The sequence below is a fragment of the Durio zibethinus genome, chromosome 4, assembly GCF_047325235.1.
Source record: "Durio zibethinus cultivar Kanyao isolate XHJ-2024 chromosome 4, ASM4732523v1, whole genome shotgun sequence".
Classification (NCBI taxonomy): Eukaryota; Viridiplantae; Streptophyta; class Magnoliopsida; order Malvales; family Malvaceae; genus Durio; species Durio zibethinus.
The window spans coordinates 11,432,941-11,542,425 of NC_143165.1; the positions used below are offsets into that span (position 1 = coordinate 11,432,941).

Below are 109,485 nucleotides of genomic sequence, written 5' to 3' on the forward strand. Positions count from 1 at the left end.
AAATGTGTCAAATTGTAATAGGTTGAAATCTATCTTCTCTTTTATGCTGGCTAGAAATTTGCCACACATGAACTATTTGGATATAGAGTGTTGTGAAGAGTCAAATGAAATCATTGAAATAAACCAAACTTCAATAGCATCATTATTATTAAGTCATATCCAACCTATATCCTTCCCTTGTCTTAAACATATATGGATTTATGGGTGTAACAATTTCAAGGCTTGTTTCCAATTATTGTTGCCTATTCTCTTTCAAAACTAAAAAATATCGAAATTATTTTGGCTTCCAAATCAAAGCAAGTTTTTGGGTATCAAAGTAAATTAAACTTGAGATAATGGAAAAGGAATAGTATTCCTTAAATTAAAAGGATTGAAACTTTTAGAGCTTCTAAGCTTAAATACCTTCATTCAAATGGGTTATCATTTTGGATTCCTTTCTTTGTGTTATTTTGGAGTAAAAAGGATGTCCCAATTTGAGTATAAGTTTTAGTAAAGACTCAAAACACATTTTCATGCCATAACAATGGTACCTAACCAACTTTTTCTTTACTTATGCTTAATTTCTTGTTCTTGATGGTTTTAATTATCAAAATGAAGTGTTCTTATTCTTAATGAAAACAAAAGTCATATCTATTTTTTTGTTCTTAATGGAATACTTGAATATATACACACATGAAATGTTCAGTCCATCACCTAGTTATATAGAATCAATTAATTAACTAATATACTTTTTTTTAATTGAAGCTGTCAAATATTAAATCTGATTAATTAAATTAAAAATCTAACTATTAGGGGTATTTTTAGGTCCAAAGGTTATTTTGGTCATCTTTTCTCATTAGAGACTACCAACAGATAGCCAGGGATATTTTAGACTTTTAGACTGACCTTACATGTTTGATTGACTTAAGGTCATAGTACTACGTCAGCTCAACCACCTTACTAATCTGTCCAACGAGCTCCCCTCAATGTTGACTTGTCGTCCTCTTGGTGGACAATCAATATCTAAGTTAACTTGATACTTTAGGTCATCTTTAACCATGTGATTAACCTTTGGTAGCCTAAGTTGCCCTAAACCCCTTACTTTCAAACTATAACTAAAGTCATGCAAGTACTATCTAGACATGACATGTCTTTCTATCTTTTCTATTCTCTTTTCTATTTTCCTCTTTGGCTAATCTTTGACTTGAGCATCAAAGCACAAACTTTAAGGACACTCCTAGTATTTAATCGTAATCGCTTTCTTTCTTTCCTTTGTGATTTTAGAGTCTTACCTCTCCAACTTAGCTTGACACAAGATTTGATGCACCAGGTAGGGGAATTTCTTCTTCTTGTTGAGCTAAAACACCATGCCACCAAGAAAGAAAGTTGCCGAGGAAGTAAAACCCACTGCCATAGCTAGAATGAAACCTAAGCCAGCCAACCTACAAACTGGACTACATTAGCAGGCCCTATAATGGATTTGTTTATTACGGACGGAATAACATTACAGACTTAGTTAATACTGATGGAATTTTTTTGTCTATAAATCAGTCAATAATGTTATCATTGACAAAAATTTGGCTTTTACCAATGAAAATTTTCACCAACAAAACCCATTTTTCTAGTAATGTGCTATATATTTAAAACTTCAGTTTTAACCCATTCTCAGTAATTTTTTTTATGAGATTGTAACTTGGAGATAAGGGAAGGAAGTGCAAAGGTTGAGATTTCAACCCTAAATTTACTAGATGCTACCTATTACAAGTGACTACATGAACTAAGTGAAGCTTTGAATCCTACTCCTAGATTTTTAATAAAGTTAAAAAAAACTTATTTTGCATTTCTATCACTAAAATTGAAGATACCCCAAGGTTCACTTTCACAATAAATACAAATCTTGTGTCTTTAACCTTAATTACCAGTTGAGAGAATTTAATCCAACAATTAATGAAAACAAAAGAACATTTTTCTTTTTTTTTTATTACACTAAAGTTCAAACTCAAACCTTCAATTTAAAAGCAATTTTAGTACTATTGAAATAATATTTTTCTTTGGCAAATTAATTAACATATTAATTATCAAGTCAACACACGAAGACTATGTTAATCCTTGATTTCTCATAAAATCACTTTTTATTAGTACCATGTATACATATAATAGTAATAAGGAAATTTTTATAGTAAATTTTTTAATATTTTCACCATTCTTAAGATATATTAAAAACTTAACTTATATTCCCTCTACTTCAAATTGTTTGGGTGTTATTAACTTTCATGGAGTTTAAAAAAAAGAAAAAAAACTTTGATTTTATGTATTTAATATTAAATTTTAAATTTTTTATAAAATTAAAATTTTATGATTTTTAATGTTAAAATGTAAAAAATATATAAAAAAATAATTTCAAAATATAAAATGTAAGAGTTTTAAAAATATAAAAAATATATAATTTTAAGATATAAATAAATATGAACATTGAAATTAAGATGGAAGAAATAAAAGTTTATCATAATAAATTATGAGATGTCGGTCTTAAAAGTTTTAAATTTCCAAATCCAAATAAAAGCCAAACGAAGCCTAAACATTAGATTTTTGAGCCCAAACGAAGCCTAAATCTAGATTTTCGAACCCAAACAAAGCTCAAAGTGTCATTTTTCGAAACGGCGCCGTAGCGACTTTTCCTTCCTTTCCCGGTTAAAAGGAAGAAAAGAATCCTCACTTGTATCTATCAATAAAACGACGCCAGGTAAGAGAGCTCAAATCAGCTTGCCATTGCGGATATAACAGACCCGCAAAACCCGCATCTTCGCGGTTTCTCTCTCTCATTTTCTCTCAAACCAAACAAAAGAAAGAAAAGCCAAATCTCTCTTAAAAACCGTCTTTTTAAAATTATACTCTATTCGACGACTCTCAATTTTGTCTGCAGCAATCAAGTCAAACTGCTCTGTCTTCGATATTACTTTGCTTCACGTCTCATTCATATACTGCTTATACACTGAAATCTGGTAAGTTGCGTTATAATTTATTGATTTTTATTTGATTTTTTGCGTTTAAAATTATTGGTTTTTTATTTTTTGCTTCTGATTTTGAAAAAAGAGTAGGGATTGAATATCGGTGATGTTGGGCGCTTTAAGGAGAAAAGTCGCGAGCGGAGGCTCATCATCTTTGGTTAGAACTTTTATTGTTTAAATTGTAATATATTTAGCTAAAGCATAGGATTTTGTTAATGTTTTTTTTCATTTTTTTGTGATTTTTCAGGTATTAGGGAAGTCATTGCTGGCGATTCGATCGGGTGTTTCAGTATCTAGAGTTTCTTGTAATGCTGGAAAAGAGGTAAATAATTCAGTTGAAAATGAATTAGATTTGGTAATCATGAACTTAGTTCAGTTTCTTTGAATTTCAATTGATCTTGATGCTATTAAATCTATAACTGATGTCGAAGATGGTTGATTTATTTAGGCCTTGCAATATTAAAATGTTGATATAAAGTAAAAGAAGCGCAAGATCATATGGTAAAATATTCTCTCTTTTTTTTTTTTCAAAAATAATTCAAACTTAGTCCTTTGATTTAAAGTAAAAAATCGCACGTTTTATTGTCCATAAAATTTGAAATTTTCATCTTTAGTTAATTTAGAAATAATGTTACTTTTTTTTCATTTTAATCATTTGGAGTTTGAATTTTTGTCATCCATTGGTAAATATTCTCATGAGATTGAAATTTCAAGTGCTTGAACAGATACTATTACTTCAACCGAGAGGAATTGCCCATGTCCGAAACTTCTCTCATCTTGTTCTGCCAGGTATATCTTTTGGGTGGTTTTTCTTCTTTTGTTGGTATAATTTTGTTGATTTTCTTTATTATTAATGAAATATTAAATTATTATTATAGGCTGTTCAGCTGGTTTAACAGAGACAAGGTTAGTTGGTTCTGAACTTTGTAATGCACATCAATGTTAGGAATTAAACTCTCACAGGGTATGAGTTGACTACTGGATTATTCTGACAATTGTATATCTAACTTTAATAGCAGGCCCATTTCAATGCATAGTCCATCTCTTATTTGTTTATCAGGAACTAGATTACTTAGGGTAACTAGTAAAGGAAATTCTCTTTCCATGATATATATATATATATATATATATATAATTCTTTAAATCAGTTTGCTGCTCCTTAGCACTTCTTTACTTCTTTCCCCTGAAAGCTTTGCTTGTGGGCAGGATGTCATTTCTAGCATTCAGTCAGAGGCTATCATGCAAAAGTCGTGCAGGGCTTTCTCTTCTGGAGATGGTATGTTATTGAATAATTCCTTAATGATATTTATTTGGCCTAAGGTTTATTAGCATTTTTTCTCTTTTTGGTCTTTTTTGAATGGTATTAACATAGGGATGTGTGTTTTTGGTTTTTGCTAGAATTTAGATCCTGTGCATTATAATTGTTCATTTGAATCACCACTTATCTTGGGTAGACCACTAACATCTAACAATTGTCAAACCCTATTTTCAGTTAGCAGTTGGGCCGCCCAAGAGGTACTACGTCAGGCAATATGTCAAAAGAAGAAAATAGTTTTAGTTCAAAATTTCTTTTAAAATCTTTCTCTGGAAAAGTGTGAATGCAATAGTTTCAAAACTTTGGCTGCAATTTAGTTGTATAATGATTTGGTGTAAACTTTGGTGGTACTAGACTTGCACCTCCGCCATTTTGGCATTTTTAGTGCATTTTTCACTTTCAAAAAGTACATACTGATTAGGAACAGGTCTGCTTGAAAATAAAGATGAATTCCCTTTTATGTTGTAATTATGTTAAATTTAAAGATTTTGACTTTCCTATTTTACTTAACTTGTGATGAAGGGAATCTGGTTGATGCTGTGGTCCCTTTTATGGGAGAATCAATTACTGATGGCACTTTGGCAACATTCTTGAAAAGTATGTTTTCCGCTATTGTAATTTCCATTCATTCACTAGAAATATTCGTTTTCAGGGTTTGTAAGTGTTTGATTGTGTATGTATCTGAAATTTGAGAGCAGAACCTGGTGATAGAGTAGCAGCTGACGAACCAATCACTCAGATAGAAACAGATAAGGTACTATTCTTCTCCTTTTCCTCTATCAGGAAGATATTATACCCTTCATACCTGTGGTGTTTATTTCCATCAGGTAACAATTGATGTTGTCAGCCCCCAAGATGGTGTGATACAAGAGGTAATATATCAATAAATCTGGATCTTTGGGTCAAACATGCATGCACGCATGTATCTAGCTTGTTGGTCATTCCTAGACTCCTGCCTTCTCATTTCTGGGAGGAAGGGAAGTGGATTGGATCCTGAAATATTAATGTCATAATTCTTGCCAGTATATAGCCAAGGAAGGAGATACTGTGGAACCAGGTACCAAGATTGCTGTCATTTCAAAGTCCACTGATGGTGTTGCACCTGCTGCCCCCTCTGAAAAGAAATCAGAAAAAGCTGCTTCCAAGCCATCTCCTCCAGCTGAAACTGTAAAGGAGGATAAGCCAAAAGCTAAAGTCGAAGTCTGTCCTGCTGTGGAGAAGCCTAAAGCCCCTTCTCCACCACCTCCAAAACGAACTGCTATTGAACCTATACTACCACCCAAGGAAAGGGAAAGAAGAGTAAGTCTTTTCATTTGCTGTTTGCATCCAAATGTTATCCAAAGGGTATGCTTAGAATTTTCTGATGCCTATTGTGAAAAATGATGTTAGCATCTTAGAAAATATCCTGAGTGTATGGCTTCATGATTACAGGTTCCTATGACAAGGCTTAGGAAATGGGTTGCTACACGATTGAAAGATTCTCAGAATACTTTTGCGATGTTGACAACATTCAATGAAGTTGACATGTGAGTTCAGTTATCTTCATATTTTAGTTCTTTGCATCAGGTGTTTGGCATCCTGCCGTCTGTGCTACTTCACTTTCTAAACATTTATATTTTGGTTTTTTTTAGGTTCAGATGATTCTTTGACTGTACCTAACTATTTGCTTCCCTTTTCTGATACAAGTTTTCTCTGAAATTAACCAGATCATTTTACTTTATGAAGGCTATGCTGATTTGTTTCCTTTTCTTTTTGATTTGCTTCTCATTGCAGGACTAATTTGATGAAGCTCCGCTCTGATTTCAAGGATGCTTTTGTTGAGAGACATGGTGTCAAGTTGGGATTTATGTCAGGATTTGTTGAAGTTTGCAAAATTTGTTCTTGAAATGGTCACATATGCACTCATGGCCTGTCTTCACTAACTTTGCTTTCTCTTTTTTCCCTTATCATTTCTTCTATTTTATTTGTTTCAGGCTGCTGTTAGTGCACTTCAGCATCAGCCTATAGTAAATGCTGTAATTGACGGGGATGATATTATTTATAGAGATTATATTGATATCAGCATTGCTGTTGGTACTCCGAAGGTAATCTTTTTTGTGATTGATTTGCCAATTGATGGGGATGATATTATTTATAGAGATTATATTGATATCAGCATTGCTGTTGGTACTCCGAAGGTAATCTTTTTTGTGATTGATTTGCCAAATTGCAATTTATCCATTTAATGGCTTGCTGACACTTGGATTGTTAGTGTTTCTCTCAGCATTCTTTCTTGGCTTGTTTTGAAAGAAATTTAAACATCATGTAAAAATGTATTGAATTTAAGAATTACCTATGAACTTAGAGCAGTTTCTAAAGTTGAAATGAGTAATCAATAGGTTCAAAACTGTGTCCTTTGACAATTAAACATTATAGATTTTTTGAAGGGTTTTTTTTTTTTACTTGTTTTCTTTATTTGCTGAGCTGAAGTTGCTTTATTTTATTTCATGACAAATGAGAAAATGAGGTATCTAGAAGATTATATCAAGTCTTTTCTCATTTTGGTTTGCTGCTAATCTTCAAAGTTTCCCCACCAATCAAATAGGCCTCTATTGATAAATATATGCATAGATCACCTCACCCTTCATGGGCACTGAAAGTTAAGAAAAAGAAAAAGAAGAATGTGATTCATGTTTCTATGTTAAGCTTTTTGTTTCTTTATCTTTCCTGTCAGGGGCTTGTTGTTCCAGTTATTCGAGATGCTGATAAGATGAATTTTGATGAGATAGAGAAGACAATCAACAGCCTCGCAAAGAAGGCAAATGATGGGACCATATCAATTGATGAAATGGCTGGAGGCTAGTTTACAATATCCAATGGTGGTGTTTATGGAAGTTTGTTGAGTACCCCAATTATTAACCCTCCTCAGGTTAGTGGTCACAAACTGAATAATTGTGCATGCTTGTTTATGTATGAGGGTTCCATACACTTGTGACATCCATATTAATAGAGATGTTTGCGCTCGCTCTACTGTGTTTCTAATCTTCAGCTTTTGTTTGAGACCAGAAAGAGAATCTCACGTGATTAAACAATTTTTTGGCAGTCGGCTATCTTGGGTATGCACTCAATAGTGTCCTGACCAATGGTTGTCGGAGGTAACATAGTCCCAAGACCAATGATGTACATTGCCCTTACTTATATGACCATAGGCTGATTGATGGAAGAGAGGCTGTCTTCTTCTTGCGTCGAATCAAAGATGTTGTGGAAGACCCTCGCAGGCTGCTACTTGATGTATGAAGGCCTAGTAGCAACTGCTGAGATATTTTCATGGTTTGCTGGTACGCCTAGCATTGGATATATACTTCCTATTTAAATGAGCAAGAATAAGTTCCTGAAGTTTTGTAGGGTTTCATTTGTTGATTCACCCTTTAACGAGTTCTGAAATTACAGCTGGCCATTGTTGAACAAGAATAAATACATATTTCCAGTTTCTGTTGTGCAAATACGGTTTTTACTTTTATTTTACACTAAGTTCTTTAAATTCTGGTTTAAAGGGTACACATTTTTATGACACTTTGAATGTGAAAATCAGACATGGACAGGTTGGTTTCTTCTTAGATTCATTCAGTCTCTAACATGAAAATTCTGTTTCCTGGTTGTGGGCGCTTATTCTCTCCTAAATTCTTCATTTGGGGATTGAATAACATTGCTTGAATTTGATCAAGCTTCATTTTTCATGCTTGAATTTGATTCATAATTTAATTGAATCATTTGAATTCAATTTAGTATGCTCTATTTAATTCGGTAAAATTGTAAATATTGACATTAAATTATTCAAACCCGATTTCATTTGTTATTTGAGTTTTTCTTAATCGAGTTAGAATAATTCATAAGTAGCTTGACTGGTTAAGACTTTACTTGTAATAGTATTTGTATTGATGTTTTACAATTTTTTTTTCCACAATTTGTCAAGAGAAGGCTGGTTACGTTGTGATGCAGTTGATCGGTACCGTATTCTTATGCTGCTCGGATCTGAGTTCTAGCTTCACAGTTCACACATGGCGTGGATGCCATTGGGGTAATTCAAAGTTTCTTAGTTAATTAAAACATATGTAGAGGTTTTATAGTGACTCGTGAGAGTGAAAAAAACTCGTTTCTAATCATCACCGCCTTGGTCTGGCCGACGCGATGACCGCCGTCTAGGCATAGACAGTAATGAGTTAAATTTGCAATAATATCGAATGAAAGAGCTTGGGGCTTAGGGGAGAGCAAACGTTCGGTTAGATGAATTCGATTGTAAAATTTATTTGTAAAAAATGAATAACTGACTTAATCAATTTAATTTATATAAAAATCGAATCAATTTAATTAATTTAGTCAAATTAAGGTAAATTGATATTTTATTAAATTTTTAATTATAAAAATTAGTTTTTTTTTTATTGATTCGATTTATAAAATTTAAAATAAAAAATGAACCGAGTAAATCATTTAAATTGAAAAAACAAAATAATCCAATAAAAAAATATCACGATTTAATTGGATTATCAATTTTAAATTGGTTTAATTGATTTAAACAGAATAATGCTCGCCTAGATTCAAAGATTGTTGCACTGACAAAGACAACGCATGTTGCTCGAGGAATGAAGACTGAAGAATATTATTGGTATGGTTGGTCATATTTCATCGTCGTTACGTAGTGAATGCGCGTCGACTTTCCTCCTTTCAGTCTTAATCTGAGTAATTCTGGTCTCCTTGAAGCGTAGAACTCTGGGCTTCAAAGGGTGAAAATGGTTAGGAATTGGGGTTCACATTTACCTGTTTTGTTTCGTGACCATCCGAAAATTGAAAAAGAACGGGGTATTTGCTTGCTCTATGGAAAAAGAAATCAAGATTTACCCGTGGATGCTCATAAATCAAACTTTATTGTTTTCGTCAGTAATTTAAATCATGATATAATAATATGATATAAAAATGATAAAAAATATATATAAATGATATGATTTAAAATTTTAATAAAAATTATATATAAATTTAATAAAATCAAAAAAATATATTTCGTATTTTTTTATTATCATAAATTATAATATGTAATTTTTTATATAAATTATTAAATTTTATATGATATAAATATATGAATTATTAATTAAAAAAATGAAAGAAGTAACAGTCTGAATAGAATAAAAAGTTGAACATCATAAATCTAATACTTTTAACTTTTTTCAATAACTCTTAGAATAAAAGAATGGTCGTAGACGATGAAATTTTTACAATTAAATTTAATTTTTCGAGGATATGTATAAACTTGGGATTGATTATTCTAATACTTAATTCTTAACGTGATGATCTCTTCAAGTTCCTACTTCCTCTGTACTTTTTATAATGTTAAAGTATTGGGATCGCATTGATTCACACGTTTCTTTGGCAATGAAAATGTAAAAGTAAAATGTAGAGTGAAAATACCCATCAAGAAGCAAATAATGTCCAGTGAACCAATCAAGTGAAGTCTTTAACCCGCTCTACACTTCCATAACCGTGAAGGAAAGTCAAATTCAATTACGTTGAAAATGAAACCATGGACAAGTTCTGTAGAAAATCCTCCCATTATTCTGGCATAAATACATCAGATTCTCACTCGTATTACTGCAAAAAGCCTTTGAATCCCAAGCAAAGTGATCATGGCTATTCTTCAAGCTTTTTCACCAATTTTCTCTTGTAGTTCTTCCTCAAGTTCCTTTGGAAAAACCAAAGCCAATCTTTATAACCCAAATATTTCAGTTTCCAAGTTCCTGAATGATGAGTTTAACAGAAGAAAAGGGTTGAAAACCTTGATACAACCAATCCCCTGATAGAAATTAAGCCTGAACTTGGAAATGACAGCGTAAACAAGGCAGAAATCTCTAATTCAATGGTGTTGCAAGAGATGTATGCTATTATGGATATTGTAGCAGAAATAGTTGAAATGCGCAAGAACATTGGACTATTGGAGCGCAGCGTGAAACTGGAACTGGCTTCTGTTGAATTCTGTCAATGAAATGACAGTCACAGTGGCGACAATGGCTGGAATTGCAGCTGTCGTTGGAGGTGGAGCATCATTTTTGGTTCTGAAACTATCTTCCAGTTTGCTTTACATTGCATCAACCGGGGTTTTGCTGGTTATGAATAAGATACAGCCGTGTCAGTTGGCTGAAGAACAAAGAAATGCTTCAAGATTGTTTAAGCAGCTTCATGAGGAGATAAATACAATCATTGCTCTTGGCAACCCAGATTCAGATGATGTGAAAGACCCAATGGAGAAAGTCTTGGCATTAGACGAAGCTTATCCACTTCCCTTGTTTGGAACCATGCTTGGTAAGTTTCCTTCACTGGTAAAACCAGCTATGTGGTGGCCAGAAGCCAAGACTCAACACGAAAAGCTCAACAGGAAAGAGTTATAAAAAATAAATAAGAGAAAAGAAATAATAAAAAAAATTTTTAACTTTGAGGCATGTAAAACATTTTTTTAAAAGTAATTATGTTTTTAAGATACAATAAAACTTCAAAACCTCAAACACCACAAGTAGAAGTAGTGAAAATAGTTATACCGAAATATTTATTTATAATGAATGAATAAATATAAATTTTTATTTAAATAATTATGATCTTCTGTATAATGAAAACCTGTATGAATAATACTCTATTTATATTTAAATAGTTATAATCATTTTTCATATATTAATTATTTTTATTCAAACATAATTATTTAAAATATAAATAAAATTAATATAAAAATTAATTTTATTCATTAATAATTAAATTTTTTTATCTATATCACATTCGAAATTACCAACAGTAAGTAGAAACAAATGGGTGGAATGAAAATCTTGAAGAAGAAATGAAAGAAATTGTTATGGTTTTGAAGAGAAAAGACACTGAAGAATATATCAGACTAAGCAAAGTAGTGTTGAAAATCAATAACATTCTCGCTATTTGTGGCCCCTTGTTCACCGGCATGGCTGCAGTTTGTTCTGCCTTGATGGGATCATCTTTCTGTGGCTTATTTGCTGTGATTTTTAGTGTGGTTTTTGGAACTATGGCAATTGTTGTTAAGAGTTTTGAGCATGGTGGGCAGATTGGTACGGGGTTTGAAATGTATAGGAGCTCTGCTGGATTCTTCAGGCTTAAGGGGGAGACTAATAGAATTAACCTTGGAGGAAGGAGAAGCTGATGACAGGGAAAATGGAGAATTGTTTGAAGTGAAAGCAGCTCTTCAGCTTGGAAGAAGTTTGTCAGAGCTCAGAGACCTTGCAGATGATGCATCCCATCCTCATTCTTCAACACAAGAAGAGGATGAAGAAGAGTTTGCAAGCAAACTCTTTTGATTCTTATTTGAATCAATTTTATCTTCAATGGATTTTGTATTGTTAGAAATTGGATAACATGAATCTCTGGTCAACCAGTTCATTTCATGTAATGATATTAACAACAGTATTATCCGATTTGATCTGAAATTCTCATGATTTATTAATTTCCTTAAGATAATAAATAAAAACAAAGAAAAAAAATCACAAAATAACCTATCTAGTTCAATATTTATTTTTCCATTGACCTCAAGTAACCATTGTCTGCCTCTCTTTACCACCTTTTCTGGATTGTTTGGACTAATGAGCTTTGTGGATTTGTTACCAGCCCAACTTTTCCTATCTAGAAGGGAAAGGATTGGGAGTGATATGGGCCATGCCCAAATGTAACCATAGTTGGTTAAGTTTCACCCCAAATAGATCATTCATGAGGCTTCTAATACTTTCTCTTTTTTGTAAAGAACTTATGCTTCAGCCCAAAATGGAGTCCAAACATTTTCAAACCAATTAGCTTTATGGATTTCCTAATTCCTAAGTTTTCTTTTGAGTAAACATGATAATAATTCATAGCATTATGTAAAATACATATAATTTATATATTCATATTATATATTATATAAAAATTATTTATCATAAGTAATATCAGCATAAAAAAATAATATTTTATATAAAAATTATGTATCATAAGTAATATTAACATAAAAAAAACATAAAATATATTTTTTAATTTTTGTTAAACTTATATATGAATTTTATTAAAATTTTAGGTCATGTTATTTTAGTGTTTTTTTTTGTGTTATTTTCATATTATATGATTGTATTGTGTTTTAAATTACTATGCCTATTTTCGAACTTAGGACAAGGAAAAGATAAGGAGAGATGGATTGTGATGCCCAAGCTCAGTTTTAGCCCAAGTTATCTCACAACGAACTCATTTGCTATCCATCAACATGATAAATCGTTGACTTAAATTCACTATATTTTGACATGGGAATGTAGGAAAAAAAAAATACAGAAAGCACTTTTGCTGCTTCAAAACTGAGCCTGCAAGTTATTCTGTTTCTCCTTGTTAATACATGCTGTGTCCATTCCTGTTAGTGAAGATATATTCTATTCCTCCTATAGAAATGTAAAGTGTAATTCCTTAATTGAACCAAAACTGAAGTTTTGAAGCAGATACCAAAATTTTAAACATGTTAACATTTTCTATTGTAGACTTGGGTTTTGACTCCATTTTAACCCCATAAATTGTATTATAATTTTCTCAGAAACCATTGCAGTAGTTTTTTGAATACTTGATTGAGATGATTCATCTCTTGATTACTCTTGTTTCTGCTGAAATGGCTCTTGTTCTGGTGCTTCTGTTCAGGTCTCCTCTAAGAAACCTGGTGACGAAGGTATTGGACAAGATGAAGGAAGGAAGAGGCCCTGTGATTGCAAAGACTGTTGCAGGAACTTTGTTTGTTGTTTTTATCTCTATCTCATACAATATTATTGAGATCCAGAAACGTTCATTGGAAGGTGGTGTTCTCAATCCAACCGATGAGGTTCTAATGGCAAATCAAATTTTGGAAGCATCTCTAATGGGTAACTTACCATCATTAACTTCATTTGAAGTTCCTAAGGTGTATGAGTTTTAAGGTTTAACTATATATACTAGCAATTCCTATATCTGTGTTTATTTATTTCATGTTAAATATATATAAAATATAAAAATTACTGTATTATAATTCATATAGCATTAAACATAAAATCTGATTTAAAATTACACAATTTGACACAATTTTAAGATGTTAAATAGCAATTAATACTAAATTTCAATTAAGACTAAAATCCTGGATTAGTTTGACAGAGACCAAAAATGTATTCCATATTTTATGTCAACACGAATTATTACACGTAATTTTTATATAAAACACAATATAAATACAAAAATTATCAGGTTTAATATCAAATTATCAGCTCAATGATGTACGTTTTGAAATAGTTCCAATTACCTTTTAAAAGAAGTCTTCTAACATTCATATTAAAGGGTTATATTTCAGGGTTTGCTCAATTCCTTGCACTGGTTACGTATAGATTACACTACTATATCAAAGAGCTTCCAAAAACAAAGAGATTGGAGGCAGCTGAAGAAACGAAATTAAAGCCTGATGTAAAGCATCATGATCTGAAAGAACATCCAAAGAGGGCAACAGCTTCAAGATGAAAAATTGATGTTAGAACTTAGAAGTAAACAGAATCATAAACATACCTCAGACAGGGTCATATGCTGTAATAAGATCAAAAATGAGAAGAATGAACTTCTGCAAATCTGCAATTTGATACATGGCGTTGGCTTAAGTTTTCAATATCTGTCCTTCACTGCCTTAACATCATCTAATTGCCCAAATTAAATGGCTATACACAGTTTTTATGTTGTCGAATTATCCTGCTAACTTTTGCCAACCAAACATTTCTTGAATCAAAAAAAAAATTTTTTTTTCTTTTGATTCATGAGAGAATAAACCAGACCAGACCTTTCTCAGAATTTGAATGAATTTTAACCTGAAACTGGAAAAATGGGACGAACTGGACCCAAACCAGAAGGCTACTATTGGATATATACAATTAATCAATTCATGAATAGTACTGGAAGAATGATTAACCTGCAGTTGATGGTTTTCAAAAGATGAGAATCTTCAATTTTCATAGCCTCGATTATAAATTACCAGGCTTTTTTATGGTACATAAAAGTTCAAGGTAAGAGGAGGCTTCCCATTTCAAGGTCAGGATAAACCGCAGAGAGAACTTGAATTAGATTTAAAGATTTTCCATAAAGAAAAATTACTGGCAACGGGATTTGAATCCAGGCTCTATAAACAAAATATTCCAACTTTACCAACTCAACCAACCCCGTTTGACAATTGCCAAACTTTTTCATAGTTTCATTGCTCATATAATTATCTAACAAAATTTTTCTTTTTCTGAATGTTAAAGGCCAATACTTGGTCTTAACAAGTAATTCGCCTACCAAAGATAGAAATGATGACATTGTAAAACGCTAATGCTGCTGAGTCTTCATTTCTCCATCAGTTGACTCAAACAAAAGTTGGCAAACTGAAACCATGTTGGTTTCTCCAACTTGTTGCACGTCAGAGAAGACTTGACTTTGTTAAAAGTCATTGCCTGATAGATTGAAAAATGGAGTCAACCCTCTCTTCCAGTCTCTCTCAAGCACCAATCCTTCATTATAATCAGCCAAGTTGATCACCGGCCGGTCATGTCTGCCTGCAAAGGAAATTTTGGAGAAATCAAATACGGAAGATGGGATTGGAATAGAACAAGAAATTTCATTGAATACTGTCTCAAAATTGAGATTGTCTGATACAAAAAAAATCATCTTTTACACTATCAGATGCCAAAATACTGCTAAAATCAATAATATTTTCTATAGAATTTTCTAACAAAAAATCCCCATCTAAGATTGAGCTTTCAATTTCAAGTTCTTCTTCAAAAGGTTCCAGGAATGATGGAGTTGCAAATGCAAAATCATCTTCTACCATGTCATTGCCACTGCTTCTAACTGTTATCCAATCTTCACTCCACGTCCAACAAGAAGGATTGGAAGATGGTGACAGAGTGCCTTGAAGCAATTTCTTGATGGTGTCAGTCGGAGACTTCAAGGAAATCTCTTGAGGAATCGAGTTCTCAGGACTTTCCACCACATCCAGTGAATCTCAGAAACCATGATCTAGCACAGAACTTGGAGAATTGATGGTAGATTCCTTTACTTCCTTTAAAAGTGCATCCAATTCTTCTAGAAATGGATGTTGAAGCAATTCTTTAGCTGTCCATCTCTCTTTTGAATCCCTTTTCAAACACTTTCTCAGAAAATCCTTGGCTTTCTCAGATAACCTCTTTGGAATCTCAGGTATTTCACCCGAAAATCCAATCGTATAAAGAGCTGAAACCAGATCATTCAGCTCTGGCCATGGGGAATTCCCAGTGCTCATCTCTATAATTGTGCATCCAAGAGCCCATATATCAGCTTCAAAACCCTGATCCTCACGTGCCACCTCAAGTGCCATGAAAGACGGTGTACCGGAAAATGCTGCCCTGTCAAAATCTCCATTAGAACCAACTTTTCCCATCAATTTAGCACAACCAAGATCACCAATCTTTGCACCTTCTTTACCTATCAAAATATTTTGGCTCTTGATGTCACAATGTACCACCCCATTATCATGAAGATAATTCAAACCTTGTAAAATCTGCTGACTGTACAATCTAACTTTCTCTTCATCCAATCTCCCTCCTACCCTTTGAATTTCCTCGAAAAGCAGGCCACTGGGGACATACTCCATGCAAAGATTGTACATAGGCTTGTTATTTGTTCCATTTGTAAGATTATAGCCTATGTATTTAACAATACGAGGACAACTTAATTTGGACAAGAGATAATTCTCTCTTTGTAAGAACATTGAGTGACATAACTCAGTGGACTTAACGGCGAAAAGCTCACCAGAAGGGGTGGCGGTGGCTAGCGATACGGTAGCTGTGGCGCCACGGCCTATGGCAGGTCCTCTAATCCACCTCATTAGAAGAACACAAGAAACAAGAAAAACAAAAAAAAAAATTTGTTGGGTTTAATATTGATGCCATGGCATATAAGAAAACGTATATTATATATAAACTTTGGGGGTACCTTTGATTTTGGTGACTTAATCCAAAGCATATGCAACAACTTAGGAAGATTCTTACAGACAAAAATCTCTTTCTTACTTTGTTAGACATGGTTTTTGAGTTCATACAGCAAGAATGTGCCACGTGGTAAGATGTCATTGCCTTGTTTGACAGCTCTGTCCTCCAATGGTCGGCGGTTGCTTTGGCTTGTAATAAAGCCATTCACATGACGATACATTAGCACGTGCCGAGATTGCTGTGTTAATGACATATTATTGGTTAATTAATCCTTAATTAAGGTTGTGATTTTCGCGGCGCAAAGGTGATTAATCAACACTTGACAGTGTGAACCGAGCTGGTTTTGTATTTTTGTTTTATCTTAGTTTTCAAGTTGTCAATACAAGGAAGAAATATTTAAGTTTAATTCAATTGATTTATTCAATCATTTCAAAAATGATAATTCGATTTAATCTAAAATTAATGTAATTTGAAAATGTATGCAATTTTATCGATATTTTGTAAGAAAAAAAGAACATCATTTTGGTAATTTAAACATATTGGAGTAATCTTAATGTTGTGCCAAACTGTGAACTCTTTTTTTACGTCCATTAAAACGTGTAATCCTTTAGGTATAGGTAAGGAGAAATTGAATCTATACCCATTCTTTGCAATGTGAAATCAACAAAAGCTTTTGCCGTAAAGAACATGTTTGCTCCAATGGCCATGAAACTGCAGAGTTGGCCTATTGATTGGAGGAATCAAAGAAAAGTAAACAAGCAAAGAAAAGTAAACAAGCCAACAAAAGGGGTTGCAACCTACATGAAAAAAATTAGAAGTTAAAAAAAGTCATCATTTTTTTTTACACAAAAAAAGTCATAGTTTAGGAATAAGAATAGAGATTATAAATATTAGTATTTGAATTCTTAAATTACTGGATGTCATCGGGTAATTACATGAAGCAATTGAGTTTCGAACTCAGAGTGACAACTATTTTTCCTAGTCTGGACTGGAAAGTGAGCTTGAGTGAGAGGTTGATGACCGATTTTTAGGATTTGGATGAAACATTTGAGTGAAGATCAAGCAATTCCATACTGTGAAAGGCAATTTTTTCTTGAAATCCCATTTCTAATTTCAACCCAAATTCCCTTCTAAGTTCCAACCTTTGCCTTTTTTTGATTGAGAATAGTGGGAGAGTCTCTTATTGTTTAGACTCTCTCAACTTGTCAGTGCCAACATTCTTTACTGACAGTTGCTAGAACTTTAAACCTCACCCTTCACAGCTAGGTTCACCAGGTGAAATATGATTTCAAGACCCATTTACTTTGATCCGAATTTGGAAAAGGCCAAAAATCCCACCTCCAATCTTTCATTTTCAGCCACTTCCTTATTTCTTAACCTTAATTTTAATTTCTTTTATCTAAGATATTTGAATGTCTTTAGTGTAAAATTAAAACAAAAGATATTTTTCAATTATAACAATCTATTATTTTTTGTTGGGCATTTAACTGCTTAGTTTTTAAATATTATAATTGATTATTTTTAATCTGACAATCGATTATCATATTTAATTTAATCATCAACATTATATTTACAATAAAAAACATATTTTCATCATTAATTTTAATTTTATTAATATTCATTCTAACTACTATAATAACTAATTTTATGATCACTATTATTTTTAATTTCACTAGAATAAATTTCATTTATTATTTGAATGGATCTTAATGATTAGAAAAATTGCTTTTCCATCGAATATGGTTCATTACAATTTTCATCTACCTGTGCCAGCCTAAACTGAAGCAAAACTTCAAGACAACTGACCCTTCCATTAATAATCAAAACAGCTCTCACTAATCAATATGTTATCCACAACTTTCAGATAAATTATTTGTGTTTAATTGTCACCTACTTTTCCAGTTATTCTTCTGCTTTCAACTCGCTGGCTGTATTAATTCCATTCCATCCTCAGGACTGACAAATCAAGATAACAGCTTGACGTCCAAAACCTTATCTAACATTTTGCTAATGATTGTTCCAATCAATGTAATCATTGTTTTTTTATTGAACATTATATATTCTTTTCTACCCAATTATTTGAATAACTTTCATTGTTTATTTGATTTAATTCATTGATTTTTTAACCCTCCTAAGCCACCATCCAATCTCGGTCGACAATGAAATAGGTTTTGCTCATCCTCAAACCCACCTGTAATCTAAAATAAATTTTATATTATTAAATCTATTTACTAAATACACATATATAAAAATATATATAATATGAATATGGGATACAGGATAAATATTATATTATTCTTTTTCATTTTTATACCCGATAAAATATCAAAACTATACTTATATTGTCATTCCAAAATTTATTACCTATTTCCATCTTCATTAGAGTAAAAAATCAAATCTTCTATCGAATTTGTATAAAATTGACCTCTCCAAAAGAAAAAAAAAAAAAGAAACATTTTAGCGCAAAAAGTTGGCCATGTGCTTTTGCATCGAGCCTGAATTGGGGCAAGATTTTTTAGTTTTTTTTTTTTATTTTGTATTTTGAGCACATAAATTTTTATAAATATATAATAATATATTTTTAAATAGAAATATATTAATTTTAATGAATTTAAAATAAATTTATATTATTAAATAAAAACTTATTTACTAAATATATATATATATAAAGTATGAGAAAATGTACAGAACAAATGCTATATTATTCGTCTCTTTTTTTGTATCTAATAAAAATTTAAAATCATATCTATCTCATCCTCATCTAAAAATTTAATATCCATATTCATCTCATTCAAGTAAAAAAATCAAATTTCTAATTAGATTTGGATAAAATTGACATCTTTAAAAAAAATCAATATTTTATGTGGAAAAAGTTGGGCATATGCCTTTGAATTGGGGCAAGATTTTGAACTTTGAGATATTGAATCCAAGTTATGTATAAGCTGACCTAAACCCGGCAAGTCTTTCTTTTCATTCTGTTTAGGCCACGTGAAATTTTTTAACAAAATATAATGTTCCCATGAGGTGCCTCCATTTTCATTCTTCAGTTCTTCTTCATTTACATTCTCAGCTCAAACACAAGCAGAAACTGAAAGGTAAAGAACAGCTTTGGCTCTTCAGCAGTGAAGCTTCAAGGCTGGTTTTACAAACACAAAATGTTAGTAATTCAGTTGTGCCTTTGAGGACAAATGTTTTGGATTTTGAGCTAAGAAAATTCAAACTCGGCTTTTTGAACAATTATATATATATATATGTGACTTCTATTAATATTACATTATTGTCTACGAAAAAGATTTAGATAAAATTATTCAAGTGAAGTTTTGGTTAAATGAATTTATTTATGAAAACTTATCACATCCATTAATAGTAAAGTTTTTAAACTTTAAGGTAAAAATTAACTTTTAAGATAAATCAAATAATTTGTGTCATCGTGTCATGTTTCGTATCAAACATAAGTTCAGATATAACATAAATAATTTTGACACGAACACAACATAAATATTTAAATGACATAAATAACTTAAACATAAATAAAATATATTTATTATATATGTTACACGCGACACGACATGATTAATATGTTTAAAGATAATTTATTTAATACAACTCAGGTAACATAACACAACATGACATAATTAATACGATTAAACACGAATAACACGATTAGACATGATTAGTCTATTAATTTAAATAAAAAAATCATTTAAAATAGTATTTAAATAAAAAATTATTTAGAATTAAATATTTATAATCTATTTAAACATCAAAACAATACAATAAATATGATTATTAATTTATTTAAGAAATAAATTAAAATAATTTTTTATAATTTTTATGTTATATATGCTTGCATAAATAGTACGTGTTTTAAGTGTCTCATCACTATTTGACATGAATACAACATGAATAATATCATGTCTTAATCTGTTAATACGATTAAGACACAAAACATGATTACACTAAATTCATACATGATTTATTCTATATCATTTTTATATTGTGTAATTGCATTCTATTTAAAATTATCAAGTTTATTTTAAAATATAATAAAAAATAAAAAATGAAAAATGTGTTAACTTCTTTTGTGGAATTTAAATATTTCAGTGTCAATGTATAAAAATGAATTCTTTAATTATCTTTCTATATTATTTTTTCTCAACTTTTTAGAAACTTTATTTTGTTGTTGATCTTATAAGTGTTTTGTTAATTGACTTTAAGGGGTTTAGAATTATAATTTAGAATAAGCCATTTTTTAAATTTATAAATAGGTTACATTCTAACAAAAGTAATTAGTATGTATATCTTTTATATTGATTGAAATAATAAGATAAATTATCTCTTTCCTATGAGTCTTTAAAGAGGGGGGGGGGGGGGGAAGCTTATTTTGACAAATTTCCATTTCATCGTACCATAAATATTCTAATATTATTAACACTCATACCAAAAAAAAAAAACCACATTACCAGAAAAAGGGCACATGCAGGACCATGAAATTTATATTTTTTTCAACGATAAGAGGGATAGGCTATTATTGGACTCTATTATACAAGATTCACAACCATTTTAAAAGAGGGGAAAATAGAAAAGGAAACCCCACCAATGAATTTTTCTGTTTTGATAGAGAGTAGATATAAGTAAGTTTTATATTTTTCTTTTATCTTTCTATCTAAATTAAATATATTTAAAATATATAACATAAGGATTAAAAAATCGTACGTAGCACTTATAATAATGTAAGTGAATCCCTCTCCATAGATATAAACTAATTATACAATCGTATTTAGTTTTTGAAATAAAAATCCATTAGGAGATATAGTTCGCAAGGTTTTTTTTTTCATTTATTGATATCAATCCAATAAATAATTAACTAGAAAATATTAAATACACATCATTTTTTTGCAATATAAAAATTATAAGACTATATAATTTGAGTTGATAAAACAAGCCATATTCAACAAATTTCGATCTGTTACAATTTGATAAGAGTGGATTTTTTTAATTGGAGTTGGAAACGGAGACAGATTTAGAATGCTCTGCCTCTACTCGCCTAAAGCTAGTATAAAATATATAATTTACTATTTATTTAATTATATACTAATAAAATTATTATTTAATATGTTATTCAACATGAAACGAAGCATTGCTATGATCAACTTCAGTATTGCTTATCTCCTAATATGACTTTTGTGTTGATTTTGGCTAACTTACCTCCACTAAGATCATTTCTTTAATCTGAAAATCAGTTTGTTTCTCATTCATCAATGAATGGATCCATATGTAACTATTTTTATTGGTGGTAAAGGCTGTTTAAAGCTCACAAAATAGACAAAGACTCGAAGGATGCTCCAAAAATTTGCTTCATCTTTTCAGATTACTTACTGTTTCTGCAAAGGGTAGACGTTGATTTCTGTATATCATTGTTCGAGAAAACCATTTTCCCTATATTTTCCATTTTAAAATTCAAAAGTTTTTGTAAAAAGGGCATCAATTGTGAGTTCTGGTCAAAGGATAATAACATGTAGGAACTAGGGAAGAAATGATTTTGCTGAGAGCTTTCTAAAAAACTATGGTTCTATGTTAATTGAGCTTTCTGTAAAAACTATGATTTTGTCTAACTACATGCTTCTGTCTTAATTCTTTTGCAGATACAGAAATAGTGGTTAAATATGAAGGCTCTGTTTTCTTTCCCCCTCTAGATATCAAGTTGATTTATCGGTGACTTGTTCACCTGTTGTGGGCCGTTTCAGATAGGAACTGCTAAGAGTTCATGTGCTCAGAGAAGTTTCAGAGGTTCTCCTTCAATTATTGATTTGTCAATGATATTCCATGTACTAACTCAGCATGTCTTCTAAATTTCATATTCTCAGGCATGGCTAATACTGGTCTATCTGTGACATTTGTGGTGAATCCAAATTTTTTTTTTCGAGAGTGTCCACTTATAATATATATATATATATATATATATATATATATATATATTATGGATTTATCAATTTTGCTGATTGAAAAGTTGGCCACAGAAAAATTTGAAGGTGTGCAAGAAATGTTTTTCTGTCAAGCAATCTTGTTTTCCAATCCATGGACACCCTATTTCAAAGCATGGATCCGCCTCTGCTTCTGGTGGCACCAGCAGTTCCTCATCTTAGTTATGTTTTTTGTTTTGCCAGTAATGTTAAAGACCTCAGGAAAGAGACAGTGGCACAAGGGCGTTTGCAACATGATGTCAATGAAGCCATCAGGCAAACTGATGAAATTGAAGAGGATGTTGTCCAAAAATCAACGAATTGATGGTATAGTGACAAAATTTAGTATTAAATCAAAATGTAGTGACAAATTTGATCTTAGTCCCAAAGTTTTTGATTAATTTACTGTTAGCAAGCCTCAAATGATATTCGGAGTATTTGATACATATATACTAATTATAATTTTGTTTAGGAAAAAAATTTTCTACCATTAGTTGGAACCTTTGTAATCAAGCTGTAAAGTATATAGGCAATACGTCTGACTTGGTCTTGTTTCTTTTCTTTGTCTAAAGAAAATGACAGAAAAAATTAAAGGATAGGTGTGGCATGTGAGGGTTGGGAGTGTTGGGATTGTAATTGCAGGTGGCAACTTAGTGTTGCTTACAGATCTAATGAAATGGAATATTGTTTTTAAAGAAGTAAAGTCTTCAAAGAGAACTAGAATTGCAATCAATTTAAAACACAAGGGAAACAATTCCTAAATTTTCCAGCCGTCCAATTTTAAGAGATTGAAAAAGTTTTCTCACTCACCCTTGCTTGAAATCTGCCAAAACTGAAGTATACGAGTGTTTGGGAATGTGAGGATTTGGAGCAAATCGTTGCCAATGATGATAGTAACGGAAGAGATAAAATGTCATCATCGTGGTCGCCGTCATCATCATCATCAATAGGTCATTTTCAACCAATATGCTTCTGTTCACTACATGAAATCAAAATCCGAAGGTTCAATTGGCTGAAAAGTGTCTTTCCAGTTAGTGTTGCTCCACCATATTTGGAAAAATATGGTAGATGGTGCTTCTGAACTAGAGCAAGTAATGATCAAGAAGGTTGTGCCATGGAAGAGAAGGTAATGGTTCTCCCTACATTATGGATGTTAGATCTCCTTCATCATTCATTGGTTTTACTCTTAATGGTTTCATGAAAATTCCATTCCCTAACAGTGAGTCCGTGTATTTTAAGAAGGGAAAAGAGTAAATGGTTAGAGAGTTGAGATGGGGAATTCTGCATTTGTGTGAAAAATCTATGTATAACTATTAATTATCAAATAATTGTTACCTTATGAAAGATATAAAATCTTATTATAAGATTTTAATTCTAATAAATCACTTAAACAGTGGAGTTTCATAACAAATACAAAAGAAAATTTGATAAAAAAAGAGGAAAAAAAATAAAGGGATCAATCAACAGTATGATTTATTGATAGAATGATAAATTTTTTATTTTAATAATTAAGATTTAAAATTTGATAATCTTAAAGCTTCCAGGACTAGGAAGTATGTTTGGCAAGCCCTTTCTAGCTGTATTCCACTAAGGATTTGAATAAGAAAGATGGTAATAGTCATAATAAAAGAGACTCCAAAGAAATTAAAGAAAATAAATAAGTCTTTGATGCAACTTTTCTCTGTAGTTTCAAGTAGATTTTTCAATATTTGTGGATAGTTGAAGCTTTTTTTCATTAGAAGCTAAGTTGATTTTTACTTCTTTGAACTCAAAAAAAATTTATCACTAGCATTAATGAAATATTTTGTAAATATTTTAATTCTATTATTTTTAGTATAAAAATTAACAAACTAAAATTGTAATGATAAAATTTAATATTCTTCCATCTCCAAATAATCGTCTCTAATTGATTTTTTGGTTAAATTAACTCATTTTTTATTATTATTTTTTATAAAATTGTAAAATTAAAAAATTTTAAAAAATAAGATTTGTAAATTTTGAATTTCAAAATTGCCAAAATATATTTTTTAAAATTTTAATTCAATATAATATTTTAAAAAATGAAGATCAAAATTGAATAAATTAAAACGGAAATCAATAACATACAATTATTTTTGGGCGGAAGTGTTAAACCATAATATTCAGACAAATTTGACTTTAATCTCAACGTTTTTAATAAATTTACTATTAGCAAACCTCAAATGGTATTTAGATACAGAAAAAAATTTATTTATGAAATGTTTGACACATATATACTAATTGTGTTTAGAAAAACTTTTCTACCAATAGATATGACCTTGCGCATTCATTTGACTTGATATATTAATAAGAGTTGAGATTGTAATTGCAGGTGACAATTTAGTGGTGCTTACAGATATAATAAAATGATATTTAGTCTTATACAAAAAGGAAATGTCGAATTATAAAATTTGTCCTTGTACTATAATTAAAATGAATATTTAATTACTATATAACATTACTAAAAAATAAAGTGATGTAACGGATGTTTATTTATGATAAAAATTTTTATGATGAGATCGAATTAGGATTGAGCTTAAACATATTAATAATAAGTGTTAGAATTATTAAGCTCAGATCAAAAATTGGTTTTTGATTTTAATTTTTTTAAATAAAAATAAATTTTATAATAAATATTAATTATAACAAAATAAAATTTTAAAAACAATTTTATTAATTTAATTTAATATTTGATTGAAATCGATACATGTAGGTATAAAAAATTAATATGCATGTATATTATTTATTTATTTATTTTTATATAATTTAATTATAAATAATATATATAAGTAACTATCAAATCGGACTAATATATAAAAACTACAAAGTTAAGCTTAAACCATTAATGTTTTTCCCAAAGCTTTGTGTCATGTGATTTTAAGCAGAATTTCCCTTTATTTGTGTCATGTGAAGCAAAGTTGATTTTTACTTCAGTTTTCTTTTAATTCCAAAATTTTTTTTATGGAAATAAAAACTCCATCTTGGATCTTGAAAGTTCATTTTTTTTAGGTATATTTATTATAAGGTATAAGTAGGTAAATTTAATTATTAAATATAAAATCATAGAATTGTCATTAATTTTTTTATTTAAGAGTGATTGATAACTTAATCAAATTTATTTCTTTTTAAAAAATTTTTAAACTCAACTTAAGTTTTTTAAAAGAATAAACTATATTCTGTGAAACTAGATTAGATTCAAGAGTATAATTATGTGAAAAAAAAAATATAGTACTCTTACAACGTCCATTCAAAAAATAATATCAATTGATTTTGTTCTATTCATTAAGTCTTAAAAACATCTAAAAAATATCTCAAAACAATTTTTGTTTTGAAAATTGTTTTTAAGTTTCTCTAAATTTCAAAATTAAAAAAAAAATTGATATCTCAAATTTTTTCTAATCATTCAAAATTTTATTTTAAAAAAATTGACATTTTAACTTTTTTTTCCTAACATTTTCAAAACAATTTAATTTCAAGGAAAATTTTTCTTAAATTTATTTTCAAATCAATAAAATTTTTAATACATTAGTAGGATTTATTTTTACAAAATCAACATGTGAATCAACTTTCGAGATATGATCAATGTAGTTGATGTTAGGAATATGTGGGATCCAGCCCTAATTGATTAGCCAATTAAAAGGCATAAAGTTTTTGTGGCCTTTGACCATGAAATAAAATCCTACATATAAAAGTGAGGTAGTTTTTGGTTCGAAAAGAATGTGTGGTGGCATCGAAACTAAGTAAAAAAGAAAAGCCAAAAAAAATAGAAAGAAAAGAGAGAAGGGAGAGTTGGTTGAATAGAAATTGATTCGTGGTTTGATTGAATTAAAATTTTGTTAACAAGTTTATGATTTAGAGTTTTATGTTCTGAACGGTGAAGGTTGGATTTGAAATTTTTTAGGATTAAATCTATGGTGTATTTATTGAGTCACCTATTTGATGAGATTTATTCAATTATCTCTTTAGTTGTTGATTAGTTCTAGTTTTAATTAGAGGAAAACTTTGTATATCTATTATTTGATAGTGGAGATTTTTCTGGTGATCTGTGATTGTTTTCCTCTACACTGAAAGGTTTTTCATATAAATCTTGATATGCTTTTATTTTCCTTGCATTGTTGATTATTGATTGTTGTGTATTGCTATGGGTTTATTATGATATATTGCTTTTGCATTGTTGTGTTTGTCACTTTAGGCCCAACAAGTGATATCAGAGCGATGGTTATTTTTAAGACATCAATACAGAAGTAACTTAGGATGGAAGTAAATTCTATTTAAGATCATGAAGGGTGATACAATTTCCATGATAAAATTGACAATATCAAATTATTCAATTTGGAAGATCATTTATACTACAAAGATTTGTATGAGTTGATATTAGGTGATTTGGCTAAACTAGCATATACGAAAGATGAAAGCTGGAAAAAGTTAAGCACTGGCCATAATAAAAAAATGAGTTGATATCAACGTGTTCTATTATGTAGCACAGGAGAAGATGCTCACATTGTTTGAACAAATTAACAGCACTGTGTGAGAGAAAAACAGGCATGAATAAAATTATGCATATTAAAAAGCTTGCAACTTTATAATAAAAGGATGAACGATCAATTACAGAGTACTTAAATGATTTTCAAAATATATTTAATCAGATGACTACCATAAAGGTCAAGATGGATGATAAAATAAAAGCATTGTTTTTTTTGGGTTCATAACTAGACAATAGGAATACTCTAGTTATGACTGTTCTTAATTCAGATCCTACTTACAATGTGACGTTGGAGATGATAAAAGATAGTATGCTTAATGAAGAAGCAATGGAAAAGGATTTAGACCCTTGAATCAAACTTTTGTCATAGAGAACAGAGGTAAAAATATTGACAAAAATCAAAACTCAAAAGGCTGTAATAAGTCTAAACATAAATTCAAGTCCACATATAAAGTAAAGTGTTATTTATTGTGATAAAGTAGGTCATATAAAGTGATACTGCAAAATCTTGAAGCAAGAGAGGAAAGATGATAAAAGCAAGAGTTCAGATAATGGCAATGTTACAACAGTGAATTTAGACAGTGATTCAGTTATTTTAATTTGTACACATGGTAATTGTAATTATATTGGTAATCTCGACATTAAGTGTATGGTTACCATAGGAGTGACATATCATTGCGTTCTTAAGAGAAAGTTGTTTATAACTTACAAAGCATGACACTTTGGTTACACTAAAATGGATAACAAGAGTGTGTTTCAAATTGTTGGTGTAGACACCCAATTTGGTCCAAGCTCGAATCAATTGGGCCTGGTCCAAATAGGTAAGTATATACTTTTTTGTCTTTATTTTATTTTTATTTTTATTCTTATTTTTTTGTATTTTACATTTTTATTTTATTCTATTTTATTTTTATTTATTATTATTATTATTGTTTTATATATTTTTTTCTTTTATTTTTATCTTAGGTATTTACTTATTTATTAATATGTATATATCTTTATTATTATTATTATTATTTTTCCTGTTAATATTTATGTATATCAGATTATGTATTATCTGTTATTTAATTTTAATTTATCTGTTAATTTTTTTGATTTATCTGATTTTTTTTCATTTGATTTTTATTATTTTTTATTTTTTGATTTATCCGACTAAAAATTGGATTGGGATTCAATCAGAAGAGTCCATGTTGGATTCAATGATTGAATCCCGATCCAAAGAGGAATTGGGATTGATCAGAAACTCTTCTGATCAATCCCTATAAAAGGGATCCTCAGGAACACAGAAGACAGAAAACAGTGAGGAAAGAAGCTAATGGTTGAGAGAAAAGGGCATATAGAAGATTTTTAAAGGCTAAGAAAAGGTTTAGAAGTGTTAGAACAACTTTAAGAATTGGAAAAAAAATTTGGAGATTTTTGGCGAAATTTTTTTTTTGGAAATTTCTGAAAAATTTCCAGATTCCGGTGACTTTTTCGACGGACGTTGAATTTTTCGGCTACAATTCCGGCCAAGTTTGAAGTTTTCGGCCAGCTGCCCAGTTTTCGATGAAGATTCCCAGAAATCGACCAACTTTTCGATAAACTTCCGACGAAAAACCCAGATTTCGGTGAAAAATTCCAGAATTCGGTGAATATTCAACTGGAGTTCATCGGACGTTTTAGAGAGAATGGAGAGGAAAGGAAGGAAGAGAGAGAGAGAAGAGGTTTGGTCCGCTGAAAAAATGAAGGAACCAGCCTTATATACCCTCCCAAAACGACGTCGTTTTTGTGTTAAATAACTCAAATGATCCGCGCGTTTTGCCAAGATCCGACCCGAGCGTTGACCCGCTTTTTGACCCACGCGTGTTCTGCCTCTTCGAGCTGTTAGTCGAGCTGAGCTGACGTCCTGAGCTGCTTCTTCGAGCCATTTTTCTTCCTTGAGCCGAGCTGAGCCGTTCTCCGAGCCGCTTCAAGTTTTTTTTTAATTAATTAATTAATTTGTTTTTTTATTATTAGATTAGGTTTATTTAATATTCTTTTATCTTTATTTTATTTTTACTTTTGTTTTACTTTTCTTTTTTTTCTTTTTTTTTATTTTCACTTTTATTTTGTTACTTTCTTTAAATAAAATAAAAAAATATTTTTGGGAAAAAGTTGAAAGTATCAATTTTCCTCGAAAATCAAAGTTTTCAAAAAATATTTTCGGGAAAAGTTGAAAGTATCAATTTTCCTTAAAAATAAATTTTCAAAAAAAGTTTTTAAGGAAAAGTTAAAAATATCAATTTTCCTCGAAATTAAAAGTTTCCAAAAAAATATTTTTGGGGAAAAGTTGAAAGTATCAATTTTCCTTAAAAATAAATTTTCAAAAAATAAATTTTTGAGGAAAAGTTGAAAGTATCAATTTTCCTCGAAATTAAAGCCAGAAAAAAATATTTTTGGGGGAAAAGTTGAAAGTATCAATTTTCCTTAAAAATAAGTTTTCAAAAATGAATTTTTGAGGAAAAGTTGAAAGTATCAATTTTTCTTGCACAAAAACAATCATTTTTTTTTATTTTTTAATGTTAAATAATCCGACGATGGAGCCTCTGCAAGTGAAACAATAGTTTTCTTGCATACTCTTGAGGTAAGAGAATTTTCTCAATTTTTTGCTAAAAGTATTAGAGTCAATTGAGAATAATTTTCAATAATTAATTACTTGGTAAAATTTTAAGGCTTATTGGATAACACAAAATTAAGCTGGTACCATCTTTTGATGGGTGTTGTGAGGGTGCTATAACCTTCCTCACACGTAACCGAACTCCCGAACCCTGTTTTGGTTAGTAAACCTGAACTTATTCTTTTAGGGACCTTTAAACTTAGGTGTTCCCTGAAAAGACAGATTCTTTAGGTGGCCAATTGCACTTAGATAAAAAAGATTGGTGGTGACTCCTAAAAGTCAATCTCTAGCAATAGATCCCCGGATCTAGATGTTATGACAGTTTGGTGACTCCACTGGGGACTTTGAGAGTCAGGCCAACAAATAATTTGTGTTATCCAAAAGCCTAATAAAATTGAACCTTTTTGTATATATGTGTTATTATTCATTCATGTTTATTTACCTTGTTAATTATGTCATTCATATGCATGTGCATAACATGAGCTCTACACCCGAGCTCCGTCCCTCTAGGAGAGAGTCAAATACCTATTGCTTTCGTGAGGTCCAATGTCTCCGCAGTGGCTAGCGAAATACTCCCACTCAAATTGAACCTTTTTCGCTTGTAGCCTGTAATGGGTAAGGATTAAGGTGCTTTACTAGTCTGTGATGGACAAGGATGTAAGGAGCAATTTGAGGACCTTTAGACTTTGACCTTAAAATCGCATATAATGAACCTTAAAAGCGCCTAACCTATAGATAGAGCCATCACTCTTCCCTTTTAGAATTGACCAAAAGTATAGGATTCATCTCTTTTACTCTGTGTGATGTTTAAATTTACTTAGTTATTTATTCTTTTTCTGGGTATACTAACCTTTTTCTTATTCTCTTGCATTGGTTCATTCGCATATCATAAAGTTGCATAAAGAACATTTGCTTGAAAAACGATCTTCAACAAATTTTTTCATGGACTTCACTGAACGACTAGTTTGTTCTTCATCCGTATTAGCACCTTGTGGGACACCCAATGAAATAAGGGCCCAATCAGAAAAGATTCAACTGAAGATGGGAGATTGCTTGCCAATCGGATATGATTCTACTCTGTCTCAAGAAACATCTATCATCCTCAAACAAAATAATTTAGAAGATTTGGTTGATATCTGGAAAAAGATGAGTCCATCAAGACAAGAGCAGTTTTATTAGAAACATGGGCATATAGCACACCTTCTAGCAGTAGTTGTTGATGATCAACTAATCAGAGCTGCAACATAATTCTGGGATCCTGCATACAAGTGTTTCATCTTTAATGAAGCTGATATGACTCCCACCATCGAAGAATATTCGATTTTATTAGGTTTGCACCTCAAGGCTCCTGACAAGATATATGTCAAAAAGCAAAAGTTAAGATTTCATAAAGGTCTGGCTCAACTCATGGGGATAGACAAGGAAATTATGGATTCTCATACAAAGAAGAAACAAGAACAGGTTTGCCTACTTTGGAAGTTCTTTCATGAGTTTCTGATGCAACATGCCAATAAAGAACGGGGGTTAGATATATTTGCCTTAGCCATATACGGACTAGTGATCTTTCCAAAGGTTTTGAGACATATTGAGATAGCGGTGGTTGACTTCATCGAGAGTGTGATCAATGGCTGTAATCCTTCAATGGTAATATTAGTAGAGACTATCAGATCTTTGAGTTATTATCGTTGGAATGGAGGACGCTTCATAAGTTACATACAGTTATTGTACTTGTGGATGAAAAATCATTTTGAACAGGGAAATGGTGCTTTCTCGAAGCTTTATATCCATAATCGTGTTTCGATCAAAGAATTCTGTGAAAGTGGGTGGTCAAAATAAAAGTCTAAACAAGAATGGATAACTTTCCTACAAAATTTGAAAAGCGCCAAGGTGAGATGGTTGGCCCCATGGATGAATCGTGAGCCTATGTTGTATCAATGTGGGGATAGTATAGTGGTCCCACTTCTGGGTTTATGAGGAGTGACGAATTATGCACCACTCCTAGTGAGAAGGTAATTTAGGGGAGAACAGTTCATTCCTATGACTTATGGGCTTCATCAGTTAGATTTCTCTTACAGTGAGCCTAAAGCATTTCAGAGGATGAATGAGATGATTAAAGCATAGAAAAATCTCCGAAGAGTGAGTCCTGGATCATTTACTAATAAAGTCACCCTAGGGTACTTGGTTTGGAGAACAAAAAGAAGACAAGAAATGGTATTCACTTATGAAATCTCACAACCACCAACAGAAGAAAGACTTGAAGAGACACCATCAGAATTAGAGCTGGCAATAAAAGAATTTGAGTCTAAAAAGGGTAAGTTAAAATAAGAAATCCAGAAGCTTTAAGAAGAAAAAGCTTAGTGAAAAGATAGAGCCGAAAGTTATGAAGTTAAAGTTCACAAGATTGCTAGAGAATGTGATACAGCTATTGAATATCTAACAAAGCTACACCAAGAGCACAAAAAGGTATGTGTGAGAGAAAGGGCCAAAGAGATAACCATTGTCGAACTGACTGAGAAAAATACAAGATTGAAGCAAGAGTATGCTGAATTGAAAGAAGAAAGTATCGAATCACAGGCAGAAATTAACATGCTAAACAATTATTTGAGCATGCTAAGTCAAAAGTTGGATGAACAAGGAGACCGCATCGTTGCATTGGTTAGAGAACATAGAGAATTATCATACCAAGTCTGGTGTGGTAAAAGAGAGAATTTAGGAAGGTAGAAATACATTGAGCACTTAACAACCCAAATCTATAAAGAGGTATGTAAGGCAAGAGAGATGGTGGAAGAGGCAGAGGCATTGAGACAAATGGTGACCCCAGTAAGAGAACATGGACAGCGTTTGTTGAACTTCATCGAAGAAGCCAAGGCCCAGTATGAACAGATTAAACAATTTTATGGCTATAATTCTAGGATGATAAACTCAATGTAGATAAAAGTTTTTTTTGGAATAAATGAAATTTTTTAGTTGAATACCATTTTTAAGGCAAATGTTCTTTGCATACATGTATTTTTCATTCATTGCATCACACTTAATAAAATGACCATGTGATAGTCATACAAATTTACTAATTCTAAGATATGGTACTCAAGGTTCAAGGATAGCTCTATCTAGCGAGAATCCTGCCCATCGATACAACATAAGATCCAAAGCAAGGCAAATAGAGCAGGAAAATTCTCACAGATTTGAAAAGATAGAAAAAGCACAGGAGAAGATTGAAAGTGAGTTGAGCAAGATTCTGGATGCTCTTAATAACATGAATAAAAGAAAAAGAGTTGAAGAAAATGCAAGCCAATAAGTTCCCCCATTGCAAGAAGTGGCTGACCCTTTATATCTCCAGAAGAACAATACTGCCCTGTAACAGCAAGGTTAAATTTCAATTACACAAATAACATCGCTGAATATGAGACATGTGTCATGGGCTTACAAGCTGCTATAGATAGAAGAGTGAAAGTATTAAAAGTGTTTGGAGACTCAGCTCTAGTTATATATCAGTTAAAAGGGGAATGGGAGACGAGAGATTCAAAACTCGTTCCATATCATCAGTATATTCTATAGTTGACGAAACAATTTGAAGATATTCAGTTTGACCACTTACCTCGAGAAGAGAATTTGATTGCTGATGCATTAGCTACTCTAGCTGTAATGATTCGAATTAATGACAATACCGACATTCAACCCATCAAGTTAGATGTTAAAGATATACCAGCTTATTGCTCTAATGTAGAGAAAGAAGAAGATGGAAAGCCCTGGTATTATGACATCCTACAGTATATTAAGGATCAGCAGTACCCAGTTCAAGCAACAAAAAATGATTAAAGGGTCATCCGAAGATTGACTATGAGCTTTTTCCTGGATGGGGATGTCCTGTACAAAAGAAGCAAGGATCAAGTATTATTGAGGTGCATAAGTAAGACTGAAGTGAGAAAAATTATTGAAGAGGTGCATGATGGAATATGTGGGGCACATACCAGTGAACAAATGATGGCGAGACAGATCATGAGAGCAGGATATTACTGGTTGACAATGAAGAATGATTGCATTGACTATGCTCGTAAATACCATAAATGCCAGATATATGCTGATAAGATGCATGCTCCGTCATCTGCTTTACACGTTATGGCACCACTATGGCCATTCTCAATGTGGGGCATGGATGTCATTGGTCCAATCACCCCAAAGGCTTCTAATGGACACAGATTCATTTTTGTGATGATAGATTACTTCACAAAATGGGTAGAGGCAGCATCATATGCAAGTGTGACACGCTCCGTGATTTGTAAGTTCATAAAGAGAGAGATCATCTGTAGATATGGACTTCTAGAGAGAATTATTTCAAACAATGCCAAAAATCTAAATAGTAAGATGATGCAAGAAATATGTGTTCAATACAAGATTAAGCATCATAACTCGGCACCATACCGTCCAAAAATGAATGGGACAGTTGAGGCAGCCAATAAGAACATAAAAAAAATTTTGGAGAAAATGATCGAGCCTTACAAAGATTGGCATGATAAGTTACCATTTACATTACATGCATATCGAACGTCAGTTCGCACCTCTACTGGGGTAACCTCATTTTCTTTGGTTTATGGGATGAAAGCTGTACTACCAGTGGAAGTAGAGATCCCCTCCTTAAGAGTTCTAAAAGAAGTTGAGTTGGAAGAAGCTGAATGGATTCCAGAACGTTATGAGCAGCTAAATTTCATAGAAGAAAAGAGATTGACTGCACTGTGCCATGGTCAGTTATATCAAAGAAAAATGATGAGGGCTCATGATAAGAAGATTCGACCCCGTTGCTTTCGAGAAGGAGAGTTGGTCTTGAAAAAAATTCTCCCAATCCAACACGATAGTAGAGGAAAATGAACTCCGAATTGAGAAGGGTCGTATGTGGTGAAACAGGCTTTTTCGGGTAGAGCGCTGATACTGACTGAAATGGATGGAAATGATTTACCCTATCCCATAAATTCTGATGCTGTGAAAAAATACTATGCTTGAAAAAAATGAAAAAATGAAAAAATGAAAAAAAAAAGGAAAAAATGAATGAAAAAGGAGGACTCAAGGCAAAAACCCTAAAAAAGCGATTTGAGTCATAGGGGATTTATCTAAGTTGAAAACCTGAAAAGACAGCTTAGATAAAGAGAATACAGCATCGAATTTGAAAGTTCACTAACATGAAGGCTAGCAAATTCGAAAGAGTTCCAAGTTGTTAAATACATCAGAGGGTTGAGTTTTCAGAAAAAAAAAGTTTGAGATGTGTTATCATGATTATCTGATTATTCATTTTGGGCTTTCTCCTCATACTTATCCTTGTAATTCTCCCTTGGCTGAAATTAGCCAACATTTTACTAATAAGAGACATTCTATTTCATTCTTTATGTCTTTTTCTGATGACTGTTTCTCAACCATTCATATTCCTTTCTTCCTAATACCCCACCATGGAAGAAATGTGCAAATGCATTCTTACTTTTTGAGTTTAAAATAATGATTGATGAATGAATAACAACATGAAAGATTTTTTACATTACATTAAATAAGTCAAGAGTGATAAAGGCAGAATCGAGATGTTCAGTTCCTGATTAAGACATTGAATCTGGGAAGAGATTTCTTACAGGAAGAATGTGAGTGGAAGAGACAATTAACAGCTACATTGGCTTGATCTTAGAAGAGTAGTGTAATTGGATCTTTGAAGAATCAAAAGGCTTGACGCCTAAGAAAAGAGCTTGAGAAACTTGAGTACCATACATTGAATAGGAATTAATTGGCCAACATTTGCATAGCATACATTGAAATTCATATGCATTGCATAGCATATACTACTTTCAGGAAAGTATAGTGTATAAATTCAAGAAGCAAGGGTGTTCCAAGATCCCACATAGAGAAGATAGATGTGAAGACATTTTCAAAATTAAGAAAAAAGCTTGTCAGGTAAGTTTCTAATCCTTGAAATAGGATGTCTCTTGGTATCGGGGTTGATTTATAAGGCCTTTGGGCATAATCTCCTGAAATTCCTTCAAACACAATTTTTAACTCCTTTGGACATGATTGTCAAGGAGCAATTTACTTTTCAAAAGTCATGATGCCTCTGTTTAGAGGAGCAATTTATTTTCCAAAAGTTGTGGTGCCTCTGTTTAGAAAAGCAATTTACTTTCCAAAGTCGTGGTGCCTCTGTGTCGTGGTGCCTTTATTTAGAGGAGCAATTTACTTTTCAAAGTCGTAGTGCCTCTGTTTAGAGTAGCAATTTATTTTTCCAAAGTTGTTGAGCCTCTAATTAGAGAAGCCATTTATGTTTCTCAAAGTCGTTGAGCCTCTGCTTAAAGGAGCTTTGATCAAAAAAAAAAAAAAACAAAAAAACAAAAAGTAAAAAGGTCGAGTTGAGTCTTGACTGGGTGTCCACGTCTTTGCGTAATTTTTGTTTCACAGAAAATATGCAAAGAGGGGCAGCTGTAGACACCCAATTTGGTCCAGGCCCAGATCAATTGGGCTTGGTCCAAATAGGTAAGTATATGCTTTTTTTTTCTTCATTTTATTTTTATTTTATTTGTATTTTGCATTTTTATTTTATTTTTATTTATTATTTTTATTATTTTTTTATATATATATTTTATTTTTATCTTAGGTATTTACTTATTTATTAATATGTATATATCTTTATTATTATTATTATTATTTTTTCCTGTTAATATTTATGTATATCAGATTATGTATTATTTGTTATTTAATTTTAATTTATCTGTTAATTTTTTTGATTTATCTGATTTATTTTTATTTGATTTTTTTTATTTATCCGGCTGGAAATTGGATTGGGATTCAATCAGAAGAGTCCATGTTGGATTCAATGATTGAATCCCGATCCAAAAAGGAATTAGAATTGATCAGAAACTCTTCTGATCAATCCCGATAAAAGGTATCCTCAGGAATACGGAAGACAGAAAACAGTGAGGAAAGAAGCTACTAGTTGAGAGAAAAGAGCATATAGAAGATTTTTGAAGGCTAAGAAAAGGTTTAGAAGTGTTAGAACAGCTTTAGGAATCGAAAAAAATTTTTGGAGATTTTTGAAGAAATTTTTTTCTAGAAATTTTTGAAAAATTTCCAGATTCTGGTGACTTTTTCGGCGGACGTTGAATTTTTCGATGACAATTCCAACCAAGTTTGAAGTTTTCGGCCAGCTGCCCAGTTTTCGGTGAAGATTCCCAAAAACCGATCAACTTTTCAGTGAACTTTCGACGAAAAACCCAGATTCTGACAAAAAATTCCAGAATTCGGATAATATTCAATCGAAGTTCATTGGGCGTTTTAGAGAGAAGGGAGAGGAAAGGAAGGAAGAGAGAGAGGGAGGAGGTTCGGTCTGCTGAAAAAATGAAGGAACTAGCCTTATATACCCTCCCAAAACGACGTCATTTTTACGTTAAATAACCCAGAGGATCCGCGCGTTTTGCCAAGATCCGACCCGACCCGAGCGTCGACCCGCTTTTCGACCCACGCGTGTTCTACCTCCCCGAGCCGTTAGCCGAGTCGAGCTGACGTCTTGAGCCACTTCTCCGAGCCATTTTTCTTCCTTGAGCCGAGCCGCTTTAGGTTTTTTTTTTTCAATTAATTAATTAATTAATTAATTTGTTTTTTTATTATTAGATTAGGTTTATTTAATATTCTTTTATCTTTATTTTATTTTTATTTTTGTTTTACTTTTCTTTTTTTTTATTTTTTTATTTTCACTTTTATTTTGTTATTTTCTTTAAATAAAATCAAAAAAATATATTTTTGGGGAAAAGTTGAAAGTATCAATTTTCCTTAAAAATAAATTTTCAAAAAAAATGTTTTTGAGGAAAAGTTGAAAGTATCAATTTTTCTCGAAAATCAAAGTTTCCAAAAAATATATTTTTGGAGAAAAGTTGAAAGTATCAATTTTCCTCGAAAATCAAAGTTTTCAAAAAATATTTTCGAAAAAAGTTGAAAGTATCAATTTTCCTTAAAAATAAATTTTCAAAAAAGGTTTTTGAGGAAAAGTTGAAAATATCAATTTTTCTCGAAATTAAAAGTTTCCAAAAAAATATTTTTAAGGAAAAGTTGAAAGTATCAATTTTTCTTCAAAATAAATTTTCAAAAAATAAATTTTTGAAGAAAAGTTGAAAGTATCAATTTTTCTTGCACAAAAACAATCATTTTTTTATTTTTTAATGTTAAATAATCCGACGATGGAGCCTCTGCAAGTAAAACAGTAGTTTTCTTGCATACTCTTGAGGTGAGGGAATTTTCTCAATTTTCTGCTAAAAGTATTAGAGTCAATTGAAAATAATTTTCAATAGTTAATTACTTGGTAAAATTTTAAGGCTTATTGGATAATACAAAATTAAGCTGGTAGCATCTTTTAATGGGCATTGTGAGGGTGCTATAACCTTTCTCACACGTAACCGAACTTTCGAACCCTGTTTTGGTTAGTAAACCTGAACCTATTCTTTTAGAGACCCTTAAACTTAGGTGTTTCCTGAAAGGACAGATTCTTTAAGTGGCCAATCGCACCTAGATAAAAAAGATTGGTGGCAACTCCTAAAAGTCAATGTCTAGCAATAAATCTCCGGATCTAGACGTTATGACAGTTGAGATTGGTGATATTGCTGTACAAACTATTATGGGCTGCATGTTAACTTTAAGGGATGTTAGACAGATCCAGATATGAGAATAAACTTGCTTGCTATTAATGTCCTAGATAAAAAAGGATATGAAAATCGCCAAATGAATAGGTAGTGAAAGCTTCTCAAAGGATCTATGGTAGTTGTAAGAGGAAAAACTATGTTGCACAATGTATAAAAACATGAAAGCAATTAAACAACAACCAGATAAATGTCGTTGTAGATGATGCTTCAACAAACTTGTGGCATAAAAGGCTGGCACACATGAGCAAAAAAAGGTTACAAGTTTTGGTAAAGTAATCTCTCATTACCTTGAACAAATGTATGTCTCACAATTGATGTGACCATTGTTTGTTTGGCAAGTATTTTAGAGTTTCTTTTCGTAAACATTCTCAGAGAAAAAAATAGATTGGAATTTATTCACTCTGACGTATGTGGTCTTATTGAGGTTGAATCATTGAGTAATAGTAGATATTTTATTACTTTTATTGACGATGTTTCATGTAAGACTTGGGTGTATATATTGAAAAACAAGAGCCAAATGTTACCGTATTTTTAAAATTTTCATGTTATGGTGGAAAGGATTACAAGGGTTGCCTTTAAAATGTATTTGAACTAATAGTGGTGGAGAATACATATCCAAAGACTTTGAAGAATACTATTCACAACATAGGATCAATCATAAGATGACAAAACCTAGAACACCGCAGCATAATGGTGTAGCTAAAAGGATAAACTGCACTATTGTGAAAAAAGTCAGATGTATGTTGAACATGATAAAATTACCAAAGCCATTCTAGGTTGAAATAGTTAACATAGCTTGTTATTTGATTAACATATCACCATCAGTTCCTTTGGGCTTTGACATTCTAGAAAAATTGTGAATAGAAAAAAATGCTTCATACTCACACTTGAAAGTTTTTGAGTGTACAGCATTTATGTATATGCCAAAAGAGTGAAGGTCAAAGCTTAATAGTAAAATCACACAGTGTATATTTGTAAGATATGGTGCTAAAGAATTTGGTTATAGAGTATGAGATCTAGTAAAAAAAAAGATAGTTAAAAGTAGAAATATGGTTTTCTATGAAAAAGAAACCATAGCAGACCTTAAGAAAAATGAGAAGACTATACGGGTTACTGTTGAGTGTGATGTTTGAACATTAACAAAGGTACCATCGAAAAGAGTCACAATGGTGAAAATGAGAAAAAATAAAACTTGGGGATATGAACAAGCCAACCATAGTTAGTGATAAGCCAGATCCAATCAATTTTTAAATAAGTAAGATGAGCACTCATTTCCATCAGAGAGTGTTGAACAAGAGGAGCTACCTTCGACATCAGGTAGTGTAGAGTTTCAACCTAAGAGATACCAAAGAACACACACCATCCACTTGGTATCTAAGTTTAGATTTTATTTTAGTTACTAGTGAAGGGAAGCCAGAGAACTTTTAAAATGTGTAGACTACTTCAAATAAAGAGCATTGGTTAAAAGCAATGAAAGAAAAAATGGAGTCATTACAAGAAAATGGTACATATGATCTTGTTAAACTTCCAAAAGGAAGGAGGCTGTTGAAGAACAAATGGATGTTTATGCTGAAAAAAGATGGTGACAAGTTGGTGAGGTAAAAAGCTCAATTGGTGATGAAAAGTTTTTCTCAGAAATCTTACATCGATATTGATGAGATCTTCTCTCCAGTTATGAAGATGAGTTCGAATTGAGTGGTATTGGGATTAACAGCTAGTTTAAATCTTGAGCTTGAGCAACTTGGTGTTAAGACTGCATTTTTGCATGGTGACTTATAAAAAGGCATTTATATGGATCAACCTAAAGGTTTTGAAGTGAAAGGAAAAGAACACTTAGTTTGCAAATTGAAAAAAAGCTTATATAGGTTGAAACAAGCTTTACGACAATGGTACAAAAAGTTTGATTCTTTTATGGTAAGCCACAACTATAAAAGAATAGTAATGGATCCTTATGTATATGTCAAAAAATTCCTTGATGGTAACTTCATTATTCTCTTATTATAGATTGATGATATGTTAATTGTGGGATAATATGCTATAGGGTTCACAGGTTGAAAGAACAATTGTCTAAGTTCTTTGATAAGAAGGATTTAGGTCCAACAAAGCAGATTCTTAGTATGCATATTTATCGGGATAGGAGAGTTGAAATGCTATAGTTATCACAGGAAAAGTACATTGAACGTGTGCTTAATAAATTGCTCATGTAGTTGGTATAGTGAACAAATTTTTTTCTAATCTGAAAAAGGTTCATTGGGAAGTAGCGAAATAGATTTTTAGATATTTGATGAGTACCTTAAAAATATGTTTGAGTTATGGAGTTTCACAACTAGTTTTAGAAAAGTTTACTGATATTGATATGGTAAGTGATCTTGATGGTAGAAAATCTACTTTAGGGTATTTGTTCACTTTTTCAAGAGGAGTTGTGTCTTGACAATTTAAGTTGTAGAAGTGTATTGCCTTGTCAACTATAAAGGCTAAGTATATTGCAACAACTAAAGCAAGTAAAGAAATGCTTTGGATGAAATGTTTTCTTCTCAAATTAAGGTTGAATCAAAAAGAGTATGTGGTATTTTTTGATAGCCAGAGTGCTTTAGATTTGAGTAAGAATGTAATGTACCATGCTAAAATAGAGCACATTGATGTCAGTTATCATTAGTTGTATTCGATGATTGAAGAATAGTAGATGTAGTTAAAGAAATTCCATACTAATGAGAATACATCATATATGTTAACTAAGACACTTTTCAAGGAAAAGCTTGAGCTTTATAGTAACTTGGCCAGAATGGGTTCTTTGGCCAAGTTAAGTTCCACATGAAATCACTATGGTGATGAATCTCCTCTTAATAGGGCTGGAAAGGGATATTGTTAGGAATCTGTGGAGTCCAGCCCCAATTGATTAGCTAATTAAAAGGCCTAAAGCGTTGTTGCCTTTGACCATCAAATAAAGCGCTACATATAAAAGTGGGGCAATTTTTAGTGTGAAAAGAAAGTGTGGTAGGGCCAAAACCAAGGGAAAAAGAAAAGCCAAAAAAAAATAAAGAGAAAAGAGAAAAGGGAGAGTTAGTTGAACCAAAGTCGATTTGTGATCCGATCGAGCTAAAATTTTGTCAGCAAGTTTATGATTTAGAGTTCTACATTATGAACTGTAAAGATCATGTTTGAAACTCTCTAATAACAAATTCATGGTGTATTTGTTGAGTCACCTATTTGGTGAAATTTCTCTGATTGTCTTTTTAGTTGTTGATTAGCTATAATTTTAACTAGAAGAGAACTTTGTATATTTATTATTTGATAGTGGAGATTTTTTTAGTAGTGCATGATTTTTTCCTCTACACTTGAGGGATTTTTACGTAAATCTTGATGTGCTTTTATTTTTCTTATATTGATTATTGATTGTTGTTTATTTTGTGAGTTTATTATGATATATTATTTCTACGTTGTTGTATTTGTCACTTCAAGCCCAACAATTGAAAAGGATGATAAATTCTTTTTTTAGAGATTGCAGATAATAGAATCCCCTAAACCAAATTTTATACGTAAGAGTATTATTAATAAAGGTGTTTTGGGATTTTTCATAAATAATTTGGTTGTTCGAATTATACTTACGAGCTTGCAAGCCCACGTAACTATGAACATACTACATTCTTAGATTGAAGGGTTTTGGAACTTTTGTTTGTCAGCCAGTTTATTTGAAAAACCTTGATAGTTATAGCTCCTTTCAGTAAACTTTTGTTTCAACTAATAGTAACCACATGCCATGCACACTGAAATGTATACTAGGTTCCAAATATCATCTTGAGATACAACATAAAACAAACATACAGTTGAAGAAATAGCGATACGTTGTTTCAAAACAAAGCCAGATTTGCATATGAAAGCATAAATTGCAGATTATCTCTGCTTTAAGTTCCACCTAAGCAATCTCTGAAGAACCTTGAGAACATTTGTGGTATCCAAAAAGTGTTTTCTTCATGCTGCACAAATGAACAAATCTTGTTCTACAAAGACATTAGGCACATTTTTTCTGTTAGAACATTCAGCCCACTTCAATATTACAGCATGCTTGCACTTAATTCCCTGTTGTTTACCACTCATTACCTACAATTGCTTCCATTTTTTTGTACCTTAAACTCCCATTATATAAACTTAGACTTGAACCTAATAAACACACAGAAACAAACTATCCTTAAGAAAATAGAGTACCTCTCATCTCCATAAGAATACAAAACATAGTTCTAACTTTTATCTTATCTTATAAACAGTAAAAATTTTCTAAGAACTAAAAGAGAACTTTATAAAAACCAAAGAAAGCTTTTCTTTTAGGTCTAACATCATACTTTAGGTACACTAAAATGGAGAATTAAGGGCATTAAAGTTAGTAAAAACAAAAAATAAAGAGGGATATAATGGACATAATAAGCTAAGCAAGGTATAAAAATTAAATATAGTATTTCTCAAATTTCACCAACCATTATTCTGCTTTTAGACTTGGACAACAAATAAATTACAATTGACCTTGTTCCATTGCATTCGGCTGAAAAATGGAGATATTTAGATTACACATTTGGCAGCCAAAATATACCTCCCCTTCATCCAGGAATTCATCACCATCAAAAGAAGGATAGTACAAATTGAAAAATGGATTCAAGGACAATAAAATAAAAGGAGACTAACAGTATTTTTTTAATTGTCATCATCATAATAATTGATAATCACTATGGTGGAATCCCCATTTATTCTGTGGTGAACTGAATGATAGATTGGAAAAAAAGGGTTGCCCAAGAAAATCTAAGTACAGAAAGAATGGAAGAAGGAGAAGAAGAAGAGATAACAAACCCAACTGGAAGACAAACCCAAAGCACATCCACACACAGAAAAAACAGAGACCTGGCATACTGCGTAGTCAAATAATTCCAAAGGGAACTTTGGCGAGACTAAATTATTGGTGGTTGATGTAGATGTAGACATAAATGTTTAGGGGATCGGCAACAATGGGGAAGAATCAAATGTCTCCCATTTCGTGGTGACTACGACTGCCCCCCATTGCCGAATGCCTTGATTGCTGTTGCTGCTGCTGGTATTGTTGATGAATTGGTAATCCATTTATAAATAGTCGGTAATTACCAATGAAATACTTCCATCAGTAAAATTTTGTCAGTGATATACTAATTTCTGGTGCTAATGAGCCAAATACTTAGTTGAAAAAAAGATTTGTAGAGAAAACATCTTCAGGAAATTACTTATTGGCTAATGCGAGTGGGACTATTTTCAAATGACATGATTACACAACAGGAACCTTCTTCATAACTAATGATTCCTATTGTATCCAAAACATAAACATAATTGCAATGGTGAGAATTAATCCTAAAAAATGGTACTAAAAAAAGTTATAACTCTTTATTCTATAAATTTTGAATACCTTAATTTTCTTAAGAAGCTCATAGCCTGTCATTCCAAGCATGCAATAATCTGTTATTATTAGATTTACCTTTTCAACCTGCAAATACACATAAAAGACTGAATTTTATTTTTTCAGGTTGAAAACTTTGCAAAGGGAATGTTATATGTGGCCTCCAAGGTATTTCTCTGATCATTTCCCAATCCCAAATATTCCAATGCCCTCAGCCCATTCTCTACAGTTGTTATTGCAGCAAGACACAAGAAAATATTTTAACTACTACAAACAAAATCCTTTGCAAAAGGGTCCAAATATGAAGGATTGAAAAAACCAAAATGGATGTAATTATAATGTACCTTTGTAGGAGGAGTTCTTAAATATCCTGCAAAGTGTAACTTTGCAAAGGGAATGTTACATGTGACCTCCAAGATATTTCTCTGATCACTTTCCAATCCCAAATATTCCAATGCCCTCAGCCCATTCTCTGCAGTTGTTACTGCAGCAAAAAACAAGAAAATATTTTAAATACTCCAAACAAAATTCTTTGCAAAAGCGTCCAAATATGAAAGATTGAAAAAACCAAAGTGGATATAATTATAATGTACCTTTGCAGGAGGAGTTCTTGAGTTTATTTCATAGCTTCGTAACTCGCATACTGCAGTTGAGAAGAAGCATCCTATAAAGTGTAAACCATTGGAACATTCTCACCAAACACTAATACCATCAATGTTCCCAGATTTGTGTAGGTATATATTTCTCATTTTTTACAATTGGCTATTCTCGATTAGGGTCTTGTATGTTTTCAACTCGTAAGGACAGGGCATTACAAAACAGAAAAGAATTCTTGAATGCTTATGGCATCTGGGATACATAATCTACTATTGAACTGATAAAACGCTAAAAAGGAGAAAAAAAAAAGATGATACCGGAGGGAAAAAAGCAAGTGACTTGCCACATGCACCTTTAAGCATCTCTGCATCATCCGAAAATGCCACAAATCCATCAGCATTAAATTCAATAAATTAACAAAATAAAAGCTAAAAAAAACTTTTAAAAATATTAGCAAAAAAAAGTTAAAATCAGACTCACTTGTAACTCAAAATTTGCTGGTTGTAATGAATTTTATTGTTTGGTTGAAACAATAACAACTACTAAAAGAGACATGCTTCCATTTAAAAATTAAAAAAAAAAAGAAAAATTAATTAAAAAGTAAGCTAATATTGAATTAATTATAGAGAAATTATGGGTTTTTTTTCTCTTACTCGAGGAGTTCGAAAATTTTGAAACTTGAAAGAAATTGTTGCCATGCTGGTAAACGCCATTTTTTCTGCTTAAAGCAAATACATCAGATTAAATGGTTTCTAAACTTCTTAGATTGAAGGTTTCTAAACCACTTACTTTTCAACATTAAAAATCCAATTTGGCAAATCAATATCAGCAAAGGAAAAGAATGCCCGAATGCCAGCCGCTTGCATGCACCACTTTATAGGGACAATTCTCTCCAATTCCAAACTCGAACCTACTAAAATCCCTGCATTTTAGAATAATGCAAAAAAGAGGGGTTTTTCATTTCTTAATCTCAAAATTAATAAAAGTATGAAGAAATCCAATTGATAGAAAAGGAAGATAAGGCGTTTTTGTGTTCTCCTTTCCTTTTTCCGTCTAGAAGGTTCTTCTCTCAAATAATACGACCTTTTTCCAAAAACATTCTTCACATCATTTTTTTTTTTTTTACAATGAAGAGTTGTCCATCAAAATTGAGGTATGGGATAGATTTTATTATATGTATAGATATTTGAAGACTACCGATTTGAGATGGTGTGCATTTTAAAGATTTAAAAAAAAAAAAAAAAACTTCGGAGAGATGTCGAAAGGTGTAAATGGACTTTGTTTGTAATCTCTTTCATTGAAGCATCCACAAGTAAATGTAACTCTGATCATGTTGAGAGTTAATCGCCATAATTTTTTTGTATTTTTTGTATTTAACTTTTTATATTTATTTATTATTATTTGTTGAAAATAAAATTAGAGCTTTAATTCTAAATACTAAGTTATTTTTTTCATTGTCTAAAAGAAAATGATAGAAAATTAAAAGATCGGTATGCCATGTAAGAGTTGGAATTGTAATTGCAAGTAGCAAATTGGTGATGCTTACAGATATAATGAAATGATATTTAATCTTATACAAAAAAGAAATGTAAATTAAGAAATTTGAACTTGTACTATAATTACAATGAATATTTAATCACTATAGAACATTACTACAAAAAAATCATGACCCCCTTTTGGTTTGGTCATTAAATCTCATCAGGGTATAATTTGATGCAGAATTTAATTCCAAAAATAAAATAATAGTGGATGTTTATTCATTATAAAAATATTTATGATCAAATTGAATTTGAATTGAGCTTAAATATATTAATAATATGTTTAAGATTTATTAAGCTCAGCTTGATAAAAAAATTAAGTCTTGATTTTAATTTTTTAAATAAAAATAAATTTTATAATATTAACTATGATAAAATAAAACTTAAAAAATAAATTTATTAATTTAATTTAACATTTGATTGAAATTGATACATGTAGATATAAAAAATTAATATGTACATATATATTATTTACTTATTTATTTTTCTATAATATAATTATAAATATAAAATATATAAGTAACTATCAAATCGGAGTAATTTAAAAAAAGCTATAAAATTAAGCACGAACTTTAAATGTTATTCTCAAAGCTTATCGATTTTTAAATGAACTTTCAATTTAAGTCTTGATTCATTTGGCAAACTTAATATTTATGCCTAAACACTTCTAAATTTTGAGTTACTTTCCGGACATGAAGTAATAATTCAATTCTTAAATAGATTTATCAGCGAAAGTCGACAAAAAATAGAAAAAATGCGGAAAAATAATTAAAAAAAGAAAAAAAAAAGGGATCAATAATTTAATTCGATTTTTGAATAAATTTATCAGATCAATCGAAATATTATTAAAAAATGAAAAAAATAATTAAAAAAAGAAAAGGAAAACAAAGGGGTCAATAATTCAAAAGTGCATTAATGATGCTATGTCCTACCAATGAAAGCTGTGAATTATTAGCTCTGGCAATTCTGATAAATGATAGATCAGTTTCCTTCAAAATTTCATACGAGCAAAAAATAAATAAATAAGTAAACAAAGGTGTGAATTAAAGTCATTGCTCCCATCTGCCAAGCAAAGGACAAGATGCTTGGGCCTTTGTCCAGTTGTCTTCCATGAAGGATTTGAATAAGGAAAATGATAATAGAATCCAACGAAATTAAAGATGTCTTTGATGCAACATTTTCTCTGTAGTTTCACTTGGTCACGGGATTTTGAAGTAGAATTTCCCCGTATTTGTGAGTACTTGAAGTTTTTGTCATGTGAAGCAAAGTTGATTTTTACTTCAGTTTTCTTTTAATTCAAAAAAAAAATTTTTTTGATGGAAATAAAAGCTACATCTTGGATCCTCAAAGTTCATATTTTCTAGTTATTAAATATAAAATTATAAATTTATTATTAAATTTTTATTTAGGTGTGATTTATCACTTAATTAAATTTATTTTTTAAAAAAAGATTTTAAGCTTAATTTTAGATTCCTTAAAAGAATAAATTATGTTCTATGAAATCGGATCAGATCTAAGAGTACGATTACATATAAAAAAAATTATAGTACCTTACAATGCTCATCCAAAAAATGGTATTGGTTGATTTTATGTTATCCATTAAACTTTAAAAACACTTAAAAAATCTTAAAACAATTTTTGTATTGGAAAATATTCTTAAATTCTTTCAATATTTTAGCAAAAATTCAAAAATATTCTTTTATCTCAAGAGTATTCAAAATGACTATTATCTCTCTTGATGAGGTTTCATCGTTGGATTCAAAAAATTTCACAAAATTTTGAATTTAATTGGAATATTTAATATTGGAAAGTCTTCTTAAATTACTCTAATATTTTGACAAAAATTCCAGAATATCTTATATCATAATGTTCAAGTTCAACAGCCTGCTCATTAGATACAAAAATATGGAGTTGCTATCAATGTTTTTATCTAGGTGTGATTGGTCATCTGTATGAATCTATTTTTTTAAATATTATCCTAAGCTTGACTAAGGATCCTTAAAATGAATATGTTATAGTTTATATTAACATAACTAAGTTTGAGAGTCAATTACATGTAAGAAAGGTTTTAAGACCACTGTAACGTCCAAAATTAGTATCAAATTAATCTTATATTATCTTATCTCCTCTAGTCCTATGGAGTATCCTCAACCCAAACAAACACAAACCCAAACCCTTGTACACCCTTTCAACATAACCAAACACATACCCATATGCTCTTATACATCAGACTTATGTGGATCCTCTTAGTCTCTTCTAGTCCACTCATAAACAAACATACACACCTATAAGACGTAGAGCCCCAATACTCCTATGGGGTGTCTATCTCACAAAATCTTACAACTCTCTTACATTTTTTTCTCATACCTAACCCTCTAGAGACTTCATCTATTTATAATCATACAAACTTGCCCATTAAGAATCACTCTCCTCTTAGAATTCTTCTCCTGTAAGTTAAACTTACCTATTAAGAATCCATTTCCTTTTAGAATTCTTCTCTTGTAAGTCAAACTTACCTATTAAGAATCCTCTTTCTTTTAGAATTCTTCTTTTACAAGTCTTCTTGTCCATCAAGCAATATCTGACAAATCTCAAACAAATCTCTTATAAGATTTGAGTCATTATTCCCAACAATCTTCACCTTGACTCAAATTCCATCAATCATCTATCTTCATGCTAGACATGCTTGGCTCCACCTGTAATGAAAGTCTCACAATCATCTTCTCTTCTCTTGTGTCTTCACGCTTCATACAAACCAATCATCAATCTTTAAAACTTGAACTCGAACTCTTTTCTTAAATCGAGCTTCTCTGGACTTGCTTCTTCCTATGTCTCAAACCATGCACTTCTCACATCTGAAACCTTTAGCTCTTCCCACATCTCAAACTTTCAGCTCTTTCACATCTCTTTCACATCTCGAACCTTCGGCTCTTTCCACATCTTGAATCTTCAACTCTTCTCACGTTTCGAACCTTCAGCTCTGATACCACTTGTTGAGGAACACCATAGCTCTGATACCATTTGTTGGGCTAACAGCCTCCAATCCAATCACACCAGCAGAAGCGAAATCAAACAATAAATTAAACACATAAGAGACAACAATTTAACGTGATTCGATCTAACTGACCTACATCTATGGATGAGAAACAAGATCCACTAGTTGTAGAGAATTACAAACTTACATCAAATCATCAACCTCACTCAACGATCAATACTCATAAGATACTCTCAATCTCCTCTAATTCTATGAAGTATTCTCAACCTAAACAAATACAAACCTAAACCCTTGTGCACCCTTTCAGCATAACCAAACAAATATCCATATGCTCTCATACATCATATCTATGTGGACCCTCTCAGTCTCCTCTAGTCCACTCACAAACAAACATACACACCCATAAGATGTAGAGCCCCAATACTCTTATGGGGTGTTTATCCCACAAAACCCTACAACTCTCTTACATCTTTTTCTCATACCTAACCCTCTAGAGACTTCACTTATTTATAACCATACAAACTTGCCCATTAAGAATCCATCTCCTCTTAGAATTCTTCTCCTGTAAGTCAAACTTACCTATTAAAAATCCATTTCCTTTTAGAATTCTTCTATTGCAAGTCAAACTTACCTATTAAGAATCTTCTTTCTCTTAGAATTCTTCTTTTACAAGTCTTCTTGTCCATCAAGCAATATCTGACAAATCTCAAACAAATCCCAAACAAATCTCTTATGGGATTTGAGTCATTTTTGAGATTTGTTTGGGATTTGTTTAAGATTTGTCAGATATTGCTTGATGGACAAGAAAACTTGCAAAAGAAGAATTCTAAGAGAAAGAGGATTCTTAATAGGTAAGTTTGACTTGTAAGAGAAGAATTCTAAAAGGAAAGAGATTCTTAATAGGCAAGTTTAACTTACAAGAGAAGAATTCTAAGAGAAGAGGGATTCTTAATGGACAAGTTTGTATGGTTATAAATATGTGAAGTCTCTACAGGGTTAGGTATGAGAAAAAGATGTAAGAGAGTTGTAGGGTTTTGTGGGATAGACACCCCATAGGAGTATTGTGGCTTTACGTCTTATGGGTGTGTATGTTTGTTTGTGAGTGGACTAGAGGAGACTGAGAGGGTCCACATAGGTATGATGTATGGAAGCATATGGGTATGTATTTGGTTATGCTGAAAGGGTGCACAAGGGTTTAGGTTTGTATTTGTTTAGGTTGAGAATAATCCATAGGACTAGAGGAGATTGAGAGTGTCTTATGAGTATTGATTGTTGAGTGAGGTTGATGATTTGATGTAAGTTTGTAATTCTCTACAACTAGTGGATCTTGTTTCTCATCCGTGGATTTAGGTCAGTTGGACCGAATCACGTTAAATTGTTGTCTCTTATGTGTTTGATTTATTGTTTGATTTCGCTTCCGCTGGTGTGATTGGATTAGAGGCTTTTAGCCCAACAAATGTGTGCACTACCACTTGTTGAGAAAAATAACACTCACACGCAGCAATCACACACAAAATAGCCAACTCAAATTAAGAATAAGAACACACACATATTTGGTTCGGCCCAACTCAAAATGGCCTACTCCAAACCTAATCCACTAACAAATAAATCTTTACAATTGTGAGACTTTTAGAATGAGAAAAGTTTCCTAAAACTCTTTACTTAAAACTTAACCCAAAACCCAATTATACCCTTTTAATAACCTACTCACTTAGCTATTCTCTTAGTGTCTAACTCTCTGGGATTATCAAACTAAAACCAAAACATCTTATTTATAAGGGTGAAACCCTTTATACCTTTACTAAACTCCCGATGTGGGATACAAGACAAACTCAAACTCACTTAACTTTTGATGTGGGATTCTGAGATTCAAGGTAAATCCCAACATCTTTGATTGTTAATTTTTACTTTGTTTCAGGCTTTATCTATTCTGATTTGCTTTTAACTTCACAAAAAGAAAAAAAAATCAATGTGCTTATAATTTTATTGCTGCTAATCTTTATTTCTTTTTTTTTTTTTTAATTCTATTAAGGTTGGTCCTTAATTATCCTTTCTCTCTAGAGTTGATGTAAAAAGTTCTCATAGCTTAATTTAGGAGGTCCATCCTCAATTACGTATGCTTAAATAATTATTTTTATTTTCATTTGGTTCGGTCTGTACTTATTTTTATTTTACTGACATATATATATATATGAAATCCATAAACAGGCTGGTCCTTGAATTTCCTTCACAGGTCTATGGAGTTGGTGGTAAAAAGTCGCTATAGCTCTTGAAGATCCACCCCAAGTGAGGTATGCTCCAACAAACCATTTCTATTTTATTCTTCAAAATTGAGAAAATATTTGATAGAATCATGGAAATAAATACTATGCCTTTACTCTAACACATGTATGGTATATTTTGAGATGGAAATAATATCAATTAACAAATAATTATTACCATATAAAAAATAAAAAATCTTATTATAAGATTTAATTTTGATAAATTTATTTAAACTGTGGAGTTTCACGTATATCAGCTAAGATGATTTAAAAAACTATTTCTTCCATACGTTAGGATAAATCAACGCAGGAAATAAACAAAATTTTTAATTATTAAATCTTTCAACGCGTCGAATTTAATCCATGAAAACCAACAAAATAAAGTAGGGGTGAAAGTGATCGTTGAAAAATAATTGAAAAAAGACAAAACTAAGGGGTCAATAATTCAAAAGTGCATCAATGATACCATGTCCTACTAAGGATTTGAACAAGCAAAATGATAATAGTATGATAAAAGAGAATCCAAAGAAATTAAAATCTTTGATCAAACTTTTCTCTGTAGTTTCAATCAGTCACAAAGATTTCAAGCACAACGTCTCAATATTTGTGGATACTTGAAGCTCTTTGTTCATTTGAAACAAGGTTGGTTTCTACTTAAGTTTTCTTTGAACTCAAAAGAAAAAAAAAATCTGCGTGGATCCTGAGAATTCATGTTTCCTAGGTATCTTTACCTTGTTTTCTGTGTTCTTGTCTCTAGAATGAAAGAAAATAGCGTTGCTGTATAATTTTTTTTGCTTTCTTTGCTTTCTATTTTGTTTTATGCTATACCTATTCTGATTTGTTTTTAACTCCAGAAAAAAGAAAAAAACTAATTCAATTTTCTTATAATTTTATTGCTGCTAATCTTTATTACCTTTTTCTTTTAATATCTATTAAGGTTGGTCCTTAATTCTCCTTTCCTAATGATCTCTGGAGTTGGTGATGTAAAAAGTCCACACAGTTTAATTTAGAAGATCCATCCCCAATTAGGTATGCTTAAATAATTATTTTTATTTCCATAATTTTTTATATGCTCAAAAGTTGTTTACTTATTTGTTTCCCTGGCATATTAAAAAAAAAAAAAAACTGCATTTATAAGGAAAAAAGTGAAATAAATAGATTCATTTAAAATTTGATAAAATATTAGATAGATTAATGATAAAAACATATACTATGCCCTTACTCTAACGCATGTAACATATATTCTTAATATACGCATGAACACTGAATAATTTCTTCCATCTGCAATATTTTTAATTTCCAAGTTGATCCATCAACAATTTGTTCTCTTTTACTTCTCATTTTCATAGAGCTATATGTAGCTCGGAAAGTTATTAAGATACTTCGCAGCATATCAGCTAAGGTAATCTAAAAATTTACTTCTTTCAAGTGTTAGGATGAATCAATGGAGGAAAAAAAAAAAAAAAACAAGAGATTTAGAATTATTAACCCTTTCTTTTGTTTCTTTGGTCATTAAATCTAATTGCATTGCATTGGGCATAATTTGATACAGAATCCAATCCATGAAAACTAACGAACTGTGTAGGTGAGACAATTATTGCTAAAAAATAAATCCAATCCATGAAAACCAACAAAACCGAGTCGGTGAAAAAATTATTGCTGAAATATAATCGAAGAAAGAGAAAAATAAAAGGGAACAATAATTCAGAAGTGTATAAATAAATGATGCCATGTCCCACTAGCAAAAGCTATGAAGATCTGACAATCGTGATAATGATATATCAGATTTCTTAAAAAATTCATAGTATCACAAATAGTTAAAGGTGTAAACTTAAATGGTATTGTTCCTAAGTGCCTAAAAGGTCAGTAAGCTGCAAAATTTAAATTTGATAAAATTATTATCGGGTTAAATTTAAATTTAAATAAATTGATTTATTGAATTAATAGAATTTTAATATTTTAATAATTATGTTAAATAATTTGTGAGTTTAATTAAATTAATATATTTTAATTATTTTAATTAAAAAATTATTATTTTATTTATATATATCAATTTAAATTTATATTTATATTTGAAAATATATAATCAAATTTACAATTAAAAAATCAAATTTATTTTTATTTTATAAGCAAATTTAATCAAGTTAATTTAAATTATTTAATTTTTTTTTAAAATTAAATTTATATTTAAAAATTAAAACTTTATCAAATTTTAATTAAACCTCAAACATCAAATTTGAAATTGAACTCCAACTAAAAATTTTCACCGAATCTACACTATTAGACTTTGTTAATAGTATAGCCGTAGTGGCTCCCGGGTCCGAAGAATAGGAAATGATGTTTGGGCCATTGTCTTGCTGTCTTCCACTAAGGATTTGAATAAGGAAAAAAAAATAATACTCCTTCGGTCTTTTTAAAAATTTTTTTTTATATCTCGAAATTATCTCTTATTTTAATATCTAAAATTTTATTTTTTATATATTTTAAAATTATTTTTATGATTTTTTATTTTTAAATATTAGAAATAATAAAATTTAATATTAAATATATGGATACTATGAATTTTTTTTATTCATTTGAAGTAAAGTTGATTTCTACTTTAAGTTTCTTTGAATTCAAAAAAAAAAAAAAAACTAAACCCTGCACCAACTTTATCAGTGTCTATAATAGATTGTGCGTGGTGGAAAAAAAAGCTCCATCTTGGATCCTGAAAATTCACGTTTCCTTGCTATATTTATGTTTTTCTTCAGCGTTGCTGACCTACCTTAGTATGTCTGTCGTTAAAGAGTGAAGCAAAGCATCGTCTTCTATCATCCCAACATCTCGGGGCAAGCTAGAGTACCAGACACTTTGTTTCATTTCTGCATTGCTCTTCTTTCTATAACTCAACCAAAAAAAAAAAAATTAGGTATTTTTTTTTCATTGGTTTACTCTATACTTTTTTTTTCTTAATTTTAATTTTAATTTTACTGACATATATATGAAATCCATACATAGGCTGGTCCTTGAATTTCATTCACTGATCTATGGAGTTGGTGAAGTAAAAAGTCCATATAGCTCTTGAAGATCCATCCCAAGTGAGGTATGCTCCAATAAACCATTTCTATTTTATTCCCCAAAATGTTTGCAATGCTCCACTTCTTCAGTTTCTCTTTCTTCTGTGTTTATCTCTATATAATAAGAGAAAAAAAAAAAGTGTTGCTGTATTTGTATATAAAAAATTACTGTATTTTTTTGTTTCTATATCTGTTCTTATCTACTTTTAACTCCATATTTAAATACCAAAAAATAAAAATTTGTTTACTTGTTTCGTTACAAATGCCATATTTAAATAAAAACTGCATTTTTAAGGAAAAAAAATGGAATGAATAGAATTATTTAAAAATTGAGAAAATATTTGATAAAATTATGGAAATTTATACTATGCCTTTACTCTAACACATGTTATCACCTAAGATAATTTTAAAAAAAACTACTTCTTTCATACGTGAGGATAAATCAATGGAGGAAAATTTTTTTTTTTTGAATTAGTAACTCTTTCAATGCATGGGGCATAACTCGATACAGAATCTAATCCCATGAAAACCAACAAAGCAAAGTTAGTGAGAAAGTTCTTGTTGAAATATAATTGAGAAAAGACGAAAGTAAAGGGATCAATAATTCAAAAGTGAATCAATGGTGCCATGTCCCACTACCATCAATAGATCAGTTTTCTTAAAAAAAAAAAAATCGTACTAGCACAAAAGGAAAATAAATTTATCAATTAAAGGTATGGCTCCCAACTCCCAAGAAAAGTAAAAGATGCTTGGGCCCTTGTCTTGTTACTGTATAATTTTTTAGTTTCTTTGATTTCGACTCTCGTAAAATGATTTTTAAAAAATAATTTTTAAAAAGTATTTAAATTTTTTAAATTAAAAGAGATTTTTTATTATTTGGATAAGTTAATAAAAATTATTTTTTGTAACTAAGTTGTTTTCGAAAATTTTTTAAATAATATTAATATAATCATTAAAATATTAAAAAATATTTATTATTAAAATATATTGAAATTATTTATTATTAAAATTATGAATATTAAAAAATAATTATATGTTAATAATAATATTTAATATTAAAATATTATGTTAATATAAAAATACTTAAAATAAAACTATTTATTGTTTTTATATTATTTACTAATATATTATAATATTATTTATTAATATTATTTATTAATAGTATATTATTTACTAATAATATATTATTATAATATTTATTAATTAAATTAATAATATTTATTATTACATTATTTATAAATATACTATTATTATTTATTAATATAATAATATTATTAATATATTATAATGTTATTTATTAATATATGATTTATTAATATACTATTATTTATTTATTAATATAAGATTATTTATAAGTAAAATTATCTTTAAAAGAATTGACAAGTAATTCTACTCATAGATATTTTTTTTTTGAAAAATATTTTTCTTTTTTCAATTACGTAGGATAATTTTTTTTAAAAATAATCTGATTTTTCATTGATGAATAAATTATTTTTCGTTAATCAATCAGTTTTTTGTCAAATAAATACTTGAAAATATAAAAATTATTTGTTACGAAAGAAAGGGAGCTTTATTTTCTATTCTGTATCATTTTGTAGCTATTATGATTTGCTTTTAACTCCGAAGATAGGAAAAAAAATTCCATGTTATTAAAATTTTGTTGCCGCTTACCTTTATTTCCTTGCTTAATTTTCTTTTTATTTCTATTAAGGTTGGTCCTTAATTTTCCTTTCCTAATGATCTCTGGAGTTGGTGATGTCAAAAGTCCTCACTGCTTGACGTAGAAGGTCGTATCCCCAGTTAGGAAAACATAAATAATATATTTTTTATTTTCCATAATTTTTTATATGCTCAAAAGTTCTTTAATTTTAAGTACCAAAAGAAAAAACTTCTTTGCTTGTTTCTTTCACTGCCATATTTATTTAAAAATTCAGAAAATATTTGATAGAATCATCAAAATATATACCATGCGTTTATTCTAACACATCTAAGATATATTTTTAAAATAAGCATTAACACTAAACAATTTCCACCATTTGCAGAAATTTCAATTTCCTAAGTTGATCCAGTTCTCTTGTAGTTCACAATTTCACAGAGGTATGTATTGCTCCAAAAGTAATTAAGATACTTTGTAAACATTCACACTTGCTTTTGTCTCCCTAGCTGTTAAATATGTTTACTAATCATTAAAGTTGCTTTTCAAACTCAGATCATCAAAGAATGGCAGTTGAACTTGTTATCTCTGCTGCTGCCAATTTTCTGTTAAACCTGATAACAGAAAATGCAGTTGGATATCTCTGCTGCTGCCACTTTTCTGTTAAACCTGATAACACAGTATGCATCACCTTATGTAAGTTACTTTTTTCGTTTTGGGAAAAATGTTGAAGAATTCAAGAATCATCGAGATGAACTTGACTTGAAACAAAATAGTGGAAAATCTGATGTCGATAGGGCTGAAAGGCAAGGTTACATAATTGAGCACAAACAGAAAGTCCTAGACTGGCTCGATAGCACAGAGAAAGAACTGGTGGAAACCCAGAGTTTGGAAGATGAAATAGAACGTAAGAAGTGTTTCAATTGGTGCCCTAGTTGGGGTTGGCGATACTGCTTGAGTATGAAAGTAGCAAAGAAGACAGCCTCTATCGAAGGACTTGTTCGGAGTTGTCCAGAAGTGCGCTGCTCTGCTCAGCGAATGGAGTTACCCCCACCTGAGGATGTCAAGCCTTTTAAATCTTCAGAGTCAACTTTCCGTGGAATCATCAAGGCTCTAAAAGCTAATGATGTGACCTTGATTGGATTGCATGGAATGCCAGGGGTGGGTAAATCGACTTTGGCAGAAAAAGTTAAGAGGCATGCTACAGATCCTCATAAAAAGCTCTTTGATAAAGTTGTGATGGTTGTTATGTCCCAAACTCCAAACATCAGTAGAATTCAAGATCAAATTGCAAAAAAGTTAGGTTTTGCATTGAAAGAAAGTTATGAAGAAGAAAAAGCAGAGGAGTTATGGTGGGGATTGAAAGCCGTGAACAAGATCCTCATAATTGTTGATGATGTTTGGAATGATTTTAAATTGCGGACTATAGGTATTCCATTCGGTGTTGAACACGAGGGTTGCAAAATTCTTCTGACTACACGTGATCGACGAGTCTGTGTTCGAATGGATTGTCAACAGATATTTAAACTCAACATCTTATTCGAAGATGAAGCATGGGCTTTATTCAAAGATAAGGCTGGTCTAACAGATGTTTCTTCGACAGCATTAAATGCTGTGGCCAAGGAGGTTGCTCGTGAATGTAAGGGTTTGCCTCTTGCAATTGTATCAATCGGAAGTGCTCTAAAAGGTGTAGATCTAAATGGGTGGGAAGCAGCAAATCAGCGGCTCAAGGACTCAAGACATTTAGACAATGAAGATATTTGTGGAAGTTTGTACAAGTGCCTCAAGCTTAGTTATGATTATTTGAAGGCAGACAATATTCGGAAGGCAGAAAATATTCAATCATGTTTCTTGTTGTGTTCCTTTTTTCCAGAAGATTATCATATTGGTATTGAGTGGTTGATTATGTTCGGAATTGGTTATGGGTTATTTTCTAATGTTAACTTAATTAGGGTCTTACGGATGGAAATTCGTGAAGCAGTGAGAATACTCCAAGAGTCTGGTTTGTTGTTGAAAATTGATGATGATGATGATGATGGTAATGAAATCTTTGTAAGCATGCATGACGTAGTTCGTGATTTTGCTCATTGGATAGCATCGAAAGAGGAAAATAAATTCATGATAAAAGAGGGGTTGACGGAATGGCCTACAAGTAAAAGTCGTGGATGTTATAGAGCAATCTCCCTTTGGAACAGCAACATAAAAAGTTTACCCGACAATTTGGAATTTTCAGAACTCAAAATTTTCATATTTTCGGGAAATAATTTAGTGAAATTTTCAAATGCATTTTTTAAAGGAATGAAGGCCCTTCGAGTTTTATTTCTCACGAGGTCATTTTCTCACTACAAGTACTTGAATTTGTAACAAATCTTCAAACTCTGTACTTTGAAAATTGCAAGCTTGAGCTCGAGAACATCTCATTTTTGACAAGTATGGAAGAACTTGAAATTCTTGCATTTGTTGATACTAATATTTATGAGCCACCTGAAGAATTAGTGGCATTGCGTAGACTAAAATCGCTGCGTTTTTCTCACTTTGGAAGCAAACAGATAAATTTTCCCCCTAATTTGCTATCAAGGTAATAGTAGATGTCAATTATTTTTCTATCATATTGCACAAAATTAAGTAATTAGTTTTATGTTATTTATTTTTCTTTTATTTACTTTATTAAGTATATAATTTTAGACTATGGGAAACATATCTAACATAAGCTTTTGGTCACTCTCATTCTTATGAAGCATCCGAAGCTTTAGCCCTTTTTTTTAAGAAAAGGAGCTGAAGAATCAGGCTATATTTGCTGAGATAATTAAAATTAATTTATGTTTACTTCTATTTTTATGATTCACTTGAAGTGTTTGATAAACAGGTTGACATCACTCCAAGAGCTACACGTGACCTGTGAAAACAATGTTAACTTATCAGAGCTGAATTCATTATCTCGATTGACTGCGTTGTCACTGAGAGTTTCTACTGCTCAATGTTTTCCAGAAAACTTTGTGTTCCCTAAACTACAAAGCTACATTATAGCTGTAAATGCAAGTCTTCTATTTATTCAGGGGCTAAAATTGAGAACCTTGAGCATCGAAAAATTCTCATCTTCATTAAGTGCATTCAAGGAGTTGTTTTGCAATGTGGAAAAGTTGAATCTAGTGGATGTCAAGGGACACAAAAGTATTGTCCCAAACGTAGATCCAAAGGGCCTAAATGGATTAACTTCGCTTGAGCTTGGATATTGTGATGATATGGAATGCTTGATGGATACAGCAGGAGAGAAAGGACCAACCACTACATTCTCTAATTTGGAGAAATTAAGAATGCGGGCAATGACTTGTTTGAAAGAGTTGTGCTATGGTCCGCCTCCGATTAGCTTCTTACAAAAGTTAAAAGATGTGACCATTGAAGATTGTAAGCGGTTGAAAGTGGTATTTGAAATGGATGGGCTTCTTGAAAAGGAAGAAATTAGTCAGACACCGCTACTCTCAAATTTAACAAACTTGTATCTATCGCTTTTTACCAGAATTGAAGAGTATATGGAAGTTACAATCAACCCATCAATATCATGCAAGCCTCCAAAGTCTAAAGGTTGTAAACATTAGGAACTGTGGTGAATTGAAAGCCATCTTCCCGCCTTGCCTTGCTCAAAGTTTGTTGCATCTACAAAATCTCTCCGTAAGGGACTGTAATGGATTAGAGCAAATCATTGATTTTCCCCAGGAAATGGGTGAGCTTCAGGTACCTGTTTTCTCTCCATTTGTCCTTTAATGAATAATGAGAAATTACTAAACTTTATAAATTAATCATATAATTAACTTCTGTTGAAGTTTAAAAAAAATAAAGTTTAATTAAATTATATTACTAATTAAACTAAATTTATACTTATTACATGACTTGCAAGTTGAAAAAAGCTAATACTATATACTTTTTTTTCTCTTTATTAACACATTTTATAAGATATTTGTATTTTTTTTTTTATTCTTTATGTAAAAATATATTATTCAATAACTACTATTATTGCCTTTGCATGTAATGTTTTTTCTATATTTATTTACCTTCTCAATCAATGAATTCATGTCAGGTACGACTACTCTCTAATTTAACTTCTTTGGAGCTAGAGTCATTACCAGAACTACAGTGGATATGGAAAGGGCCCACCTATCTTGTTAACCTCCAAAGTCTTAAGACTATGAAAGTATGGAATTGTGCGAAACTGGCATATCTCTTTCTGACTCCCCTTGCTCAAAGTTTGGTGCATCTAGAAGAAGTCGAAATAAAAGATTGCGGCTCTTTGGAACATGTAATCTTCGGAGAAGCAGAAAATGAGGTCTTCAATATGACAAAGGATAAGGGTGGACTTCCACCACAAGCCATTGTGCTACAGAGATTGCAAATTTTAAGACTTAAAAATTTAGAGAAGTTGAGTTTGTCCAAAAAATTTTATTATGTCATTATCTTTGAAGGAGTTCGAAGTTTGCAATTGGTCCTAATTAACTGAGTTTAAGACGTTGCAAGCCTATTTAAAGGTACGTACTTCTCTTATACTATATTTTTGTTTTAATTTTGTTTATTTTGGTAATAATTAATTGAATTATTTATTTTATAACACAAACGTCAAAATTTAGTACATTCACATCTACATGTAAAAGTATCATATAGTATTATATATAATTGGCTTCTGTTGATGTTTAAAAGGAAAAAGTTTAATTCAATGTATATTTATTACATGGCTTGCAGGTTGAGAAAACGAACTCTGTATCTTTTTTTTTCTTTATTAACACATATTATAAAATCTTTGTATTTTTTTCTCTTTTTTTATTCTTTATGTAATAAAATATTATTCAATAACAACTAGTATTGAATTTATAAAGCTCTTAAATCGTACAATTTGATAAAGGGTAAAAAGGGAAAATTAATAATTAAAAATTAAAAAAGGAAATAGGAAGGAGAAAGAGAAAGAAAAGGAAAAAAAAAAAGAAAATGTAGGAAGAGAAAGAAAAAGAAGGAAAAAAAAAGAAAAGAAAAGAAGAAAAAGGAAAATGAAATTATTTAAAAAGTTTATAATTTTATAATCTATTAGTATTAAAAATTAAATTAATTAAATTAATAAAATTAATTATATTGATTATTTTTTCCTACATAATTTTAATCTTGTTTATAAATTTATTTTATTTTACTTTTACACACACCATTAATTACATTTTAATTGTATTCACTTTATATTCATATAAAAAATTTATGGATAAAAAATATATAAAAATATATTTTATTGTAGTGTCTTATCGTATCTGTGTCCTCTATTTTTATAATTGTTGTGTTGCCGTATCCATGTCATATCTTAACTATATTATTTGTCACTATTCATGCTTTCTAGTTTCTAGTTATGCTCAACTTAATTTGGATTGTTTAAATTTCTAAAATAATGAATTTTTAATGAAAAGCGAGAGAAAAAAAATATTCTTTTACCTCAAATCTTTCTTTTTCCTAATAAAAGAAATCCAATTATATGTTTCTAATTCTGCTAATAGTTTCCATTATATTGTGAATTTATCAGGATGTCCCATCATACGGTTTCAAGGAATTGTTATGCAATGTCAAAGAACTTATTTTGTGTAGACACTGAATTTTGTCCGGATTTATATTTTTATAATTAAAAAAATTAAAATTTTATATCAAAAAATTTTTAAAAAAAAGAAAAGAAAAAAGACAAACAGAAAATCCAAACGGAAGAAGAAACAAACAGAAAAAGGCTGGTGCTAGCAGGTGCCGTACACGACACCGTTGGCTACCCACACCCTACCACTACCCCAGCCATCATACCACCCCTCGTCCAGTCCCTTCACTCCATCAGCACACGCAACCACCGTTTTCAACCATATAAAACACTCGATTCTTCCTCCTTTCAGATCGAGCTGAAACTCTCGGATCCTTTAACCAGAACAGTAGAAACACGCTTCTTTACCAAAAATCTCTCAGAAAAAAAAACTCACCCCCCAAATACCCAAACGGATCTACGAAAATCTCAAAAAAAAAAAAAACACAGTCCTCCCCGCAGGGAGGAACCCTGCGTCAAGCCATCTGTACCAAAAAAAAAAAAAGGTATCAGTTAGCTTTCAAAAACCAAAATAAAAAGAGAGAAAGAAAAGGATACCAAAAACTTCAAAACTCGATCTACGTGAATTAATGTCATTTTCGGTGAAAAGAGCACCAGATCTGAGCTTAGGAGGTTGAACGGAACCTTCTGGTCACTTTTGAAATTTTTGGCCACCGGCGACGGTGGACAAGGCAACACCGACGCGGTGCTCTGGCGGTCAGATGGCGAGATGGCCGGAGAGAACCCAGAGCTCTGAGGAAACTTTTTTTGGTGGAAATGGTAAATGAGCTAAAAAAAAAACTTGACTTTTATAGAAAATATAAAAGCAAAAACGACGTTGTTTTGAGCATAGGGCCAAAACGACGCCGTTTAAAGCATAAGAGGATCCGCGCTTGGACCAAACCCAACCCAAGATCCGTGCAAATTGACCCGTCGACCCACCTCAGCCAACCTCCAGCCGATTCAGATGAACCGTCAATGAACCGGTCGAACCGGTCCGAACCAAATCTTTTTCAATCCAACCGAACCGCACGTCGAACTGAACCTTTTTCGGTCCAATCGAACCGCCGTTAACGGAACCGTTGACCGGTCCGGTTCAAGTAAAAAACAAAATTTTAATTTTTTATATATTATTATTTTTGTTATTTTAAGTATATATATTTTTTTATATTTATGCATGATAAACTTTAAATTTGTTAGGATAAGTTTTCTAATTATTTTTAATAATAATAAAATGAAAACAATATAGGATAATAACTAAATATATATATTAAAAATGTTTAAATAATAAAAATAATGGGATAAGCTTTTTATTTTTTCTGCCTAGATGTTAGACGGAATAAAAAATATTTTCCTAAAGAAATAATTTCGCCTAAATGTTGAAGAATTATTATTAACAAATTTTCATAAAAGAAATATATAAGAATTTTTTTAGTTTTTAAAAATCATAAAAATCGAACTTGTTTAAAAAATCCTCCTAGATGATGGAGATTTTTAGAGATGTTCGCGTTTTAATTAAACCCCAAGCCCTAAACTTAAACCCTAAACCTTTACCCTAAATTTATTTCAAAACTTTAAGGACACGTGTGAAAATCTCACATGAAATGGTTTGTTTTCGAATGCTGCCTAAATGATGGAGTATTTAGGAAACTCCATTTCATTAAGTTTTTCACACGAGTTCTTAATTCACATTGATAATAAGATTAATAAATAAAAAGTATAATAGTAAATTGAGATCTTAAATATAAACAGTCGCACTTAAGCTCTATCTAGATGTTGGAGAGTCGGGGTGGTCTTATTATACTTAAGAATCTAACTCTTAAATTGCATTTCATTTTACATGACATACATTAGCATACATACGTTAGCATGTTATCATTGATAATTGTCTGCATTATTCTCTCTTTAATTTACTGTTCGATGATAAAATATTTTATAATAAAAAAAGAATAATACTTTAAAAAAAAATTTTTGTGATATTATAAAATAAAATAAAAATAACATTCCGAAAGAAATAATTCTTGGTACTCTGCCTAGATGTTGGAGAGTCACTAACAATTATTTTCTATAAAGATTGTTATTTCATTTTAAGGATTATTATGTTAAATCTTAAGTGAAAAGAGTTATTTTAAATTCTACCTAAATGTTGGAGAATTTTAAGATAATTTTTTAACTTAAAGATTTTTTCAATAGTTCTAAATAAAAATTTTTAGCAAAATTTTATTTTTCCAATTGAAGGGAATTAGTGTTAAATTTCAAATTAAAACCATTTTTATCCAACATCGAAAATAACGCGTAATTAAATAGTACCAATTTATGGGCGTTATGGGGGTGCTAATCTTTCCTCACGCGTAACCGACTCCCGGACCCAACCTGATTTTTCGTAGATCGAAATTTATCTTTTTGATAAACTTTAAACCCGTTTTTATAGTTTTATTAAAAGGATAAACTTTTGGATAGTCAATCACATCCTAACAAAGATTGGTGGCAACTTCTCTTTTATTTTTCTCGATTTTAAAACTTTTTTACATCTGGTGATCCAAAAACCATTACGACAGCTTGGGGACTCCACTGGGGACTAAATTTGAGAGTCAAGCCAAAACTTTTAATTATACGCTATTAAGAATTATTGGATTTAATTGGTTTTATTTGACATTTCATTTAATATCCTTTATTTTGATTTTTCAAAAATATATGTTGGCAAAATTCATGTACTCTTAAGAAACATGGTTTTTTATGTTCACATTGGTTTGCTGGTTCTTTATTAGTTCCTTATAGCAGCTTGTATGGATAAGTAGTACATATTTTTGTCTACTTGCATGTCATAGATGGTCTTCCATGCTTGTTTTTGTTGTGGTGATTTAATAATTAATTTAGTGGTATGTTATTTATACATTATGTTATATGAACTTGTGTGATAGGACATCGAACATGAATAAATTTTGTTTTTGATAATCTTTTATATTAATTTTAAAAATCAAAGTATCCTACAAATATGAACATTAAAGTGTTCAAAATGTGTCAAGACCCATATCAGTATCTAAAAATATAATGAATTAAATTGAATTTGAAGTTAATTATACCACAAATTTACCTACAATATACTTTGTGGAGATTTTTTATTTAAGTTGTGGCAAATTTTGTAGAAGTATCCCCAACAATAATACCAAAAGATATCATGCAATAATGATGATGAATTCATGACATTTACAAAGGAAAATTAAAAATATAACCCAAATCAAACACATGTTGGTTTAATGATAAAGGAAACCCAGAAATCACAAATTGTACAGGTACAGATGAAAACCCATGTTTAAGGTTATTGATGAAGTTAAAAGAAATTTTTTAGAGAGAAATTAAAAGAAAGTTATTTACTTTACTTAGGTTTAATTCGATGATAAAGGAATCTTTGCATATATATAGGCTTGATATTTTGTTCGAGTAATTAATTTGGATCTATATTGGAAAACAAAAAAACAGATGTGATACTAACTAAAATTTTAACAAAAATTATATAAGCTTTAACAAAAATTAAAAAAATGTATTTTATATTTTCAATGTTGACATGAATTATGATATATAATTTTTACGTAAATATGATACAAATATATAAAATATTAATTTTTTACATAATACGAATACATAAATTATCAAATATATACGAATTGAGAGCACATAACTCAAGGAATGGTACATGGGATTCAAATTCTTTTTTTTTCAATAATAATAATTATTATAATAAATTAGTGAATCAACATAAAACCGAACAAATCGGATATACAATTAGATCAAATCTATAAATAATAGAACTTGAACTTTGAGATTTGAATATTTCAAGAACCTTCTCTTGCAACCAAGATAAGATCATTAGCAATATTATAAGAGTTTTAAACTATCATAAAGTGATTCAACAATGCAAGTGAAATTGGCTTGTATGTTATTTTTTCACCAATTTGGTTATTGATACAATAGATCAAGCAGCATAGCCTTACAAGGTAACTAATTTATGTAATTTTGGTTACCAAAGAACTTAAGGTTCCTTGCGAATGAAGAATTAACTCAAATCATAAATTTATTTATTGAATGAGATCACAATTTAAGAATAGAAGTTACAAGTGTAATAGCTTAATATTCGAATTTTAAACTTATTGAATGTTACTTTTTAAAAACGATTACATGAACCAACTAAACTAAACTATATGTTCAAATTTACGGTCAATTAACCAATAAACGTTCTATTGAAGATTTGTACTTCATGAAGAGACTGTCGAGGTGGTGACAGCGAGATGAGACTCTCAATGATGAATTGGTAGAAGAATGGAGGCTAATCTATATAGCAAGGTTTAACCCAGTGCAAGAGTTAACCTGAGTTCTAAAACAAACAGGGTTCGGGAAAAACCCCCTATCATGATTTTGACATCACAATCATTTGCAAACGTTCTCCATAGCCACTGATGATTTTGTATTCCATTAAAGACATTTAGTTTCCACTTAATTGACCACATCACAAGTCCCGTGCTCAATGCTTAGATGATCTTAATATAGGAAAGCCGCATATATTTAATAAGGGCCGTTTACTAAGTGTCTAACCATAAAATGCGCTATGGGAAGCCCTCCAGTCGGACTCTTAAATGGATTCTAAATGATGACAAAGCATAAAGTAAATGAAGATAGATTTTCTATAAATCTGTGAAGTGACAAAAAAAAAAACTTTAATTCCAAGTAATGGTATCAGTTTTGATCCTCAGGTTAAAGGATAGAAGATCCCGTGCAGCATTTTGTGCTTTAAGGTCATAACTGTCCAGGGATAATTTAGCTCATTAACCTAGTTTAGGATCTAAAACATTTTACAGAATCTATCTGATTCAACTAAAACACTCTACAAAATGTGAGCTAGCCCAGAACCTGCTAGTAAAATACCTGTTGAATTAGACCCTCGAAACCTGTGAATGCTTGTTGGAATCATACATTTCTTTATCTCCATGCTAAGTTTCTCCAAATCTAATGGCTGGCTCTTCAGTGCGAGATGCTTGGGTTTCCCTCTTATTTTTCGAACAACCTTGAAGAGGAGTGCAGTGTATCAGTCTATGTCAAACCTTAGGGCATAATAGATTAGTCAAATGGAAATAAAATTCTATTTCAAAATTATTATACATTCAGCAGCTCAGTCAACTTTTCAATTCAAAAATTTTCCAAATGTTTGAGCACAGAAAAAGAATGAGCAGGCTGTACAGCTTGCATTGGTTCAATAGAGAGTGGCTGATCATCTTCCAAGTTGTGTCTAGAATTTTTGACCAACAAATTACCACCTTGAGCCTCCGATCGTTGTGGGGGTACTTGAGTTCTTTTCATGACTACAGTTAAATAGTTTCTCAAAGGGCATGCCAGTCATTAATATGGCTTCTATCACCAGAAAAAACTCTGTTGCGGGTTGATTATATGAAACAGTTTCACTTCGTATGCCTTTTGGCATGCTGTGGTTACTACTTAGAGATTGAGCAATAAATATTTAATTTCTAACTGTTGGCATCTGGCTGGTGGGTTTTCCCTCATTTGATGTATCAGCAGCTTCAGACACTTGTTTGCCTTTAGAGGACACCAAATGAGCTGGTTGGCTTGTAACGAAAGATGGTTGGTTGGAAACTGATTCGCCGTTTGATAAATTAACAGTTTGAAGGACAACAGGCACCACAATGCCTCTTGTCATTAGTGGATAAGCAAATTGTGTTGACACCGACTGCACATTGTTTGCTTTTTAAGCCTCCAAGATTTGAAAACCAGGTTGGAGGCACCTGGTTGACAACAGCTAGTTCATTGAATGAATGAGCTGATCCATTTCTACGAGAATTGACATGCTGCTCATTCCTCTCCCTTGGGAAGGAAATCTCATTTCTTCTGATCATTTGAACATTTGGTGCCACATCATTCGCAGTTGAAACGGGAACAAAATGGCCAGGTTTGAAAACCACACCTCTTAAAGTGGTGTCAGAGTTGCCAACCCTAACAGTGAGCTAATATCCTGCAACAAATGCTGCCTCAATAATACTATAAACAGAATGACCCACCATTATATCATTTGCATCATTGATTGAATTTGCTTGACCGGGTTGATTTTCGTTCACCCCTTCAAATCTAGGTCGGATACGGGTATTCCCTGCACAGTTCAGATTTGGATTCTCCCCCTGTTTTAGATTATATTTCGGATGTTTCCTTGGGCGATCACGTCTGCACTTCAGCGAAACATCTGTTGATGCATCAGATTTATTTTCTTGGTCATTGTTTTGATCCATCACAAATTTACAGCAAAGAAATTGCTTTTTCCACAGATCTTAATACTGTTTCTTTCCTGAAAGACAAAAGGGCAGGTACATTATAGCCTATACAACCAAGCTGGTAGAAAGCACAACCGTGTTTAACAAACATATCAAAAGGTAAATATTCAACTTCATAAATCATCAAGCAAGAATGTTGCCTTCTCAACACCACTGCAGGTCATGAAGGCCATGTTGAACACCCTTCCTCTTTAAGAATATCCCAGCCAACAATCATGTGTCTTAATTAGTGAAGCTATCGAACTATTACCGGAGAAAATGGGGCAGTCACAATCATGTTTCTTATCAAACATAGGTAATGTGGACATCAATAATACTCATTCAACATGTATAAATCCAGCAAAGCCACATGACCCAAAATCATGGCCAACAGGTTGAATTAGCTAATTACAATAGGAATAAAAACCAAGAAATCATGGCTGAACATATTTAAATACAAATCTATCTGTTTGTGCTCTTATGAAAAAAAAAATAGCCTCTAATTTTTTTCCCAACAATGAAAGAATCACTTCGAATTTCCATAAAAAATCTTAAAATTGTTCCAACAATTCAAACTTTCTACGACTAAAATGGCATATTTTGATAAAAATAACACGGTATAGATCTCCCCCCAGCCTTGGATTCATTGAAGACTAAAGATAAACCCCCCATTAACATGTTTCTTTTATGGGATTTATGAACAGTGATTTCATATAAAATTAATAATAATAAAGCTTCATGCAATATTTTCTATGCAACTGAAACAGAGAAACTCACCTCATGCATGCAATTTATAAGACAAGCTACACATTAATTTACTAACAAAACTAAATCATAATTACAAAATAATAATAATAAAAAAGAACCTTTATTCAATAATAATAACAAATTATAAACATGCAATACATGCACAGTGACAGTAACATAGAGGAAATCCAAGGGAAACAATGTTGGATAAAGAACCCAACAAAAGCCTAACATCTGAGTCAGAAGAGTAATAAAGCACTACAAAAACCATTGAAACAAAAATTTCCAATGATAATAAATAAAAATTTCATAAATTACTGGTAAGAAAAGTGAAAAGAGTAGACCTTTTCACAGCATTTTCAACAACTTCAATCAAAAGGAGAGTCCTGCAACAAGCATAAATAAAGCATATATTAATCTAAAAAATGAAAACTCATAGATGTTCAGATTTTTAGTATTTTATCAAAATATTTTAGAGTCCAAATAAACTTCCAGATATGCTAAAGGTAATATGCACAAGAATTGCATGAAATGCTTTCATACTTTAATTGAAGTAACCATTGATAAATTGAGCAAATTCAATACTAAAAAAGTAAATATAAAATTTTTAGTTTTAAAAAATTTAAGTACTAAATTTATTATGATAAAAAAATTTTGTTGTATGCTACTGAAATTTTAGGTTTTTTTTTTATATATATATATGTTAGGATAAATAAAGGAAGGAGAAAAAAAGATTTTGATTCATGAACTCTTTCTTTGTTTGGTCATTAAGTCTTGCATCTCATGGGGCATAATTTGATATAGAATCTAATCCCTTGAATAAGAATAGAACTATGAATAAAAAAATAAAAAATAAAATAATTATAAAAAAGAAGTCAAAAGAAATTAAAATTTATTAAACTTGACAATTTAAAATATGATACCATAATATAATATGAAATGATACGAGTAAAAAATTTGAAAATAAGACAATTTAAAATCTTAGCAAAAACCAAATATGAATTTAATAAAATTAAAAAAATATATTTCATATTTTTGTATTTGACATGAATTATAACACATAATTTTTATATAAAATATAATATAAATATATGAATATTAATATTTTATATAATACAAATACATAAATTATCAAATCTAATTTGCATATTTAAGACCCATCCCTCTTGGCATTGCACTATTATTTAATGGTTGAATAATTTAGGGAAAAAAGAAAAGAAAAGTGAAGCGAACATAAAGAGAAGGATGATTGGGCCCTTGTCTTTCACTAATTCTTTCATCTTTCTAATTTAACGAACATTAGAAAATTTATGCCAAAGAGCTGTTCACCAATTTTCGCACCTCAAATTTAAAGATTTCAAGTGTATACTCAAAAAATAAGATAAAAGAGAATTTATGAAAGAATTTTTTTATTAAAATAATTGAAATTGATACTTTAAATTAGTTTTCATAGATAATATAAGAATATTTATATAGCACATATCTCAATCTCATTAGAAATAATTAGAAATAATTAAATCTCAATTTGTGTTGATGAAATTGTTTTCCACGTCTTGTTCTAATTAAGTTTGAAGCATGCAGATATGGCTATAATTAATATTTAATTAGTTAACCATGGAGTTAGCTTCGTAGCAAACGACCATAAGTAGAACTGTCTCTTTGTAAAGAACAGAGTTCCATTTAGAATGGATGAAATAATTTTTAAAAATTAATTTCGTATAAATTAAGAAAAGAAAGAATTAACTTAGTTCACCATTCATTGGTTTTACGATCTCAATGGTTTCATGAAAATCCCCTCCCCAACCGTGAGTCCATGTATTTGAAGAAGGAAAAATAATAAATGATTGGAGATTTGGAGTTGGGGAATTCTTCTTTGCGTGAAAACTTCATGTGCAACTATCAATTATCAAGCAATTCTTATCTTAGAAAATAATAGAAAATTTTACTCTAAGATTTTAATTTTGGTAAATTACTACAAATAGTGAAGTTTCACCGCATATCAGCTAAGATAATCTAATTTAAAAAATGTAATCTTTAGTAATTTTTTTCAATTAAATATTACGTTTATATTTTTAAAAATGTAATTTTTACAATTTTTTTTAAACATTAACTAAAGATTACGTTCTTAATTGTATTTTTTTCAATTAGACATTATGTTTTTTTATTTTATCAAATATATATATATTTTTTGAAAAAAATATATTTCCTTTGTTCATAATAAACTAGCTTATTTTTAATATTATAAAAATAAAAATCTTTTTATATTTTGATTATTTAATGATTGTCATAGATTTAATTTTAATAATATAAGAATAATTGAAATATTGATAATATATTATTCACATGTAATCAAATACAAAAATTTAACATTCAAATAACATGAAAAATTATCTATTACTAGAAATCTACACTTACTCAAAAATCACTTTCATTCTCTCAAAATTTAAGTTTTCGTAAATCAAACTCTCTCTTATAAAAGTATGAATAAGACACATCCCTCTCTTGCCACTGCACATTGCACTTCTTGAAAAAGCATCTTCATCTTTTTCTTATGCATTTCCGAAGAAAGAATATTATTTAGTTGGAATACTTCCTTTTGTTGAAATCATAATGAATTTAATTATTTATCTTCTTCTATCCGTCCCCTTTTATAATTCATACTTTACCTTTAATTGAAATATATGTTATGTCTTAATAATTTAAGATATATTAAAATTTATGCTTTAGAGTGGTGTATAGACTTTAGCTAGCTCTCTTCCACTCAGATTTAAATAATAAAAAATGGTAATAATCATAACAAAAGAGAATCCAATAAAATTGCGTTATATTCGACTCTTAAGTTATTTAAGAGGGAATTTAAAAATCGGAATCGAATGAATCAACAAGTTAGTGTCGAAATTAATGCTACATTGTTTAATATTTGAAATTGAGGGTGGTTTTTTTTTTAATTTCAAAAGTAAATAAATTATTTAATTTTTTAAATCAAAATAAAATATATCATATTTAATAATTTAAAATAAATAATTATAAAATATTTATTTAAAATAATTTTAATAAATAATTATTAATAAAATTTGAATTCAAAATTTTTTTATTAAAAAAACGAATTTAATCGATTCCAACAACCACTTGTCGGTGAGGATGGCATTTCGTTAAAGCTAAAGATCAAATCAACGTGGAAATGTGGACTTCAAGATAAGGGAATATGTCAGGGGGAGGGGCTGGTCCCCGACGCAGACCAAAGACAAGCCGTGCTCCCCTCCTAAGTCGTAATTGGCATACGTTTCTTTTTAGGGACGCGAATGACTAGGATAAGGGAAAGATAAAATATTTTTTTTTTATTTATATAGTTTTATATTATATTTATTTTTATATTTATATTTAATAAATATTTTAAATTTATTTTAATTTTTATAGATATTTAATAAATATGAGTAGTTTTTATTTTTATAGTCTTTAAAAAAATAAAAAATAAAAAATTATTTTTAATTTTTAATTTGAATATATAGATAGTTTTTAATAAATATCTATTAAGATATTTTTTAATAAAAATATATTTATTTTAATTAATCTAAAATAATAATTTATATTATTTAATAAAAAATATATTTATTAATTATATAAAAATATATATAAGATATAAATATCAAATAAATGTTATATTATTTTTTTATACTTGTTTTCATATTCGTATTTTATAAAAATTTAAAATTATATTTATTTATATTTATATAATATAATATTTGTTTTTATTTTCGTTCACATGACAAATTATATTGTTTATTAAATATGAATAAAATTCAGATCCCATGCCTCTTGAAAGCGTCGTGTCAGAAAACCACTGTTTGGGCCGTGGATGATACGGAAAACACCTTTTTTTTTTTTAGAAACAGTGAAAAAGATTCCACCGACAAAGAAACAAACAAAACTTTAACAAACCAGTTAAAGGCACTGTTAAAGCGCACGTGACCTGCATGTGCGATCAATTTGTTGCTAAATGCATGTGCCATTGCACTTTTATTTACTGGTTAAATAATTTAGTAAAAGAAAAAGATGCCTGGGCCCTTCTCTTGCTGTCTTTCACAAGGATTTGAATAGGAAAAATGGAAATGACAATAGTAAGAAAATTAATAGGTTTTTAATGTTATTTATTTTGACGTTGATTTTAATTTTTAAAATTAATTTCTTCATAATTTTTACAAACTTTTGAAATTATATTTCAAAAAATTATTTGATAAATTTATAATAAAATTTTTTAATTTTATAAATTAGATTAAGATAATAATACATATCTTATTTTTTAAATTAAATTTTTTAAATATATAAAAGATATATTATCATTTTAATTTCATTTATAAAATTAAAAAATTTTACTGTTAATATATATAATAAAATTTTTTATATTTTTTATACAACTCTTCGAACAATTTTTTTGATTTTTTTTAAATTTATAAAACAACTATTAAAATTATCCTAAATGTCAAATTATGAAATTTGTCTCTTTATTTTAATTAAAATGAAGATTTAGTTTGTGGGGCATTAAATCTTGTATCGCATGTTGCATAATTTGATACAGAATGTAATCCCGTGAAAACCAACCAAATCAAGTTGGTGAGAAAATCACTGCTGAAAACTAATTAAATAAAAAACAAAAGTAACAGGACCAAAAATTCAATAGTGAATGTCATATCTCACTAACAAAGCTGTAAAGAACAAGCTGGCAATCTTTGATAACGATCAGATTTCTTCGAAAGAAAACAAAAAAATATTAAAGGTGTGAACTTAAATGTGTTTCTCCCAAGAAAAGGAAACGATGGTACTTTGGACCCTTGTCAAGTTGTCTTCCACTTAAGGTTTTCGTAATAATAATAATATTATTATTATTATTAAAAGACTCCAAAAAACCTAAAGAAGTCTTTGATGTATTTTTTTTAGGTAGTTTTAATTAATTACAAAGACTTTAAGTAGAACTTTTTTATATTTGTGGATCTTTAAGACCTATGCATTCCTCTTGCTATTACATTATTATTTATTGGCTGAATAATTTAGGAAAAAAATGAAAAGAAAAGTGAAGCGAAACTCCAAGAGAAGAATATTTGGGCCCTTGTTTTTCATTAATTCTTTCATCTTTCTGATTTAACGAACATTAAAAGATTTACTTCAAAGAGCTGTTCACAAATTTTCACACCTCAAATTTAAAGATTTCAGATGTATACTCAAAAATTAGATAAAAAAAAATTTATGAAAAATTTTTTTTATTAAAATAATTAGAATTAATACTTTAAATTAGGTTTCATAGATAATATGGGAATATATATATATATATATAGCACATATCTCAATCTCATTACAAATAATTAGAAATAATTAAAACTCAATTTGTGTTGATGAAATTGTTTTCCACCTCTTGTTCTAATTAAGTTTGAAGCATACAGATATGGTTATAATTAATATTTAATTAGTTAACCATGGAGTTAGCTTAGTAACAAACTACCATAAGTAAAACTGTCTCTGTCTTTGCAAAGAACAGAGTTTCATTTAGAGTGGATGAAATAATTTTTTGAAATTAATTTCGTATAATTTAAGAAAAGAAAGAATTAACTTAGCTCACCATTCATTGGTTTTACGACTTCAATGGTTTCATGAAAATCCCCTCCCCAACCGTGAGTCCATGTATTTTAAGAAGGAAAAATAGTAAATGGTTTGAGATTTTGAGTTGGGGAATTTTTCTTTGTGTGAAAACTTCATGTACAACTATCAATTATCAAGCAATTCTTATCTAAGAAAATAATAGAAAATTTTATTCTAATATTTTAATTTTGGTAAATTACTATAAATAGTGGAGTTTCACCACATATCAGCTAAGATAATCTAATTTAAAAAATATAATCTGTAGTAATTTTTTTTCAATTAAAGATTAGGTTTATATTTTTAGAAACGTAGTTTTTGCGGATTATTTTTTTAAACATCAATTAAAGATTGTGTTCTTAATTGTATTTTGTTTCAATTAGATATTATGTTTTTTATTTTATCATATATAGATATTATTTTTTTGAAAAAAAAATATTTTTATCATAATAAACTAGCTTATTTTTAACAATATAAAAATAAAAGCCTTTTTATATTTTAATTGTTTAATAACTGTCACATGTTTAATTTTAATAATATAGTAGTAATTAAAATAATTATCACGTGATTATTCACATGTAAAGAAAATCATTATAATAAAAATCTTTTATTAAGTAATTTAATTTTTTTTGAATCAAATATAAAAATTTAATATTTGAATAACTTAAAAAATCATTTATTATTGAAAATTTACACTTATTCAAAAATCATTTTATCTGTTAAAATTTAAAATTTCGTAAATCAAATTCTCTTTTATAAAAATACAAACAGACTTTAGCTAGCTCTCTTCCACTAAAATTTGAATAACAAAAAACGGTAATAATTATAACAAAAGAGAATCCAAGAAAATTGCGTGACATTCGGCTCTTAAGTTATTTAAAAGGGAATTTAAAAATTGGAATCGAATGAAACAAGAAGTTAGAGTCAAAATTAATGCTACACAGTTTAATATTTGAAATTGAGGGTGGCATTTCGTTAAAGCTAAAGATCAAACAACGTGGAAATGTGGATTTCAAGATAAGGGAATATGTCAGGGACCGTTAAAGCGCACGTGACCTGCATGTGCGGTCAATTTGTTGCTAATCCATGTGCCATTGCACTTTTATTTACTGGTTAAATAATTTAGGAAAAGAAGTAGATGCTTGGCCCCTTCTCTTGCTGTCTTTCACAGGGATTTGAATAAGAAAAATGGTAATGACAATGCAGAAAAATTAATACGTTTTTAATGTTTTTTATTTTGATGTTGATTTCAATTTTTAAAATTAATTCACTCATATTTTTTCACAAAATTTTGAAATTATATTTTAAAAAATATTTGATAAATTAATAGTAAAATCTTTTAATTTTACAAATTAAATTAAAATGATAATATATATTTTTTAAATTAAATTTTTTAAATATATAAAAAATGTGTTATTATTTTAATTTCATTTATAAAATTTAAAAAATTTTACTGTTAATGTATTTAATAAAATTTTTTATATTTTTATACAACTTTTCAAATAATTTTTTAAAATTTTTTTTAATTTATGAAACAACTATTAAAATAATCCATAAATATCAAATTATGAAATTTGTCTCTTTATTTTAATTAAAACGAAGATTTAATTTGTTCGGCATTAAATCTTGTATCGCATGTTGCATAATTTGACACAGAATGTAATCCCGTGAAAACGAACAAAACCAAGTAGGTGAGAAAATTACTGCCGAAAAATAATTAAAAAATTGTAACAAGACCAAAAATTCAAAAGTGAATGTTAGATCTCACTAACAAAAGCTGTGAAGAGCTGGCAATCTTGATAACGATCAGGTTTTTTCGAAAGAAAGAAAAAAAAATTAAAGGTGTGAACTTAAAATATATTTCTCCCAAGACAAGGAAATGATGGTTCTTTGTACCCTTGTCAAGTTGTCTTCCACTCAAGGTTTTTATAATAATAATAATAATAATAATAAATTTCTAAAAAAAAAATAAAGTAAGTCTTTGATGCAATTTTTTAAATAATTTTAATTAATTACAAAGAATTTAAGTAGATCTCTTTTATATTTGTGGATAGTTTTTTTTTTTTCATTTGAAGCAAAGTTGCTTGTATTTCATGAGTTTTCTTAGAACTCGTAAGAAAATTGAAATTAACAGAAATTTATCACTTATATTAATAGAATATTTTAAAAATATTTTTGTTTATTTTTTTATTTAAAAATCAATAAATTAAAAATCCAATGACAAAGTTTAATATTAAACCGTAATATAGTGATAAATTAAAAAAGGTACAGCTCCCAAGAAGAAAGAGACCTTCAGGCCCTTGTCTAATCGTCTTCCACTAAGGATTAGAATAAGAAAAATAGTAATTACAATAATAATAAACAAAGACTCCAAAAAAATTAAAGAAGTCTTTGGTGAAACTTACTTTTCTTTGTAGTTTCAATTGGTCAGCGAAGTCTTTGATGGTTTAATTTTTTATTCAATTGAAGCAAAGTTGTTGGATCTTGAAACTTCACATTTCTTTGTTATTTCTATCTTTTCTTCTTTTGTATTGCTGCCTAACCTTTCGCTTACAGCTCTCCCCTCAAACAGTTTCCATCGAGGCAATCAAGCATCGTCTTCTATCAGTATCTCCACATCTCCAGCTAGCTAGAGTACCAAATCCTTTGCTTGATTTCTGCTTTATTGCTCTTCTTTTTATAACTCAACAAAAAGATTTTGGTGCTTTTTTAATTTCCTTGATTTCCTACTTTGCTTTTGTAACTAAAAAAAGCGTTCTTTTTTTTTTTTTTTGGCTTTTATTGATTTCTAATTTTCTGTTCTTTTAACAGGGAAATAGAAAAAAAAAACTGTCCTTGATTTTCCATTACTGATCCATACAGCTTTTGAAGATCCATCTCAAGTGAGGTATGCTTCAATAAACCATTATATATAAATTTTATTCTCCGTAATTTTTGCTATGCTCAACTTCATTTCTCGTTTGCCTCGATTAGTCTTCGATTTTTAACTTTCTTACTTGTTTATGAATTTACTTAAAAATAAAAAATAATAAAATATATATTTTAAAAAATTTAAACTAATTAGTATCTCTTAAAATAGCTAAAAAGTATTATTAAACAAAAAATATGATTCTATATAAATTAATAAAATATTAACATAAAAATAATTTCAAGGAAAATATAAAAGAATTATTTTTTAAAATGAAAGAATAAAAAAAATATTGATGTAAAGATGTGAGATCTAGAAAAAATAAAATTTGTTTCAATTGACATAAAATTTATTAAAAATATTGCAACATTTTAAAAAATAAGTTATGAAAATTTTTAAAGTAATAAAAGGTAAGAATAAGGTTTTACTTGATATAGAAAATGAAAAGGGGTAAGGATACAACTTTTTAATTTAAAGTATACAATAAAAAAATATTATAAATTTTAATTATTGGATTAATAAGTTTTTCACTCATGATTTTTTTTATCTTTAATTTTAACCAAGCAAAATTTAAGTGTTGAAAGATATTATTTTAACATAAATAATTACATTAGTAATGTAAAATTTAAATTAATTATTTTTTTAATTAATAGATATATAACATCAATGGCTAAACAAATACTTTCAAGGCTAAAATGATAACATAAAAAGTTAATATTTTAAAATTTATTGTAAAAAATTATTAAAGTAAATAATTGAGAAGAATAATAAAATTTATAGCAGTTAGTTTAAAATAAGTTAAAAGTGATGTAATAACTTAAGATAAAATTATAAAAATTTTAAATATGATAGAAAGATAAAAATAAATCGTAAAAAGATATTTTTTAACATAAATGATTAAGTTGTTATGTAAAATTTAAATTAATTATATTCATGTAAATATTTTTTTGGGCAATGACTAAAAAATACTTAAAAGTTAAAAAATTAATTTTTGAAAATAAAATATCAAAAAAATTATTAATGTAAACATGTGTGAAAAATTATAAAATTAGTATAATTTGTTGTAAAATAGGTCATAAGTATTATAAAAAAAGTTATAAATCTTTTAACATAAATAATTAAGAAAAAAAGTATAAAAATATATTATTTTAACATAAATAATTAAGAAAAAAATATGTGTAAAAATTATTATTTTAACATAAATAATTAAGTTTGCAATGTAAAATTTAAATTAATAATTATTTTTTTTGTAAATTTTTTAAGCCAATGGCTAAAAATACTTTAAAGGCTAAAAAGTTAATGTTAAAAAATTAATATTAAAAAATTTAAAAATAACTTAATTAGAAGTGTCGTAACATTAAAATAAATATTTATAAAATTTAAAATGTAATAAAAAGTAATAATAAACATAAATTTTTGAGAATAATAATAAAATTCATATCAATTAAGGTAAAAGGAGTTAGAAATATTTTTTTTAAAAAAAATTACCAATGTAAATAAGTGAGAAGAATAATAAAATTCATATCAATTAGTATAAAATGATTTAGAAGTATCATAACATCATAAAAAAGAGTTATGAAAATTTTAAACATAATAAAAGATAAAGAATAAACGTAAACATGTAAGAGTAATAAAATTCATATTGATGTAAAATATGTTAAAAATATCATAATGGATTAAGAAATGGCTATAAAAATTATAATCATAATATAATATAAGAGTAGACGTTAGACAATATTATTTTAATATAAATAATTAAATTGGTAATGTAAAATTTAAATTAATTATTTTTTTATAAATATTTTTAGGTTAATCGCTAAAAAATATTTTAAGGTCTAAAAAGGAAAATGTTAACAATTAATATTTGAAAATAAAAACAAACTTCTTTAAAAAAAACTTAATAACATAAACAAATAAAAAAAATGATAAAATTAATATCATTTGACGTAAAATGAATTAAAAGTGTTATAATACCTTAAGAATGATAAATGAAAATAAGAATAAAGTAGGCAACATAAAATTTAAATTAATTATTTTTCCAGTAAATAGTTAAGATAAATGGCTAAAAAATACTTTTAAGTATAAAAAACGTGAAAAAATTGATGTTTTTAAAATTAAAAATTTCATAAAAAGTATTAACTTAAACAGGTAAGAGGAATAATAAAGACATTAACTTAAATAATGTTGCTATATCTTTTTGGCATTCATTGCTTTCTACTTTCTTTTTCATTTTTAATGATAAAAAAGTACTGTATTATTTTGTTTCATGCTATATCTATTTTGATTTGCTTTTAGCTCCAAAGAAAGAAAAAAATAATTTCATGTACTTATAATTTTATTGTTGTTGATTTTTTTACCATTTCTTTTTAAATTTCTATTTAGGCTGGTCCTTAATTTTCCCTTCCTAATGATCTCTGGAGTTGGTGATGTAAAACGTCCACATACTTCAATTTAGAATATCCATTCCTAGGTAGGTAAGCTTAAATAATATATATATATTTATTTATTTTCCATAATTTGTTATTTGCTCCATAGTTCTTTACTTGTTTCTTTCCCTACCATATTTAAATAAAAACTGCATTTATACTATGCCTTTACTCTAAAACATTATGATATATTCTTAATATACACGTGCACGAACACCGAAGAATTTCTACTATTTGCAGAATTTTCAATTTCCAAGTTGATCCATCAACAATTGTTTCTGTTTGTGACTGTAATCCATTAGAGCAAATCTTTGATTTTCTCAATGGAATGGATGAGCTTGAGGTACCTCTTCTCTTTTCAATTCTCTATTTCTTTTGCTTATATTATTCCCTATCAGACAAAATAGCTAAAAGAGTAAATGGATGGAGAGTTGAGATAGAAAGTTTTGTATTTGTGTGAAAAATCTATTTACAACCATCAATTATCAAATAATTGTTAAGTTATAAAAGAATAAAAAATCTTATAATAAGATTTTACTTTTGATAAATTAGTGTAAGCTGTAACCTTTGGAGTTTTGCAGTACATCAGCTAAGATAATCTAAAAAACTATTTATTTCATACGTTAAGATAAATCAACGGAGGAAATAAATAAGATTTTGAATCATTAAATCTTTCAACGCGTAGGGCATAATTCAACACAGAATCTAATCCCACGAAAAGCAACCAAAAAAAAAACAAAACAAAAAAACAGAGAAATTAGTAATTGTTGAAAAATATGTGAAAGAAGAAAAATAAAGGGGTCAATAATTCAGAAGTGCGTCAATGATGCCACGTCCCACTAGCATCAATAGATCAGTTTTCTTCAAAAAATCGAACGTGCACCCAAAAAAAAAAAAAAAGTAAAGGCATGACCCAAGAGCATTGCTCCCAACATCCAAGAAAAGTAAAAGACACTTGGGCCCTTGTCTAGGTGTCTTCCACCAAAGATTTGAACAAGGAAAATGGTAATAATAATGATGATAAAAGAGAACCCAAAGAAGTTAAACAAGTCTTTGATGAAACATTTTTCTGTGGTTTCAATCGGTCACAAAGATATCAAGAACAACTTCTCAATATTTTTTGATAATTGAAGCTTTTTGTTCATTTGAAGCAAATTTGGTTTTTACTTCAGTTTTCTTTGAAAAAAAAATCTGTAGGGAACGAAATAAAAAGCTCCATCTTGGATCCTGAAAATTCATATTTGTTAGGTATATTTATTTTTTTCTAGTTTCTCTCTCTACAATAAAAGAAACAAAATTAGTATTGCTGTATAATTTTTTGGTTCTTTGATTATTTTTTATTTTGTTTCATGCTATATCTATTTTGATTTGCTTTTTAACTCCAAAAAAAGAAAAAAAATTCAATGTTCTTATAATTTTGTTGCTGCCAATCGTTATTTCCTTGTTTTTTTTAATTTCTATTAAGGTTGGTCCTTACTTATCCTGTCTCTCAGGAGTTGATGATGTAAAAAGTTCTCACAGCTTAATTTAGATCCCCAATTACGTATGCTTAAATAATTATTTTTATTTTCATTTGGTTTGGTCTGTACTTAACTTTTTTTTTTTTTTAATTTTACTGACATATATTTATATATGAAATCTATACATAGGCTGGTCCTTGAATTTCCTTCACAGGTCTATGGAGTTGGTGAAGTAAAAGGTCCTCATAGCTCTTGAAGATCCATCCCAAGGGAGGCATGCTCCAATAAACCATTTCTATTTTATTCTCCAAAATTGAGAAAATATTTGATAGAATCATTGAAATATATACTATGCCTTTACTCTAACACATGTACGGTATATTCCTTATATATATGCGCATGAACACTGAAGAATTTCTACCATCTACAGATTTTTCAATTTCCAAGTTGATCCATCAACAATTGTTTCTGTTTGTTGCTGTAATGGATTAGATCAAGTCTTTGATTTCCCCAAAGAAATGGGTGAGCTTGAGGTACCTCTTCTCTCTCCATTTCTCTATTTCTTTAACTTAATTTTTTTTCCTATCAGACAAAATAGTTAAAAGGGTAAATGGTTAAAGAGTTAAGATAGGGAATTCTGCATTTGTGTGAATAATTTATTTGCAACTATCAATTATCAAATAATTGGTACCTTATAAAAGAATAGAAAATCTTTTTATAAGCCGTTTTCTAGTTGTCTTACACTAAGGATTTGAACAAGGAAAATGGTAATAATGATGATAAAAGAGAATCAAAAGAAATTAAAAAAGTCTTTGATCAAACTTTTCTTTGTAGGTTCAATCGGTCACAAGGATTTCCAGCACAACTTATCAATATTTGTGGATACTTGAAGCTCTTTGTTCATTTGAAACAAGGTTGGTTTCTACTTAAGTTTTCTTTGAACTCAAAAAAAAAAAAAAAAAAAACTGCGTGGATCCTGAGAATTCATGTTTCCCAGGTATATTTATTTTGTTTGCTGTGTTTTTCTCTCTAGAATGAAAGAAAATAGTGTTGCTGTATATATATATTTTGCTTTCTTTGCTTTCTATTTTATATTTTGTTTTATGCTATATCTGTTCTGATTTGCTTTTAACTTCAGAAACAAGAAAAAAAAATAATTCAATGTTCTTATAATTTTATTGCTGCTAATCTTTATTACCTTTTTCTTTTAATTTCTATTTAGGTTGGTCCTTAATTCTCCTTTCCTAATGATATCTGGAGTTGGTGATGTAAAGAGTCCACACAGTTTAATTTAGAAGATCCATCCCCAATTAGGTATGCTTAAATAATTATTTTTATTTCCATTGTTTTTTATATGCTCAAAAGTTGTTTACTTATTTGTTTCCCTGGCATATTTAAAAAAAAAAAAAAAAACTGCATTTATAAGGAAAAAAGTGAAATAAATAGATTCATTTAAAAATTGAGAAAATATTAGATAGATTAATGATAAAAATATATACTATGCCCTTAATCTAATACATGTAACATATATTCTTAATATATGCATGAACACTGAATAATTTCTTCCATCTGCAGAATTTTTATTTCCAAATTGATCCATCAACCATTTGTTCTCTTTTACCTTCATTGTCATGGAGCGATATATTGCTCCCAAAGTAATTAAGATACTTCGCAGCATATCAGCTAATATAATCTAAAAATTTACTTCTTTCAAGTGGTAGGATGAATCAATGGATGAAAAAAAAAAAACCCTAAGAGATTTAGAATCATTAACCCTTTCTTTTGTTTGTTTGGTCATTAAATCTAATTGCATTGCATGGGGCATAATTTGATACAGAATCCAATCCATGAAAACCAACAAAACTGAGTAAGGGAGAAAATTATTATTGAAAAATAAATTTAATCCATGAAAACCAACAAAACCGAGTAGGTGAGAAAATCATTGCTGAAAAATAATTGAAAAAGGAGAAAAATAAAGGGATCAATAATTCAAAAGTGAGCTTGAGGTGCTTCTTTTCTCTCCGATTCTCCATTTCTTTTACTTATTCTTTTTTCCTGAGACAAAATAAAAAGTATAGCTAAAAGAGTAAATGGTTAGAGAGTCGAGAACTTGAGATGACGAATTACGCATTTGTGTGAAAAATCTATTTATAACTACTCATTCCGTTCCTTTTTTTTTTTTTGTTATTTTTTTGGGATGTTACATATATATCCCATTTCTTTTTTTAAAATCTAAAATTCTTATTTAATTTTTTATATTTTAAATTATTTTTTATTTTTTTAACATAAAAAATTATGAAATTTTAATTTTATACAAAATTAAATTTTAATATTATATATATATTAAAATCAAAGTTTTTTTTTTTAATTTCGTAAAAATTAATATGTGAGAAATATTTTTAAACGGAAGTAATATCAATTATCAAATAATTATTGCCTTAAAAAAATAAAAATTCTTATTATAAGATTTTAATTTCGATAAATTTGTGTAAGCTGTGAAATTTCCCAGTATATCAGCAAATGATGATATGAAAAACTATTTCTTTCATACGTTAGGATAAATCAACGGAGGAAATAAACAAGATTTTGAATCATTAAATCTTTCAACGCATCGAATTTAATCCATGAAAACCAACAAATAAAGTCGGTGAGAAAGTGATTGTTGAAAAAAAATTGTGAAGAGACAAAATAAAGGGGTCAATAATTCAAAAGTGCATCAATGATGCCATGTCCCACTACCATCAATAGATCAGTTTTCTTCAAGGAAAAAAAAAAAATTGACCGAGCACAAAAAAGAAAAGTAAACGTGTGACTTGAAGGCATTGCGCACCCGACTCCCAACAAAAGGAAAAGATGCTTGGGCCCTTGTCTAGCTGTCTTTCACTAAGGATTTGAGCAAGTAAAATGATAATAACGGTGATAAAAGAGAATCCGAAGAAATTAAACAAGTCTTTGATCAAACTTTTCTCTGTAGTTTCTTTCAATCAGTCACGAAAATTTCAAGCACAACTTCTCAATATTTGTAAGTACTAGAAACTCTTTTGTTCATTTCAAATAAGGTTGGTTTCTACTTAAGTTTTCTTTGAACTCTAAAAGATAAAATAAAATAAAATAAAAACTGTGTGGATAGAAATAAAAAGCTCGATCTTGAATCCTGAAAATTCATATGTCCTAGGTATATTTGTCTCTTTTTTTTTTCTCGTGTTTTTCTCTCTACAATAAAAGAAGCAAAAATAGTATTGCTGTATAATTTTTTGGTTTCTTTGAGTTTTATTTTTTATTTTATTTCATGCTATATCTATTCTCATTTGCGTTTAACTTCAAAAAAAGAAAAAAATAATTCAATGTTCTTATAATCTTATTGTTACTATTCTTTATTTCCTTTTTCTTTTAATTTCTATTAAGGTTGATGATGTAAAAAATTCTCACAGCTTAATTTAGAATGTCCATCCCCAATTTGGCATGCTTGAATAATTATTTTTATTTCCATAATTTTTTATATGCTCAAAAGTTGTTTACTTGTTTGTTTCCCTACCTTATTTAAATAAAAGACTGCATTTATAAGGAAAAAAAAAGAAATAAATGGATTTATTTAAAAATTGAGAAAATATTAGATAGATTAATGATCAAAATATATACTGCCTTTACTCTTAACACATGTAACATATATTCTTAGTATACGCATGAACACTGAATAATTTCTTCCATTTGCAGAATTTTCAATTTCCAAGTTGATCCATCAACAATTTTTCTCTTCTACTTCACAATTGACTCCCAAAGTAATTAAGGTACTTCGCAAACATTCACAATTTCTTTTGTCTCTCTAGCTGTTTATATGTTTACTAATTATTAAAGTTGTTTTTCAACCGCAGATACTCAAAGAATGGCATGTGAATTTATTGCCTCTTGTGCTGCCAATGCTGTAGGAAACATCACAACAGAATATGCATCACCTTATGTTAGTTACTTTTTCCAATTTGGGAAAATTGTTGAAGAATTCAAGAATCGGAGAAAAGAACTCGAATTGAAAAGTGATCAGGTAAAAAATGATGTCAATAATGCTGTAAGCCAAACTGAGGTAATTGAGAAGGCCGTCCGGGACTGGCTAATTAGAGCAGAGAAAGAACTGGTAGAAACCCAGACATTGGAAGCTGAAATAGAACGTAACAAGTGTTTCAACTGGTGTCCTAGTTGGGGTTGGCGATACTGCTTAAGTAGGAAAGTGGCAAAGAGGACGATCTCTATCAATAAACTTCTGGAGAGTTGTAACTTTTCACGGGTGGGCCACCGTCGTCCTCCAGAAGGAATAGAATTCTTCCCATCTAAAGATTTCATGCCTAACGAGTCTTCAAATTTTACTTTCAATGAGATCATCAAGGCTCTAAATACTGATGGTGTGAACATGATTGGATTGTATGGAATGCCAGGGGTGGGTAAAACAACTTTGGCAAAAGAAGTTGGGAGGCATGCTAAAGAGCAAAAGCTTTTTGACAAAGTTGTGATGGCTACAATGTCCCAAACGCCAAACATCAACAAAATTCAAGACAAAATTGCAGAATTATTAGGTTTGAAATTTGAAGTAAGCACGGATGAAGGAAAAGCAGAAGAACTATGGCGGAGATTGCAAGGCGTGGAGAAGATCCTCGTAATTATTGATGATGTTTGGAATGAATTTAAATTGCATACTGTAGGTATTCCATTTGGTGTACACGGGGGTTGCAAAATTCTTCTGACAACACGTCTTCGACAAGTCTGTGTTCGTATGAATTGTCAACAGGAATTTCAACTTGACATCTTATCCAAAGATGAAGCATGGGCTTTGTTCAAAGATACGGCTGGTCTAAAAGATGTTTCTTCGAGATTGAATGATGTAGCCAAGGAGGTTGCTCGTGAATGCAAGGGTTTGCCTCTTGCAATTGTAACAATCGGAAAAGCTTTAAAAGGTGCAAGTCTAGATGGGTGGAAAGCAGCAAATAAGCGACTCAAGGACTCAAGACATTTAGACAATGAAGAGGTTTCTCAAGGTATCTACAACTGCCTTAAGCTGAGTTATGATTATTTGAAGGGAGATAATATTCGAACATGTTTCTTGCTGTGTTCCCTTTTTCCAGAAGATTGGGATATTGAGATTGAGGAGTTGGTTATGTTTGCAATTGGTTATGGATTATTTTCTCATATTAACTTAATTGAAGACTTGCGGAGAGAAATTCGTGAAGCACTAAGAAAACTCCAAGAGTCTGGTTTGTTACTGGGAAATGATGATGATGATGATGATGATGATGATGAAAGATATGTAAGAATGCATGACGTGGTTCGTGATTTTGCTCATTGGATTACATCTACAGGGAAAAATATATTCATGGTAAAAGAGGGGTTGATGGAATGGCCTCTAAGAGAAAGTTGTGGATCTCATACAGCAATCTCCTTTTGGAACAGCAACATAAATATTTTTCCTGAAAAATTAGAATTTCCAGAACTCAAAATTTTGATTTTTGCAGGAAAGACTTTAGTGAAAGTTCCGATTGCATTTGTTGAAGGAATGAAAGCCCTCCGAGTTTTGCATCTCCAAGATGTCATTCTCTCACTAGAAGTACTTGAAGTCGTAACAAATCTTCGAACTCTGTGTCTTGTAAATTGTGAGTTGGAGAACATCACACCGTTGGGAAATTTGAAAAACCTTGAGATTCTTGCATTCTGTGATACTAATATTTATGAGCTACCTGAAGAATTAGCGGCATTGCGTGGCCTAAAATCGCTACATTTTTTTTCCTCTGGAAACGAACAGATCAATTTTCCCCCTAATTTACTATCAAGGTAATAGTAAATGTCAATTATTTTTTTTATCATATTGCCAAACATTAAGTATTTAGTTTTATCTATTTATTTTTCTTTTATTTACTTTATTAAATAATTTGCTTTTAGACTATAGGAAACATATCTACCTTGAGCTTTTGGTCACTCCCATTATTATGAAGCTTTCGGTCACTCCCATTCTTATGAAGCATTCAGAGCTGTAGTCCTTTCCATTAAAAAAAATGCTACTATATAACATGATTGTCATGAATTACAAAACAGTAAAAAAATGCTCAAACGTTTTTTATAAGAAAAGGTGCTGAAGAATCATGCTATATTTGCTGAGATAATTAAAATTAATTTATGTTTACTTCTATTTTTATGATTCACTTGAAGTGTTTGATAATAGTTTTTTGTACTTGTGTGTAACAAACAGGTTGACATCGCTCCAAGAGCTACACGTGACATGTGAAAACAATGTTAACTTACCGGGGTTGAATTCATTGTCTCGTTTGACTGGGCTGTCACTGAGAGTTTCTACAGCTCAATGTTTTCCAGAAAACCTTGTGTTCCCTGAACTACAGAGCTACAATATAGCTGTAAATGAAGATCTTCGATTTATGCAGGAGCTTAACTCTAGAACCTTGGAAATTACTAAATTCTCATCTTCATTAAGTGCATTCGAGAAGTTGCTTTGCAATGTGGAAAAGTTGGCTTTGAAGAATGTTATGGGACACAAAAATATTGTCCCAAACATAGATCCAAAGGGCCTAGGTAAATTAACTTCTCTTTGGCTTCAAAAGTGCGATTATATGGAATGCTTGGTGGACACAACAGGAGAGAAGGGACCAACTGCATTCTCTGATTTGGTGAAATTAAGAATGAGGAAAATGACTTGGTTGAAAGAGTTGTGCCATGGTCCGCCTCCGATTAGCTTCTTACAAAAGTTAAAAGATGTGACCATTGAACATTGTACGAGGTTGAAAGTGGTATTTGAAATGGATGGGCTTCTTGAAAAGGAAGAAATTAGTCAGATGCCGCTACTCTCAAATTTAACAAGTTTGAATCTATCTTTTTTACCAGAATTGGAGAGTATATGGAAATCACAATCAATCCATCAATATCATGCAAGCCTCCGAAGTCTGAAGGTTGTAAACATTTCGTGGTGTGATGAATTGAAAGCGATCTTCCCGCCTTGCCTTGCTCAAAGTTTGTTGCATCTACAAGAACTTGAAATATTCGAGTGCGATAGATTAGAACAAGTCTTTGATTTTCCCCAAGAAGTGGGAGAGCTTGAGGTATCTGTTTTCTCTCCATTTTTCCTTTAATGGATAATGAGAAATTGCTAAACTTTATATATTGCTCATATAATTAACCTCTGTTGAAGTTTAAAAGAAATAAAGTTTAAATAAATTATATTAGTAATTAAATTAAATCTACACTTGTTACATGGCTTGCAAGTTAAGAAAGCTAACACTATATGTCTTTTTGCTCTTTATCAACACACTTTATAAAATCTTTGTATTTTTTTTTCTTTTTTTATTCTTTATGTTAAAAAATATTATTCAATAACTACTATTATTGCTTTGGTATATACTGTTTTGTCCATATTTATTTGCATTTTCGATCAATAAATTCATGTCAGGTACGACCACTCTTTAATTTAACTTCTTTGGAGCTAAAGTCATTACCAGAATTGAAGTGGATATGGAAAGGGCCCACCCATCTTGTTAACCTCCAAAGTCTTAAGACTATGATAATATGGGGGTGTGAGCAACTGGCATATCTCTTTTCGACTCCCCTTGCTCGAAGTTTGGAGCATCTGGAAGTACTCGTAGTAAGCTATTGCGATTCTTTGGAACATGTAATCTTCGATGAAGCAGAAAAGGAGGATCAAATAGTTTCAAACATGAATGGCTATCCTCTCCGCTGGCCTAAGTTGAGAACTCTCAAGATAATTAATTGCGGAAGATTGAAATATGTGTTTCCAATCACTTTGGCTCAAGGACTTCCTTATTTGGTATCTGTTGAGATAACTGGTTGTGCGAAACTGGCATATCTCTTTTCGACTCCCCTTGCTCAAAGTTTGGAGCATCTGGAAGTGCTCGAAATAAGCCATTGCGATTCTTTGGAACATGTAATCTTCGATGAAGCAGAAAATGAGGATCAAATAGTTTCAAACATGGATGGCTATCCTCTCCGCTGGCCTAAGTTGAGAACTCTCAAGATAATTAATTGCGGAAGATTGAAATATGTGTTTCCAATCACTTTGGCTCAAGGACTTCCTTATTTGGAATCTGTTGAGATAACTGATTGTTCTCAACTAAAGCAGGTCTTCAATATGACAGAGGACAAGGGTGGGCGTCCACTACAAGACATTGTGCTACAGAGATTGCAAATTTTAAGGCTTAAAAATTTAGAGAAGTTGAGTAGTTTTTGTCCAGAAAATTTTGTCATGTCATTATCTTTGAAGGCGTTCGAAGTTTGCAATTGTCCCCAATTAACTGAGTTTAAGACGTTGCAAGCCCATTTAAAGGTACTTCTATTATACTATATTTTTGTTTATTTTGGTAATAATTAATTGAATTATTTATCTTATAACATGACGTCAAAATTTAGTACATTCACATCTACGTGTAAAGGTATTATATAGTATTATATATAATTAGCTTTTGTTGATGTTTAAAAGAAAAAAGTTTAATTCAACGTATACTTATTACATAGCTTGGAGGTTGAGAAAACTAACACTGTATCTTTTTTTCTATTTATTAACACACATTACAAAATCTTTTTATTTTTTCTCTTTTTTTTTTCTTTATATAATAAAATATTATTCAATAACAACTATTATTGAATTTATAAAGCTCTTATATCGTACGATTTGATAAAGGGTAAAAAGGGATAAATAAAAATAATAAAAAAAAAAAGAAATAGGGGGGAGAAAGAGAAAAAAAAAAAAGAAAATGTAGTTAGAGAAAGAAAAAAAAGGGAAAAAAGAAAAGAAAAGAAGAAAAGGGAAAATGAAATTATTTAAAAAGTTTAAAATTTTATAATCTATTAGTATTAAAAATTAAATTAATAAAATTATAATTATATTGATTTTTTTCGTACATAATTTTAATCTTGTTTATAAATTTGTTTTATTTTAATTTTACACACACCATTAATTACACTGTAATTATATTCAATTTATATTCATAAATTTATGGATAAAAAATATATAAAAATATATTTTATTGTAGGGTCTTACCATACCCATGTACTCTATTTTTATAATTGTTGTGTTGCTGTGTTTATATCATGTCTTAACTATATTATTTGTCACTATGCATGCTTTCTAGGTTCTAGTTATACTCAATTTGGATTGTTAAAATTTCTACAATAATGAATTTTTAATGAAAAGCGAGAGATAAAAATATCTTTTAACTAAAATCTTTCTTTTTCCTAATAAAAGAAATCCAATTATATGTTTCTAATTCTGCTAATAGTTTCCATTATATTGTGAATTTATCAGGATGTCCCATCATATGGTTTCAAGGAATTGTTATGCAATGTCAAAGAACTTACCATGGATGGATTCATGTATCACAATTTGAAGCATCTCTTCTCACCATCACTTGTTCAAAGCTTGGTAATGCTAGAAACACTGAAGATAGAACGCTGCGATGAACTGGAACACATTGCCACTGAGTTGGAAATTGATAATAATGTAGAACCAGACAGTGGCCTTCTCCATCATCCGCCCTTGCCAAAATTGACATCTCTTGAAATAGATGGGCATATTAGGTTCTTACAAAAGTTAAAAGATTTGACCATTGCAGATTGTAAGCGGTTGAAAGTGGTATTTGAAATGGATGGGCTTCTTGAAAAGGAAGAAATTAGTCAGACGCCGCTACTCTCAAATTTAAAAAGTTTGAATCTATCTTCTTTACCAGAATTGGAGAGTATATGGAAATCACAATCAATCCATCAATATCATGCAAGCCTCCGAAGTCTGAAGGTTGTAAACATTTCGTGGTGTGATGAATTGAAAGCGATCTTCCCGCCTTGCCTTGCACAAAGTTTGTTGCATCTACAAGAACTCTCCATATATGACTGTAATGGATTAGAGCAAATCATTGATTTTCCCCAAGAAATGGGTGAGCTTCAGGTACTTGTTCTCTTTCCATTTCTCCTTTAATGAATAATGAGAAATTACTAAACTTTATATATTGATCATATAATTAATCTCTGTTGAAGTTTAAAAGAAATAAAGTTTAACTAAATTATATTAGTAACTAAACTAAATCTACACTTATTACATGGCTTGCAAGTTAAGAAAGCTAATACTATATACTTTTTCTCTCTTTATCAACACACTTTATAAAATCTTTGTATTTTTTTCTCTTTTTATATTCTTTATGTTAAAAAATATTATTCAATAACTACTATTATTGCTTTGGTATATACTGTTTTGTCCATATTTATTTGCATTTTCGATCAATAAATTCATGTCAGGTACGACCACTCTCTAATTTAACTTCTTTGGAGCTAAAGTCATTACCAGAATTGAAGTGGATATGGAAAGGGCCCACCCATCTTGTTAACCTCCAAAGTCTTAAGACTATGATAATATGGGGGTGTAAGCAACTGGCATATCTCTTTTCGACTCCCCTTGCTCGAAGTTTGGAGCATCTGGAAGTACTCGTAGTAAGCCATTGCGATTCTTTGGAACATTTAATCTTCGATGAAGCAGAAAATGAGGATGAAATAGTTTCAAACATGAATGGCTATCCTCTCCGCTGGCCTAAGTTGAGAACTCTCAAGATAATTAATTGCGGAAGATTGAAATATGTGTTTCCAATCACTTTGGCTCAAGGACTTCCTTATTTGGAATCTGTTGAGATAACTGATTGTTCTCAACTAAAGCAGGTCTTCAATATGACAGAGGACAAGGGTGGGCGTCCACTACAAGACATTGTGCTACAGAGATTGCAAATTTTAAGGCTTAAAAATTTAGAGAAGTTGAGTAGTTTTTGTCTAGAAAATTTTGTCATATCATTATCTTTGAAGGCGTTCGAAGTTTGCAATTGTCCCCAATTAACAGAGTTCACGACGTTGCAAGCCCATTTAAAGGTACTTCTGTTATACTATATTTTTGTTTTAATTTTGTTTATTTTGGTAATAATTAATCGAATTATTTATCTTATAACACAAACGTCAAAATTCAGTACATTCACATTTAAATGTAAAAGTATTATATATAATTAGCTTCTGTTGATGTTTAAAAGAAAAAAGGTTGATTAAATGTATACTTATTAAATGGCTTGCAGGTTGAGAAAAACTAGCACTACATATTTTTTTCTCTCTATTAACACACTTTATAAAATCTTTGCATTTTTTTCTCTTTTTTTATTCTTTATATAATAAAATATTATTCAATAACAACTAGTATTGAATTTATAAAGATCTTAAATCGTACAATTTTATAAAGGGTAAAAAGGGAAAAATAAAAAATAAGTAAAGGAAACAGGAAGGAGAAAGAGAAAGAAAAGGAAAAAAAAAAGAAAATGTTGGAAGAGAAAGAAAAAGAAGGGAAAAAAAAGAAAAGAAAAGAAAAAAAGGGAAAATGAAATTATTTAAAAAGTTTATAATTTTATAATCTATTAGTATTAAAAATTAAATTAATAAAATTAATTATATTGATTATTTTTTCCTACATAATTTTAATCTTGTTTATAAATTTATTTTATTTTACTTTTACACACACCATTAATTACATTATAATTGTATTCAATTTATATTCGAATAAAAAATTTATGGATAAAAAATATATAAAAATATATTTTCTTGTAGTGTCTTACCGTACCCGTGTTCTCTATTTTTATAATTGTTATGTTGCCGTGTCCATGTCATGTCTTAACTATATTATTTGTCACTATTCATGCTTTCTAGGTTGTAGTTATATTCAATTTAATTTGGATTGTTAAAATTTCTATAATAATGAATTTTTAATGAAAAGCGAGAGATAAAAATATTCTTTTAACTCAAATCTTTCTTTTTCTAATAAAAGAAATCCAATTATATGTTTCTAATTCTGCTAATAGTTTCCATTATATTGTGAATTTATCAGGATGTCCCATCATATGGTTTCAAGGAATTGTTATGCAATGTCAAAGAACTTACCATGGATGGATTCATGTATCACAATTTGAAACATCTCTTCTCACCATCACTTGTTCAAAGCTTGGTAATGCTAGAAAAACTCAAGATAGAACTCTGCGATGAACTGGAACACATTGCCACGGAGTTGGAAATTGATAATAATGTAGAATCAGACGGTGGCCTTCTCCATCATCCGCCCTGGCCAAAATTGACATCTCTTGAAATACATGGGCATATTAGGTCCTTACAAAAGTTAAAAGATTTGACCATTCGATCTTGTAAGCGGTTGAAAGTGGTATTTGAAATGGATGGGCTTCTTGGAAAGGAAGAAATTAGTCAAACGCCGCTACTCTCAAATTTAACAAGTTTGGATCTATCTTCTTTACCAGAATTGGAGAGTATATGGAAATCACAATCAACCCATCAATATCATGCAAGCCTCCGAAGTCTGAAGGTTGTAAACATTTCGAGGTGTGGTGAATTGAAAGCGATCTTCCCGCCTTGCCTTGCACAAAGTTTGTTGCATCTAAAAAATCTCTCCATATGTTACTGTTATGGATTAGAGCAAATCATTGATTTTCCCCAAGAAATGGGTGAGCTTCAGGTACTTGTTCTCTCTCCATTTCTCCTTTAATGAATAATGAAAAATTACTAAACTTTATATATTGATCATATAATTAACCTCTGTTGAAGTTTAAAAGAAATAAAGTTTTAACTAAATTATATTAGTAACTAAACTAAATCTACACTTATTACATGGCTTGCAAGTTAAGAAAGCTAATACTATAAACCTTTTTTTTTCTTTATCAACACACTTTATAAAATCTTTGTATTTTTTTCTCTTTTTTTATTCTTTATGTTAAAAAATATTATTCAATAACTACTATTATTGCTTTGGTATATACTGTTTTGTCCATATTTATTTGCATTTTCGATCAATAAATTCATGTCAGGTACGACCACTCTCTAATTTAACTTCTTTGGAGCTAAAGTCATTACCAGAATTGAAGTGGATATGGAAAGGGCCCACCCATCTTGTTAACCTCCAAAGTCTTAAGACTATGATAATATGGAGGTGTGAGCAACTGGCATATCTCTTTTCGACTCCCCTTGCTCGAAGTTTGGAGCATCTGGGAGTGCTCGAAATAAGCCATTGCGATTCTTTGGAACATTTAATCTTCGATGAAGCAGAAAATGAGGATCAAATAGTTTCAAACATGAATGGCTATCCTCTCCGCTGGCCTAAGTTGAGAACTCTCAAGATAATTAATTGCGGAAGATTGAAATATGTGTTTCCAATCACTTTGGCTCAAGGACTTCCTTATTTGGTATCTGTTGAGATAAATGGTTGTGCGAAACTGGCATATCTCTTTTCGACTCCCCTTGCTCAAAGTTTGGAGCATCTGCGAGTGCTCGAAATAAGCCATTGCGATTCTTTGGAACATTTAATCTTCGATGAAGCAGAAAATGAGGATCAAATAGTTTCAAACATGGATGGCTATCCTCTCCGCTGGCCTAAGTTGAGAACTCTCAAGATAATTAATTGCGGAAGATTGAAATATGTGTTTCCAATCACTTTGGCTCAAGGACTTCCTTATTTGGAATCTGTTGAGATAAATTATTGTTCTCAACTAAAGCAGGTCTTCAATATGACAGAGGACAAGGGTGGGCGTCCACTACAAGACATTGTGCTACAGAGATTGCAAATTTTAAGGCTTAAATATTTAGAGAAGTTGAGTAGTTTTTGTCCAGAAAATTTTGTCATGTCATTATCTTTGAAGGAGTTCGAAGTTAGCAGTTGTCCCCAATTAACTGAGTTTAAGACGTTGCAGGCCAATTTAAAGGTACTTCTGTTATACTATATTTTTGTTTTAATTTTGTTTATTTTGGTAATAATTAATTGAATTATTTATCTTATAACACAAACGTCAAAATTCAGTACATTCACATTTAAATGTAAAAGTATTATATAGTATTATATATAATTAGCTTCTGTTGATGTTTAAAAGAAAAAAGGTTGATTAAATGTATACTTATTACATGGTTTGCAGGTTGAGAAAAACTAGCACTACATATTTTTTTCTCTCTATTAACACACTTTATAAAATCTTTGTATTTTTTTCTCTTTTTAATTATGTACATAATAAAATATTATTCAATAACTACTATTATTGAATTTATAAAGCTTATAAATCGTATGATTTGGGGAAGGAAAAAAGGGGAAAATGAAAGAAAAAAAAAGAAGAAACGGGATGAAAAAGAGAGAAAAGAAAAAGAAGAAAATGTAGGAAGCAAAAGAAAAAGAAGGGAAAAAAAAAGAAAAGAAAAGAAAAAAAGGAAAAATGAAACTATTTAAAAAGTTTAAAATTTTATAATTTATTAGTATTAAAAATTAAATTAAAAAAATTATAATTATATTGATTATTTTTTCCTATATAATTTTAATCTTGTTTATAAATTTATTTTATTTTAGTTTTACATATACCATTCATTATTTTATAATTGTGTTCAATTTATATTCGTATAAAAAATTTATGGATAAAAAATATATAAAAATGTATTTTATTGTCATGTTTTACCATACCCGTGTTTTTTATTTTTAAAATTGTTTATTTGTCATATCCATGTCGTATCGTACCTGCATTATTTGTCATTATCTATGCTTTTTAAGCAGTAGTTATATTCAGCTTAGTTTGAATTATTTAAATTTTTACAGTACCAAACTTTTAGTGAAAAGCGAGGAATAAAAACATTCTTTTAACTCAAATCTTTCTCTTTCCTAATAAAAGAAATCTAATTATATGTTTCTAATGTTGCTGCTGTTTTTCATTTTATTGTGAATTTATCAGGATTTCAAGGAATTGTTATGCAATGTCAGAATACTTACCATGGATGGAATCATGTATCACAAAAATCTCATTCCAAGCGTAGATCCACAGGGACTAAATGAATTAACTTTTCTTACACTTAGAGATGATAAAGCGCTGGAATGCTTGATTGATACAACAGATCAAGGCCATGTCTCAACCGTTCCACTGCTGCCAAATTTAACAAGTTTGAAGCTAAAGTCATTACCAGAACTGAAGTGGATATGGAAAGGGCCAAGCCATCATGTCTGCCTCCAAAGCCTCGAGGTTGCAGTAATTAGTCGCTGCAATAAATTGAAATATCTCTTCTCACAATCACTTGTTCAAAGCTTGGTGATGCTAGAACAACTCAAGATAGAGTACTGCGATGAACTGGAACATATTGCCACTGAGTTGGAAATTGATGATAATATAAAATCAGACAGTGGCTTTCTCCATTCTCCGCCCTTGCCAAAATTGACATCTCTTGAAATACATGGTTGTCCAAGACTACAATATGTCTTCAACGTGGCAAAAGAAAATAATGGAGTTGACAATGCCATTCTGCCACCATCATTGGAGAAGTTAACCATAGTGGTTTGTCCTCGATTTGCAAAGTTCATTATTCAACAAGTAGTCCACAAACGGCTTCAACTAAAGGTAATTTTGTACTCCTTTCCTTACATTATGGTTTGAGATTTTACCTTTGGCCCAAATCTTTTCTATACTCATAAAATAATCGATGTTTTGAACCTCTTTTCAAAAAGGGGTTCTTATGTAAGTTTTATATTAGAAAAATTAAAATAAATCATTCAAGACTTATGTTGAACTCTCATCTTTAACAATATTTTATGTTCAACTCATTCAAGTCTGAGTTAAACTTGTTTGTTATTTAAAAAAAAAAAAAGAAAAACCTTGTTAAGTAATGGCAAAATAATAAAATAAGCTCTCTAACCATATTATAATCAAAATTTCACTTAAGCCCTTACAATATTATTGTGTGTAATTTAGCCATCCTACTATTTTAATTTAATGAAATCCAATTTGGATGGGAATTCAAACTGCTGGCATGCATACATATAGGCAAACTTTGATGACATGGCACTCATAGAGAACATTTAGATAACATTTCACTTGCTTATAAAATAAATAGAATTTGAAAATCAATTAAACATATTTAATTTGTACATTATAATAAAATCTTGAGAATGGTATTTGTTTTACATATATACTAGCTTTTTTAACCGTGTTATTATTTTCATAATTTAAATTTATTTTTTAATTAACTTTAATTTTTTATATTTCCTTAATAAAAGAATATTTAAACTTTTATTAATCAACTATATATAATCATACATTCATAAATTTTAAGATATCATTAAATGATAGCATTCACATATTGTTTTTTTAAGTTTAATTTTTTACAAAATTTCAAAAATCCTTTCTTTTTTATCAAAAAATTAATTTTTTTTATTTATTTGCTAAACACCAAAAAATTTGTTACTAATTATTTATTTTTTTGATCAAAAAAGCAAGGGTCAGTCTCTTAATAGTCAAAATTAATAATTTTTTATGATAATGTTAATATGGATATAAAAAAAATCATTTTATTAAATTGTAAAAGACATTTTATTAATAGAATATTCATAAACTATTAAATCTTATAAACCCGAACAAAAAATAAAACATCAAATAATAATAATTTCTTTTATATATATATATATTTGATTGAAAAATAAAGCATATATAATTATTAATTTGTTCATAGCCATTTGCTTTTTATTAGTTTTTATTTTTTACATACTTCAACACATATATTTGCTTTTATTAAAACATAAGTCAAAGATACGTTAATAAAAAAAAAATCAAATATACGAATTGAGAATACATATACAGTTGAAATCTCTCGAACTTATGCGAAACAAATATCCAACTTAACTAAATATATAAAAATATATAAATCAAAATTTTTTTGAAGAATAAATCAAATCAAATGTATATATCATATAATAGAAATAAGACCAGACAAATAGTTTGAAGGAACAAACAAATGGAGGAAATAAAAAAAATAAAATATGAAAAAAAGTAATGAACCATACCTATTACCGAGTTGAAATCAATCCAAACGTACATATGTTTTCTTTCCATTATTGAAATTTGATAAAAAAATCAATGTCATTTAAGCAAAAAATATACAAAAGTAAAAACAATCCAACACCATCACATATTGATTTTTGCAAATAAAAAAGAAAATAAAAGAAAAAAGAGAATAATAAAGGCAAAAATGAACTTGTTCACGGTATGATGTGGTTTACTCTTCTTTCTAACTTTTGTCCATTCCCATCAAAGCCAATAAATCATAACTGTCAAGTAAAAAAAAAAGGCTTGTATTCTTCAATTTCTAATTCTAATAACAATAAATAAAATAAGCTTGGCTAGAAGGTGATCTCTCACTTTATAAACTCTTTATTTTCAATTTTAGATTCTGATTTCATCAAATAAAAATTTATTAAGCGTGTGTATATATATATATATATATATATTTGGAATTATGATTAAATTAAAAAAATATATAAATTAAGATTTAATATATTTAAATGCAAAACTTATGCAAAATTTTCAACTTTTGTTAGAGTTTGATTTGAATTTAAATAATTATTCAAAAATATTAAATTTAAATAATTTATTAAATATAGTTATTTGATAAATAATATAATAATATAAACATTATTCTACATGTCATAAAGAGAAATTATTCATATAAACGTATATATCAGCGCATCTTATCTGATAATTTTGTATCTTGTAATATATATATATATATATATAATAGATTTTGTACTTTTGAAATCATATATTCTTTGACCATTGTAATTTATTCAAATTTTAATGAAATTATGACATTTTTATATTTATATAGGAATTACGATGTTCTGAGTTGGAGCAAGACAACTTGTGCGACACTATTAATTGGGAGAATATTTTTCAAATTCAAGATGGACACTTACTCTTAAGGATAGAGATTTTAAATCTAGAGGGTATACATCAGTTGCAGGGTCCCATCCAAGTTGCAAGCCTTCCTTGTCTTAAAAACTTAAAAGTGTCAAATTGTAATGAGCTGAAATCTCTCTTCTCTTCTCTACTTGCTCGAAATTTGCCGCAATTGAAAATTTTGAATATAGAGTATTGTGAGAAGCTGGAAGAAATCATTGAAATGGACCAAACTTCAATAGCATCATCATCACAGGGTCATCTCCAAACTATATCCTTCCCTAGTCTTCAAGACATACGGATTTCTGGGTGCAGCAATTTGAAAAGCTTGTTTCCTATTAGTGTCACCCCTTCTTTCGCCAACCTCGTGAGCATCGAAATTACAGGGCCTTCTAAACTAGAGCAAGTCTTTGGGTATCAAGGTGAACTAGACATTGAAGACGATCAAAAGGGAATAGTGCTCCCTCAATTAAGAGAAGTGACTCTTTTTGAGCTATCAGACCTAAAGAGTTTTGCTCCAACTGGTTGTCATTTCCGATTCCCTTCTATGTGGTCGTTTAAAATAACCAAATCTCCCAAGCTGACCACAAGTGTCATCATGGATTCAAAACATCCTGTGCCTGCCATAACAGAGGTACCTAACCGACATTTTTTTCTAACTATTATGCTGAATTAATTAATTTGTTGTTCTTTATCATATTGATACTAGTGATGAAACGATGATGGAAACAAAAGTTATGTTGGTATATAACTACATATTATTATGAATTGGATGACTCTTTTATATACATACACAAGTCATATGCGTAATTAATTAATTAATTACTTCTAGCATAACTTAATGAGAATTGTCTTTTGTTGTGAAGGAACCCCAACAAGTTCAGAATAATACAACAGAAGGTTTCACCACAATGGAAGAAATAGTTGATAATCAAACCACTTACAATGATATAATTTGGAGCATTTGGGAAGATCAAGTACCACAATATATGACTGTGGGAGAAACAAGGATAACGTTACACAAGGAAGTGAAAAATTCAGGAGAAACTTGTTAGCTAAGCAGGTAAATAGGGATTTTTTCCATGTACTGTGGTGGATTTACATGGTATTGTGGGGTGTCCATTGAAAAATAAAAAATTTTTAAAAAAATTGTGTTGGATACCCATAAAAATTTTTTTGGAGACTCCTAAAAATTAAAAAAATAAGAAAATTTAAAGGAAACTTTTCCATGAACATCCAAAATTTTCTTCTAAACATGATTTTAATGGATAAAATTAATAAACCCATCGACAGTATTTTATATATTATAAGTGAACACTTTTTGACAAAAATCTTGAATCCACCATTGTCCATGTATTTATGATTTTCCTTAATCAAGCTTCTTGTTTAAATTCTTATTGATTCTTTGCCTCAATGATAGGTGATTGATACTTGATTGTGCTCATCATCATTTGAGCTTTCTGTTTTATGGTGCCGTCAACTGATTGGATCTCTGCTTTTTCAGCTTTACTTTGCAGTGAAGAAGTAATTTACTCTATGTTGCATTGCATTTGCTTGTTTGATATTGTGAAATAAAGCCATATTTAGCCATTCATTTAAGACAAACTTCATGTATTTTTTTTTTTTTTTAATATTTGGACTCGAACTCAAGCTTGCATATCTCATAAATCCTCTTCTTATCACTTGGCCAAGAGATTGGTGGCAAAATTCATTTACTCTTTAAGAAACATGTTTTTTTTGTGTTCAGTTTAGTTTGCTGGTTCTTTATTAGTTGCTTGTAGCAGCTTGAATGGATGAGTAATACATAGTTATGTCTACTTGCATGTCATAGATAGTTTTCTATGCTTGTTTTTATTGTGGTGATTTAATAATTAATTCAATGATAAGTTATTTATGCATTACGTTATATGAACTCGCGTGATAGGACATCAAATATCATCAAATATGAATAATTTTATTTTGATAATTTTTTATATTAATTTTGAAAATCAAAGTATCCTATATATATATATATATATATATGAACACTAAAGTGTTTAAAAGTGTCAAGGCCCATTCAAGTATCTTAAAATATAATGAACCAAATTGAATTGAAAGTTAATTATACCACAAATTTACAGATAATATTGTCGAGATTTTTTGTTTTAAGTTATGGCAAAATTTGTAGGAGCGGCCCCAACAATAATACCAAAAGATATATGTCATGCAATAATGATAATGAATTCAAGACATTTAAAAAGGAAAACTAAAAATATAAACCAAATCAAAACATGTAGTTCAACTTTTACATTATATAATTTTTTAAATTCCGCTGTTATCTTTAAGATTTTTTATAATTCATCTAATTAATGGGAATTTTTGGGTGGTTCATTTGGAAGAAGACAACATAGTACTCAAAGGCCATCACTTTATGTCACTTTTTTGGGTAATTTGTTGTGAAGGAACCCCAACAAGTTCAGAATAATACAACAGAAGGTTTCACCACAATGGAAGAAATAGTTGATAATCAATCCACCTGCAATGATATATCTTGGGCTCGTTGGAAAGATCAATTACCTCTATATATGACTCTGGGAGAAACAAGGATAATGTTACGCAATGAAGTGAAAATTTCAGGAGAAACTTGTTAGCTAAACAGGTAAATATGGCTTTTTTCCATGTCTAGTGGTGGATTTACTTGGCATTGTGGGGTGTACATTGAAAATCTAAAAAATTTAAAGAAAAATTTTGTTGGATACCCTCAATATCTTTTTTTGGACACTCCTAAAAATTAGAAAATAAGAAATTTTAAAAGAAAATTTTCCATAAACATTCAAAATTTTCTTTTAAACACCATTTTCATGGATAACATTGATAAATGCATCAATAATATTTTATATATTATAAGTGAACACATCCCAACAAAAATCTTGAATCTGTCACTGCCATGTATTTATGACTTCCTTAATCAAGTTTCTTGTTTAAATTCTTATCGATTCTTTGCCTCAATGATAGGTGGTTGATACTTGATTGTACTTATCATCGTTTGAGCTTTCTGTTTTATGGCACCGTCAACTGATCGGAACTCTATTTTTTCAATTTTGCTTTGCAATGAAGAACTAATTTGCTTTACATTTCATCGCATTTTCGTGTTTGATATTGTGAATAAAGTCATGTTTAGCCATTCCTTTAAGATAAATTTCATGTATTGTTTTATTTGGACTCGAACTCGAATTTACATGTCTCATAAATCCTCTTATCACTTGGCCAAGACATTGTTAGCAAAATTCATGTACTCTAAAGAAACATGGTTTTTGTGTTCAGTTTGGTTTGCTGGTTCTTTATTAGTTGCTTATAACCGCTTGTATGGATGAGTATTATGTAGTTATGTCTACTTGCATGTCATAGATGATTCTCCACACTCGTTTTTATTGTGATGATTTAATAATTAATTCAATGATGTTATTTATACATTATGTTATATGAACTCATGTGATAGGACGTTAAACATGAATAAATTTTGTTTTGACAAATTTTTATATTAATTTTGGAAATCAAAGTATCCTATACATATAAACAGTAAAGTGTTCAAAAAAATCAAGACCTATATGGAACCAAATTGAATTGGAAGTTAATTATCCCACAAATTTACATGCAATATACTTTGCGTAGATTATTTGTTATGAGTTGTGGCAAAATTTGTAGAAGCAGCCCCAACAATAATACCAAAAGATACCATGCAATAATGATGATGAATTCATGACATTTAAAAAGGAAAAATAAAAATATAAACCAAATCAAAACATGTAAATAGCAAAAATACTCTTATGTAATTCAACTATTACATCATATAATTTTTTAAATTCCACTGAGATCTTTATAATTTTTTATTATTCATCTAATTAGTGGGAATTTTTGGGTGGCTAATTTGGAAGAAGACAGCATACTACTCCAAGGCCATCACTTTCCTCAAAAGCCAAGGGATAAAATATTGTTGGAAGGAGCATAATTATGAAAAGGGAGCAAAGGTTTTGGCCTTTTTTTATTATATTTTCTTTTAGTTTTTATTGATTTCGGCAATATAAACATATTTTCACTTATTTGTTAATTAATTGAAGTATGTCCATATTTCATCCATATTCTCGTGTCTTGATCTAGCTATATATCAAATATCATTCTTTTTGAACAGTGTGAAATGAAATTAATTAATGAAGATGCATTTGCATACATGTGAATATTTTCTCTAGTTTTAAATTTTGAATTATTTCATTACTAGATTGATTGATTGATTTATTATTTATTATTAAAAAAATGCATTTCCATAGACAAAAAATTCAAAATATAAACTATTCGTGCTTTAGGCTAATAATTTATAGCTAGCTGCTTAATGTTTACATACTTTTTTTTTCATTTTTTTAATATAATTAAAAAGAATTTGATTAACCATGTTTATCATAAGTAAACCTAACGATTCATCTATTCATATAGTGTAATATAAAGAAATTTATGTATTCGTTTCGTGTTTTACACAAAAATTATGTCATATTTCTTATCGGTATAAAAAAATAAAATATATTTTTTTGATTTTGTTAAACTTATATATAGTTATTATTATAATTTTAAATTCTATCACTTTCTTATTCTATTTTTCTATTGTATTCATATTATATAATCATGTCATATTTTAAATTGTTAAATCTAATCATAATAAGTGATTATGGTATTCGGGTCATGGGGAGAGGGGATTTTTAATTGCTAGTTTTGAATTTCAAATTAAAACCAAAAAGTCATTCTCATTATTTCTAGTTAGGATTATATATGACTTTTTCCGGTTATTATAAAGCAAAAAAGCTACTCTTGTTGCCAAGCCTTCGAGAGTTCCAAAAAAAAATTGCTATGTCAATGAAAATTTTAGGAAATTCTTTGGTTATTAATTTTTTTATGAAATTAATAGTATAAGAAAGTATTATATAAGAAAATCATTGAATTAAATCAAATAAATAAATCGACACATAATTAAATAAATTTAATATAAAATTAAATTAATTTCACGTATGATGAGAATTGAACTTAAAAATTTAATATTATCATATTTATAAATATTATAATGTTGATAATGCACAAAGGTTACTTCTAAAAACACAAAAATATTTTCATTTTATCACTAAATATTTAAAAAAAAAACAACAATGAAAAAATATAAAGTGATAAAGTTAAAGATTTATAATATGAATTAAATTGGTCATTTTTATCTTTTAGTTTATTTTGCATCATTAATTTGCTTCATGTTACATCACATACATTTTACTATTCTTAAAAAATATATAGTGTAGTAAAAGATGACTATAAAAGAAATTATTTTTTAAAAACAAAATAAGATAATATCCTAAGTAAAATATTTCTTGAGACTCTGCCTAAATATTAAAGGGATTCTTAATAATTATTTTTTATGAAAAAAATATTATCTTTGGTTTTAAGGATTATCATGAAAATACCTACGTCAAAAACATTTTTCTAGATTTTATCTGGATATTGAGAAATTCGAAACACAAAATTTTTATTTTATTTCTAAATAAAATGATTCTAAAAAGGATGGCAAAAAAAGAGGTTTTATGATAATAAATGGGATTTAAGACATTATTTTTAAAATTTAAAATTTAGGCCATTTTTTTTATCAATATTAAACGAATATATGTTATTAATTGAGACTATTTTTTAACCGGTACTGTGGGGTGTTAATACTTCTCTATGTATAACCATATATTTTTAACTCAGATGTATTTTTGCATACCCAAAAATTATATTTTTAATAAGTTTTAATTAATTTTAAAATTTTTATTAAAAAAATAATTTTTTAAGTAACCAATCATATCTACTCAAATAAAGATTTGTGACAACTCATTGTTTTAATTTTAAAATTTTAACGAGGTGGTCAAATTCCTAAACCCGTATGGTGTGACAACTTGACCACTTTACTGGAGATATTTTTTTAAAGTCGAGCCAAAAATAAATTATGTGCTATCCTAAGTTTCAATTTAATGATTTTAATTGATATTTAATAGTAATTCCCTTATTTCTATTTTTCAAAAACAAAAATTTTGAAAAATGAAAAATTTTGCAAAAAAAAGAAGAATAATGTTGCCTACATTCATATTTATTTATATCATTCATTACTTATGTTAATTATGGCATTTTCTCTGTTGTCTAATAAATTGTGAGGCATTTAAGATATTGGAATCTTGGTAAAGAGTATCAAATGCTTGTTTGCTCTTTGGCACACATAATTACGTATTCATTTATATGCATGAGTTTTATACGTGAGCTCCAACCTTTTTAGGAGGGAGTAAAGTACTTATACTCTTATAAGGTGAATACATCTAAAATACTTTTATTCATATTAAACATTTTCCATTTGTATCTTATAATAGTTTAAGATCAAGATACCTTACTAGACTAGTATGGGTAATAGTGAAGAGCAATTTGGGAATCTTTAGATACGTAAAAATCCCAGCCAAGCATATAGAAAACCATAAAGAACCACCCTATAGGTAGAGCCATGCAGAACCTTATTCATAGAATGCACACAAAATTAGAACACATGAAAAACACTTATTACCCTTTACTTGATTTTGGACAAATACATGGATCGTAGAATAGTTGAAGTTTAATAGTATCTCGATATCTGTAATAGGATGACACCATTGTTTTGAGGTTTCTACGATACCTGATGAAAGCCTAAATGTATATATTTTTTTTTAAAAAAAAGGAATTTTCTTTGATAAGTAAAAAGGCAAATGTTTTCAAAACAATGAAACCAATTTCTTTTCCTATTTTGAAATTTTATTCATCATAAATCTATTTTTACTAACTTTTTTATTTTTATGTTTTTTCCTTTTTGCATGCATCATAAAAAATATAAAATAGTTGCATTGAGGTGTATTTTCATTTTAGATAATGTCTAGCCAAAAAAATTACTATTGTGATCGTGAAATCTCGGGATTTGCTTTCAGCATTTACTATTAGTAAAATATATTGGGAAATTAAGGATCAATTTGAAAATGGGCAACAAAAGGATGGAGATTGTTTAATTAAAAGATATGTCTTGTAATAGTCCACTTAGACCTATGTTAGAATGACTTGACTGAGTTGGAAAATATTTGGAATTAATGGAGGCTGAAAGAAAAAATGCTTTTATCAAGAAGTATAGAAATATTGAGCTACTTATTTCGGTAAAGACAAATGAAAGGTAGATTAAGGTGATAATATGATTTTGGAACCTCATCATACCATTGCTTAACTTTCAACAAAGAAGATATGACATCAATTATTGAGAAATATTCCACTTTGCTTTATATAAAGTTTCCAAGTTCAGATAGGATATACTAGAAAGAATAAAAGAAATCAAGTTATCAAAAAAAGCTTTATAAGATAACTGGTATGGATGTCAAAGTGATCGATAAGAAGAAAAGAATCATTGATGGTATCCTATATGCTTTCTTACTTGATCTTAAACTTAAGAACCATAATGAAGAGCGAGTCATTGAAATATTTACCTTTGCGATTTATGGTTTGCTAATCTTTCTGAGGGTATTAGGGCATGTCGAGGTATATATGGTAGATTCTTCAGCATAGTTGCATAAATATTTTAATCTCTCAATGGTTATCTTAACAAAGATAATTAAATCATTGAATTGTTGTTGGAGAAAAAGAGAATGGCATTTTTTGGGATGTGTGCAGATTTATACATCTAGCTTCAAAGCCACTTTTAGGGTAAAGATAAAGTTCCTCTAAACCATACAAGAAATCTTAGTGCCTATCACAAAGTTCTATAAAAAAGAATGGCCGAAGGACCTAAAGATACCTATACCTAATGAAGAATCTAATTTTTTACCTAAATAAAGATAGAAATGGGTATTACATTGTGGGTATAGGGATAGGAATGTGTATGATTTTAAATTTTTATTAGGTATAAGGATGGAGATGGGTAATATAACACCCACCCCATATTTGTACTCTACATATATATTTATAAATACTTAATAAATAGATTTTTTGTTAAATGATATAAATTATTATTTTAGATTAATTAGAATTAATATATTTTTATTGAAAAATTACCTAAATATATAATATAAAAATAAAAAAAAGCTTAAAAAATAAATTATAGTTTTTATTTTATTTTTTAAAAAAAGCTATGGATATAAGGATTACCTATACCCATTAAATACTTAAAAGGATAGGGGTGAGGATATATTTAAAATACCTATTGGATGTGGATACTGAGATAGGTATAATATAAAAATTCAAGAATGGGATAGGGAATGCTCTATCCACCTTATACCCTACCTACCGACATCCGTAGAAGGACCTCATTAAAGAGCAATGGGTTGCATTCTTTCGAAATCTTAATATGGAAGATTTGATTTGGAGAGCACTTTGGATGTTTCATGCATCTATACTGTATAGTGGTAGTGATAAAACATGGGTCCATTTTTATGAATTTAGGGAGTTATAAGTTTTGCACCCCTTATAGTTAGGAGATAGTATAGGTCTAAACAATCTGTTCATATGACTCATAGGTTGAACCAGTTAGAGTTCGATTATGAAAAATCTAACTAAGTGGTTAGACTACACAATATCACTAAAGCATGGAGATAAACCTACTGATCACAGCTGAAAAGATGTACTCATGATGTCACTCCAGGATACTTGGTATGGAGAGCAAAATGGGTTAATAATATGGTACCCTCCATATGATGGTTTGCTCAACTAGTTGATCCATGGGCAAAGGCACTGACGTTGGAAATCAAAATCACAATGTTGGAATTCGAAGCAAAAAAAGAAAAGATATAAAAAGAGAATCTAAGACTTCAAGAAAAATTGAGACAATTGAATTATTAAGCCGTTGTATAGGAAAGTCAATTGGAGAAAGTTACTAAGGATAAAGATGTAAATCATGGTTACCTTAAAGCTTGCATAAGAAAAATAGGAGGTTAAAAACTTAATTAAAAGATGAAAAGATCAGACCTAATGGAAGCTAAAAAAAAAATTGTTTTGTTTAGTAATGGCATAACAATAAAATAAGCCATCTAACTATATTTAATCAAATTTTCACTTAAGCCCTTACTTTGTTATCGTGTGATTAAGCCAAACTATTTGAGTTTAATGAAACCTAATTTGGATGGGAAATTCTAGTGATGATCCTATTAATTTAAATTGATGACGTATATATATATAGGCAAACTTTGATGACATTGCACTATGTGGAAAAAATTAATTGACAATTGAAAACCAATTAAACATATGTTTAAAGTTATACATTCTTCAACCTTTGTAATTTATTCAATTTTTAATGAAATTATGATATTTTTTATATTTATATGAACTATAACTTTCTAAATTAAGACCTAACAATGTGTGCAACATAATTAATTAGGAAGGATACTTCAAATAAGCTAGATATTTTCTCTTAAGAATAAAGGTTATAAATCTAAAGCGTATACATTAGTTATAAAGTCCTTTCCCAGTTGCAAGCCTTTAATGTCTTAGAAAGTTAAATGTGTCAAATTGTAATAGGTTGAACTCTATCTTCTCTTTTATACTGGCTAAAAATTGGTCACATATGAACTATTTGGATACAGAGTGTTGTGATGAGTCAAAAGAAATCATTGAAATAAACCAAACTTCAATAGCATCATTATTATAAAGTCATCTCCAACCTCTATCCTTCCCTTATCTTAAACATGTATGGATTTATGGGTGTAACAATTTCAAAGCTTGTTTCTAATTATTGTTGCCTATTCTCTTTCAAAACGAAAAAATATTGAAATTAATTTGGATTCCAAATCAAAGCAAGTTTTTGGGTATTAAAGTGAATTAAACTTGAAATGATGGAAAAAGAATAGTATTCCTTAAATTAAAAAGATTGAAACTTTCAAAGCTTCTAAGCCTAAATACCTTCGCTCAAATGGGTTATCATTTTGGATTCCCTTCTTTGTGTTATTTTGGAGTAAAAATGATATCCCAATTTGAGTAAAAGTTTCAATAAGGACTCAAAACACATTTCCATGCTATAACAATGGTACCTAACTAACTTTTTTTCTACTTATGCTTAATTTCTTGTTCTTGATGGTTTTAATTATCAAAATGAAGTGTTCTTGTTTTTAATGAAAACAAAAGTCATATCTATTTTTTTATTCTTAATGGAATACTTGAATATATACACACATGAAATGTTTAGTCCATCACATAGTTACATGGAATCAACTAATTAACTAATATACTTTTTTTTAATTAAAGTTGTCAAATATTAAATCTGATTAATTAAACTAAAAATCTAACTACCGGGGGTATTTTTAGGTCCAAAGGTTATCTTGGTCACTTTTCTCATTAGAGACTACCAACAAATACCCAGGGATATTTTAGACTTTTGGACTGACCTTACATGTTTGATTAACTTAAGGTCATAGTACCACGTTAGCTCAACCACCTTACTAATCAATGTTGACTTGTCATCCTTTTGGTGGACAATCAATATCCAAGTTAACTTGATACTTTAGGTCATCTTTAACCATATGACTAACTTTGGGCAGCCTAAGCTACCCGAAACCCCTTACTTTTAAACTATAACTAAAGTCATGCAAATACCATCTAAACATGACATGTTATTCTATCTTCTCTATTCTTTTTCCTATTTTCCTCTCTGGCTAATTTTTGACTTGAGCATCAAAGCACAAACTTTAGGGACACTCCTAGCATTTAATCTTAATCGCTTTCTTTCTTTCCTTTGTGATTTTAGAGTCTTACCTCTCCAACTTAGCTTGACACAAGCATTTGACGCACCAGGTAAAGGAATTTCTTTTTTTTGGCCAAGCTAAAACACCATGCCACCAAGAAAGAAAGTTGTCAAGGAAGTAAAACCAACTACCATAGCTAGAATCGAAGCCCAAGCCAGCTAACCTACAAATTGGCCTACACTAGCAGGCCCTATAATGGATTTGCTTATTACGGATGGAATAGCATTACCGACTTAGTTAATACCGATGAAATTTTTTTGTCTATAAATCAGTCAATAATGTTATCATTGACAGAAATTTGGCT

The 109,485-nt window shown here is 29.6% G+C and overlaps 7 protein-coding genes, 1 long non-coding RNA gene and 2 pseudogenes across 13 annotated transcripts; 7 read left to right on the top strand and 3 right to left on the bottom strand.

Moving 5' to 3' along the window:
- Positions 1-2,721: 2,721 nt before the first annotated feature.
- LOC111287310 (dihydrolipoyllysine-residue succinyltransferase component of 2-oxoglutarate dehydrogenase complex 2, mitochondrial-like) lies at positions 2,722-7,904 on the top strand. Its single transcript, XM_089759603.1, has 15 exons — positions 2,722-2,981; positions 3,073-3,144; positions 3,235-3,309; positions 3,713-3,776; positions 3,866-3,893; positions 4,193-4,263; positions 4,825-4,899; positions 5,001-5,056; positions 5,130-5,174; positions 5,326-5,601; positions 5,734-5,828; positions 6,076-6,166; positions 6,276-6,479; positions 7,016-7,210; positions 7,385-7,904. The coding sequence occupies exons 2-14, from the start codon at positions 3,094-3,096 to the stop codon at positions 7,142-7,144; spliced, it is 1,260 nt and encodes a 419-aa protein (XP_089615729.1). The 5' UTR covers positions 2,722-2,981; positions 3,073-3,093; the 3' UTR covers positions 7,145-7,210; positions 7,385-7,904.
- Positions 7,905-10,186: 2,282 nt separating this feature from the next.
- Positions 10,187-11,643, top strand: LOC111287309 (putative F-box protein At4g22030 pseudogene; annotated as a pseudogene).
- Positions 11,644-12,903: 1,260 nt separating this feature from the next.
- Positions 12,904-13,880, top strand: LOC149519158 (uncharacterized). The gene is made up of 2 exons (XM_089760336.1): positions 12,904-13,205; positions 13,664-13,880. Exons 1-2 carry the CDS (start codon positions 12,923-12,925, stop codon positions 13,825-13,827), a joined length of 447 nt encoding a protein of 148 aa, XP_089616462.1. The 5' UTR covers positions 12,904-12,922; the 3' UTR covers positions 13,828-13,880.
- Positions 13,881-14,930: 1,050 nt separating this feature from the next.
- Positions 14,931-16,269, bottom strand: LOC111287311 (mitogen-activated protein kinase kinase kinase 17-like). The gene has a single exon (XM_089760335.1). The coding sequence runs from the start codon at positions 16,196-16,198 to the stop codon at positions 15,338-15,340; it is 861 nt and encodes a 286-aa protein (XP_089616461.1). The 5' UTR covers positions 16,199-16,269; the 3' UTR covers positions 14,931-15,337.
- Positions 16,270-43,776: 27,507 nt separating this feature from the next.
- LOC149519159 (uncharacterized) lies at positions 43,777-45,070 on the bottom strand. Of its 2 annotated transcripts, none has more exons than XR_016341932.1 (5): positions 44,851-45,070; positions 44,715-44,779; positions 44,379-44,425; positions 44,058-44,128; positions 43,777-43,948 (listed from the first exon to the last, which is right to left on the bottom strand). It is a non-coding gene; the product is annotated as an uncharacterized LOC149519159 (long non-coding RNA). The 2 variants fall into 2 exon arrangements; XR_016341933.1 differs by having other exon boundaries at positions 44,058-44,107; positions 44,851-44,989.
- A 6,196-nt stretch (positions 45,071-51,266) lies between these two features.
- Positions 51,267-57,995, top strand: LOC149519160 (disease resistance protein UNI-like). 5 transcript variants are annotated; one of them, XM_089759607.1, is made up of 6 exons: positions 51,267-51,497; positions 51,793-51,884; positions 53,606-53,763; positions 53,853-53,937; positions 55,954-56,008; positions 56,121-57,995. In XM_089759607.1, the coding sequence occupies exon 6, from the start codon at positions 56,193-56,195 to the stop codon at positions 57,927-57,929; it is 1,737 nt and encodes a 578-aa protein (XP_089615733.1). In that variant the 5' UTR covers positions 51,267-51,497; positions 51,793-51,884; positions 53,606-53,763; positions 53,853-53,937; positions 55,954-56,008; positions 56,121-56,192; the 3' UTR covers positions 57,930-57,995. The 5 variants fall into 5 exon arrangements, with proteins under 5 accessions (XP_089615733.1, XP_089615737.1, XP_089615735.1 ...); XM_089759609.1 differs by having other exon boundaries at positions 51,365-51,497; positions 53,642-53,763; XM_089759608.1 differs by having other exon boundaries at positions 51,450-51,576.
- A 2-nt stretch (positions 57,996-57,997) lies between these two features.
- On the top strand, positions 57,998-59,292 carry LOC149519161 (uncharacterized). Its single transcript, XM_089759612.1, has 2 exons — positions 57,998-58,143; positions 58,432-59,292. The coding sequence occupies exons 1-2, from the start codon at positions 57,998-58,000 to the stop codon at positions 59,159-59,161; spliced, it is 876 nt and encodes a 291-aa protein (XP_089615738.1). The 3' UTR covers positions 59,162-59,292.
- A 6,739-nt stretch (positions 59,293-66,031) lies between these two features.
- Positions 66,032-67,443, bottom strand: LOC149519162 (protein METABOLIC NETWORK MODULATOR 1-like; annotated as a pseudogene).
- Positions 67,444-76,225: 8,782 nt separating this feature from the next.
- LOC111287305 (putative disease resistance protein At4g27220) lies at positions 76,226-91,057 on the top strand. The gene is made up of 14 exons (XM_089759605.1): positions 76,226-76,472; positions 76,650-76,725; positions 79,129-79,216; positions 79,413-79,515; positions 80,822-80,906; positions 81,063-81,165; positions 81,467-81,546; positions 81,855-81,946; positions 84,347-84,420; positions 84,505-86,446; positions 86,862-87,723; positions 88,071-88,961; positions 89,940-90,564; positions 90,923-91,057. The coding sequence occupies exons 10-14, from the start codon at positions 84,516-84,518 to the stop codon at positions 90,937-90,939; spliced, it is 4,326 nt and encodes a 1,441-aa protein (XP_089615731.1). The 5' UTR covers positions 76,226-76,472; positions 76,650-76,725; positions 79,129-79,216; positions 79,413-79,515; positions 80,822-80,906; positions 81,063-81,165; positions 81,467-81,546; positions 81,855-81,946; positions 84,347-84,420; positions 84,505-84,515; the 3' UTR covers positions 90,940-91,057.
- On the top strand, positions 91,031-100,152 carry LOC111291625 (uncharacterized). The gene is made up of 7 exons (XM_089759606.1): positions 91,031-91,540; positions 92,538-93,173; positions 93,523-94,413; positions 95,419-96,075; positions 98,336-99,040; positions 99,273-99,469; positions 99,827-100,152. The coding sequence occupies exons 1-6, from the start codon at positions 91,031-91,033 to the stop codon at positions 99,459-99,461; spliced, it is 3,588 nt and encodes a 1,195-aa protein (XP_089615732.1). The 3' UTR covers positions 99,462-99,469; positions 99,827-100,152.
- The last annotated feature ends 9,333 nt before the right edge of the window (positions 100,153-109,485 follow it).

What these genes read in the sequence shown, in the direction of transcription:
- LOC111291625 (XM_089759606.1), top strand. Translation starts at nt 91,031, where the DNA reads ATGATAATATGGGGGTGTAAGCAACTGGCATATCTCTTTTCGACTCCC. An exon ending in CGTTGCAGGCCAATTTAAAG is followed by an intron (nt 94,414 to 95,418) that starts GTACTTCTGTTA and finishes TGAATTTATCAG; the next exon opens with GATTTCAAGGAATTGTTATG. An exon ending in ACAAACGGCTTCAACTAAAG is followed by an intron (nt 96,076 to 98,335) that starts GTAATTTTGTAC and finishes ATATTTATATAG; the next exon opens with GAATTACGATGTTCTGAGTT.
- LOC149519158 (XM_089760336.1), top strand. Translation starts at nt 12,923, where the DNA reads ATGATTCATCTCTTGATTACTCTTGTTTCTGCTGAAATGGCTCTTGTT. An exon ending in TTTGGAAGCATCTCTAATGG is followed by an intron (nt 13,206 to 13,663) that starts GTAACTTACCAT and finishes GTTATATTTCAG; the next exon opens with GGTTTGCTCAATTCCTTGCA.
- LOC149519161 (XM_089759612.1), top strand. Translation starts at nt 57,998, where the DNA reads ATGGAAGAACTTGAAATTCTTGCATTTGTTGATACTAATATTTATGAG. An exon ending in CCCCCTAATTTGCTATCAAG is followed by an intron (nt 58,144 to 58,431) that starts GTAATAGTAGAT and finishes TTTGATAAACAG; the next exon opens with GTTGACATCACTCCAAGAGC.
- LOC111287310 (XM_089759603.1), top strand. Translation starts at nt 3,094, where the DNA reads ATGTTGGGCGCTTTAAGGAGAAAAGTCGCGAGCGGAGGCTCATCATCT. An exon ending in GCTGGTTTAACAGAGACAAG is followed by an intron (nt 3,894 to 4,192) that starts GTTAGTTGGTTC and finishes TGCTTGTGGGCA; the next exon opens with GGATGTCATTTCTAGCATTC. An exon ending in TTTGGCAACATTCTTGAAAA is followed by an intron (nt 4,900 to 5,000) that starts GTATGTTTTCCG and finishes ATTTGAGAGCAG; the next exon opens with AACCTGGTGATAGAGTAGCA.
- LOC111287311 (XM_089760335.1), bottom strand. Translation starts at nt 16,198, where the DNA reads ATGAGGTGGATTAGAGGACCTGCCATAGGCCGTGGCGCCACAGCTACC.
- LOC111287305 (XM_089759605.1), top strand. Translation starts at nt 84,516, where the DNA reads ATGGCATGTGAATTTATTGCCTCTTGTGCTGCCAATGCTGTAGGAAAC. An exon ending in AAGAAGTGGGAGAGCTTGAG is followed by an intron (nt 87,724 to 88,070) that starts GTATCTGTTTTC and finishes AATTCATGTCAG; the next exon opens with GTACGACCACTCTTTAATTT. An exon ending in CGTTGCAAGCCCATTTAAAG is followed by an intron (nt 88,962 to 89,939) that starts GTACTTCTATTA and finishes TGAATTTATCAG; the next exon opens with GATGTCCCATCATATGGTTT.
- LOC149519160 (XM_089759607.1), top strand. Translation starts at nt 56,193, where the DNA reads ATGCAGTTGGATATCTCTGCTGCTGCCACTTTTCTGTTAAACCTGATA.